The sequence below is a fragment of the Arvicola amphibius genome, chromosome 11 (genome assembly GCF_903992535.2).
Source record: "Arvicola amphibius chromosome 11, mArvAmp1.2, whole genome shotgun sequence".
NCBI lineage: Eukaryota > Metazoa > Chordata > Mammalia > Rodentia > Cricetidae > Arvicola > Arvicola amphibius.
Window position 1 is genome coordinate 97,360,433 of NC_052057.2, and position 143,343 is coordinate 97,503,775.

At 46.7% G+C, this 143,343-nt stretch overlaps 3 protein-coding genes across 5 annotated transcripts; 1 reads left to right on the top strand and 2 right to left on the bottom strand.

Moving 5' to 3' along the window:
• Window positions 1-1,960: 1,960 nt before the first annotated feature.
• Window positions 1,961-17,664, top strand: Polr1e (RNA polymerase I subunit E). 2 transcript variants are annotated; one of them, XR_005287403.2, is made up of 13 exons: window positions 1,961-2,122; window positions 2,573-2,676; window positions 5,008-5,084; window positions 5,652-5,737; window positions 7,827-7,885; window positions 8,622-8,766; window positions 9,119-9,226; window positions 9,832-9,928; window positions 10,861-10,994; window positions 12,089-12,170; window positions 12,813-12,944; window positions 13,464-13,871; window positions 17,176-17,664. XR_005287403.2 is itself a non-coding variant. In XM_038347597.1 (12 exons), the coding sequence occupies exons 1-12, from the start codon at window positions 2,002-2,004 to the stop codon at window positions 13,621-13,623; spliced, it is 1,305 nt and encodes a 434-aa protein (XP_038203525.1). In that variant the 5' UTR covers window positions 1,961-2,001; the 3' UTR covers window positions 13,624-13,877. The 2 variants fall into 2 exon arrangements, 1 of the variants encoding a protein (XP_038203525.1); XM_038347597.1 differs by lacking the exon at window positions 17,176-17,664 and having other exon boundaries at window positions 13,464-13,877.
• Fbxo10 (F-box protein 10) lies at window positions 15,737-62,257 on the bottom strand. Its single transcript, XM_038347595.1, has 11 exons — window positions 62,156-62,257; window positions 41,745-42,335; window positions 38,661-39,500; window positions 31,060-31,209; window positions 29,045-29,181; window positions 27,025-27,095; window positions 24,801-24,953; window positions 23,764-24,033; window positions 22,332-22,645; window positions 20,801-20,982; window positions 15,737-17,344 (listed from the first exon to the last, which is right to left on the bottom strand). Exons 2-11 carry the CDS (start codon window positions 42,327-42,329, stop codon window positions 17,170-17,172), a joined length of 2,877 nt encoding a protein of 958 aa, XP_038203523.1. The 5' UTR covers window positions 42,330-42,335; window positions 62,156-62,257; the 3' UTR covers window positions 15,737-17,169.
• A 20,057-nt stretch (window positions 62,258-82,314) lies between these two features.
• On the bottom strand, window positions 82,315-85,298 carry Tomm5 (translocase of outer mitochondrial membrane 5). Of its 2 annotated transcripts, none has more exons than XM_038347777.2 (2): window positions 85,089-85,298; window positions 82,315-82,777 (listed from the first exon to the last, which is right to left on the bottom strand). In XM_038347777.2, exons 1-2 carry the CDS (start codon window positions 85,203-85,205, stop codon window positions 82,763-82,765), a joined length of 132 nt encoding a protein of 43 aa, XP_038203705.1. In that variant the 5' UTR covers window positions 85,206-85,298; the 3' UTR covers window positions 82,315-82,762. The 2 variants fall into 2 exon arrangements, with proteins under 2 accessions (XP_038203705.1, XP_038203704.1); XM_038347776.2 differs by having other exon boundaries at window positions 85,085-85,298.
• Between the last annotated feature and the right edge of the window lie 58,045 nt (window positions 85,299-143,343).

A 143,343-nucleotide genomic window follows, 5' to 3' on the forward strand; every position in this document is an offset into this window, starting at 1 on the left:
CATTACTTGCTGATTTCTGGTCAGAAGATCTGATTGGCCCCCAGGTAATGATGTTGCTGTTTCTACAGACAATAGTACTTTGAGTAGCACGGTCATAGTGTCCTTATACTATAAAGGGGTCAAGACACTTACTTTGAGAACTGTATTTTATTCCTTATACTGTGGTCGTCTTTGACACCTCTTAACCTCAATATAACCGTTCATTTTCACTGAACCAGTGCACATTGACATAGTATCTATTATGTATAAGACCTATGCTAACTGGTTTCAAGAGCATCACTATCTTTGAGATGCACTCCCTGTCCTAGACTCCAAGGATTAGTAACTATGCTGACCTATTATCTACCTTTTTACTCATTTGTTCAATATTTCTTTGTTTTACATTTATTTACTTATTGTTAGTGTGTACAGGTGTACGCTACTGTGTAAGTAGCATCAATAGTACTAATTATATAATTAATAAGTAGTAACCCACCAGGTGGAAGACCACCAGGCTTGATGGCAAGTGCCTTTAATCACTGTGCTATCTTGCCAGCTTGCTCATCCAACATTCATTGAGAATCTCCATTTTTACAGGAGCTCCTGGGAGCTGGAGGTGCAGACGGAAAAGGAAAGAAACAGATTTGCTGGCTTGTTGTGATGGCACATGTCCGTAATCCCAGCTCTAGGCAGGAGACGAGGAGTGCATAGTCACCCTCAGGTACAGAATAGGTGGAGTGTGAAGACAGCCTGAGCCTAAAGGGAGCTGGGGACCTCAGCCCTTTCCCTCCTTCAGACATAGGCACCAATGAGCAGCTCCTTCTTGAGAACAAATAAATAAAAATAAATAAATAAAATACTTTTAAAAATGAAATGTGTTTCTAATTAGCTCCAAAATTAGTTACTAACTTCAAATAAGCTTAATATGGAAAATATTGACAGAAGAAGCAGATAAATGATTAGACAATGAAACCCTTTTCATCTCTTTCCTTTCCTTTCTGGAAACAATCAATTGAAAACAATTGGGTAGGATCAAAGAAAGCAACCTCCCAGTCAGACAAAGAGTTGCGACATAAAAGCAAAGCACAGTGTGTGCGTGCGTGTGTGTGTGTGTGTGTGTGTGTGTGTGTGTGTGTGAGAGAGAGAGAGAGAGAGAGAGAGAGAGAGAGAGAGAGAGAACTTGAGCCACAGTAGACTTCCTGTCTTGCCTCTCAGATGCTGGGATCACCAGTGTAAGGCACAACATCAGGCTGCAACAGGATTTGTCACAGGATCTTTTAGCTGTAAAGACAGCACAGAGATAGTAGGTGAATTTGAATAATGGGAGGATTACATAGTTGCATTAATGTTAATTTTCTTATTCTGGTAGCTGTATTGAAATTACTTAAGGAGATAGGCCCTATTTCTGTCTATTACGGTAACAAAATATAGGAGACAAAGGTGGGTGGTATCCTGGTGGGAGATGTTTAGGGCTTGCTCTCCAAGTGTGTGGATGGGAAACTCTGTCGAGCAGCGGCTGTCCCCCACTGCCACATCTGCTCGGTGCTCTAGGACTTCATGTCTTGTAGACTAGGCTGGCCTCGAACTCAGAGATCCGCCTGCCTCTGCCTCCCGAGTGCTGGGATTAAAGGCGTGCGCCACCACCGCCCAGCAATGTCTCAACTTGGTCTTTTCAGGTCTTGGGGAGGTATTTTCGTGGAAGGGAAGAAAGACAGTCCTCTACCTAAATGATTCTAAGTAGGAGGCAGCTCCGCGCCAAACATAGGCTGAAGAGACTGTGTTCCGCATTTGGCTAGCGGTAATACTAATTTAGGGCGCAAGCAGGAGCACTGTGCCACTTTCGAGCTGCGTCTCGCAGCGGCCCTCCTACCAGGGGGCGTGCGTGGCCATCGTGGGAGGAGCCAAGAAGGTCCGGGACGAAACTCTACTGCGCGAGGGGCGTGGTCTCGCGACTTGCATGTTTTGGGCGGGGTCCCGAGATCCATTTCCGGTGTGTGCGTCCGCGTGTGAACCGGCGAGCTCATGGCTTCCCTGGAGTCTTCCAGGCTGGACGGCCAGACTGGAGACATGGAGACAGAGGTGCCACAGAGTGCAAGGTGGCTGTACTGTGGGAAGCCTGACGACAGGCAGAAAGCTGTGCTGGGTAAAGACTGCGGGACCCGAGCGGACTTCCGCTTAGCCCTGCTATCCCCTTCTGTCTGGGCTCCACGGTAGCCCTCCTGCCCACTACCTGGAGCTGGGACAGAGCCCCCGCTATCCTCCCGTTCCTCTGTCATGACTTCACATCTATGCAAGGACACTTCTCAGGGCACAGCCCAGATCTCTTATTCGCCCTTTTCCCCACTCCACGGAGCAGAGTTCCCTCTCTTTTCTGCGAGTTAATGACATTCCCTCAGTCATTTTGTGATAACTTCTGTCCAGAGGCCACCCCCTATCTCCCGCTTTACTACCAGGACTTCCTTCAGTCCCCCTAAAAGTCGGACAGAAGCTTCTTCTTCTGTCCTTCGCCACGGGTTCCCAGCCACAATGCAGTTCTTCCTCCACTACACCCTGCTGGTCCTGTTCTTATCTCGTTCTTGGGTTACATTTACAGTTCAGTTCTCCAATGGGAAGCTGCAGAATCCAGGCAACATGCGCTTCACCTTGTACAACAGCAACGACGTGGTAAACCCGAGGCTGAGGAATCAGCGGATCCTGGTAAGTGCAGAGTTCAGGTAATCTGAACTCTGCAAGGCTCTGCAGGCCTCTGAAGACCCTTGGTGTGGGCAGATATAGGTGGGTCCAAGGGGAGAAATAGGAGGAGCAGCAAATGGGATTGTGGCTGTGCTAAGTGAAAGATTTGGGTGAAATGATGACTTTTCACATATTTGGGTTTCATTTCTTTGGAGAAAGGATTTCTCCGTGTAGCTCTGGCTGTCCTAGAACTGTGTAGATGGAGCGGACTGGCCTTCAACTCGGATCTGCGTGTCTCTGCTTCCCAAGTGCTGGATTAAAGGTGTGCACCACCACTTCCGGCTTCATATATTTGGTTTTTTTTCTAACATGAACTTACTGAATATTCCCTGTGTCCTCATGTAGCAGACTAAGGGAGCGCCTGAGTCAGATTTGACAGCATTCCTCGGGAGCTCAGCGACAGCACTCTTTGATGGGCATGGGTGTATTTCGTTTTTGTCTATGCACCATGTCTGTGTAGCTAGCTGGTGGAGGCCAGAAAGGGCACTGGATCCCCTAGAACTGGAGTTACAGTTGGTAGCGAGTCACCTTGTGGGTGCTGGGCGTTAAATGCTGGTCCTCTGGAAGAGCAGCGGGTGCCCTCCACCCCAGAGCCTTTGTCCAGTTCCCAGCTTTAGCACTGTTGATGTTTTGAACCGGGTCATTCTTTATTGTGGGTGGGAGACCTGTGCCTTACAGGATGCTTCTTGTTTGTTTTTTTGTTGTTGTTGTTTTTCAAGATAGTGTTTCTTGCTGAGCGGTGGTGGCGCACGCCTTTAATCCCAGCACTTGGGAGGCAGAGGCAGGCGGAGCTCTGTGAGTTTGAGGCCAGCCTGGTCTACAAGAGCTAGTTCCAGGACAGGCTCCAAAGCTACAGAGAAACCTTGTCCCGAAAAAGCAAAAACAAACAAATGAAAGACACGGTTTCTCTGTGGTAGCCCTAACTGTTCTGGAACTCATTCTGTAGACCAGGCTGGCCTTAAACTAAAGAGATTCGCTTGCCTCTGCTTCCTGAGTGCTGGGATTAAAGACGTGTGCCACCACCCAGCTCCACAGGGTGCTTAATAGCATTTCTGGTCTTTCCCCAATAGGTGCAGGGTTAAGAATGCCTACTATCCAGAGATGCAAATTCTCTGGGTAGTACAGGCGGACAGCAGAAAAAGCTCAGGGTTTAGGGCCTAGGGAGCTCAGTAGGAAAAGAAGTCTCTACTTGTCTGAATGCCTTCCTGGGAAAGGTACATCAGAGTTGAGCTCTGGAAGACTGGGGAACAGGTAGACAGCTGAGGTTTGGTGTCCAAAGTGACAAGGGGAAAAGAAGAACTTGTCTGGTTGGGAAGTCAGCCAGCCATTTCCAGTGCCTGGGGTGTAGGAAGAGCTGGGTCTAGGTTGGTGAAGATCTAGGGCTTGCGCGAGCCAGTTAACCGGCAGAATCATTGTACCCAGGAGTGCTGGAAGGCTAAGACCTCACTGTCTGGTTCTCCGTGCAGCTCACTCAAGAACTTTTATTTTTTTCTCTCTCACTTTAAATTTTTTTATCTGGCGGCTGGAGAGATGGCTCAGCAGTTAAGAGTACCGACTACTCTTCCAGAGGACCCAGGTTCAATTCCCAGCACCCACATGGCAGCTCACAACTGTCTGTAACTCCAGTTTCAGGGGACCCTTACACAGACATACATGTAGGCAAAACACTAATGCTCATAAAATAAAATATAAAAATGTTTTTATCTGTATTTTTATCTTTATCCATGGAGCCCATGTGAGACCTTACAGCTGTCTTACAGCTGTTCTCACTGGCGTCTCTGATGGGGAAGGAAGGGTCTTGAGCACTTCTCATGTATTTTGGGCAGTTTGTGTCACTTTAAGAGCTGTCTACTCAGCTCATCAGCCCTCTTCTTGATTAGATTATTTGAGGGTTTTTAAATTTAATTTTTACAGTTCTTTGTATATTCTAAATATTAATCCCTTGTTGGATGAATATTATTATACTTGGCAGTGATTAAGCCCCTTCTGTATGCTCTTTAGTTTAGGTAATATTTGCTTTGCTCTGAAAAAGCTTTTTAATTTCATGCAATCCCAGGTGCCACTTCCCCCAAGAACTATACCTACCACCTCAAAGCTTTCTTAAGGTATTTTTGGGGTCCCCTTTCCAAAGTTTTCTTGCCTTTCCCCCAGAGACACCCTAGGTTCCTGTAGATGTGATGGGGCTAGATCTCCTCCTGGAGGATGTCTAGGGCTGGTACACTTCGGTCCTGGGTTCGAGTGCATGCTCAGTGCCCTTCGATGCTGATCGTCGACAGAACACTCTTTGTTTTTCAGGCAGCTGAAACAGACAGGCTCTCCTATGTTGGAAACAATTTTGGGACCGGCGCCCTCAAATGCAACACTCTTTGCAGGTACTGGGCAACGGGGCAGTGACAGAGGGGCTAGGAGGGTTGTAGTGGGACAGTGACACCACCTTCAGTCTTTATTTCAGAGGTAGTTGGGGGATTTGCAGGTTCACTAAGACCCTGTGTGTAATGATTATTTCGTTTTGTATTTTAATAAATAAAACTTGCCTGAAGGTCAGAAAAGTAAAACAGCGAGCCACCGACTCTTACCTCTACTTCAGTCTGAAATGGCGATCCCGCCTCCAGGGATCCCAGAATGAGACTGTGTGAGAGCTGTCTCCTCCCATCTTATATTCCTCTCTAGGACTGGAATTAAAGGCGTGCACCACTACCACAATCTAAATGTGATTGCTCATCAGAACCATCTGGTGGCTTTTTCAGTCCCCAGCCATTCTGTGTGTCCTCCCTCTTCATCACCTACTGCTCCCTCTCTGTGCAGGGATTGTTACTTGTGATCAAGGGGATGCCTTCCTCCGGCAGAAAGAAGCTAGGGACCTGTAAATAGGAAAGAGAGGGTTGTGTGGATAATAACCCATGGATAACCGACTACCGTACCATTCCGCTTTTACCCAGACACTTTGTGGGGATTCTGAATAAGACCTCCGGCCAGATGGAGGTGTATGATGCCGAGCTGTTCAACATGCAGCCGCTGTTTGTCGGTAGGTTCCGGAAATGAAGACTCAGTTAAAGGCCACATCGTTTGGGTTTGTTGAATTAGTTCATTTTTGTTTCCTAAGAGGCATTTGTAATTTTCTCTAAATGGCTTCCCCCTCACACACCTTTCTGAGACAAGGTCTCATGGAGTCCAGGCTGCCCTTGAATTTGCTGGGCAGCTGAGGATGACCTTGGACTTCTGCCACCAACTCCTGAGTGGTGACCTTGCAGGTGTGTGCCACCACGCGTGTTTATATGGTGAGGGGGGTGTGAACTCAGAATGTGGTGTCTCCCGGCAAAACAGCTCATCCTCAGCAATAAGAGGATGCCTTCTTGCCAAGTGTTTTCTTTTTTAATTTGAAAAGTTTTATTTATATATATTTATATATATATATATATATATATATATTCATTTAATTATTATTGACCCCTTACTATGCTTGAATTACTAAGCTAAGGACTGTGTATGACAGGCAAGATCCCATCTCTCCAGCATTTACAGATGTTGTCTCAGAAACCAGCCTTTAAAGCAGGAATAGTCGTCAGTGCAGGCGTCTCATGGGGCTTTCTTTCCCACCACAGGCTCTTCTTAATCCTTCATGTGTGGGAGCACAGGTGTTCAAATGCCATAGCACACGTACAGAGGTCAGAGCAGAACCTCTGCTGTCTGACCTACTTGTTTGAGAAACTGTGTCTGTTGGCTCTGAGTAGGCCGGTAGCTGCCTCTTGAGCGTCCAGGGTTCTCGTCTCTGCTTCCCATCTTACTGTGGCCGCACTGCGATTCCAGATGTGTGCTACCGTGCCCAGCTTCCCAGGCCCTCATATTTGGGTAGCAAGCTGTCTGCACACCGAGCCATCCTCTAGACTTTCTAAGTTCCAATGGAAATTTAAAAATTTTATTACATTTTTTTATTGGACGTGTGTATATATGTACCACAGTGCATGTGTGGTGGTCACAGGCCAATTCAAGGAAGTTGATTTTCTCTTTCCAACATGTGGATCCAGGCACATGTGAACAACATGTGACTCGGGTCATCAGACTTGGTAACAAACACCTTTTTACCTGCTGGCCCTCTACCAGCTTGCTGAGGTGGGATTGTTTAAATTCCTTTTTAAAAAAAAAAGATTTATTTTACGTGTATGGTTCTGCATGAGTGTCTGTGCACCACATGCATGCATTGCTTGCGGAGGCCAGAAGAGGGAGTTGGATCCCTTGGCTGGAGTTATACGTGGTTGTTAGCCATCATGTGGATGCTGGGAACTGAACTTAGGTCCTCTTAAAAGAACAGCCAATGCCCTTACCTGCTGAGTCATCTCTTCAGACTCTGAGGTTGTTTAATTCTTGATGAGATACATTTGTGTTACATCTTGATAGTTTATAAGTATTGGCTTGTTCTGGCTCACCCATGCAGGCTATTTTTTTTTTTAAGACCAGACTGGCCTTTAACTCACAGAGAACCACCTGCCTCTGTCTCCTGAGTGCTGGGATTAAAGGTGTGCGCCACCACCCGGCTCAGAGCTTGTGTTCTTGGCCTTCGGATTGTACTGCTCCCTACCTGAGTACATTGTGGGAAGCTGGAGAGTGTCATATGAAAATTCCCAATATGTTTACACCTGCCTTTAGGTCTTTGACTAGAAAAGCAGATCTGACGTGGCCTGGCCCGGGAAAGTGCCTGGGCCAGTCACTGTGTCTGCGGGCCTCATTTTTCCTTCTTTCTGATCTAAGAGATCAGGGCAGAAGACATCCATTCGCACTTATTTACTGAGGAATACAGCCTGTATTCAGTGTACATTCATGTTAGGGAAGTCTCGGAATAAGGAACTCGGTTTTTCTTAGATTAATGTTAAATAAACATTAAGCACTATTAATATTTTTAAGACCTTGCAGAGCTGAGCACAGTGGGTCCAGCGCACATGCACACACACACACACACACACCCTCTTATGGGGTTAAGATCAGGGTATCAGCTGAACTCAAATTTAAGATCCTTGTGGGCAGAATAGTGAGAGCCTCCCCCCACCCCCCATTAAAATATAGTAAAATGCTCATTGGTGAGCCTCAGTGAGCTTTCTTCCTGCTCTGTGTTTCTGTAGACGATGCTATTGATCATGAGTCCCCGCTGGACAGTCAGACCAAGACTTTCAGGGAAAAGGTGAGTGACAGTTAAGGTCGCTCCTTCGAGGCCTGGTTCCCCGTCAGTGTAACAGCCCCCCTGAATGTGGGCCTCCCTGGCTGCTCCAGCTCAATTGGTCTTTGATTCTCCACCTGGTTGCTACCCACAGAGGCCTTCTGGTCTCCCAGGGAGCAGGCTTGCTGCTGCCTTGACCAGGTGAACACAATGTTGGTGTTTGCACCCTGTTCTCTGGGATGATGTTGGAGGTGTAGCAGAAAACTTCCTAGGTTTTGGTCCACACTGTGGAAAATGTTGACCTGGAGATGCGTATCAACAAAGTAAGTTCTTAGAGCTTCTGGATGTAAAGAATTCTTAGCGAAGTCGTCTCACCCTCGGGTGGCAGACTGAACTTTCGGTGCTGCCTGGGCCACAGCAAAGAGAAGACCACTCTGGTTCACGTGGGGAGAGGGAGTGGTTTATTAACAGCGTCTGCTACTGGAGCAGATGGCAGATGGGTAGGCTGTGTGCCACAGGTTTACCAGCCCTAATTCCAGTCAAGTCTTTCTGTACTGATGGAAAATAGGTATGCATTTGTAACTGGGAGTCAGTACAGCAAACCCAGTCCTGAGGGGGACAGGTATGAGAGAGGACCCAGCCTGATTGACAGGTGAGGTGATCCTGGCTCAGGGACCCCACAGCTTGCTTGTGATTACACACGCGGAAACAACCATGCTGCCCATCCTGTCCTTGGTAACTGGGTTTGTTTCTTACACAGTTGGATTCTTGCATTGAAGCCTTTGGAAGCACCAAGCAGAAGCGATCCCTGAACTCCAGGAGAATGAACAAAGTTGGCAGCGAATCTTTGAATCTCACAGTAACTAAAGCTGCAGAGAACATCATCGATACAAAGGGTGTGAACGGTAAGAGGCTGGAGCTTGGGGTAGAGTGTGCCTGCAAAGACGTCAGATCTGTCACTCACCTCGCAGATGCCAGCGGGGAGCTCAAAGGCTGGATTCCTTCCTGGTGCCTGGCCGCAGCCTCTCTGATGCTGTGTAGTGAATATTTACTAGCATGCGTCTCTAACTCTGTTCTGAGTTACTTGAGGGCAAACACACTGTATCCACCTTCTGCATGGCTGGGAAGTTCAGATCCTGGCAGGTGTTCAGATTTGAGTTTTGGACCATGTGATCTCTAATGCATGGGTTTCATGGAGTGTTGGGGAGCCTGTAGCCAGACAGGGTGACACTCACATTAATTTTCCTCCACTGAAAGCTCTGGTCAGTGATGCCATGCAGGATGACTTGCAAGATGACTCCCTCTACCTTCCTCCCTGCTATGCTGATGCGACCAGGCCTGAAGACGTGTACAGATTTGAAGACAGTATCCTTGCAGTTTGGAAGGTGCCTGATTTGCAAGTTATTGTGTTGGCATACACATTGGCAGAGCCAGGCTGGGTAAGAGTAGCCATAGCCGTGGTCCTGTGACATTAATAAATGCACTATCCAGCCCTTTTCCCACATTGCTGTTAGCAAAAGGTTTGTCGGTTTGGCTTCCTCATCAGCGGAAGGACCTACTTCTGGGAATCAAACCCACTGTTCAGTTAACAGGACAGATGGGCACCGCTTAGCCCTGTGGGGGTCATTCTCCACAGACAGTCAGAATATAACCTTTGAGTTGGCTGGCATCAAAGTCCAGAGCAGACATACTGAAAGAAGGGTTGGAGTATAGAACTCCACTGCTCAGGGGGTCTGGCTAATTGGAGAATGCTAACAGAGGCTCTAGTAGTGAAGAGAAGCAGGGGCGATCCAGGTAGGAAGTGACCCTGAGGCTGGAGTCTGGGAATCGGGTCTCTGTGCTCCACGCTGCTTCCTCTGAGTTCCTTCTCTGTGGGCCTTAGCTTTCCTGCCTGGGAAATGAGGTCCCTTGCAATGACTTAGCTCAGTAGGTGCCCATTTTGGTCTGTCATGTTCTTGACCTGCAACCAGTTCTGTCCCCGGCTGAGTACGATGCTCTTGAGAGCCCTTCCGAAGCCTTCAGAAATATTACATCAGAAGACATACTGAAGATGATTGAAGAGAACAGGTATTCGTGGGCAGGTGGGGCATCGTGAGGCATGATGGGAAACAGAGTCTGACATAAAGCAAGACCTTAATAAACCACTCAGAAAGTAACAGCTTGGGGAGTCTGTGGGAGGTGTCTGCTCAGCCGCGGAGTGAAGGAGCAAGCTTTGACACCAGGCATTCAGGAGCTGTGGGTAGATACAAGGAAGAGGATTGGTTTATGTGTGTAGCACCTATAGCTGGAGAGATGGTGGCAGGGTCCTGTAATCTGGGGCCTGGGACCAAAGCCAGCCCCATGTCCTGCTGTTGTGTTGATGCTGATTGGCATTGGCATGGATGCTAACCAGAGTGATGGCTGTCCGTGACAGTATGCTTGCCAATCTCTAAAATTAAATATGCACATTTTAAATATTATATATTTAGTTTAAATAACAGAGATTAACCCTCTTAAAACAACTTTTTTTTAAAAAAAAGATGATGGTTAGTTTATGTCTTAGTTCTGAGCCTTTCTTTCTAATTATTCTTTTTTTTATAAGATTATGTGTGTATAACATGGGTAGGGGTCCAGTAGAAGATGTCATTGGATCAGGTGTGAGTGGCCTGGCGTGAGTGCTACAAAACGAACAAGGCCCTCTGCAAGAGCAATGCTATTTAACTGCTCAGCCACCTCTCTAGTCCTATTCTTCTTAGTTTTTTTCTTAGAGTTTGTGTCTGTGGTTGTGAGTCTGAATGTGTGTGTGAGATTTGTGCTTGTGTGGAGGTCTGAGGTTGATCATCATAGGAATTGTCCTCTGTTGTTTTTCTACCTTGTTCAATGACGTGGCGTCTGTCAATCAAACCCTGTGTCCCTGCTACGGTTAGCCTCCCTAGCCAACTCGCCCAGAGTGGATGGAGTGTCTGGGGATCATGTGCTGGTGATGCCTCCTGACCACCTGTTTTTCTTCCTTGTTTTAGCCACTGCTCCTTCATCATAGAAATGCTGAAGTCTTTGCCATCAGATGAGCAGAGTCGAGACCGGCAAGCCCGAAGCATCTGGTTTCTAGACGCCCTCATCAGATTTCGAGCTCAGAAAGTGATAAAGGGAAAAAGTAAGCCCCCCGCAGGCATTTTATCCGTTTATCTCCAGTGGTTGGTTGTCTGTAGTTTTCACGTCACCCCCGTGGATGTCTGTCCAGGCCCTCTCTGTGCGGCCTGCCCATCCTGCTGGTCCCGCTGCCTGCCTGAGCCTCACAGGGCTCTCTTCTCTTTGTATTTCTTTCATCTGCTCTGGAAATGGGGACAGGGTGGATGGGGCTTCCAGAGAACACATGTCCTGCTTGTTCTGCCCGGTAAAACACAGCATCCAGGTCAAATGAGAGGAATAACTTACAGGATGCTGTTAGAATAAACATTCCTTACAGGAGGAGGAGAAATCAGGGCTTTGCTTGGGGCAGGTGGTTTTCCTTTTTAAAACTATGCAGCCCTAGTTGGCCTGGAACTCACAGAGATTCATGTGTCTCTGCCTCCTGAGTGCTGGGATTAAAGGTGTGCACGGCTATGCTTGCCTTTTTTTTCTTCTTTTTGTGGTGTGTGGGTGTTGTGACATTTTATTTCACACTGAGTGAGTGAGGCAGTTTGTGATGTTCCACCTGCTTCTAAGACCATGTGTGGTGGTCACACTCATGCCCACCCCAAGCTGAAAAGCCAGCAGGAGACCCCTGGGGTTTGCAGCGCAAGGCGTGTGTGTTCACTCTTCTTGTGGAGGGCACCAAGGATGGAGATGCGCCTGCCTGCTTAACTCTCAAGTTTCATGTTCCAGTCTCTTGTGCCTTCCACCCTCAACTTAGTTATGGGTAGTTGTGTGTGTGTGTGGGGGGGTGCCCAGGGTACCTACGGTCAGAAGACAGCTTTGGAATCAGTTCTCTCTATATCCATGCGAATCCTTGGTGGCACATCCTGACCCACTGGGCCATCTCAGCAGCTCCATCTGCCGTCTACTTTATTTTCCAGTATCTTCCTGTGTGTGCCTAGTCCTCATCAGTCTGCTCTAGCTGTTCACACCCTTCACAAACACCTCCTGCGTGTGTCTGACTTTAAAGTGGCTGCTTTGGATCTTAGGCCCCTGTTCCTCTTATCATGTGGTTTTGGCCATTATAGCCCCCACCCACCCAGGAAAATGATCCAATGCAACTCTGTGTTCTAGGTGCCCTGGGACCTGGAATCCCCCACATCATCAACACGAAGCTGCTGAAGCACTTCACCTGCCTGACTTACAACAATGGCAGGTCAGGGGCTGTTTCTGTGGAAAGGGACGCAGATGGGGGTGGCAGGGAAGTGTGGGGACTCAGGTGCAATTCCACGTCCAGAGTCCAGCGCCAAAGAGTCACTGCCGTCTGGCGGTCTTCTGGGGACATCATACACTGTCCCTCTTGGAAGTGTTCATTTGCCTTTGGCCGTGGGGCACCCTGCAGTGCTGGGCTTACTGGTGATCAGTGCTGCAGGAAAGGGCAGCTACACGGTGACCTAGAAGACAAACTGCAGCCGCCTCCGGGCCTTGTTTGCCGCTGTTTGATGGGGCTGTGCTTCCTGCTCCTGCTGTGTTTGGAAATGAGGCTGGGGTGGTTTTTCCTGCAGCCTGCTGAGCAGACAGTCACAGGCTCCTACAGAGGGCTTTCATTAGTACGTCACTACCAGCCACCTGGGGAAATGTTGGGGAAATGTTGGCGGGGCTTTGTTTGAGAGGAAAGGTGGGTTGACTCACTGTTCACTGTGAGACTTGGGCACCTTGGAAGGAACACGCTGTGTAACTTGATGCCCCGCTGCCCCCAAACTGGGACCACTGACTATAGAGGGTAAGGCTCTGGTGTTCTTATTTAGTTAGAACTTGGGGGTTAACTTCACGTCTCCTCCGTTGCCACTGACTGCAGTTTACAGAACTTAATTTCAAATTCAATGAAGGCCAAGATCACTGCGTATGCAATCATCCTCGCCTTGCACATAAGTAACTTCCAGATCGACCTGACAGTGTTGCAGGGGGACCTGAAACTCAGTGAGAAAAGGTGAGCACGGCAGAGTGAGGCTGGTCCCTGCAGCCGCCCGGGTGGAGCCTGCTCCTGCCTGTGAGGCCCTGCTGAAGGGGGTAAAAGGGACGGGGTTTCTCATGGAAAAATCTTGGGACCAGAAGACAATCTTCTATGAATGAATGATTGGTTGGCGAGAAACTCTGAGTGCCTTCTCTTTGCAAGGCTTGATACTGAGTTCATTCACAGTCCTTCACTCATTTCCCAAAGAATAAGAAGACTCTGAGGTCTGGAAAGGTAATAACGTTCTCAAGCTCTCACTCCCCGGAAGGGTGCCTGGGCCTTAGGCCTGAGCCTCCCACAGCTTTCTGTTCTGAATAACCCTGTGTGTTCTACATTGCTGGGACTAGGGAGGGATCCTCCGTGGATCTAGGGGTGAAGTGAGGGTGGAAACAGAGAACCCAGTTTTATGGTCCGGAGCACAGTGTGCTCTTCGCTCCTGTCAGACCTGAACAGTGCACACAGGGCTCCCCCTCATTTGTTCCATTTCTTCCTTAGGATGATTGAGATAGCAAAAGCCATGAGGCTGAAGATCTCCAAAAGAAAGGTGACGCTGGCAGATGGCAGGGAAGAGGATCACAGACTAGGCACTCTGTCTGTCCCACTGCCTCCAGCCCTGACCTCAGACCGCCAGCCAAAGCGGAAGAAGATGAACTAGATCTTTTCCAGGTGGCTTGCTCTGGCCATATCACAGCCACTTCTGTCCAGTCCCACTTTTATTTTTTGAAAAAGGAAGCAGACTGGATGTTGTGGTTCTCAGGAGACTGAGGCAGGCTGACTGTGGATTCTGGGCCCATCTGGGACTCTACTGTGCTCCACCACCCCAAGGCCTTACGTTTGCACGGTTATCAACCTGAGCCAGCATCCCAGCTGTGCCTCTCATGCAGAGATTAAAGGATGGCCTAGGTTTGACTTCATCTCCCTTCTTTGCTGTTGCTGTTGCTAGAATTGGCAGATGTTTCTCCTGCTGGGTCATGTGCGGGGTTTGGGAGGGTCAGGCTGAACTCTGAGCCTAAAGAAAGGATGACGGTTTAAAAGGAGGACCTAGACCAGCCTGCAGCAGGTGGAGGGGGGCCGAGCAAAGATCCCAGCTCTGCTAAGGTCGGCAGTGGGATCTAAATGAACAGCCTACCACAGCACAGTGGAGCCCAATCAGGAATGATAACCACAGCTTTCCTTCCTCGCTGAGACCATGCAGAGGGGCATGGATGGTGATGAGTACAACGTGGAAAGCATAAAGCATGGGCCATCATCATGAGGGTCTCACTTGGTTTTGGATTCAGGCCTTGACAGACCCACTGTGGGTAAATAAAGTCCCTGGGTCTGGGGAGGGGAGCTGTGCTAGAGGCTTGAGTCTTTTTAGACAGCACCAAATGATCTTGTAGCCATGATTCTGCAGGTGAGCTTAAGACAGGCTGATAGGAAGTCTGTCATGGGTTCACATGGTGAGGGGAAAACCGGCACAGGCAAGCTGCCCTGTCTCCACTGTGGGCTGTGGTGTGTATACACCCGCAGCAATAGAACTTACAAACAACAAAAATGGGGTTGGAGAGAGCTCAGCAGTTAAAAGTCCCACAAACACCTAAGTTCCAACCCGACACCCATATGCCCAACACCGGGAAGCAGAGACAGGAAATCCATTGGTTTCCTAGCTGCTGGCCTCACTGAAAAGCACGAGTTCCCAGAATACCTTGCCTCAAAGGGAAAGGCAGAGAGTAACAGGACACCGGTACTCTGACCTCCAGACACAGGCCACACACTACACATGGGAAATCAGTCCTCTCTAGGAAACAGACTGCTCCACACTGGAAGAAAGAGATGCATAAACCAGCTCATGGCAACACAGTCTGAGTTGGGAATGGTGGCACAAGCCTCTATGCCAACATTTGGGAGGAAGCTTCAGCTAATCCACGCCAGCTTGAAAAACAAAGCAGTTGGTTAAGAAGTCAGGAGAGGGAGCTGACCCAGAGCACCCCTTATCAGAAGAAAGTTCAGAAGATGGGTTTGCCTTAGCTCAGGGGTGGGCTGCTTTTAAGACTAAGAAAACTGACAGAAGTATTTACTACTAGGCCAGAAGATGGCTTAGTGTTCAGTAAAGGCACTTGCCAAGCCAGATGACCCGAGTTCACTCCCTGGAACCCACATGGGAGAAGCAGAGAACCAACTTCTCCAAAATTGTCCTCTGAGCTCCACATGTGTGCTGCGACACAGGCTCACATAAAAACACAACAGATGTCAGAACAAAATCCTAATACCAAGCTCATGAGCTGAGTGGGTACATGCTGAGGGAGAACCCAAGCCAGGGAGACATGCTCATGTATCTGAAGCCCCTTGGCGCACCGGGTGACCTGCATGGAGGCGGTGTCACAGCTTACCTCCAGACAGGCCCCTGGGCAGGACTGCTGTGGCGGCTCTGGATGGGAGCAAACTGGTACAGTGAGAGCCTTGATTCTGCGGTCTCAGTGGCACCTGCGGGAAAGCCTGCTGGTTACTTGGAACTGCAGCAAATGTGTGGGCCCAGTTAAGACCCGGAAACGCCTCCTTTAAAATATATAGAACTTTATTTTGGCTTGAGATTTTTGTAAGTACTTGATTCACAGAAAAGTCATTTCTTACAAAATACCGAAGGCAGCGTTTTTCTACAGCGACTCACGTTGGGGCCACCAGACAAGGGCATGGGCAGTACTGCAGACGGGAAAGACCAGGGTTCCTGTTCCCAGAGTGCTTAGGGAGAAGTCAGAGCTCCCCCTCCCACCCACCCAACAGCAGCACCTAGGGCTCCACAGAACCAGCATGGGATCTGGTCCAGTGTAGGACAGTGACCCCAAAGGCTGGAGGGCCCTGCAGTGAAGGCCAGGTGGGAAAGGGGTCATCAAGGCGGAGCTAGCCCTGCATGCAGTCCCCTTCCACAGTGGGGTCCAAGCCCACCTGGCTCTCAAAGCTTGTCACATTCACAGTACTGTCTAGGGAAGCCTTTGGGAGTGGGCCTTCCCATCACTTAGGCCACTAACAACTCTGGCTCTGGGCTGGGACTTAAGGACACAGAAGGGGCTCTACCTTCAGAGAGCTCACAGGTAAACAGGCAGGACAGGGTATGGACCCAGAGAGTTCCAAAGCAAAGCAGAAAGTGCTCAGTGCCCTGAGAGGGAGAGGGAGGGTGAGGTTCGGGGGGGGGGGGGGACACTATCACCAGGGCAACGGGAGAGTCACATGGAGGTGGCAGTGTCTGAGCTAACCCTGGAGTGAAGGGTGGGGCCTGCACACATGGAGATAGCTGGGAGGGCATGCCGGGAAGGAAAATAAGCTCAAGCCAAGGCACAGAGTGGGGAACACGGTAGGGCTGGTCAAGGCAGCTGGTCATCCATGAGGATACAGACACGCTGGAGGGCACCCCCACCTAGACAGGCTGGAGCTTGCAGGGGCAGCTGGAATATGTGTCCACACACAGCCCGAATCCTGTGGCAGGCACTGAGCTAATGCTTTGAACCTGGGGGCTCCTTGGGGACAGTGGAGCTTCGTTCTTCTTCACACGGCCCAGCCCAGCACCTGCCAGCACACCTGAAGGCAGCCGCCTGCCCCTCTTATTTTAGCATGTCCCCTGGTCATTCCTGGGACATCTTTTCAGGAGGACCTTCTTGCTCCCAGCCCCTTCCTTGTTCCCAGGGCCATGTGCCAGTCTAGAACTGTCTTTAATAAAAACACTGCAGTCCCCAGCGGCAGCTGGGAGGCAGGTCCCGTCTCCTGAGGGACCGAGAGGGCAGGTCCAGGAAAGGCAGCCATTGTCCCTCAACACAGTTACTTCCCTCGACCAGAAGGACTCTCTTCCCTGAGAGGAGTCTAGGTTTGGTCTGTGTAGAGTGAGGTTCTCTGTAGTGTGGAATAATTGACCTAAAATCTGCATGTATTGTCTGAGTCTCCCTAGCTCTGCATAACCTCTAACTGCTGGAACACTCCCAATTGCTCTTGCTCTTTCTCCTGGGGGGAATGTTTCCAAGGTCCTTCCTGATGAAGGCTGTGGAGTAAAGGGTTTAGAAGTACCTTGTTCTCAGTCCCCAGGAGGCCTAGGACCCTCTTTTCAGGAGTGGTGGTGTGTAGGATAGGGGTGGGGCTGGGAGTCTTCCCAGGCTTAACTTCCATCCCAAGAGTCAGCCTCTAGCTCTTCTGAGTGCCCACTGGGGCCTGGGGCTGAGGCAAGTCTTCTTGCTTACAGGATGGTACAGAAGATGCTGCGGTTGCTGTGGTAACCACCTTCCACACGGGCTGTGATCCTGGTCGCCATGGCTGTCACCTTCTGCCCACTGTGGGACCCAGAGGAGCCCCTGACTGAGTTTTCAAGGTGAGGCCGTGCTGGAGGATTCACCAGGCGCCAAGTGTCAGACCTAGAGGTGCAGAAGGAAAGCCAGTGAATACGGAGAGTACTGGGTGACCCCTGCATCTCACCTTTGGCTCCAGTTCTCTAGGTCTCCAAGTTTAAATCTAGGTGTAGGTTTCATCTTCTAAGTCAGTGACTGCCCAATAAGGTGGAGTGAGAAACCAAGGGACAGATCCCTGCTGCATTTATGCATGGAACCTTGGTCACATTTCCTCTGTGGTCCTCAACTTCCCCATCTTTCTGGATTTAGATGTGAATCAGTGGATTTTATCTCTATCCTCCCCTCCCCGCCCCAAAGCGCACACACACCAGCTTTGTGAGCACGAATGGTCTACAAGCCTTATTTATCATCACCCAAAACTAAAAACTACCAAGAAGCCCTTCTGATGACGAGCAGGCAAACGAGCTGCTGCACCAGTGCATGGAAACTACTCGATGCTGAAAAAGACCACGTGAAGCAGGGTGTGGTGTGCTCCGGCTAACCTTGTCTGCAGAGTTCCAGGACAGCCAGGGCTACACACTGAAACCCTGCCTCAATAAAACAAAGAGACAGAGAATGACTCCCAGGGGGTCTGACTTTCTTCTGACCTCTGCAGACATCAGGAACATACATGATGCAGACATACATGCAATCCATGTGACACTCACATTACACATCAAATAAAAACCAACAACTAAAGCTAGAACCAGCACAGGGACACTCCCACACCCATGCCTGCTGCTGGACTATGCACAGTAGCCAGCAAAGGAAACCCAGCTGAGACACCCATCAATAGATGAATGCAGCTATAATATCTACAGAAAATGGATGGAACAGGAGATAATGACACTATGTGCAAGAAGCAGACTCAGACAAATACCACATTTTGTGAAGAATCTACATTTAGATTTGTAAGTGCCTTTGTGTTTATGGTACTGTGAACATAGAAAAGAGACTATGATAACCTAGTATTCTCCTCACAGAAACAGAAACCCTAACTAAGGCCGAAGTTGGTACCAGGGACTGCGGTATTGCTGTGATAGACCAGACCATGTTTTTGTTTGGAGGAATGTGGACTTTGGGACTTTGGATTAGGAAAGCAATTGAAAGCTTTATTTAAGTGGAGCTTAATGGGCCACACTAGTAAGAACGTGGAAGACAGTGGTGCTGGGGTGATTTGAACTGTGGGTGCCTGGCTCAAGAGGGTTCCGAGGAGAATATTTGTATGTGGCCTAGAGACCAGTCTTGTGATATTATGGCTAAGAATGTGGCTGCTTTTTGCCCTTGTCTGAAAAGTCTACCTGAGGCTAAATTGAAGAGTTAGGGATAAAATGTTCTGGCAGAGGAAATCTCAAACCAGCCTCGTATTGACTGTGTCCTGTGGTTATTAGCGTTCACTCTTACACAGATCTATAATGAAAAGGAGAAAACTGAGCAGAGAAAAATACAAAATGTACAGCTTGAGGTGGACAGGGGCACCAGGAAGTGGAATGGAGCTAAATCCTGTGTTCAAGGAGATACACAGTGATTGGAAGCATCACCCCAGCCCCTGGCATTTATCCTTCGGGCGCCAATGGAGCAGAAAGCTCCATCTCAAGCCCCCTCCCTCTGGGAGTTGCCTTGGTTCAGACTTCAGCTCTGGAAAAGCCCACCAAGCACTAAGCCCTCCCCAGGGAGGGCTAGGACCACTCCCACAGGCTATTTAGGCTGAGCCAAGAAAAAGAACACATGGTCTTTGGGTTTTGTGCCTCTCCTGTCTTTCCCCACCATACAGGAGCACTGCAGTAAATGTGGGCATTAATTTGGTCTAATTTTGTCTGATTGGAGTTATTTGCGTTGGCGGAGAGGCTCATCTTAAGATTATTCCCAGCACCACATGCTGGGAAAATGCCCTGTGCTCCCTTTTGGAATGGTAATGTACATCCTGTGCCATTATATGTTGGAAGTATGTGATCTGAACTTTCATTTTGATTATACAGGGGATTACAGTTAAGAGATTGCATGAGTCTCAGAAGAGACTTGGGACTTTGAAAGATATTTGTAAAGACTGTTACAGACTACGGGAACTTTTAAAGTTGTACATAATGAATTTCTGCATCATGATATGGTGAGAAGCCTAATGGGTCCAGGGAGTGGAATGTGGGGATTTGAAAGAAAATGGCTCCCAAAGGCCCACAGGGAGTAGCACTATTAGAAGGTGTGGCCTTGTTGGAGTGGGTAAAAAGTAAGTCCCTAGGCGTGGGCTTTGAGGTTTCATATGCTCAAGCCAGGCCCAGTGTGTCTCACAGTCTCTTCCTGCTGCCTTCACATCAGGATGTAGAGCTCTCGGCTACCTCTCCAGCTCATGTCTGTCTGCGTGCTGCCGTGCTTTCCACCATTAGGACAATGAACTAAACATCTGGACTGTCAGCCAGCCCCAGTGAAATGTTTCCCTCTATAACAGTTGCCATAGTCAGGGTGTCTCTGCACAGCAACAGAAACCCTACGACAGTTTATACTGTCTTGTTTTTACTGCTGTGCTGCAACTGTGTGTGAGAAGACCGAGGCAATGTATCAGCAAATCAACTATGTTCTAACGAAACTTACTGCTGAATACTGAACTTGCAACTTCTCTAAAACACTCAGGGCCATTTATTTATTTATTTATTTTGTACACAATTTTCTGTCTGTGTGTCTGCCTGCAGGCCAGAAGAGGGCACCAGACCCCATTTCAGATGGTTGTGAGCCACCATGTGGTTGCTGGGAATTGAACTCAGGACCTTTGGAAGAGCAGGCAATGCTCTTAACCTCTGAGCCATCTCTCCAGCCCCGACTCAGGGTCATTTATGAGGTTAAAGTAATGACAGTTTCCCAGAGCCCACTCACAAACAGGTAGCAGAAGAGAATTAGTAATACCGTCAACCTCTGAATGCCATTCAGGCCTTGAGAACTAGACAGCATTCGTCACAGTTTCAAAAGCATCCAAACCATCGTCACACTTTTTTTTTTTTTGAGATATTTCAACTCAGGCTGACCTCATATTTGGTGATCCTCCTGAATCAGCCTCCCAGTGAATAAAGGCATGAACCATATGCCAATGTTTTTGTTTGTATTCCTTATCTTAGAGGGCTACCGTGACTAATCAATTACCCAGAACAGAAAATTTCTGAAAAGAGAATGGGGAACTATTTTAGGAGAACAAGGGTGGCCAGCAAGAGGGGTGCAGCAAGAGTAAGGACAGGCAGTGGGAGAGCACTGTACTGACACCTGTACGGAGATGCCATAACAAAGCCACTGCTTTGTGTGCTATCCTAAAAGGAGGAATGGAAATAACGAGCAATTCACAAGCAATGCACCAGGCTGACTACGCTGCATTTGGCTAACTGAAGGAAGAGATTCAAGACAACATAGCCAGAATCTGCATGGGTGCTGGAACCCAAGCTCAGGTCCCTGCGCTCACACGGCAAGTGCTCTACCCAGGGGCCATCCCCATAGCTCACTTACTTCTTCTTGAAGACCAGGAACTTATTGTTCTGCATGATGCATTCTCGGTTGTTAGTGATCTGCTGGAAGATGGTCTTGTTGGTCTTGCCCTGGAAGATGATGTTCTCCTGCACCAGGGCCTTAGCACGGCCCCGCACTGCAATGCCATAGGCGCGGAAGGAGTGGATCCGGTTCTTCAGGACCTGGAAGAAGCAGCCAGGGCTTGCCACTGAGACTCACAGACTGGAAGCTGGGCAGGCGAGTGACTGTTAGAAAACCATGAAGTCTAAGTGTGCTGGAGAGGTCAGATGGAGCAAGGGAAGCTCTGGGTGGGGCACAGAGGTCAGCCTGGTGGAGCCACTAGTGTCCTAGAGTTGATGGACAGGTTGTAGGAGGGCTGAGCTGGGGACAATTCTTCCCTCTATATGCTGTGAATACCATTGGTTAATAAAGAAACTATCTTCGGCCTGCGCAGGGAATAGAGGTAGGTGGGGAAAGCTAAACTGAATGCTGGGAGAAAAAGGGCGGAGTCAGAGAGAAGCCATGTAGCCCCGCCAGAGATAGACCCGGAACTTTAGCTGGTAAGCCACAGCCACATGGTGATACACAGATTAATAGAGATGGGTTAACTTAATATGTAAGAACTAGCCAATAAGAAGCTGTGCTAATGGGCCAAGCAGTGATTTAAATAACAGTTTCTGTGTGATTACTTTGGTTCTGGGCAGCCAGAATGAACAAGCGGCCTCTTCCAACACTGGAAGAATGAACAGTAAAAGCCTACTAGAGAAGGGCACTGTGCCAGAAGCCATGCCTACTTGCAGCCTGAGTGAGCCTACTTGCTCCTGTTCCTAAGGGCTCAGAAGAATCCAGATCTTTAGCCCTTGTGAGCCTACATCACTGAAACCCTCTGGGATAATCCACAGGGCGGTAGCCCTATCTGTTTGGTTCTATTGTGAAGCCCTAGCACCATGCAGAGCTTTACCTAAAAGGTGCTCAGAGCTTATGGTCATGTGCCAGGATGGGTAAGGACACAGGAAGCAATGAGAAGTGCGGGGAAGGTTGTGGGTGGGTGCCCGAAAAGTCCAAAAGAAAGCACTTCAAATAGCCTGGACGACTCAGCAAGCCTTCCTTAAAAACGTGACAGTCAGGCAGATGCAAAAGAATGGCTAAGAGGCCACCCCACACAGACCAGAGGTGTGCAAAGGCCTAGGGCTCTCTCCTGGTAAGTGCCTACTGCACAGCCGTCCAGTCCTAGCTTATGCTGTCAGAGAAAGAGCTGCAATAGCCGGGACTTTGACCCAGAGACAAGAAGACACCCAGAAGGCTCCAGCACCATGACTCTTTTGGCTTCCTGCTGAGAAACTCTTGTTCATCCTTTGGGGCCCAGTTTATATGCACCCCCTTTGGAAAGAAGCTCCTCCTCTGTGGACCATGCTGTCCAGACTGAGTTCGGATTCGCTTTACAGCCCTGAGCGCTGAGGGTTCTCGGCAAAGTGCGCAAGTCAGGTCTGAGCCCTGTTGGTACTTTGCATCAGACACACCATACGCTTACCTTAGTGTCAGACCTGGGCAGCAACTGCAGTCCACTTCCCCGGTTGCCAATGATGTCATTTTCCACAACAGCAGTACTGTCACCCTTGGTAATGATGCCGTGGCCTCTATTGTCATAGATACCGTTGCCCCGCAGCTCCACCTTGCACTGGGCTTCGACCTTGACCCCACTCTGGCGGTTGCAGGAGATGCTGTTGTTGGTCACCCGCGTGAGCTGGCTGCTCTGAACAATGGTGATGCCTCTGTCCCCATTGGCATGGATCACATTGGTGACGACCTGCAGTGCCTCGCTGCTCTGGACAAAGAGTCCTGACGCTACAGAGTGTGGGAGTGGGAAGAGCACAGGTGATCCTGGAGTCAACTCTGACAATACCAGCCAGAAGGAGCAGCATCGCCTCAAGTGTGCACTCCAGGAAGGTAGGGAAGAGGCACGGAATCCCTGCTAAGGTGGCCAGGAACACAGGCTGTAAGAGGACTCCTTGTGTTCAACGGTCCTCCGGCCCGAGCTCCCACCCCAGGGCTCCTACATCCTCTTAGTGGCAGGATGGCTGCAGTAGAAGCAAGGGGACAGTGACAGAGCCCTGAAGAGGCAGCGTGGAAGACGAGACCCAGGCTGGTTCAAGAGCAGTGTGGGCCAGCCTCTTGGTGACACCTGTGCTGTTTCCCTAGCTTGGAAGAGTCACCTTACATGGCCACCAGGCAGCAAAGCTTCATGAGAGGAATTCTCTCCTGGGGGTGTGCTGGCAGAACTCACTCCCCTGGGGCTGCTGTAACTGATCTCACTGCTCCACATCACTCCAGAGGCCCATGAATCTGTTCTGTTACTCTATCAGCACTTGTGAGTCTTACCCCCACAGAATACGCCATTGGATGGGGCTGGAGAGATGGCTCCCTGGTTAAAACCACCTGTTGCTCTTATAGAGCATCTGGGTTTAAGTCCGAGCACCTACTACACCCTCTCATCGGCTCACATTTCCAGAAGGATCCAACACCCTCTTCTGACCTCCATGGGCATCACACATGAATGCAGTATACAGATACACATGCAGGTAAGACACTCACACACATAAAATAGAATAAACAAATCTAAACCGAAAGTAAAGCCAACTAAGACTTTATGACCCCACGTCATTGGGTATGGGGTTAGGGCACAAATCCAAGGAAGACAGGATGAGGGGATGTGTCTGCAGTGAGGAAGTCCTCGCAGGTGTGGGATGTATAGGGAGAAAGTGAATCTCAGGCAAAAGCAACACATTAGTGAAGTCAGTGGGGCAGAGGTAAGAAGAGATGGATTTGAGTCTGGGGGAAAGTCCAGGGGCTGAGTAATAACTGGGTAGCTAACGAAACTAGAAGGACAGGTTGGGACCAGTACATGGAGAGCCCCAGGACAGTGGGAGCCATGAAGGGCACCATAGGGACTGGAGCACACTCACCTCCATTGTGATTAATACTGTTGGACTCCACAAGAGCTACGGTGACGGGCCTGCGCAGTGGGTCGTCCTCTTTCTCCAGCTCTGTTTCCCAGAGGATGGCATCCCCATCCTCACTGAAGTTCTCCTGGGCCCCGTGACCTCCAGGGAACTCACCAGAGCCATCTTTCTGGCTGAACACTGCCACTCCATACAGGCCATTGTAGCTCACATGGTTGCTGGTGACATGGGGCAGGCTGGAGGACATCATCCACACACCACAGCCTTTGTTAGCTGGGATCACAGAAAAGAACCTGTCACCGGCACCCAAGAACAGGTGACACAACACCCAGTGTCACCCCAAAAGGGAAGTAAAAGGTACTGAGGCAAGTCGCCTCATAGCTCTGGCTATGGGCTTCTCCCGCATATGCAAGGGACAATGACCAATTCACCTCACTATCTAGGATCACACCTAGGGTGTGAAGTGCTCTGAGAACTGCTAAGACCCATGGAGCAGTGCCAAGGGGACACCAAGGCCTCTGCAGGGGAGCAGGCTCAGTGTGAACCCCAGTCTTACCACTTCCTAGCTGGGACCCTGAGTGAGTAACTAGACTTGTGTGCCTCAGGGCTGATGACTGACAAAGACACAGAGTTAGGCTTGAGTAACAGAGCCACAGATATTAGATCCAGGCCAGAAACGCTCAGGCTTTGCTTAAAGCCACATGGTGAGAACAGTATTTTTTGAAATAACCCTGTTTGCATTAAAGGGACGGGAGGGGTTAGATGTCCAAGAGCTGGAGCTCACATGGGCCACTGCGGCAGACAGCACCCTGCCTTTTACTATTTTACACGGAGCTGGAGCACTGCTTGCTGACCTCTGGGCTTATCGTGGGTCAGGAAGTAGAGGAGGAGCCCCCTGCTAAGATGCCCGAGCTTACACATGTCTGTTCTACCAGGGAGGTTTTTGAGGTCTGGAGGAACTGACTGCCTTCTCAGAACCCACTAGCTGCAGCTGAGACCTGAGCCTCCTGCAGACCACGGGACAGGGACACCCTCCTCACCATAGATGGTGTTTCCCTCTATCAGTCCTTTGCCTTCGTCACCCACGACCACACCGTCTGAGTAGCCAAAGCAGATGAGGTTGCTCCTGAGGACAGGGACGCCGCCACGGCGGATGTCTACCCCTCCCCATTGGTTCTCGCGGATGACATTTTCTATGGGGAGATGTGGAAAGGTCAGTACCAGGAGCCACCTCCAGGGCAGGCCATCACGACGAGAACAGTTAAAAGAAAGCACTCCCAGTCCTCCCCAGAGCAGGACGCGCACACCTATGCTGCCAGCCGTCAGCACCCTGAAACTTCCCCACTGGCTGTTTCAGGGACTCCGCCCCCTTTCCCAAGGACAAAGTCTGTGTTCCTCTTGTACACTCCTGTGTCTCCACTCACACTCTACCCCGCAGCCTTGGGACATTCCATATGCTAGTCCTCAGCATAGGCCTGCCCCATCCCTGGGAATTGGTAGCAGAGTCTCACATCAGAAAGGTGGTCCTAAACACTGCTGCCTCAAGCTGGGCGGTGGTGGCGCACACCTTTAATCCCATCACTTGGGAGGCAGAGGCAGGTGGATCTCTGTGAGTTCGAGGCCAGCCTGGTCTACAAGAGCTAGTTCCAGGACAGGCTCCAAAGCCACAGAGAAACTCTGTCTCAAAAAACCAAAAAACAAAAATACTGCTGCCTCAGCACAGTGATAAGGCAGACTTGGTTCTAGGAACCGGGACACTTCCCTGTGTGATAGCCTTTCCTGCCTCTCCAACCGTGAAAAGTCTGTCTGCACAGGTAGCCCCGCACACGGAGCTGTTTCTCTGGACCCCTTCTACTCAGGTTCTGGATTCTGCGTCACCCTTGAAGTCTACCACGATCACATGGCTTCAAGAGCCCACAGAGTCCTCCCATCGCCTCATGCAGATGGCTGCCTCACTCTCGGCTGGGCAGTCTTGTTTGTCTGCATATGCTTTCACTGTTTCCATGCATTGCCTTATAAACTGTCAATTCCCCAGAGCAGAGCTGCCATCTGTTTCCTTTGTCACCCCATACCCAGCTCCTGAAACAAGGGCTACACACAGTTGATTCTCAATAGTGGTTTTGTTTGTTTTCTTTTTTGCAATGCTAGGATCTAATCTATGGCCACACACATGCTAGGCAAGTGGCCTCCAACTGAGTTATGAGTATTTGGTAAATGATAGTTACATGCAATCAAGATCCCAGGCTCCACACCGGGTGGTGGTGGTGCATGCCTTTAATCCTAGAGTCATGCGGATTAGCTCTCTGAGTTTGAGGTCAGCCAGTGTTGGGAGCAGTGAGACCCCAGATCCTGAATTTCTTGTAATCCCCTGATCTGAGTGCCTACAGCTGCTCTGAGCACGAGACCTTCAGGAGTTCCTGATGGCAGGAGAGTGGTTTCTGGTGGGTTTGGCTGGGGCGTGGCTATCTCTATATAATCTGCCCCTGAACACAATAAAGGGGGCATTCTTGGGGAATTCAAGGATGACCCATGTCGCTGTCTCTCTGTGTGTGTCTGTGTATTTTAACTTTCAGCCCCTTGCCCGAAGCTCGGTAACTGGGTAATAGCGCACAGAGCGCAGACACGGGGGTGCGGTGCGCAACAAGCCAGGTCTACAGATTGAGTTCCAGAACAGCCAAGACTTCATACAGAAACCCTGTCTCAAAAAACCAAAAGAAAAAAAAAAAAAATCCCAGGCTCCAATGATATACCAGGCAGATGTGACCTTTGCTTGGTACCAGAGAAGACAGACAAAACAACACTAAGAAATTCTGTAAAATGTACAATAGAGGAAGCGTCCTGGGCACTGTGGGCATTATCTATGGATGAGGAGAGTTAGGGCAGGCTTCCCACAGGAAGTGGTATGAGTTGAGACGTAACAGATACGTAAGAATCGGACAGATTTGCAGAGCAGGCAGAAGCTCACACAAAAGTATGGAAACCTCACACACCTGTTTAATTGGTGCAGCTGGAAGTGTGAGCTAGCTGGCCGGCAGCTGTCAGAGATGGTACTCCCCCTGTGCTATGCTGGGCCCTCCTATGAAAAGCACGACCTCCCCACAGAACTGGCAACCCTGAATGCCCATCTGAAATCACAGAAGGAGGTCTGGGATAAGCAAAAGAGTGGCTTAAGGGCCTGAAGCTGGTGGGGGTGATGCCAGGGGATGGTGGCTTGGCTGTCACCTGCACTGGCTGGCTACGGTGCCAGTAGTTCCTATCATATACCTGTAATGAGGCCCTTGCCATTCTCGTTCACTGCGATGCCAGCTGCGCGTCCCTTGAAGATGTGGTTTCCACTGAAACAGAGGACAGGGAAAGACGTGAGACAAAGGCACCTACGTCACGCTTCAAGGTTCCTTCCTTTAAATCATTTTCAAAATGTTACCTGTTCGAGTGTGTGTGTGTGTGCGGGCATGTGTGCACGAAACTGTGTGCCACTTTTTGAAATCTCATAAACTAAGCACTTGGAAATCCTTATTTGGCCTGGGGTAGCTTGACCCAGAACTAAACTCACAACTCTGGACATAATCACAATGATGTCCAACTCTCTATGGCTTTTCTGTACCGCGTCAGTCAACACACAAGGCATCCATACAGATGTCGCCATGGTGCATGTGCCACCAGACAAGTCTTGGCAACAGGAGGAATTCCTAGGATGCTGTACCAGGCTTTCTTAGAATGATCAGAGCTCCACAGCTCTCTGTGCTGTGCTGCTTCAGCTGGGGATCTCAGACTCTCGTGTCTCCTCCCCTCCCCACCCTTGACCCCACTTCCTAAATAAATAAACATGGAGGGAAAAAAGCACAGCCTATCCTCTCAGGATGACTGTGCCTTAAAAAACAGCAACACTGACTTAAGAGCCTTCCTTTGAAACTCTCATGTTTCCCAGCACAAGCGGGGTACTCTATGTCCACACATCATGCTTACGTAAGTGGTCTTCAGCCATGGGATACCATCTGCCTGAAAGTAGGACTCGATAAGACATGGAGAACAATGGTATGGGTATGAGCTGGAATGTCCCCAAGTGACACAGGTAAATACCATACAACAACATTTAGACAAACTCCTATGGAGAGGGCAGGGAAAGCACCACTGAGCACACCTGCTGCACACTAACGCCAGCTTTCCTAAAGCTCTGACAGCTGAGGCTTCTGCTCAAAATCTTAGTCCACCCTCCGCAGCTCAGCTGGCACAGGCCTGTCTCCATCAGCACAAGGCTCTCTGCCGTTTCTTTCCCCTCTTACACTGTACAGCAGAGACAGAGGTGGACCCGTGGGTACAGAAGCTCATGCTCCAGTGCCCACAAAGCACTGACTCACTGGGACAGCCTCAAGCGAAAACACTAGTTGGGACAGGAGAGGTGGCCGAGCACTTGCTGCTCTTGTAGAGGGCGCCTGGCTCTGTGCTGCTCTGTCACCTCTCCTCTTCTTCCTAGGGATGGCACGACAGCTCCAAGAGGGTTCAAGTCCTCCCCAGATTTAAGATTTCAGCTATGTCCTCTTTCTCCTCCTCATCTTTAGTGGAAGACTGAGACTTCTAGGGCCTGGTGCATGCTGGGAAAGTTTTCCTCCAACTCAAATGGCACTTCCAGTAAAAGGCCTTCCTACATGATCTTAGTCAGAATGACTCTTCCCTCTTGACAGCATCATGTCACAGTCTGCCCCAACCACTGCTAGGATGGCAGACACACCCAATACTGCTCCTTGCTTCCTCCTGATGACCTACAGCACAGAAAGCTCACAGCATGCATTCACGTGGAGGCAAGGGTCATCTTCTTTTATATATTCATTCATTTGTTCATTCGTTCATTTGCCCATTCATTCATTCATCATGTGTTTGTATGTCTGGGCACATACATAACAGCACAACTATGGAAGTCAGAACAACCTGAAATAGTCGGTTCTCTATTTGTCCCTGGGGTCAAACTGTTTGTCAGGTTTTCTAGCAAGTGCCTTTTCTCATTCCAGACTAGAGTCAGCTCCTGAGGAACAGCTGGCACTTGCTTGCCTTTCTTATCTCTGTTGGAAGTGCACAGTAGCGTCTGCCAAACAGAATGCCTGCACACAGCTAGCTGGAAGGAAGGACAGAAACACCAGGGCAGCTGTGTTACTGGGGTGGGTCTATTGATGAAGACTATTTTTGCAGCACCACAGTAGTAAACAGGCTTTCAGATGGAAGAAAGGCACAGAGAAAGGGAGTAAGGGACCATGGAAGAGCCAGAGAGTCTGGGCAGAGCGGTGCCTACCTCACAACTGGATTTCCGTGGTACAGGATATAAATGCCCGCTTCCTTATTTGAAAAGATCTGGTTGTTCCTGATGACGCCTTTCCCATTGCCAAGGACAACAATACCAGATCGAAGACCGTGGTGGATCTGGTTACACTGCAAGTGAAAGTGAGACGTGACGTGGCAGACAGGTCCAGCGTGTCGGGGCGCAGAGTGCACCCAGATGGCCATGGCCACGGCAAGAACACCATCCCAAGTTCCCGAGCACACAACACAGGGGCTAAGCTATGGACATGTGTGAGAATGCAAACAGTAGGCAGGGTGTGGAGATAAATGAGTTCTCCCTGCAGCCCCGGAACATGGCTATATGGCCTTTGCTGTTGAGGGGGTCTGTGCTTTTTTTCCCCAAGAAAGGAGGCTATGTAAAGTGTCTGAGCCTTTCCCTCAAAAGACTGAAAGGCTTAGAGAGGTAGGTATATGCGACAGGACTTCCCTGCCTCATCTCATTAAGCCTGGACTCCGCTCTGCCTGCTAAAGCAGCCCACCCCACTGCCTGCAGATTTCTAGCATCTTTCTGGTAACAGTGTCGGGAACTTCCTATGTGGAGGCAGTGCATCACCCACCAGCTGCACAGCAGAGGCCCTGTGAGGGGAAGGGATGGGCAGAAGTCACTGGCTGGGTGTGTCTTTTTAAGTAGAGTTAATGGATTCTCTCTGAGTTTTCATGGCCAGTTAGTAGCCAGCAAGGTCTTTTACCCTCTGCACCCCATGTCTTCCCCTAGAAAACCATTCTATTTCACAGAATGACTAACAGCTACAGAGAACTTTAGAAGCATGTGGTATGTAAACAAGCATCATATTCTAAACTCACAATTCCCCAGTTCCTGAAATCTCTGGAAAAGTCAGAACAGAGAGGGAACCAGTCTCTAGTATAACGGCCACACAGGCAAGGGTTTGTGCATGTGCTACTCACGTGTTCGTGCACGTGTATGGATGTGTACATGTACATGGGGACCAGAGGCTGATGCTGTGTTGTTTTGTGTCACTCTAAATCTTATCTTGAGGCCTGGCCTCTCCCGTGAGCTGGAACTCGCCAACTGGACTTGACCCGCTGACCAGTAAACCCCAGGGACCTTCCAGTTTCCACCTCCCCAAAGTGAGGATTACAGGGGTGTAGCACCATGCCTCTTCTTAAGTTTGTGTGTGTGCACACGTGTGTGCCAGGTGTGTGCAGGTGTATGTAATTCCTTGAAGCTGGAGTTATAGAAGTTGAGAGTTGCCTGATGTGGCTGCTAGGAACTGAACCCAGGTCTTCTGGAAGAGCAGTAAGAGCTCTAAACCACTGAGCCATCTCCCCAGCTCCCCATGCCTATTGTTTCATGTGAACGCTGAACTTAAGACTTCATGTTTGCAGAGCAAGCATGGCATCGACTGAGCCATCTCCCTGGCCACATATGCAAGGATTTTATGTAGTTTTTATGCTGGAAAAACCCTAACTGCAAGTCAGGCTTATAATCCCCAAAGCTCAGAGGCGGAGGCAGGAGGATTAAGAGTTCACATCAGCTTCAGCTGGTATGATGCCAGCTTGAATTGCAAGAGAACCTGTGTATCATTCTACCAACCCCATAACAAGATTAAAGCAAAACCAGATTCCACATGCTCTCACGTCTACAAAATCACCTGGAGAATAAAGTATCCCTGTCCTTTCCTACAAAGAATGACAGCAGATTGGCTTTAGTTTTAGATTCACATGTCATTTAGAACAGATGATGCCTCTTTACTAGAATCAGTTTCAAAGCCAGATATATGAGTTCTGAGGAGGTTCTGAGAAAACGTCCTGTCCAGCCCATCTTTTTCCTATTGGTGTGATGATTTCAGGAATGGACTTGTCCAAAGTCATCACTCAGACACCTAGAAAGAAGTCATGAGGATACACAAAAATGGGCAGGAACCAATCTGAACTACTTAAACATCCTCAGACAAGGGTTCTAAAAAGTGAGACCAGGCTAAATGCCAAAAGGATGGAGAAAAGTACCAGGATGAGTGGGTTGGATTTCTTCCGAATGTCCACACCAGCCTCTGCGTTGTGGTAAATGTTGTTGCCAGCGATCAAGCCTCCACCCTCCAATCGAAGAAAGATGCCTGATGCCCGGCAGCGGTAAATGTCATTCCTCAGCATGACAATCTAAGCAGAAGAGAGAACAAAACATTGCTTTGGTTAAAGGATGATCAAAAACTATCAGAGGAGATGGTTTAGGGGGTAATGCACTTGCTGACAAGCCTGACAACACAAGTTCACTTCCCAGGAGAGTGAGAGAAGAGTTGTCTAGACCTCCACACTCATGCTGTGGTACATGTGCGTGCGCACACACACACAGACATGTACACACATACACTCACATGCACCACACACTCACAAACACCACATACACATGGACATACACATGTGCACACACGCATACACAGACATGTACACACATAAACTCACACACACCATACATACACACACACACACACACACAGTGTAGTAACAATAACAAACTCTACAAGAAGAGCATGCAAGTTTTTTCCTTCTCACACAGTCCCAGCAGTTCACAGTTTGTAAGAGGGGTGCCTCTCTTTGTACCCTATCTTCCAGTCTCGTTTCAGAGAACACCATCTCCCTATCCACTGGGACACTTCCTTGTGCACTGTGTACTTCGAGCCAGAGCTTTTCTAAAGCTCAGAAGCCAGGCCGTGGGCTCTTGGGGTGGAGAGAAGCTTACAGAGCAAACCAAGCTGTCTTTGTTAGGTCTCAAACCCAGGACAATCAGCTGACCCAGGTGCCTACTTAACATACCAAGAGGATCTTGTCACCAGGTTCTCTCAGCATCATTCAGTCCCTGTCACAGGGTCCTGTGGCCCCATACCCCACCACCTATCCTAAACTTCTGTGACCCAGAGACTGGGGTACCCTTCCTCCAGTTTCTCTTCACTGTACACCAGACATTTTGGTTACCCAGCCTTTTTTCCCTTTTTGTCTACCCTTTACCCTCCTGACCTCTTCCTTACAATGTCTTCTGGCCCTCCCCTCTTCCTTACAATGTCCAACTCGGGGCCACAGCTACTCTGGCCTCTCCTAGATGTCCCTGCCCTGGCTATACTTCCCCCTTTTACCTACAATAAACCTGCACCTCCCCCATACCTAGGAGCAGTCATGTCCTTCCTTTTTTATTTTTTATTTCTTTTTTTTCCCCATTCATCTTCAAACGTCATGCTCTTGAGCTTGCTCTAAAAGGTGTTATGCAGCCCAGACTGACCTCAAACTCACTCTGTGGCCAACAGAGACTTCATCTCCAAGGACCCACCAGTCCTGGGATCACAAGGCTGCACCACCACACACTACTTTATGTGGTGCTAGACAGAGAACCTGGCACTTACCGCGTACTAGGCGAGCGCTCTACCAACTGAGTCTCGTCCCTAGCCCACAGCAGTGTTTAATGCAGTCACTTCCTGGTCTGTCCTTCCCTCTGAGCCTTCCTCAAAATCCACCTGCCCAAGCAAGTGCTGATTCCACAGCCAGTGCTAAGCGCAACACTAAAGGATTCTCCTTCCAGATTCCCTCCCATTTATAAAACCAAGACCCATGATTTTTTCATGCAGTGCTAGGGCTCAAACTCAGGCCCTTATACCTACGAGGCAAGCACTCTACCACTGAGATACACCCCAGCCCATGGTGTTTTGAGGCACAGCCTCACTGTATAGCCCGGACTCATCTGGAACTCATGGGCTTTCCTGCCTCTTGGGTGACAGCCATTACAACCCTATGCCACCACTACCAGCCCATGGCCAAATCTTAATTTAAAAAATATTTAGTTAAAGCTGAGTATGATGATGCACGCCTTTAGTCCCAGCACTGGGGAGACAGGGGAGGATGGTGACAGACTAGAGGTCAGCCTGGGCTATATAGTGAAACTCTGTCTCAAACAAAAGAAAACCAGAAAACAAAAAGTAGTTATGGAAAAATATTTAAAACCAGAAGAATTAGTTAAGTGAAGGGGCAGTGGTTTAGTGAAGTGCTCGCTGCCTGGATGACAGGACCTGAGTTCAGGCCACACCTGCACGTACACACACACATACATTAATTTTTATAAGAAAAACGCCTGTTCTTGTTACCTATGGATCTTTCTTGGTGTAGCTGCTGGTATGCAAAAACTACTGATACTCCAAACTGCTGTGAGATAGTCCTTTGGCACACTGTAAAAATGTGTCTCAGCCTAAGGCTCCTGATTGGTTTAACATGGAATTGAAAGGCCAATAGTGAGGCAGAAGAGATACGAGTTAATAGAAAGTAGTTTAGGTATAAAACTTTGGATTCATCAACATAGGATAGACAGTAGAGTAATTTCTCTGAATTTGCTAAATACAAATGAACTGAACACTGTAAATGTAATTCTTACCTAACAATTGTTCTTACTGTATATAGTTTTACTCTGTTAGAATTAAAAACTTTCCTTTTAATTAGACAAAAAGGGAGAAATACTGTAGGATAATATTTTTGTACACTGTAAAGATGTGTATTTGCCTAAAGTACCTGCTTTGTTTAATAAAGAGCTTAATGGCCAATAGTTAGGCATGATGGGTTAGGTGGGACTTCCGGGCAGAGAGAGGAACTCAGGATGGATGTAGGTGCACGAGGAGATGCCAGCCATACCCAGAGGAAGTCAGACATACAAAATGAATGAGAGGGAAAAAACCACGTGGTAGAATGTAAATGATTAAAAACTGGTTAATTTAAGTTATAAAAACAAGCTTAGAACAAGCCAAAACTAAAGGTCAAGTTTTCATAATTAATAACAAGTCTCGTTGAGGAGCTGGTAGCCCAACAGAAAGACCTCCTACAACAAACTAGAGGGTCATAAATCTGGATGTTAAGAAGTCTCTTAACAGTGTAGCACAGTGTAGCTCCCACATAAAGGGATGTGTTTTGTGTTACAATTTCTTATATGTAATAAGTATAAACATATATATTGTTTTACATGTAAAACAATATGTAAAACATACTGTTTTAAATAATCTTATATTAAGATAAATCACTCTGCTAATAAATTATTTCATGATAGTAAAATTCTAGCAGAGGTGCGTGTGGAGGAATGAACACCCCTGTAATCCCAGCACTTGGGAGGCAGAGGCAGGAGGATCTCTGTGAACTGAAGGCCAGCTGTGTCTACACAGTGAGACTGTGTCTCCAAAACAAAACCTTAACCAAAGTATAACAGGACAGGACAGACTTGGGGGCAAGCAGGGCGACACTCTGAGTAAGGCACCATGCCCACTGTCTTAAATTAGGGTTCCTACTGCTGTGATAAAAAGCAAGTTGGAGAGATGGCTCAGTGGTTAAGAGCATTGCCTGCTCTTCCAAAGGTTCTGAGTTCAATTCCCAGCAACCACATGGTGGCTCACAACCATCTGTAATGGGGTCTGGTGCCCTCTTCTGGCCTGCAGACATATACATAATAAACAAACTAACAAATAAATATTTTAAAAAAAATAAAAAATAAAAAGCAAGTTGGGAGGAAAAGGGTTTACTTGGTTTACACTCCCACATCACAGTTCATCATCAAAGAAAGTCAGGACAGGAACTCAAGCAGGGCAGGAACCTGGAGGCAGGAGCTAATGCAGAGGCCATGGAGGGGTTCTGTTCAGTGGCTTGCTTCACAAGGCTTGCCCAGCCTGCTTTCTTATTATAGAACCCAGGACCAGCAGCCCAGGGATGGAAACACCCACAATGGGCTGGTCTTTCCCCATCAATCACTAATTAAGAAAATACCCTGTAGGTTTGCCTGTAGCCCAAACCCTATAGAGGCATTTTTCACTTGAGGGTCTCTTCTCTCTAATGGCTCTAGCTTGTGTTGACAGAAAATTAGCTCGCACACCTGCCCTGGATTCACCTCTAACTTTCCACAGAACTTGCTTTAAATAGTAGGGTAAAGGCAACACACCCCGGGACCCATAGGAAAGAGGAGAATGGGAAAACAAAAGCCAGCTTTACCCCTGGGTTGACAGAAAGAAACCAGACCGGAGGCCCTTCCCCACCTGGGCTTCATACAGTAGAACACATTCAAGAAAAGCCCCACCACACACAGATATGGGAGAGACAGTGTTATGCCAATGACCTGTAAGGTCTCATGTGGTTAGGGCCCGGCACTTCCAGAGTGTACATTCTTTAAGTCCAACCTTGTGTCCCTGGTTCCATTCTTTGTTTTGGGAAAGAAGAAACTGAATAACAGATGCCTCCGGGATATTTTGGGGGACAGATGGGCTAAGACTCTGGTTCTGCCTGTAACTTGTGGGCAATAGGAGGAAAGTCAGCATGGTCCAGATCATGAGGAAAGCCCCTAGTGCTGGGGATGAGAGAGGATCACTGACAGGGTTTCTCCCAAGACCCAAGGACGTGCTACCTACCCAGACCAAGGATGAAACACAGTACTGGAGAGCTCTGTCACTGCCAGGCTCTCCTGTGCAGGTTGACAAACGTCACACAGCAGTTGGGGGGGTGAAGCAGGGAGAGGGGCGGGTGCCAAGGAAAGATCCAGAGAAAAACAGCAGAAGGCAAAGACAAAGGAAACGGAAGCCAATCACCATGCCACCACCATCCAAACCAGCTCAATTCCTGCCACGTCTGAGCCCAGGAAGACCACAAGAGTGCCCTTTTCCAAACACAGTATAGTTACCTCATTCGCCAGTGCCTTCCAACTAGGAATTACAGCCTGCACAAAAACACTGGGCTTCCTAGAGCCCCAAGCAACCAGGCTGCTTCTGCCAAATGTCACCCTGCTGGGGACCTGGGAAGTGGTAGCCCTCTGGCCAAGGATCAAGACCTTGACCCCCAATTCAGGAGCTTGCCCAGCAAGCCCCATACTCCCACCTACAGAGCCTGGCTGTGTTCATGGTACTCAGCACTCTTAATGGTGACTTCCAAACACAGGTTGACTTTTTTTTTCCTTTTTAGTCAAAATTCCTGAAAATCAAGTATTTAGTATCTTTGCTGGAAACTAATGAGGAATTTCTGGTCACATGACTCTTGCCAAATGTCTCCTGGGGCAACTGCTCAAGACAGCTACAGTTAAGATTGTGTGAACTCCCATTTGTCCTGCTGATGCTGCCGACCGTGGCCCGCACGATGAGCTCCGGCGTGCGCCCAGCACACCGGCACACACCTCTCCACATTCCGGGCTGAGAAGATGTCATCTTTGCCGGATGTCACCTGCTCCAACTCAGTATGCCCAGAGCTAGGCTCGCCTCTCCTCACACCCTAACCTCCATGTTTCCGCCACTGCCTCATGCTCTCAGGCCAGAAATCGAGGATTCAACTCTCGATCGCCCTTCCCCTGGCCCTCCTTTTTCAGGCTGCCTGTGCTCTCCCCTCCATCTCTGGTAACCACAGTTACCTCCATACCTCCAGCCTTGGTTACCCCCCACCCCTTCCATCTTTAGGAGCCCCACAGGGTGAGTTTTCTGCGGTAGATCTGACCACCCTCCAGAATCCCAACCTCGGCAATGCTACCAGACTCCTCCTGCCACCTTCCCCTCCTGTCACAGCTGCCAAGGAACTCACACCTCCGTGTGTGCTGCATCCTGACTCCAGGCTCTTGCTCATCTCTTGGACTGCGAGCCTTTTCCTGCCAACTCCTGTTCTTCTTGCAATGGCATTTAGGAGACCTGGCCTGGCTCCTTGAGGGTGGGTCAGGTGTCCTCACTTCCAGTTCCTGTGCTACAGCCCTAGCACATCTATCAGAGAACCTCTCAACTAGATTGCTTGCACCTTAAAAAGACTTACTGAGTACCTGCTATATACTAGATGCTCTGCTAAGCTCCCTTTCCTTTTCCTTCTTCTTCCCACCTTCCTTCTTTCTTTCCTTTTCTTTCTTTTCTTTTCTTTCCTTTTCTTTTTTTTTTTTATTTTGACATTAGGGCCTAGATACATAGCTGAGACTGGTCTTGAACCTGTGATCTTCCTGCTTTAACCTCCTGCGCACTGGACTTACAGGCATGCACCACCATGACCAACCTTGAACTTTCCATATGTAACCTTGCTATTCATCTTCACCACACCTTAAGGAAGCATAGCAGTAGAGCCAGAATTTCGCCAATGGCCGTGACAACTCTGTGGAGAAAAGTCTTCCCTGAGGGCTAAAGCCTGCTCTTATCAGGGCACCTGCGGAAGTAAACTAGCCTCCCTCCAAGTCTGCTTCCTTTTGAGACAAGGTCTTACTGCGTAACTCAAGCTGGCCTTGGCTTTGTGGTGAACCTCCTGCCTCAGCCTCTCAGGTACTTGGATTCCAGATATGCACACCATGCTAGGCCCTCTTCCTTGTTTTCTGCTTATAATATAGTATGGTCTTGTGTTTTCATGGTAACACCGCGTAATACCTTCCTTAGAAGTGGGCCTGGTAATATACAGTTAAACTACAATTGTGATTAACCATTCTAGATGCCTTTAAACCCACACTGGACTCTGTACAATGCTTATCGGTTTACTGAGCACTTCCGCTGATGTTGAGGCACCAGGCCCTCAGACCTCAGAGAGGAGCACACTTTCCCACAGTACTTTACCAGAAGTACTGGTAATTCAGAGTGAGACAGCGGAGCGCTGCATAGCTATGCCTCCTTCTGCATGGCCTGCTCACTCTTCAAAACCCCTTTGTGGCACCAACTACTAATGGACATGCAGGTCGTTCTACAGCACTCTGTGACTTTGCCTGAAGAGCACTTTCATCAGAGGCTGGCGGGATATTCTCAGTGCCGGGTCCACCTTCCTAGACTCTGGGTAAGATGGCTCCTGCTTGGAGCTCTGTCTTAATTTTTTTTTAAGATTTATTTTATTTTATGAGTATGAGTATTTTCCCTGCATGTATGTGTGTGCTTGCCTGGTGCCCGTGGGGTTAAGAAGAAGACTTTGGGTCCCTAGAAACTGGACTTACAGATGGTTGTGAGCCACCACGTGGGTGCTAGAAGCCAAATCTGGGTCCTCTGGAAGAGCAACCAGTGCTCTTAAGTGCTAAACCACCCCTCCAGCCCCACTACCTCACAACGTACTCCATTGGGTGAATCGAGCCCACAAACAGGCCCAGAACAGGATGCACTGGCTTCTAGAATGTGCCCCCTTTTCCTACCACATAGGCTCCGCTTGCCCTGCACTCTCTGCTCTATTCCACCCCACTCAGTCCGGACATCTGTTCCTGCTTCTATTCACCCAACTCAGTCCAGACATCTATCTGTTCCTGCAGAATCCCCTTTTTGGCTACCCCCCTGGGATTTAAAATGAAGGCAGTGATAATCTCTAACTTCTCTGACTGTGGCAGGGACGAAAAAAACAAACTTATTTCTTCTACAAACACCTAGGTAACATGTCAATCAGAAGAGAGAGGTAAACAGAAGTACAAGACCTGGGCTCTGTCTCAAACTTGTTCAATGACCCTGAGGAAGACTCCTTCTCTCTCTCTGGGCCTCTGTTTTCTTTTCTGGGAAATGGGAAGAAGTTTGTCTTATCCACGTCAGATAGCAGATAAGCTTGAATAATCATTTAAAATGCAAATAGCGCATCACGCCCTTCCTGCAGAGGCCTCAGTCTACAGGGTTGGTCCTCGACAGTACCTTGCTATTGTGTATACACCGCACTGCGTAAGTCAGGTTCCGGAAGATGTTCCCTTCCATCTTGGCTCGGCCGTAAGAGCAGACGAAGACGCCACCCTTCCCATCCCGGAAGAGGCACTTGCGGATGAGGCAGCCCTGAACAGAGCTGGCTAGCGCCATCGCTTCCTTGTCCTTCTGCAGCTCCTGATGCAGTGAGTTCAGCACGAGACAGCTGGGCAGCTGAATGGATGCTCCTGGTAGCGGAGGGCCCAGAAAGGAGCCACCCAGAACAGGGCGTGGGCCCTGCACCTGGTAGGTCAGTCTGTACGTGAGCTGCTCATCGTCCTCGTCCTCCCCCTCCCCGCTGGGGCTCAGGGCACCATCGCTGCTCTCTGGAGTCTGGGCCACCCTCTCCCCATCGCTGCCCACTTCTGCCTCCTGGGAGCCAGTCTTGGAGTCCGGTTTTGGAGAGCTAGAGGCTGGGCTCGTAGGACTCTGGCTGCCCTCGATGACAATGTCGCAGGTCCTTGGGCTCCAGGCCTGGTCCCGGCTCTCTAGGTCCAAGGACATTAAAAACTCATTGTCTTCTGCAGGGAGCAAGATGGGAGAGGACTTGATAAGGCCCAGCAGGTACTTGTAGGCCCAGTTTTTATCTGCCGACGGGTGACCCTCAACAGTTACAGAGTTGTTTTCGCTGCCCACAAACTCACAGTTTTCCAGCATGCATAAGGGCACATTGTGCAGAAAGACATGGGTGTTTTTGAAGGTGCAAAATTTCACTTGGCAGGTCCCCGGGCCATGGACCTGGATGTGTCCATTCTCAAAGTTGCAGTTGTCAAACTGGATGTGACCCGACGTGGTCTGGGGGAAAAGAAAGAGAACACATAGTGAGAAGCCTATCCTTGGTTCTGATGGTCATCACCAAGCTACTCTTCCAGGGAGACAGAGACAGAAAGGCCCTTGGTTTCACTTCCTACTCTCCTGTAAAAGGCTTGGCCATCAGCTGTCACTTTGAGGACCTGGGGAGTAGGTCTGCATCAAAGAGGCACAAGAAAAACTGCCAATCATTGCATCCTTCTAATTCTGTTATCCTTCTAAAGGGCACAGTAGAAACTGGCAAGAAGGACTGAGCACTCCTTTGACTGGGACAGGTTACGGGGGTTGGCCCAGCCCCAGGCATTAGGACAGACCAGTCTGTGCGGCTACTGGTGTGTGGCGGAGCAGAGCAAATGACAGGTCTTGTCTTCAAAGAGAAAGACAGGGACTGCTGCCAGGGGTGGGGGTGTGCTCTGGCGGCTGACCAGAGCTCTGCTCTTCCAACCGCGTTACCAGGGACAAACGGCTCCACATCGCTAAGCCTCACTTTCCTGTCTGTAGCATGGGGCTTGCTAGTTTATAAATCAAAAGATGGTGCTCAGTGACAGCTGATCTGAGGTCAAAGACACAGGACCTCAGGAGTCTGACGGAAGGACAGGAAAGCACTGAACCTGTTAATTTGACTGGGACCCTGGGTCTGAGTGACAGCTAAGCTTGGTGAGACCAAACTGCTTTATACCCTTTTCTGGATTTGCATAAACTCTACGTGATACATCTCAACCATAGAATAAAGCAGTGTCCAATGAGTCTAATCAACAACCCAAACAGATGACCCCTTGAGCAATTAAACGCAATCTCTATCAGTGACCTGCCTTGACAGTTTTTGGAGGAGGGTGCTATCCCTGACCCCAGGTGCTCTAGGTGCTTCCATATGCCTCTACGACTTTCCCTGCTGCCAGTGAAGCCATGGTCCTCTCAGTTTTCTGGAGATGCAGTCAGAGTTGGCATTCTCATAAGAGATTACTGCTTATGTGAAATTGTCCTGGCCTTTTCAGTTCCCAGGCAAGGACATCTCAGACCTCTGTGCCTTTTTAGATGAAAGACGGCCATGGACCTAGAACTCACATACGCTGACTGTAAAGACGAGGGGCGGCAGCTGTGCTTCTGAGGCAGCAGCAGAGACCGATGTGAGCATTCTCTGTGGGAATCAATGTATTTCAAGGCATGAAGCCTTCTATCAGTGAATTTCAAGACATGAGGGTTAGGTAGGGAGCCTTGATTCCAGAGGCAAACTTTACTCCTAGGTCTGCACACCAGCACAGGGATATCCGCTACTCCTTCTGAGGAGTAAAAAGCAGGAGGCTTTGGGGCTCCCAAAGACTTTGGCATGATATAACTTTATAAATCAGAGGACCTGGTTTGAGTTCTAACCTCACTAATCACCCACCTGGGAGACTTACTAGCGTCTCTGACTTTTGTTAACACTCCCCTCACTTGCCCAAGAGCAGCACAGCTACTGATCACCACAGACGTCTGCTTAGACGGAAGCTGGCTTTGAGTATTAATAAGGCTCTGGATCCAAGCTCCGCCCAGAAGCCTGAAACCTTGGTTATGTTGCATTGTTAGGCCTCAGTTTTCCTCATCTATAAAGCCAGGGGATGCAACCTCCTCTCGGGGCTGTAGGAAAGAGGAAGTGAGATGCGGCCGTAAAGTACATGTCTGATGCACACCGAGTGACCCAAAGGGCCAGCGAGGTGCGGATCAGTACAACGGAGACAAGCCTGCTGTCAGAGGCGCATTTTGCCAACGCGCAGGCGCCATGCTCTTCTGCAGGACCACCAGCTCCTCCACACGTGACCACTCTGCTGACGCAGGCCGTGCTGGACTAACATTTCCGGCCTCTCCCTCCAGGTACCCTTGAGAAGCAATGACTCCTGCACAGGATGGGGTTCGGGTGCTGACCCCTGTCTGGACACGCTGCGGTCACCATGCTGCACACTGCCACCTCACTGCCTTACCCGGTGCTCTGCCTGGTTAGGAACAGAATAGGTATAGAAAGTTTTGTCCTTAGCCCACGTCTCATTTCTAATGCAGCTTTAAAAGAAGTGAGGTACAAAGCACAATTCTGTACTATACTGACCCGCGAGCTCACTTTTCAGCTAGTTCAATTCTTGGGAATGTGTGCATAGGAATTAACTACTAAACTCTCAGCTCTAACCCAAAAGGGAAATGCACTAATGAGGGCAAGGTTGTAGGGTCAAGTCTGGATGGCACCCAATGTGCACCCACCTTATACATGATTGGTGAGAACCAGGCTGGCATGAAGACAAGATTGCACACGCGTGTGGTTGAGCAGTGCTGGTCAATGCTGGCAAGCAGGGCCACCTCACCCAACTTCCCTTGGCCCACAATCTCCACTGGCACCTTCAGGATGATTTCGCCTTGCTCCTCGTACACACCTGGGAAGAGCACGATTCGATCATAGAGGCTGGCCATGGCTAAGGCACTGCCTAGGCTGTCAAACTCATGGCCTGGCCCAACATTCAAGGTGCGGCGCTCCCTCTTCCTGCGGAACAGAGAGAAGCAGATGGAGGACTCCAAGTCCAGCGCATTCTTGGTCCAGGTCTTGGAGGCCAGGTAGTGTTGCTTGAAGGCCTCCCGCCAGGACTCAGGCTCCACATCGGGCTGGTTGGGCCAGTTGGGGTGGCGGCACTCGGTGCAGCCCAGACACAGCTGCCGCCAGCGGGTACTGTCAAGGCTGAGGATCAGCTCATACCAGGCCCTGCAAACCAGGCTGCAGCGGCCCAGGTCAGGCAGGTGCAGGTAGGCTAAGATCACACGCCACAGCTCCAGGGGGAGGCCACCTGTTTCCATGATCACCTGGGAGAAAGACACAAAAGAAGGTTTTGTCTACTCCCCTTTTACTGTTTCCTTTTTAAAAATAACACCCCCTGACCCCAGAAAGGAGCAAGTGAATAAGGCACAGCCAATCAGAGGGCTCCATTTCCTCAACAAACATCTGCAATGGCTAATTTTGGTCATTAACTTGGTTAGACAAAGAGGCAGCTGAGTAATTAGGGAAGCGCGCCTTCTTTGGGGGAGTCTGTGATGATGTTCTAGGGAAAAAGGCCTGGAGGACTCCGACCTAATCCATATGCTAATCCCTTGATAGACGCACACTATGGTGGCATCATCAGAGGTAGGGAAAGGTAGAGTAGCTACTGGAAGCAGGACCTGGTCGCACGTGTATGTGTATATGTGTACACACACACACACACATAAAATGGTGCCATTTTATGCTCAAAGTATGTACTTTGCTTTTACAGGAGGTTACAGCTAAGAGACTGCCTTGAGTCTCAGAAGAGACTATGGGGCCTTTTGAAGTTGGACTGCAGGTATTTTATATGTTGATACGGCTCTAAACCTATGAGGTCCAAGGAGTAGAAAGTGGTAATCTGAGTAAGAATAGGCCTCATACACCCAGATGTTTAAACGCTTTGCTCTTGATTTGATGGCACTGTTTGGGGAAGATAAGAGGTATGTCACTGGAGGTGAGCTGGAGAGTTTACAGATTCCTGTCATTTTGAGTTCACTCTCTCTGTACCCTGCTTGCCTTTCAAGCTGCCAGGTGTCAGCTGTTCCTGCCCCTTGCCTGCCGGCTTCCCCACCATGATAGCGATGGACTCTTATCCCTCTATGACCATAGCTCAAATAAACTCTCCCTTTTATCAGCTGCCATGTTCTTACCACAGCAAGAGAAAAGCGGCTAATGCAGTTGGTACTATTGCTGAGACAGACCTGATCATGTCGAGTTTTGAAGGAAGGACTTTGGAACTTTGGATCAAAACAGCCATTACACATGGTAAGTGGAGCTTAATGGCCATCCTGGTAGAGCAGCCACACTCTGCCAAACATCACAGAAAGGTCGCTAGCCAAGTTGCCAACACTGAGCTGGGCCTCTGCTGTCTGAACAGTTCTGAGCACTGCTGTCTTCCACTCTCTCTCTCTCAAGCTCACCTGCAGTGACACACCTCCTCCAACAAGGCCACACCTCCTAAGCCTCCCCAAACAGTGCCACCAACAGGGGACCTTATGAGGGTTATTCTCATTCAAATCACTACAAGTACAACAACCATAAGAAAGGAGTAGAGATGACCTAGGTAGGCGAGGTGGAAGAAGAGGTGAGGGCAGGTGTCTGTAACCACAAAGTATGGAATCCAGATCCTGAAGATAAGAGTCTGGATGTCCTAAATACGAATGAGAACTAAGTACCTATTTGTTTTTCCGTTATCATGTCCAGATCAACTAATCACTATTGAGTCCCTAAGAAAGGCTCTGTGGGTTTTGGTCCTGGCTCAGCTACTCCCTGATGTAATCCCAGTGTCCTAACCATCTACTGGGCTGGCTGCCCCACTGTCTGCATCCTTGCTTTCTTTGGAAAATATCCTCCTCCTTACCAACAATTCATACCACATGATTGCAGAGCCGGGGGTCTCGAAAGAAAAGCATAACAAAATGGTGCCCAGCTTTCTGGCTGCATCTAATGGGCTGCAACGGATACAAATGACCCACTGAGACCTTCTCTAGATGAACATGAGTTGGCAGTCTAGTAGCTGGCTTCTTTCTGGGGTGACAGGACACCAACAACTTCTTTCCTAAGAATAAACTCTGGAGTAGGTAGGTACTGGTGACCATTTTCCAACAGGGAGCAGGAAGTAGACACTGAGGGGCACTGAGTGAATGAACCAGAGAAAGCAATGGAAGCAAGGGACATCCCAGTTTCTCTGCAGGTCATGGTGCCAATCTCAAAGCTCAGCTTTACCCTCCGCCTTTGAATGCTAGTTAATTCCTCGTCCCTCTAATAATAAATTCCCCTTTGTGGGCTGGAGAGATGGCTCAGTGGTTAAGAACACTGCCTACGCTTCCAAAGGTCCTGAGTTCAATTTCCCAGCAACCACATGGTGGCTCCCAACCATCTGTAATGAGGTCTGGTGCCCTCTTCTGGCTTGCAGACATACACACAGACAGAATATTGTATACATAATAAATAAATAAATATTAAAAAAAAAATTCCCCTTTGTATTGGGTGTGGTCCCCCACAGCTCTAATCCAAGCACTTAGGAGTATCAAGAGTTCAAGGCCAGCCTGGGCTATGAGACTCTGTCATAAATAAGTATTCTTTTAGCATAAGCTGACCACTCAAATTTCTGTTATTAATACCAAATGCTAGCATGCTAGTGTTCGCTCTCTCTTGCTCCCCCTCCCCCGCCCCTCTCTCTCTCATCAATGCTATGCTGGGGCTCACAAACTCGGCCTCACGTACTCCAGGCAAGTGCTCTACCACTGAACTTTAATCCACGTCCTCTTTTTGCTTTTCACTTGAGACAAGGTCTCACTAAACTGCCCAGGCAGGACTGCAATTTGCAACCTCCTGCCTCACCCCTGGGATCACACTTTTCATTTCTTCTACCTAGCTCTGACACACTCACGCTACATTTCTGCCTACTAGCTCAGACTCAGTCTCCTCCCACTTAACAGATCCCCGGCCACACCCTTTACCTTTCTGTTCTCTCTCCCTCTAAAGAGAAGCTCACTTAGGAGACTCTATTAGCTACTTCTCACTTAGCTTTCTTTTGTTATCTGTGACTTCAATTTAAAAGCATCAGAATGACCACATCCCCATAAATTTCTCCTTCGAAATACGCAACTACCCATCATCTAAACATCTCCAAGAGCCTGTGCTCATCTGAATCAGGACCACTTGCTGCATCTGGAGAGAATATCTTCTGGTCACTCCTGGGGCTTTGACCTACTTCACCCACTTTCCTTGTCTCTGTGTCCCACGTTCTCACACTGGTTCTCTTGAGTTAACTGTGTGCTATTCTGCTGGGGGCACTGCATGTCAGGAGGGACTTCCCAGGATGCCTTATCCATAGAGTCCTTTACTTCTACAAGTGACAACTGGCAGGTGCTCCGGACTGAGAGCTTAATCCTAATTTATATAGCCTGCCACATTTGTCCACGAGGGTCCCTCTGGGGTCTAGTACTCATATCCCATTTCTTGGAGAGATGTTAAAAGACATCCAAATCACAATCACCCAATTACAGTCACTGGTTATGCTAAGTACAGCTTCAGCCTAGTGTACTAGACAAGCGTTTGACTGAGACAACTCATCGTGTGGCCTATGTGATAAGCTGCAGCATCCAGCATGCCAATTTCTGTCCCAGATGGGTTTCGGTAGTAGCCTGGTAAGAAAGAATGCCCTAGGCCACAGTTCAGTTACAAAGATGACAGCAAAACCCATTTAAAACTGAGCACAAAATACAAGCTTACTACACTAGTTTTAAATATATCAACAGGTAGAGGTGAATCTCTGTCAAGTCTCCACCTCAATTTTCAGGTGAATAATTGTTTCCTCAAACAGATGTAAATTTATCATATACTTTTAATATATGTAATGTAAATTTACATATAGCTTTGCAAACCCCCTCCCATGCATAATGAGACTGACCTAGAAATTTCTATACAGAAATTCTTCCAGTAACAACGTGGGTAAGGAATCGAAGAGGAAAAACCCTGGAGGGGTGGCACACGCCTTTGTCTCAGCACTCGGGGCAGAGGCGGGCGGATCTGTTTGGTCCTGCCCCCTGGTCTACACGTGAGAGTCTGTCTCTCTTTGAGTGAAGGTGCTAAGACCTCGGGGGCCAGTCTGTTAAGATGGGAAAGCCCAGTCCTCTCCAGCTGGTAGAGCAGGTAAGACTCTAGAGCAGGGGTTCTCAACCTTCCTAACGCTGTGGCCCTTTAATACAGTTCCTCATGCTGTGGTGACCCCAACCATAGAATCATGTCATTGCTACTTCAGAACTGTGATTTTGCTACTGTTATGAATCATAATGCAAATATTTTTGGAGATAGAGGACTGAGAATCGCTGCTCTAAAGGTACATGGCAAAGCCTCTGGAAATCCTGAGATTGCCCATTCTACGGATGCTCTGCAGGGACCACAGCACTCTTCTCAGTCGAGCAGGGGTCCTCAGCTGGTCTCTCTCCTGCCTCCCCGGAGCTACTTTTACAGCTTCCACGCTGGTCTGTGACACACTCAGCAGCTGGAACTCCAGAGCAGGTTTCTCAGGAGGGCGTGACCTGAGCGGAGCTGTATTTTAAGATGATCCAGAAAAGGTAAGTGGAACAGTGAAGGGGGGAGTTCATGACTTTGCAAATACTAAATGGTGACATGTTCCCCTCAGAACGTGGGGTTATCTGGGAAATTTTGGGCAAAGGCGTCTGTAATGACTTGAGCGTGTCTCCCAACAACAACTTAATCTCGAAAATCATGTCAATGGCATCTGAAGGTGTCTTTGGGAGCTAATTACCATTAGATGAGGTTGTTAGAGTAGGATGCCCACCACAGCGTTAGTGACAGTTCCCTGGCCATCTCAGCATGCAATGACCTCTGCTGTTTTATCTTGGAACAAGGTGTCTTTCCTAGAGTAGATTCTCTTAGATTTAATTTTTAAGATAGGGTCTTGGTCTGTTTGAGCTCTTGGGCTCAACTGATCCTCTTGTCCCAGCTCCTCAAGTCGCTAGGAACAGACACATCCCATGTGTCCATATGTATCCACAAGCTAAATAAATCTGTTTAGCTTTTTTTAAAATATATTTTTATTTATTATGCAAACAATATTCTGTCTGTGTGTATGCCTGCAGGCCAGAAGAGGCCACCAGACCTCATTACAGATGGTTGTGAGCCATCATGCGGTTGCTGGGAATTGAACTCAGGACCTTTGGAAGAGCAGGCAATGCTCTTAGCCGCTGTGCCATCTCTCCAGCCCCGTTTAGCTTTAAAAAAATATCTGTACTGAAATATTGTGTTGTAGCAATGGAAACAGAAAAAGACCACATCTCACAAGGGCCCCACCAGGGCTTCGGGTTTGGGGTTCAGGAAGCAAACGTTCTAGCTGCTGGCCTCTCAAGAGGCAGCCAGTTCTATCCTTCCTGCAGATTCACCCTTGTCCCCAGTTCCAGGGATCTGAGTCTAGAATGAGGTGGAGGCCAATAATTCTCCCTTCAGGGTCCCCTGAAGCTCAGATAAGGGTCTCCTTGCGTCCCACGGTCTCTTCCCTATTGCTCTATTTGACGTTATGTATGCGATCCTCATATTGTCCACTGGGAGCCATGCAGCAAGGGGATTTCTCTAACTAAGTAACACTGTTTTAAAAGTGTGCTCTACAAGTTCTGCCTTTCCTTTCTGCCACTGGGGCCTCTGAGCTCGGAATTACAAAGCAACACCAGTCCCCAGGGCCTGTGTGCCTGTAGCGTGACGTCTGTTAAGAATTGGAAAAACAGTGTGTGAGAAAGCAGGTCCTGAGGGAGGCTCCCAACACTTCCATATTTAACATGTTCCTAAGAGGCGAGCTCAGGGCTCCTGTGGTCTCTTCCAGCTTCCCACTGGAGAGCCACATGCCTCCAGGCCACTTGGCGTCCCCAGCCTCAGGAAGAGGAGCAGAGGATTTAGCTCAAAGCAGAGAGGCCTTGAACCTCTCTGAGCCTACTTCCTCACCTTCGGACCAAGAAAAACACCTCTCACAAAATGGCTCTTCTGCCACAGTGTAAAGATTTTGACAATTTCTAAAAAAGTAACATTTGGTTAACAAATACTTGATTGCCCCACTATGAGCCAGGCTCTGTTCCAAGTACTGAAAAGCAAATAAGAAGACAAAGTCCCTATCCTCAGAGACAGGCAAGAAACTGAGCAAATGTGAACACAAACACCACAGAGAAGGGGAACGGGAGTTTTGTGTGTGTGTGTGTGTGTGTGTGTGTGTGTGTGTGTGTGTGAACACAAACACTACAGAGAAGGGACGTGGGAGTTGCTACAGAGAAGGGAAGCAGGAGTTGCGTGTGCATGTATGAACATAAACGCCACAGAGAAGGGAAGTGGGAGTTGTGTGTGTGTGGGTGAACACAAACGCCAAAGAGAAGAGAATCGGGAGTAATATGTGCGTGTTTGAACAACTGCCAGGGACTATTTTAGACAGGCTGTCAGGGACGGTCTCTGGCAAAGTGTCCTTGAATAGAGACCTGGTGTGATAGATGAAGAGAGAGAAAAGTCCGGAGACCAAGTGCTCAGCCAGTTCAGCAGGTACAGGACGTGCAATGGATCGGGACTCTGGAGGAGAAAGTGGACATAGCAGACGTTGAGCACAGTGGTAGTCTCCCCATAGAAAGCGCTAGAACGAAAGTTCTGCTCTGGTTTGGCTGTCTGTCTTCCCACTGCTCTCTGTCAGCCCTGGCCTCAGAGTCTGGGATATTTCAGTTCCTGACCCCTGGCTTGCCCACCTAGACTGACACTCCACCAAAACACACCGTCTAGAGACGTTCTCCTCCTCTTGAGCTTTCCTGAGTGAAACGTAAGCTCCTTAAGGGGAGGAACTCGGTATGAGTGTGTGTAATCCGCCTAGAACTCTGCCCACAGTGGGTGTTAGCCCTGCGTGAATGAACTGTGCTAGGACGAACACTGCTGGGGCTTCAGACCATGGCCACAGTGCCTGTGTAACCGGGAAACACACCCAAGCCTGTGCACAGCACGGGCCACGTCTGAGACCACATGGTGGGTTCAGAAGTCCGTGGGGAAGCAGGCAAGAGTCCTGCTCCCCTACCCAGCAAATTCATCTACCAAAACAAAACAACAACAAAAAAAACCAAAACAAAATAAAACCCCACTATACCCTCTAACCAAAACAATGCCATCCACCAACAAAACAAAACAAAACACAGTATAAATGGAGGAGCACTCTGTCTCGAGAGAAGGAAAACCTGCTGGAATGGCAGACACACCTGAAATTCCATCAGGAGATGACTGAGGTAGATCAAAGGGTCTAGGTTAATCTAAGCTGCATCCAAGCAACACCCTGTCTCAAACAAAATGTTATTTTTCCCAATGTATTATAGTGGTTTATTATTTGTGTTTTAAGAAACAAAGCTTGCCTGACGATCAGAGGGCAAAGCAGCCATACTAGCCAGCATACAGGCCAAGGAATGGTGGCACACACCTTTAATCCCAGGTCTCAGGAGACAGAGGCAGACAGATCATTGTGAGTTCAAGGCCACCCTAGGCTATACAAAACTGAATCTGTCTAAAAGAGAAAACAGCTGACACAAAGAACCTGGGATCACACGCCTTTAATCCCAGCACTAGGGAGGTGAAGACAGAAGCCATATGTCTATATGGCTAGACAAAGAGAGGACTATAAAGGGGAAGAGATAGGAACTCAGTGGAGTGTGGAGTCTGAGGATTCATGGAGATAGGATCTAGCCCTTTCGTTCTGAAGACTTGGTAGAGGTAAAAGGTCTCTCTAGTGGTTAGCTGTTTTGCTTTTCTGATCTTCAGGTTGAACTCCAATATCTGTCTCTGGGTTTTTATTATTTGTGCTACAATGTCTTATTTCATCTTTTTCTCTTCACATGTCTTTGAAGTGAACAATGCAAAACAGCATTCCCAGGATCTAGAGGTTTGTTAGAACACTAATCTTGGGTGTCATCACATACTTAACTGGATCAGATGTAACACATTTTTAAGATTCTGGCAGCAAGTACTTTATTATTTATTCATTTAATTTTTCAAGACAGGTTTTTCTGTCTCCACACTGACAGTCCTGGCACTCACTCTGTAGATCAGGCCGGCCTGCCTCTGCCTCCTGAGTGCTGAGATCATATTATAGGTGTGCAGCACCATGCCCAAGCAAGAGCAGCAAGTATTCTTGACTGCTGAGCCATCTTTCCGGCCCCACGTATGGCATTTTAGCAAGATCAACAAGGAACTTGTGTAGACTCTAAGACTGAGAAGCCCCGAATTAAAGTAGTTCCGTCTCCATTTTACAGATATATGGAGGAACTCAGCCCGAGAGAACGCAAATGACAAGGGACTCGCCGAAGTCACTGCTGCAGAGCAGAGGATCGGGGCGGTAGTGAGCTGCATGGGTGAGTGAGAACCTGAGATGTGGACAGGAGTGAGACAGAAGAAAGTCTGTAGAGAGCTGGGTGTCAGTAAAAGCCTGAGGGGAACCCATTCTGAGACTGATACAGTTCCAGGGTCAGCCAGAAAAGGTAGCTGGTTCCCACAGACACACCAACTGGAGCCATTAGTTAACCTGGGGTGCTTCTACACATCATGGTGAAACGACTGTAAGAAGAGCCCAGTGGGCTTCACATTCCAGCCTGGGCTCTGCCTCCCCTTTCCTGGCTAACCTTTAGGGCAGGTGACCGAACTCTGCTTTCACGTTCTCTGGTCAGATAATGACAAAAAGGCCCAGCACGGTGCACATACCTACAATCCCAGCTCTTGGGGGGTGGCAAACAGGAGGCCAGTGAGTCTGAAGCCAGTCTGGGCTGTAGACCTGGTATCTTTTTTTTTTTTTTTTTTTTTTTTTTGGTTTTTCGAGACAGGGTTTCTCTGCAGCTTTTTTTAGAGCCTGTCCTGGAACTAGCTCTTGTAGACCAGGCTGGCCTCGAACTCACAGAGATCCGCCTGCCTCTGCCTCCCGAGTGCTGGGATTAAAGGCGTGCGCCACCACCGCCCGGCCCTAGACCTGGTATCTTGACAAAACCCAAACAACAAAAACCAATTGCTTCCTACTTAGTTTCAAAGCGGTGGGAGATTAGATTTAGTTTTAAAAATCAATAAGAACAAAGGATCTAGGGCAGCTCAGACTTTTAGTGTCCATGTGGGGGGGGGGACAGGACTCTCCACCCACACTGTGAGGCAGACAAAGCACCAGCTAAATAAGAACAAACTGTACAGCAGAGCCACTGTAATAAATAGGTTAATGATTTAAAATCTCAAATCAAAGGAGATGTCTCATGTCTCTACTTTTGCAGATTCCAGTTCAAATCCGTTCTGAAGTAATACAGAGTGATATATGAACCACAAAAAGGCCACACATAGGCCTTTACCCACACACGTCCACAGACTTCGGAAATAAGAAGAAACAAGACTCTGGGGGTGGTAAATCTCAGCTGGGCATCCCATCATTTCGTTGAGTCTCAGTTCTCTTCGGTCTAAGAGACGAGGTTTTCAGTGTGGAAATCAGATGCTGTAATTCAGAACACTGTGCACTTGATCTAAGTCAGGAGCTTCAAGAGGTTTAGGCTGCACAGGCTCTCCCTTCCGTCTTTGTCAGCCCAGGGCCTGCTCACTGAGGTTCACGTAGGAAGAAACATGAATCTGGGAATCCTTTCAACTGGCCTTAGTCCTGATGCTCACTAACTCAATACACAGACCTGAAAGGGTGAGGGAATGTTCTGGGGTTTCTGTTGGTTTGTTTTTGTTTTGTTTTGTTTGTTTGTTTGTTTTGAGGCAGTCTCACTATAAAGCCTTGCTTGGCCTGGAAAGTCACTGTGTAGACCAGGCGGGCCTCTAATTCAAGAGCTCCATTCACCTCTGTCTCCCTGAGTAGTAGGTGTGGATAACCACACCCCCCAGGAAAGGTATTTTGAGGGTTTACTTTATTCAGGAGCTGTGTCACCTCAGTGTGCACTCAACGCAAACCGCACTGCAAATCTCACCCCCAGAATCTGGCGGGAGTCTACCTGGATTCCTAACCTGAACCAAGTCCAATGTCCCTGGAGTGCAACCACCTGCCGTCCAGGTTCCTTCTTACAGTGCTGGGTTTCAAGGCTAGTGATAGCACAGGACACCTGACCATGCATCACAGATGTATACGCAGACTCACTGACTATTCAAAAGATGAAATCGGTCCTGCAATTATTACTGAGCATCATAAAATGTCTAGTTTGGACTGATAGCATTCTACCAGGAAGTCTAAAGACTTAGGATTTCAAATCAAAATCTACAAAAGTTCAGGGCACCTTCCCAGCAGAGTGGAAACCCCCAACCACTTAAACATTGTCAATCAGATTGTCACCTTCTGCCTCCCAACCTGCCACAAACAGCTCCAGCCACCTCTCTTTAATCATGCTCGGTTTGAGGCGATTTTCACACCAAATGATTGCTACTTTACTGGTGACATTAAACACTCAATGGAGTCAGACTGGTCTCTAGCCGGCCTCATCTATAAAAAACGGAGGTAATACGACCTTAGGGACTTGTTAGGCGGATGAAAGATGCCTGGGAAGCAGTTACCATGAGCCTGACACACAGTAAACACACAGTTAAGTGGCGGACTTCCTTCCCTGGGATGTTTTCCTAAATCACATCCCTCCCACTTCTCCTTCACCACATGTTGAGCCCCTGTCTCAGCATCTTAGTAAGAAAGAAAGATGTCTGAAGTGCAGAAGGGATAGTGCTGACTATCCACGTCCTTGGCCTAGGATCTGCTCAGTAGCAGTGCTTGCCAAGGACTGTTTTTAAAAAGAATTTTGCTTAGGTGTCTGTCTTTCTGTGAGTATGCACACTTGAGTGGTGACGCCTGAGGAGGCCAAAAGAGGGCGCTGGGTCCTCTGGAGCTGGAATTCTTAAGGACCACTGAACGCAGGTCCTTAGAAAGAGCAGGAAGTGCTCTCAATGCTGAGCCATTTCTCCAGCCCCAATAATTCTTTATTGTATCTGGGTTAAGAAGGAGGTTCCTGGGTCCTGACCTTAAACGGCAAAGAGAACAAGTTGCAATCCTTGCAACAGGATTGGAACAGCACCGGCAGTAAAAATTCACCCGGATGGGCATGGACCCAAGTTCCAAATATCAAATTCTAGGAAGGATTTTTTTTTTTATTTTAAATTTTCAAGTACAATTAAGGGAGTGAATGGCAGCACTTAAGGACCTTATGCTGGGGCCTTCCAGAACACAGTGGAAAGTCTGGACTCATAGCAGACCAGCAGATTGCTCCATTCCCCTTTGACTATTATTCTACATAACTTTGTTTTGGTGGCATTAGGGATTGAACCCAGGGCCCTGTGTGTATGCTAGGTTATATCCCCAGTGCCCTTCTTTTGAGACAAAGTCTTACTAAACTGCCAAGATGTCTCTTGGCTCACTCTGCTGCCCAGGCAGGCCTTGAACTTATGATCCTCCTCTTGAGCCTCTCAAGCAGCTGAGTTACAGGCCTGCAACACCAAACCTAGCACTTTCCTCGTCCTTAGAACTGTGTTCCCAGTCCATTCAGCCAATGGGCTGTCACTCACAGTGCCTCAGCCAGGGCAGGGTATCACATAGAATAGATATTTGACCCAAAGTAGACAGAATATCCATTGTCCCTGTCAGGAATGGGAGAAACTTGGGGGCAGATCACCTGAGGGACGAAGGAATGTAGCCAAATTAAAGGATGCAAGACAGGGATTCAGAGAGACAAAGAGAGTTTCTTTCTTTTTTAAAAAAAAAAATTATTTATTTTGGAGGGAGGCACCTTTCATAGCATATATGCGGAGGTCAGAGGACAATTTGTGGGAATCAGTTTTCTCCTTCCACCATGTGGATCCTAGGGTTTGGATTGGTTATTAGGCTTGGCAGCAAGCACCTTTACCTGCTGACCCATCTTGCTAGCCTGAGATTTTTTTAAAAAATATTTTTTTAGTAATTCCTTGAGAATTTAATACAGTGTACAGTGTTGTAGTAGTCTGAATGAGACTGGCCCCCACAGACTCACATATTTGCTTATTTCCTAGCTGGTGAAATGTTTAGGAAGGATTAGGAGGTGTGGCCTTGTTGGAAGAGGTGTGCCCCAGGGGTGGGCCTGAGATTGACACACAGAGATTTCAAAAGTCTATGCCAGCCACAGCCAGGCCCAGTGTGTCTTTTTCTCTGTACCTGTTTCTCAGTCTGCTGCAACTTGCAGATGAGATGTGAGCTCTCGGCTGCCTCTTCATCATCACGTCTCCCTGCCGCTATGCTACACACATGATGATCATGGACTGACCCTCTGAAATGGAGCTCGCTTTTGTAAGAGTTGCCTTGGCCGTGGTCTCTTCACAGCAACAGAACTAGGAGAAACGTATCTGACCGCGTTCATCCCTCACTCCTCCCAGATATGTCCTCTACCCTCCACCTAACTGCTTGCTCTCTTTTCACAAAATGAAAGTGCAGCACTTTGGCAGGCAGTGGATGTGAGTCTGATATTCATATTGGCCATACTGCATGGGTATAGGAAAGTTCACTGGTCAACCTACCAGAGGCGACTTCTTCTGCTTCTTTTTTTTCTTCTTCTGGTTTTTCAAAACAGGGTTCCTCTGTATAGCCTTGGTTATCCTGGAATTCACTCTGTAGACCAGGCTGGCCCTAAACTCAGAGGTCCACCTGTCTCTGCCTCTCCAGTGCTGGGATTAAACGCATGCACCACCACCACCTGGCTCAGAGGCTACTTTTTAAAGAAAACTGACTCACCCTCCCACGGAAGCCATTGACTGCCAATAGTTCCTCAGCTAAAGGTGAGGCATGGAGTCCCTCCCACTCTATGCTGGAATACTGACCAGCTTGATCTTGTCAGGTAACACAGCTTCTGTGGGTCTATGTGTGCCTCAATCCTGTAACATCCAAAAGATACTTTTCACCCAGTCCTCCCCAAACTCTGTCTCTTACAATCTTCCTTTCTGTTCCCTCTTCTGAGAAGGTCTCTGAGTCCTGTGGGGAAAGTTGGTCCTTATCTGTCACCCTGTACAAATTTTTAAATGGGTCAAAATCTCAATGTTAGACCTGAAACTCTGAAAATTCACAAGGAGAGCAGGGAATACACTTGATGACATACTTACTTAGGTAAAGGTTTTCTAAATGGGGCCCCAGTGGCCAACAATCAACAAGAGGGAACTCATAGCCGGGCGGTGGTGGCGCACGCCTTTAATCCCAGCACTCGGGAGGCAGAGGCAGGCGGATCTCTGTGAGTTCGAGGCCAGCCTGGTCTACAAGAGCTAGTTCCAGGACAGGCTCCAAAGCTACAGAGAAACCCTGTCTCGAAAAACCAAAAAAAAAAAAAAAAAAAAGAGGGAACTCATGATATTAAAAGGCTTCTCCACGGCAGAGGAAACAGTTAATCAACTGAAGAGACAGCTTACGGAACGTAGAGGGAAATCTCTGCTGTATACATCTGACAGAGAAATGGTGTCTAGAATATATGAAGAACTCAGAAAAACTAAACATCAAGAAAATACAGTATCCAATTTAAAAAAAAAAAAGCTGGCTAATGGAACTGGAGAAAGACTTCTCAAAAAAAAAAAATACAAGGGCCAGCAAGATGGCTTAGAAGGTAAGGGTAGTTGCCATTAACTCTGACAACTTGAATTCCATATTTGGAACACAAAGGTGAAAGAAGAAAACCATTTCCTGAAAATTGTCTTCTGACCTCCACACATGTGCGTGCACGCACACACGTGTGTTTGTGCACACACACACATGTAATCAAAGATGAGGAAAAGGTGACAATGACAATGATGACAACCAAGCATGCTTGGTAACATTTGCTTTAATCTGAGCACTTGAGAGGTAGAGGCAGGTAGATCTTTGTTAGTTCAAGACCAGCCTGTTCTACACAGCAAATGCCAGGCTGGCCTGGGAGACACAGTGAAACCCAGTACATTAGTTACTTTTCCATTGTTGTGATAAAACACCATGACCAAGGAAACTACAGTGTCATCTGAGCTTGTGGTTCCACAGGGGGGCGTCCACAGTGGCACAGTGATAGGTGGAACAGCAAGTTGAGAGGTCACATCTTAAACCACAAGCAGAAAGCAGAGGGGGTGAGTCTTTAAACTCTCAAAGCCCACCTCCAGTGACAGACTTTTCCCAACAAGACACATCTCCTAAACCTCATCACCAAACAGAGTTACCAAATGGGAACCAAGAATTTAAATGCCACCTATGATGAGATCTGTTGCCCTCTTCTGGTGCGCAGTCAAACATTCAGACAGAAGACTGTAAACATAATAAGTAAATAAATCTTTAAAAAATAATTTAAATGCCTGAGACTATGGGGGATATAGTTGAATCATCACACATAGGTTTTTTTTTTTTTTTTTTGGGAAAAAAAACCTTAAATACGACTGTCTAAAATATATCTTTTAAAGTATTTAACATTTGCATTAGCCATCAGGGAAATGCAAATTAAAACGCTCTGACATTTCATTTACTCCAATAAGAAAGGCTAATAGTAAGCAAACACATGAGAACAAATGTTGGCAAGGATGTATGGGGAGAGACACTTGTTGAGAAAGCAAAGTGGTACAGTCACTATGAAAATCAATGTGGAGGTCCCCGAGAGCGCTAGAAACCCTATACCCCACTACAGAGGTATCTGCTCATCCATGTTCACGCCTACTCTCTTGACAATAGATGGGACATGGAAACAGCCTAGATGTCCACCAACAGTGGAAACATGGTACCCGTACGCAATGAAAGAAAATGGATGAGCCCGGAAAAATGACACCGAGCCAACCAAGCGAGACTTGGAAAGACAAACACTGCGCGCTTTCATTTAAATGTGGACCTAGTGTACCTAAAGTACCTGCAGGACCAGGTGAACGGATCAGTGGGTAAAGTGCCCGCCAACCTTGCCAACCTGGAACCACATTACAAAACAAGCCTGCCATCCTATTAACCATAAAAAAGTGTTCAATATCAGCAATAACCAAGGAAAGCGAGTTAAAGCCTCAAGAGATATACTCACAAGAATAGTTAAATAAACTGACCAAAGCAAGAATCTCCAAGTTTTGGAAGCAAGAAGAACTCATCAACAGCTAGTAAGACAGAAATTTAGAAGCTGGGCATAGGAGCTCACACCTGTAGATTCCGACTACAGGTATGAGGCAGGGGAATTGCTGTGTGTTCCAGGTCAGTCTTGGTTACATAATAAGTTCCAGAACAGCTTGAACTACACAGTAAGATTTTGTATCAAAAAACAAGCCAACCAATCAAGGTGTGTATGTCGGGGGAGGGAGGAGGACATGTTACCATCACTAACAAAGCAATTCTACTTAGAGGAATATAACCTAAAGAAGTTTGTTCAGATGCACAACAGAATATGCCTGAGGAGGGCCAGAGAGACGGCTCAGGAGTCAAGCCTGATGATCTGACTTCCATCCTGGGAACCCACACAGCGAAAGGAGAGCCAACTCGTGCATGCCTCCGCCACTAAACAAACAAATGAGTAAATACAATTTAGAAGAGAGACTATGTCTGAGAATGTTCTTGGCACCCCACTGTCCATCCGCTGCTAACTCAACTTACTGTGACCTATTCATACCAGCACATACTGTTAGCGACAGACATGGGGCTACTACATGGATGCATGCCAAGTGATACACTAAGCAAAAGAAGCCAAACACAAGATGCAGACAAGGTGATCTCACATGTATAAAATTAAACTAGTTAAACTAAATGGTACCGTGTAGGGACATGCACACAAACAGTGAACCAAAGAGATGATGGTCATCTACAGGTCAAGATGACAGCCTCTCAGGAGGAGGTTAAAGTCTGAAGTAGGCATTGGCAATGTTCTATTTCTTTTTATTAATTTCTTCCTCCTTCCTTCCTTTCTCTCTTTTTGATTTTTTTTTTTTGAGACAGATTTCTCTGTGTAGTTTTGGAGCCTATCCTGGAACTCCCTATGTAGCCCAGGCTGGCCTTGAACTCACAGAGATCTGCCTGCCTCTGCCTCCTCAGTGCTGGGATCAATGGGATCAAAGGCGTGTGCCACCACTGCTTGGACCATGTTCTACTTTTTGAGGCTGCAGTGTTTACATTGTCATTTCCTTCATAATTATTTGCTAAACTATACATTTGTGCCTCCCTGTGGGACAATGGTCTGTACCCTGTCACTTGTATTTTAAATAAACGCTGATTGGCCAGTAGCCAGGCAGGAAGTATAGGCGAGGTGACCAGGCAGAAAGTAGAAGTGGGCAACAAGAATTCTGGGAAGAGGGAAGTTTCAATATAGTTGTCACCCAGAGAGAGAGAGGAAGCCAGACCAGAGCAAGCAAGATATGACTGCCTCGCCGAAAAAGGTACCAACCCATGTGGCTAACACAGATAAAAACACAGGCTAATATAAGTTATAAGAGTTAATAAGAAGCCTGAGATACTAGGCCAATCAGTTTATAATTAATGTAGACCTCTGTGTGATTTCTTTGGGACTTAATGACTTCAGAAACCAGGCAGGACAGAAACCTCAGTCAACACCCCATCTGTATATTGTGCCCTTCAGAATAAAAAAAAATCAAAACAAATATAACAAAATAAATATGTTGATTCTTAGAAAAATTGAAAGGACACAAAAACTGTCATAAAAAAAAACTGTACTCAGCTTCTTGTTTGTGTCTGAGTTGAGATTGTGCCACACTGACTCTAACTTCTAGGTCCAACAATCCTCCTGCCTCAGCCTTTCAAAAGCTACCGTGTCACCCTGCGAATCATGACCTTTGTTTTTAATTTGAAACCTTGCTTCCCAAATTCCTAACAGAATACACACCAAACACATTTTCTCTTTCAGTAAGCCTATTTTCTTTTCATGTTTCTTTAAATAAGGTCTCATGTAAGGGAGGTGGACCTACCTCTTGTTTCTCCTGCCTGCACCTACAGAATGTTGGGACTGCAAGCATGCACCACCCCAGCTTAAGCAGGGAATGTTTGCAATTGCCTAACCTCTTAGGACTGCAGGTGGAAACAGTCACCTGGGACCAGATGGATGCTTTGCCACGCATCACCCAAGGACCCACCCCACTTACACTTGGAAAAACAAGGCTGATGGGGTACCCACAGACCTAGGGTGGCATCTTCTTGAAATTTGCCATTCCTAGCTGGGCAGTGGTGGCACACGCCTTTAATCCCAGCACTTGGGAGGCAGAGGTAGGAGGATCTCTGTGAGTTCAAGGCCAGCATGGTCTACAGAGTGAGTTACAGGACAGCCAGAACTGTTTCACAGAGAAACCCTGTCTCGAAAAAATAAATAAAAATAAATTTGCCATTTCTGAGAATCTTTGCTTAGGTAAGACCCTACTGACAACATGGAACCAGTTTCCCAAAGGAATTTGGGTTGAGCTTGGGGAAAGGAAGGAAGGAAGAAATTCAGATAAAAGGCTTGAAAAGAGGAGACTCTCAATGATCTACGCTGATCCCCCAAGGCTAGAAGCAGTCAACCTAACTTGTTGGGCTCAGTGCAAGGCCCAACAAGTGGTGCTTTGGGGACAAAGAGCTAAGCACGTGCGCGTGAACTAAAAAAAGCTCTAACCTCAGCGTCCAAGCGGGGGATCATGCTGGCATGGAGCTGGTCCCTAAAGGGCACTGAGCAGCGACTACCACACATCCTTGAACTGGGCAGGGCAACTCTTCCACAGCGACACTAAGCAGATAACAATCTGAGTCCCCACTCACTGCTCTCCCTCCCCCGAAAGGACCTCTTTGGGCTGCAGAAGCCTCTAGAGAGCTTAAAATCCTTACTAATGAGCCTTTCTGGGAAACTCGAAAGGGTACTTGAAAAAACAAATGTGTGACTGCATTAGTGCCCACCCGGAGAAAAGAGGCACAGAGGGGAAACATCTAAACTGAAGTAGCTGGGTCCCAATCAGGTGCTTTTCTGGCCCCTTTATGTTGACGACCCATTCTGTCACATGAGCAGGGAAACATCAAGCTGGCAGAGAAAGCCACAGCTCATTCATACAAAGCCCAGGACAGGTGACTGGAGGAGAAGGGTCACCATTGAGGGCAAACTCGAGGAACAAGATGCTGCTGTGCTCTCTAGTGTTCCTCTATGACCGAGAACATGCTATTACAGGAACATGCTTCTTTCACGCTTCTTTCTTTGGAAAGCGGGTAAGACTGTCTCTGTCGCCCTGGGCACTGTCCCTCTGCCTGTGAGCTCTTGTTGGCTCACCATTCACACCTTTCCAGAGGTCCACTGACCCCGCACCTCACCCCTGCCAATGCCCTCACCCATAGCTTGGGATCCTACAATCTCTCAGGCCAAGGTCTGTCTTTATTTTATCTGTTCTTCCCTTCCCTCTTCACACTGCCACTCACTGAAGGGGAGACTGAAAGGCGGGGGGGGGAAGGAGAGAGAGAAAAGGGAGCCTATGTCTGCACTACCACTGAAAAAACGAAACCAGAAAGTGGCGGCTGAGTGACTGGTGGTTGGCCGCTGGTGCTATCATGAAAATGTAATTCCCCCGATAACCATGGAAACCAAATGAAGGCACTATGGTGAAGGCTGCTCTCTTTAGATAGCTAAAAACAATAGGAGGCCAGAACCCAGGGAAACAAGGCGATGCAGGCGTTCTAGGCCAGAGGAAAGAAATCCTTTCCTAACAGCTTCAACAGAGTACCATTTTCTCAGTCTCTAAATCTCGGCAGGCTTCCACCAGGGCTGGAGACCTGACAAGGTTCCTGAGACAATTCAAACCTCTCTTGTGTGCCAGTCCCCTGGGGCCAGGTGCAGTGAGGCAAGCTCCCTGTTATCCTAAAACACACTGAGACCCAGCAGAGGGACGCACATGCGTGCACATACATACACACATACACACACACGTGCACAAAAGAGACTTTTATATAACCTCAAACTGACATAGTCAGCTATGGAAACAGCGTCACGGGGGCAAACACCATTGTCTGGTTCATAGCTTTCCCTCCATCCAGCTCCTTTGTAGATGTACAAACAGGCAGCCGGAATAAACGAACACGGGAAAGCCTTCTTCCTACTACCCAGTGCCAACAGCGTTGAAGTCTGAGCAGAATCAAAGTCCTGGCCTCATTCTGGGCGCAGTCTCTCTACGTGCAGGAGACAGCGGGATTACATGGGTTCCTAGGCATCTTCCAGGAGACGGTCAATCACTCTGCTGTGCTTTTTTTGGTGGGAGCACATGCCTGGCAGTTTTCTCTCCCCTCAGAGGGAATCTGATACCCATCTGCTCAAGTAAATTAGCGTTCCCATCCTGACTCATTCTGTAGGAACAACAGGTTCATATGCCAATGGGAAACAGAAGGCAAAAGGGGCCTGGGAAAGGGGCGAGGGTTCTACAGCCAAAAAAAAACTCCAACACTGTTTTGGGGTTCAGATACACATACACACACAGTGGTCGCTGTGCTTACTGCAAGAAAGACGTCTCGTCTCTAGCCGGCTATTTTAGTTTATTTTAATAACGCCCATGCTGAGAGCACTTTCTAAGGAGCCCTCGGGCCCGCACTGTGCTCATCTCTCTTCACGCTTAATCCTCACAGCAGCCTCTGGCCGGAGTACTCATCTCTCTCTACTTTTAACAGAAGCGCCATCGACGTGGCTTAAGGTTGTCTGGCTAGTGGGTGGTGGGACTAAAACCAGCTCCGGAGTTCTGGCTCACCAAATGGCTTTGCCATCAGTTCTTGGGTGCAGGAGGGAGGCCGGGCAGGGGTTATCCCCTCTTCCTTCATAGATTTTAGAAACCGAGTCTCCATGACTTGCTAATGCCAGACCCACTGGGTGCCCGACTGCACACTCGCTCCTGCATCTCAGGTGAAGGCTGCCATCCACAAAGTAGAATTCATTCCCTCGCACTCTCGGAAAGCCCTGGGGCTGGAGGCGACCGCGGGCGGTCCCCGGGGTGGGGGTGGCGGGGCAAGGCAAGGCTCTCCTGGAGCTCCGGCGGCCAAGCCCCCACACCCCCGCACGGCCCCAGGCCGGGTCCCCGCAGCCCAGCCAGAGGCTTGGCCCGCGGTAGGGCCGAGCGGCCGGTGGCCTGGAGCACCAGCGGGCTCCCGGGAGGCCTCCGGGGCGCGTCGAGGAGCCCGCGCTCTTACCTCAGGGAGCGGCGCTGCGCGCCCCCGGCCGCGACGCCCTGGAAGCCGCAGGGCTGCCCGAGGACTGCGGCGCGTCGCCAGGAGGACCGACTTCGCCGCGAGCCCCGCCCCCGACGACTGTCACGTGACGCGGGGCGGAGCTCGACTGGGAGCGCGGGGCCTGGAGACTGGAGAGAAGGTGGAGTTAGCGGGGCTCCTCGAAGGGCGAGAGTGGCCTCCGAAGGGGCAGGAATAGCATCCGTGGGCGAGAACTGCAGGAGGATCCCAGGGTCAACGCGGATCCTCCCCTGCACCAGTAGCCTAACAGCCCCATGGGCTCTGTGCGGATGAGCACACAGGAGCTGGGTTCACCCTGCGAACAGACAAAGTGTGATGTATGTTAATGAGTGTAGTAGCTGTTGCTCCAGCTACTAGTTATGGGCCCAGGATAACTAAGCTGTGATGGCCCCTGTTCGGAAATCCATTCTATGCTGGAGACGGTAAACACGAACCGCTATTTAAGTCCATATGTAATTAAAATTATGTGAAGTAACGTGAAAAGAGCCCTGGTTTAAAACTTGGGGCTGAGAGACGTGATGAGAGTAGCTATATGGAAAAGGGGCAGGGGAAGTCAGTGTGAGAAAGTTCCTGAGCCGAGGGAGGCAAAATTGCTCCTTAGAGAAATACAAAGTGTTGTGGGTTTTTTAAACAACAGCAAAGATGTTCTATTTTTATGTGTATGAGTGTGTGCCTGAGTGTATGTGCACCCTGTGCTTGCAGAGGCTACCAGAAGCCAGCAGAGGGAGTTGGGTCTGCTGGAACTGGAGTACAGACAGTTGCCAGCCACCACGTGGGTCCTTTGCAAGAGCATTGCACCTCCTGACCACTAAGCTGATTCTCGGGCCATGTGCGCCCTCCCACCCCGTCTTAGATCAAAGAGTATTAGAGGTCATTCGTATTTCATAAGGCAAGATAAAGGTTTTCCTTTATGTACGTGGAAGCCACTGAAGGGGTAGAGAACGTGGGTGTTTTGACACTGCTGTTCTGTAGTGAGGAAAAAAAGCAAGAGATTGGGCTCTGGTCATGGCTACAGGGCACACAGATTTGACACGGTTTTGCAGTAGAGTCAAATTTGGGTTGTGGGAAAACTAGAGGGAATCTTGTCTTCTGGTTAACTGACTGCCACAGCCCAGAAGGTGCTGCCTGCAGAAACGTAACTGTTGGAAGTGGAACATAGATGGAGGTGGAGGATCAGTAACTCAGTTTTTTTTTAATGTTTATTTATTTATTATGTATACAATATTCTGTCTGCGTGTATTCCTGCAGGCCAGAAGAGGGCACCAGACCCCATTACAGATGGCTGTGAGCCACCATGTGGTTGCTGGGAATTGAACTCAGGACCTTTGGAAGAGCAGGCAATGCTCTTAACCACTTAGCCATTTCTCCAGCCCCCAGTAACTCAGTTTTTAACTTCTTCAGTTTGTGATGCTTGTGTAGCATCAAGGTCATTGACTTAAAAAAGTAGCAGGGTGGGGTGAGGGGAGAGCCGGAGAGATGGTCCAGTCATTAACAGCACTGGCTGCTCTTGCAGAAGACCCAGGTTTGATTCTCAGCACTCATATGGCCACTCACCATCCTCTATGAATTGAGTTCCAGAATGCCCTCTTCTGAACACATGTGGTGCATGAACATACACATAAAGAAAGCACACATACACTAAAGTAATTTTAAGAATTTTTCAAAAGCATCTGGACTCAGACCTCTGAATTAAGGAAGAGACTGTCAAGAGCAGAAACCTAACTCCCAAGAACGTTGAGAAGTTCCTACACCTGACCCCTGTGGTCCCACTGCCCTCTGCCGATTCCTAGGTATACAGGGGAAAAAAATAGTCTGTTAAAATGCATTTCATCTATTACTACTGCATGATGAATTTGGCATGATGGGGTAGGGCGTACATTACCATGTAGCTGTAGGGGTTTTAGTTGTTTTGTTTTCTGTAGTGGTTGGAGCAAATTCAGGGTCTTGCACATGCTGGGCAAGTGCTCTCTCCTTCACCTACATTCCAGCCCTCAATTGCTCATTTGGGTAAAGCCCAGACCAAACCCCCAGACCTAAAGACAGCCACTTAAAGACTGAAAGCTGTACCTCAGGCTCACAGATGTAGTGGGCCTAGGTCACGTGCGCGCAGACCGGGATGCACTCACACTACAATCAACTTGGTGATGTTGCTTGCTTTTGACGGCTGGCAAACCGATCACATGTCTAATCCTTTGAAAAGTGCCCCATTGTATGAAACCAGCAGGCTGGATGTGAATTTCAGTAAGCAATGAAAATCCTGAGTTCCTGGATTTGTGCCGCCAAATGTTATTGTTTGTTTTGGCATTTTTGTAAAAGAGTTAGGACTTCCAAAGGAGAACGGTGGTGGCTGTCTGCCGCGGCGTGCTGTCGGTCCTCTTCATTAGTGCTACAGGTGTCACGTGCCACATGAGGGATTTTTACATGCCAAAACGGTGGAGCTTATTTAAGATTTCTTTATTTTTATTTTGCGTGCCTGGGTGCTTTGGCTGCATGTGTGTTGGTGCGTAAGAACGGCATTTGTAGGCAGTTGGTTGCTCCTGTTTTTCTGCTCTGATCTGTCTGGTACAGCCTTCCGTCGCCCCATGTGTGCAATGATTTCCCTTACTGTTGTTGGTTGGTTTTTCTCCTTTACCAGACTGCAGTGAGCTTGCTCATCTCAGCAGCCTGGCACATAATTCGTATTTATGGCAAGTGGATTAGTGGATATGCTGTCTCCTCAGCCACGTGAACCTTTTCTTTATAGAAAGATGAGACTCAGGCAGAGTCATTGATCCAAAAAACACGACAGCTGTCATCTTTTTCGGCCACCTGCAGATCTCAACTTTCTTCCTACATTTGGGGGTTCCTCACTGATGAACTTGTTATGGAAGTGAAGGCGCCAGATGCTTCCTCTGTCTTTCCATGCAGTTCTAACTTTACAAATAAATACTCCCCCTGCAGAATTGAGACCTACACGCTATATATAGCAACATCTCTGGAACATTGTCAGCAACGATGGAGAGCATCACCGGGTGCCAGGGAAGCTGTGAGCTGGCATCCCTCAGAGTAAGTGGTGGCACCTAATGATCAACAGACAAACAGAGATGGTCCAGCTTCCCGGTCTCCCAGGAAACCTGATTCTCTGGTGATCCTGACGTGCCTTTTATCTCGTTAATGAAATATTTTCCCGACTACTGCCAAAAATAGAGTTTGATGTTTGCAACTAAAAATTCAGACTCACATAATTTATATGAAAACGCGGAAGCTGTGAGCCAGGACTGTGAACTCGATTCCCCTGTTCTTTCCACACTCCTATCACCGCGTCCCAGCCATCCACAATATTTACACGCTGCGTCGATGTCGCTGTGTCAGGTTTTTTTTTTTTTAAACTGAATTTTTATGGAAGCTGAAAATAAACATCTTGAGTGGCTTCACGGGGAGGCGGCTGTCAGCAGAACATCTCAAAGGCAGAAATATTGTGCATCTGCTATATCATTTTCTTCTTTCTCTCTCTCTCTGGGGTGTATGTGCATGTTCGTTTGTGCGTGGGTGTGCACGTGCGTGGGGGGCAGAGGTCACCACTGAGCAGCTTTCTCTATTGTTCTCTCCCTTAATTTTCCCTTTTCCACCTTTTCTGAAAATAAATTGTTCTCATACAATATATATCCTGATTACAGTTTCCCCTCCCCCATTCCTCCCAGTTTCTCCCCTCTTCCCCTCCCAACAAGACTCATTCCCTTTTGTCTCTCATTGGGACAAAAAGGCCTTTTTCCTAAGGAATAATAATACATTATAATATGATAAAACAAAAATTACACATTAGAGTTGGACAAAAAAAAACAACCAAAAAAATTCAGAGACACACTCATTCCCACACTCAGTAATCCCATAAAAACGCTGTACTAGAGGCCATAATATACGTGCAGAGGACCTGGTACAGACCGGTGCAGGCTGTGCTGCCTCAGTCTCTGTGAGTCCACGGAGCTTTGATCTTGTTGGTTCAGAGCACCTTGTTTTCTAGATGCATCCCCTCTGGTTCTTACACTCTTTCCACAACCTCTTATAAGGGATTCTCTGAGCCCTGAGGGGAGGGATTTGGTGTACACTTCCCATTGAGGGCTGAGTGTTCCAATGTCTCTCATTCTCGAATAATGTCTGTCTGTAGGTCTCTGTATTTGTTCCCATCTGCTGCCAAAGGAAGTTTCTCTGGTGGCTGAACAAGGCACTGATTTATAAGTGTAGCAGAATATCATTAGGAGTAATTTTATCACTGTACTTTTTTTTTAAAGACCAGTAGTGTTTGGTTTTACCTTAGGTCCCTGGGCTATCTAGTCTCTGGTTCTTGGTTACCCAAGTAATGCTAGGTATGGGTTCCATCTCTTAGAGTGGGCATTAAGTCAAATCAGCTATTGGCTAGTCACTCCCACAAGCTTTGTGCCACTGTTGCCCTAGTGTATCCTGCAGACAGAATATCATTGTAGATCAAAGGGTTTGTGGCAGGCTTGGTGTTGACATTTCTCATTCGGTAGCATGCAGAATATCTTCCTGTATCAAAGCTGCTAGAATGGAAGAATGAAGGCTCTATGTAGGCACCAGCTTGACTTCTCCATGTTCAATGAGTTGTGTAGGTTTTGTCTTCAGTAATGGGATCTTGCTGATAGTTTGTAGAGCACAACATGTCTTTGTCTTGGCAACATCCTGGGTTGTTTGTGGATTCCCATGGATCCCTTTGGCCAACAATAAATTAGATGTAATCCAATCCCAATACTCAAAGCTTCATTTGGTGACAAGAGATGGCCAGTTGGGACTCTGCCTCTCCATTATTTGGCAATTTCATTTAGATCGCCTTCATATATGCATGTATGTTAGGACGCTTCTCTTGCATTGGGTTTTCATGCTACTCCTCAAATGAGCCTTGGTTTTTTTCTGTCTCTCCCCTTACTTCCCTTCGCTTCCCCTCACCACTTGATCCTCCTGATCCAGCCCCGCCCTCACCAGTCCACAACTATCTATTCTGTTTCCCTTTCCTAAGGAGAGCTATCACACTTAGTCCCTTACTCTATACCTACACTCAGTGGTTCTATGGTTGTTTCTAATGTCGGCTATTATGAATAGAATATCCATAAACACGGCTGAGCCAGTGTCCTTGTGGTAGAATGGCGTGTGCTTTGAGTATATACCCAAGAGTGGAATAGCTGGATTTTGAGGTAGATTGATTCCCATTTTCCTGGTGGTGGGAACTGCCACACTGATTTCCATAGTGGCTGTACAAGTTTGCATGTCACCAGCAGTGGATGAGTGTTCCCTTTACTCCACATCCTTGCCAGTATGAGCTGTCACTTGTTTTCATTGATCTTAACCATTCTGATGGGTAGTTTTGATTTGCATTTCCCTAAAGGCTAAGGATGGTGAACATTTCTTTGTTTCTAACCATTTGAGTTTTCTCATTTGACAATTCTGTTTAATTCTGTACCTTATATTTTCTTCCCTGGTCCAATTTATTTGGTGTTCTGTAAGTTTTTTGTACCTTGATAGGCATCTCTTTTAGGTTAGGGAAATTTTCTCCCATGATTTTGTTGAAAATATTTTCTGTGCCTTTAGCCTGGGTTTCTTCTCCTTCCTCTCTTCCTATTATTCTTAGATTTGGTCTTCTTATACTGTCCCAGATTTCCTGGTTGTTTTGTGCCAGGATTTTAGAGTTAATGTTTTTTTTTTTTTGGTTGATATATCCATTTCTTCCACACCTGAGATTCTTGCTTCCATTTCTTGTATTCTGTTGGTAAGACTTGACTCGAGGTTTCTGTTCAAGTTCCTAAATTTTTCATTTCCAGATTTCCCTCAGTTTGGGTTTTCTTTTTTGATTCTATTTCCACTTTCAAGTCTTGGATGGTTTTTATTTATTTTATTCCACTTTTTGTTTGGGTTTTATTTATAGGTTTCTTTAAGGGATTTATTAATTTCCTCTATAAGGACTTCTGTCATATTCATAAAGGCTGTTTTACAGTCTTTTCCTTGTGCTTCAGCTATGCTGGAATACTCAGGGCCTACCGTGGTAGGTTTCTAAGCTCTAGTGAAGACATACTGCCCTGGTTTTTGTTATCTACAATGATGTCTAGGCATCTAGGTTTTGGGGAGATCGTCATTCTGGGTGTCTTGTCTTTGTTGGGTCCATGTGTTGTTCCTTGCTTTCCGTTGCTCTCTCTGGTTGTTAGGAGAGTGTGGTGGCTGAGTTGCCTGGTAGGAAATTCTTCTGGGGTCCTGATAGGTATGGTCACCGGGATTCCTGATAAAATGTGCTTCTGAGTATTGAAAACTGACACTTAGGAATGAGGATGGGCTGGGGTGGGGGAAAGGAGTCCACAGGAGAGGAAAGCAGGGTGTTCCACTAAAATCTGCTTAGTCAGCTGGGAATAGGGGCAGAGAGTGAGGAGAGTCCACAACAGGTAGTCCGCTACAGAGCTGTGGTTGCGTGCAACTAGGGGATTAGATCTGGAGGAGTGGAGAGAGGTGAGGTCTCCAGTTAGCCCGCCTGCTTCCCCGGCCAGAGTGTTCCACCTTTATTTTTTCAGACATGGCATCATTGCTGTGCTTGGAGCCCACTGTTTAGGCCAGACTGGCTGGGCATTGAACTCTTGGCATCCTCCCGTCTCTGCCTTTCCAATGGTACATTACAGACTCCCAGGTGCCACTCAATCCAACTTTTTTTCGGGCGATGCAGAAGATCCGATCTCAGGTTCTCTGGTCCAGCAGACATTCACCTCCTTGGCCCTCTTCTATGTAATCTGAAAACCTTTTATTTTCGTCTTTAAAGACATGAGTGGAAATGAAACTTACTAATGTAACTGAGAAAAGGAGGACCAGCAGGCCTCTTAGTGCTGTGTTCAGCCTTACAGAGTGATTCCCTCCTCCTTTCTGTAGTGCTGAGAATCAAGCAGGGGCTTGGGCACACCAGGCAAACTCTCAGCTACTGAGCTGCAACCCAACTCAGGCACCTGTTTTGGTTAGTTAATTTGTTTGAGACAGGGTTTCACCAAGTAGCCCTGCCTGGCCTGGAACTTGTTATATAGACTAGGCTCATCTTGAATCAACTGCCTCTGCCTATTGAGTGCTAGGATTAAATGTGTGTGCCACCATGCCAGGCCTTGCATGTTTTATTTCTTTTTTTCTTTTTTTAAAAAATATTTATTTATTATGTATACAATATTCTGTCTGTATGTCTGCAGGCCAGAAGAGGGCACCAGACCTCATTACAGATGGTTGTGAGCTACCATGTGGTTGCCGGGAATTGAACTCAGGACCTATGGAAGAGCAGGCAATGCTCTAAACCACTGAGCCATCTCTCTAGCCCCCGCATGTTTTATTTCTAAAGGTTTATTGTTTGAATTATGGGTATGCGAATGTGTCTGCATGTGTGTATGTGCACACATGCAGTTGCCTGTGGAGTCCAGAAGAGGGCACTGGATTTCCGGGAATTATGAGATTGGCTGTGTACTGTATGTCATGGGTGCATGGAGATAAACCTGTGTCCTCCACAAAGTGCAGTAAACACTTTAACCACTGAGCCATCTCCCTGGCTCATGGTTTAGTCATGACAAAGAGACAAATTAAGAATATTATATCAGACTAGAAGCTGGGTTAGGAGGTGGCTCTGGAGGCTGAGGCACTTGCTGCCCACCAGTGCGGGCTCTCCTGACCCAGCTGACTAGCAGAGGCAGCCTAAACACTAGTTCCAGGTTGAGTGACAGTCTACCTCAGCATACAAACTAGAGAGCAGTCGAAAAAGACATCCTATTTTAACTGCAGGCCTGTATTCACATGTGCACCAACATGCCTATATACACAAGCCACACACACGTGCATGCCGCACAAACATCTTTTAAAAAAAAAAAAAAGATTTCATTTTATTAATGTGTCTGTGTGTATAGGTGCTCTGGAGGCCAAAGTTGGTTGTCAGATCCCCTGAAGCTGGAATGATAGGTCATGTGAGCCATTCAGTGTCGGTGTTGGGATTTGAACTCTGGTCCATTGCAAGATCAGAAAGTACTATTAACCACTGACCCATCTCTCTAATCGCTGCACACACATTCTTACAAAAAAAAAAATGAAGCATGTGAATGTTTTTGCAATGGTCTAATGCTTCAGTAGCAAGTCTAGCACCCTTTACATGTGGCTTCCATGTTTGGGTGGATTTGTGCTAATGTAGACGTCTGGCACCACGCAAGCATCCTGACAACATGGAAGGGCCACAAAGCAGGGGAGGGTAAGAGTGTGCTGTTTTTAACTTGGTTCCCTTTTCATGTTCTTGTGTTTGTTTGTATGTGTGTGTGTGTGAGGGGGATGTGCTATGGTGTGTGGGGCAGGCCAGAGGAGAACATGTGGGAGTCAGTTCTCTGCTTCCACGGTTTAGGTCCTGGAAGTTAAGCTCTGGCCTTCAGATTTGGCGGCAAGCGCCTTCACTCCTGAGCCGTCTCACTGGCCTGAACAACGGTTTCCTTTCGAATTTATTTTTACAGTCTTTAATAGAAAGGTGGGTGAGCCTGGCAGTGATGGCACATGCCTTAAGCCCAGCACTCAGGATGCAGAGCCAGGCAGATCCCTGTAAGTTTGAAGTCAGCCTGGTGCTGGTTTACTGTGGAGCTTGTATCGTGGAATCTATAACTGCAGTGCACGCATCAGCCAGCAGATGTCAGCCTGGAGTCGATTTGAGAGTGAAGAATAAAAATAGAACTCAGCAAGCTTGAGGGTTTCTTTCTCTTCTGCTCTTCAATTCGCCCAACCACGCTGCCTCCTGTCTTCCTCAGACACCTCTGCCTCAACTTTCTCAGACACTCTCCATTCTTTCTCTGGCAAAGTGCTAACGGTCTCTACTTGCTGTATCTTCCCAACAGAGCCTTCTCTGCTTCTTCCCCAACCAAAGAGGGTCCAAGCTCTCTTCCATCTTCTCAGTTATTAACATAATGAGGTAATCAGAAATGAAATGATGCGGGGAGGTGATATGTCTTCTGGACTCCATAAAACATTACTTTCGATTTTTCTTTTTCCTACGTTTCTTGTGACAGTGTCTCAATATGTAGCCGTGAACTCACAGAGATATACCTACATGTCTCTGCCTCCCAAATGTTAGTATTAAAAGCTCGGCATGTGCCCCCCCCTCAAGTATTATCTGTGTGCCCATGTGAATTTATGTGCACCCCATGCATGCAGGAACAGAACTGGAGTACTTGTGTAGTGGGCAGCTATGTGGGTGCTGGGAATCAAACACAGGTCCTCTGCGAGAGCAGTCAATTCTCTTAATCACTCCAGCTCTGCAAGCCTCTTAGGGTCAGAGATCACTGTTGTGCTGGTTTAAATGAAAATGGTCCCCATAGGCTCACAGGGAGTGGCACTTAAATGTTGGGAGCAGTGAGACCCCAGATCCTGAATTTTTAGGGAAATTTGGGCGTTGTAAATCTGTCTGGCTACTTCCTGCTGAGTGGAGACTCTGCATTCTTAGGGGTATTTACTACAATTTACTGCCATTTTCCAGTAGCTCAGACGCGGGTCGCGTTCGTGCTGCTCTTCTGCTGCATACCGCGCCCCCGTGTCTGCACTGGGTGCCCTTGAACCCAGTTCACGAGATTCGGGCAACGGGCAGGAGGTTAAAAAACACAAAGACTCACACAGACAGAGAGACAGCGACATGGGTCATCCTTGAATTCCCCAAGAATCCCCCTTTATTGTGTTCAGGGGCAGATTATATAGAGATAGCCACGCCCCAGCCAAACCCACCAGAAACCACTCTCCTGCCATCAGGAACTCCTGAAGGGCTCGTGCTCAGAGCAGCTGTAGGCACTCAGATCAGGGGATTACAAGAAATTCAGGATCTGGGGTCTCACTGCTCCCAACATCTCCCCCCCCCCCCAATTTTTTTTAAACAGTGTCTGATCTTAAGTATTTGGGGGAATGAGGGGGTCAGTATCTCCAGGTAACATGTACTTCCGGCACTGCTGTGGCATCCGCCAGGCTAGGCACTGACTGGGCTGAGGCAATGTGCCTTCCACCACAGCCACCTAGCAAAGCTCTGCTCCAGCTGCCTTCTAGCCCCAGCTGCATTTGTTCTGGGTCCAAACTGGTGCATGGAGTGGAGCAGAACTCAGGGAAGCAGGCTTGCTGCTCTGCAACCACTGAAGGGGCCCCACTTAGGGAATTTGGACGTTGTCAATCTGTCTGGCTACTTCCTGCTGAGCGGGGACGCTGCATTCTTAGGGGTATTTACTGCAATTTACTACCATTTTCCAGTAGCTCAGACGCGGGTCGTGTTCGTGCTGCGCTTCTGCGCCCTGAGGCCCATGCTGGAGGCGGGCCTAGCGTTCTTGCCTCGATGGTCCTCGAGGCAGGTCCCGGGGATTGCGCGTTGCAGCCCCTCAGCCCTGGCCACCTGGAGCTGCTTGGCCTTGGAGCTGCTGCCGCTCATACTCAACTGCAACATTTCAGGAGGTCTCGGGGATTCAAACCACATGAATCTCAAATAAGTCCTCAGGTTCTCATCGTCTGTGGAGACAAAAACAGAACCTCTTTTCCAAAGCAAATTCTTAAGCCCATATTTTAAAGTCAAGATACCTTTCTTAGCAGTTGCTAGAATCAAATGTCTTTCTCCAGTCCAGAACACAAAAGACAACACAATCAACCTATCTTTTTAAGCTATATACATTCTTTTTATCTTTTCCCAATACATACGTCCCCTCAGGCCAGGGACAACCCTGTTCATTTACCTCTCTTTCTCGGGTGGACTTCCTGGAACCAAAACCGATCGAAGGACATCAGGATTAACACATACCCCAATCCACCCTCACCTTCTGAGGGCGACCTCTCTGTGTTCCCTTGTTCCCGATATCTCGGCTGGGACCTCCAATTTCCGTGACCGTGCCCCCATGTCTGCGTTCGGTGCGCTGGGACCCAGTTCTCGAGATTCGGGCAAGGGGCAGGAGGTTAAAATACACAGACACACATACAGACAGAGAGACGACAGTCTTTTGTGTTCCGCTCAGCAGGAAGTAGCCAGACGGACTGACAACGTCCAAATTCCCTAAGTGGGGCCTCTTCAGTGGTTGCAGAGCAGCAAGCCTGCTTCCCTGAGTTCTGCTCCACTCCATGCACCAGTTTGGACCCAGAACAAATGCAGCTGGGGCTAGAAGGCAGCTGGAGCAGAGCTTTGCTAGGTGGCTGTGGTGGAAGGCACATTGCCTCAGCCCAGTCAGTGCCTAGCCTGGCGGATGCCACAGCAGTGCCGGAAGTACATGTTACCTGAAGATACTGACCCCTCATCCCCCCGAATACTTAAGATCAGACACTTTTATAAAAAAAATTGGGGGGGGGGAGATGTTGGGAGCAGTGAGACCCCAGATCCTGAATTTCTTGTAATCCCCTGATCTGAGTGCCTACAGCTGCTCTGAGCACGAGCCCTTCAGGAGTTCCTGATGGCAGCAGAGTGGTTTCTGGTGGGTTTGGCTGGGGCGTGGCTATCTCTATATAATCTGCCCCTGAACACAATAAAGGGGGATTCTTGGGGAATTCAAGGATGACCTGTGTCGCTGTCTCTCTGTCTGTGTGTGTCTGTGTATTTTAACCTCCAGCCCCTTGCCCAAAGCTTGGTAACTGGGTAAAAGTGCATCCAATGCAGACACGGGGGCGCGGTGCGCAGCACTTAAGGAAGTATGGCCTTGTTGGAGGAAGGGTGTCACTGGCGGTGGGCTCTGAGGTTTCAGATGATCAAGACAGGCCCTTTCTCTCTCTCTCTTTTCCTGCTGCCTGCTGATGATCCAGATATAGAACCCCAGCTCCTTTCCCAGCACCATGTCTCCCTGCAAACTGCCATGAAGCTAATGGACTCAACCTCTGAAAGTGTCAGCCAGCTCCGTGAAATGCTTTCCTTTATAAGAGTTGCTGTGGTCGTGGTGTCTCTCACAGCAATAGAAACCCTAACAACGACAATGGTTGAATTCTGTCATTCTCCTACCTGGTGATGCCTGGCAATGAGAGAAAGCCTTGTGACTATGAGCATCCCATGAAGTAGCTGGCTTTTGAAACCTGGACATCAGGCTGCACTCAGTCAATATTTCCCCCTTTAATTCAAGTTGTCGTTTATCCAATCCCTTCGTTAAGATGCAACAGGGAATGTGGACAGAACTTGTATAAGGCAGTTTCTGGCAATAGGGAAAACACCATGACAAATGGCTATTGAGCCATCTCCCAAAGGGTATCCACATTAATTTCAAGTGGAAGACTCCCTCCCCAGTCCAGCCTGTCTTGGTCACAGCTATGGATTCAGGAAGGCGTCCTCTTGTTTAGCTTCAATACGGTGTTCCTACTCTGCCTTCGGGGATAATTACCTTTGAAATGGCAGACCCTTTCACCTGTGAAAACAGCGTGCTGACAATCTTGAGGTTCTGAGTTCAGCTGGACCCTGATGTGGTGGAAGGAGAGTCAGCTCCACAAAGTTGTCTTCTCCCCTCCACAAGTGTTCACACTCAAGTGTGAGTGCACACAATAAAGAAATGTAATTCAAAACAGCTTCTCAGCCAAGCATGGTGGTGCACACTTTTTAATCCCAGTATTCCAGGGGCAGCGGCAGGCAGATCTCTCTGTGAGTCTGAGGCCAGCCTGGTCTACAGAGTGAGTTCGAGGGCAACCAGGGCTATGTAGAAAGACCCTGCCTATACAGAAAAACAACAAAATCCCAGTTTCTCAAGCACCTAAGATAGTCTCTGGGTCAAGCACCTGCATGCAGTTCCTCCGCCTTCTCTCTGGAAGCTGTTTCCAATCCTGTGCTAACCGCCCTTCCACCTGTGGCCTCATGGCCAACCCTGAAGCATCATTGCAGAGGACTGTTTTGTTTTGAGAGAGGGTCTTGCCATGCAGCTCGGGCTGACCTCAAACAAGCAGAACCCTCGGGCAGCCTCTGCCTGTCACATGCTGGGATTGCAGGTGTGTGCAATCCTCCCTAGCAGGCCTCCGTGCTACAATTTTACTAACGAAATCTATGGCTGCTCACGTCCTTCCATTCGCTTCTTAATCCTGAACAATCATGTAACTGCATAACTAGAAAAGACCTGAAGTAAATATAAATTTATCAGTTATCCAGAGCAGATCCCGAGCCAATGAGATCACCGACTGCTTATGAGAAACAGATTTCTAGGTCTCATCCACAGCGATTCTGCTTCGATGGGCCTTTTGTTAAAAAGCCTCCCAGGTGACGCTAGTGTGCAGTTTGTTTTGGAAGGCGCCTCAGCACCTGACGTCCGGAACTTACGTAACAGCACAGGTTATGTTTTCCTTGTTAGACTTGAACCTCTCCTCTCACGGGGAGCTTACCACCGGGTGCACCAGGGTATAATCGTCCTTCCAACTCCCTCTGAGTATGTATTCTTTGGTTTGCAGGTATACGACCTCTGGGGCCTATTTACTATTAATAGGATGTGATTAAAAGCTCTGTTATGTAGGTCACAGCAAATATACACTTGCAATAGAGTTCTTTTTCAATAAAGAAGCGTGAGTATGTAAAATATAGTAGGACTGGGGCTGTACCTCGGTTTGTAAAGTGCTTGCTTAGGATGTATGAGGCCCTGGGCTCTATCTCTAGCACTGCAAAATCAAGGTGCAGTGGCATATGCCAGTCATCCTAGCTCTCGAGAGGTTCCAGGTCAGCTTCCTTGGTTACAGAGTGGGTTTGAGACCAACCTAGGATACATAAGACCAGCCTCTAAAAAGCAACTAAACGAATGTAAAATAAAATCTGCTATGTTATTTTCACATGGAACTGAGGGTTCCATAAAAGTGATCATTTTGAGCTTCTATTCTTACCAACCATAGTTCCAAAACCTTTCCTTCACTATCTTTATCATCTGTAGCAGGTCTTTCTTTGGACCACCAGCTCCTGAACAATGACATGAAGATTTTTTTATTAATTATGAAAGCTTGGCTTTAGCTCACGCTTATTTCCAGCTAGCTCTTAAAACTTGCCAGGCAGTGGTGGCGCACGCCTTTAATTCCAGCACTCAGGAGGTAGAGGCAGGTGGATCTCTGCGAGTTTGAACTAACTACAACAGTTAGTTCCAGGACAGGCTCCAAAGCTACAGAGAAACCTTGTCTCAAAAAACAAAAACAAACAAACAAAAACCCTTAATTTAACCTGTTTATATTAATCTACATTTTGTCACGTGGCCTGTTACCTCTCCTCAATACTATACATCTGACTTTCTTTACATGTGACTGGCGAATCTCCTGCACCTCAGATTCTTTTATTTATTTATTTATTTATTTATTTATTTATTTATTTATTTATTATGTATACAATATTCTGTCTGTATATATGCCCGCAGGCCAGAAGAGGGGACCAGACCCCACTACAGATGGTTGTGAGCCACCATGTAGTTGCTGGGAATTGAACTCAGGACCTTTGGAAGAGCAGGCAATGCTCTTAACCTCTGAGCCATCTCTCCAGCCCTGCACCTCAGATTCTTTCCCAGAGTTCCTGTCTCTCCCTAGAAGTCCTGCCTAGCTATTGGCTGTTCAACTCTTTATTAAACCAATCAGAAGGCCTTAGGCAGGTGAGGAAGGATAGAGATACACCTTCACACATATCCACTGTCCTATGGGTGGGTGACGGATCTCAAAGGGAGCCTCTTTGCCCAATATGCAAATCTCGTACAGTGCCTGGTACTTGGTACCAGTTCAGTAACTCGGGATGAATGAACTTGCCATCTCTGGCTCCATCTTTGTGGAGCCAAGCTTCAAAACAAATATTCCCCTTATATAGCCATTAGGAGAGTCAATAGCTCATCTTGTGAAAACACATTCATTCATTTGGGGCTGGATGGACGGCTCAGTGGTCCAGAATGTATGCTTCTCTTCCAGGGGACCCGAGTTCAGTCACCAGCACCCACATTAGGCAGTTCACAGCTGTCTAAAACTCCAGTTGCAGGGCTATCCATCACCTCTGGCCTTCAGGGGCACACAAAACACACAAAATAAAATGTCAAAAACATTATTACACTTATTCATACCTGCATGGTGTGCACACCACGGCGCATGCGTGGTGGCCAGAGGACACCCGTGGGAGTCGGTCCTCTCCTCCCATCACACAGTTCCAGGAATTGAAACTTGGGCTGTCAGGCTTGGCAGCGCGTGTCTTTATCCACTGAACCATTTCCCCAACCCCTAAATAGCTTATCTTTAGTGTCACGGCTCTGCGATTTAGGGACATGCTTTTTACTTTAGTCGGGTGCCAGCTGTTTCTGTGAAGTGTGACTGGGACACAGCCAGCCTTGCTCATTTGAACAGTCTGACTGCTTTTCACATCACAGTCACTGACTTGGCACAGGAGAAGCTGTGCAAACCCAGAGGTCTGAAATATTTGCCATTTGACCCCGGGCAAAGTTAGCCAGGCCTGACATTGTGGTTTCTTTGATGGTTTGAGCTATATGCCGAGTTCATGAAGTAGTCATGACAGGACAAAAAGGTCAAATGTCAGCTGGTTTCTTTTCTGTGTCAAGCAAGCGAATAGGTCAGGTTTCTGCACCCTAAATGGAGGCTCATGTTTGCCAACCCAAGACCTACTGAATGTACAACCGCAAAGCTGGTGCTGCTTCAACAGTAACCGCAAAGGGAAGGAAAAGGTGTTTTCTTAATGCTGCACTGTTAGCAGTTGCTGACCTTAGTGTGGAAATCCTATCCGCTTATTAATTAGAAGAAATTAAGTTTTCTGTTCCCCATTTCCCCCAATGTCCTCAATTTCAAGTTTACGCAATGCAAATCTACTTTGCATACTCCAGCTATGTACAGAGACCAAATAAGAAACCCTGTCCCAAAAAAACAAAACAAAAAAAGTATTGATTTTATGCTTATGGGCGTTTTATCTGCATGCGTGTCTGAGCATCACGTTTATGCCTTGTATCCAGGAATGTTGTTGGATCTGGAGTTACTGGAGTTACAGAACCTGGGTCCCCTGTAAGAGAAGCCAGTGGCTTTTAACCTTACTCAGTTCTAGTGATATTTCATTTTGCATTGTAATAAATAAAGCGTCCTGAAGTTCAGAGAGTAAAAGAGCCGCACTGGTCAACCTTACAGACCAGGCAGTGGTGACACACACCTTTAATCCCAGTAGCCACACTAGTTTGCCATAGAAACCGGTGGTGCATGCCTTTAATCCCAGCCCTAGAGAGGAATATGAGACAGGAGACAGCTCTCACTCAGTCTCATTCTGGGGTTTCCTGGAGACAGGATCGCCATTATGGACTGAGGTAGAGGCAAGAGCCAGTGGCTGACTGTTTTGCTTTTCTGACCTTCAGGTTGAACCCCAATTTGTCTCTGGGTTTTTATTAGTCATGCTACATTGAGCTAACAGCTCCCTAAATATTTTCTAATATATTGTTTCAGAACTGTCTATTCTAAGCACTGAATACTCCCAGTAGGGATAGCCTGAATTTATAAAGCTACTTACAGGCTGAGAACAGAACTGCACACTTGGAAGAGGCAGCAGCATTCAAAGTTCAAGGTTCACCAAGACCATGTAGCAACAAGGCTCCGCTTCTAAAAGAATCCACTCACTGAAAACTGAACCCTAACATTTTCTTCTCTCTCTCTCTCTCTCTCTCTCTCTCTCTCTCTCTCTCTCTCTCTCTCTCTCTCTCTCTCTCTCTCTCTCTCTCTCTCTCTCTCCTTTTTTTGAGACAGGGTTTCCTTGGCTGTCCTGGAACTCACTCTGTAGTCCAGGCTGGCCTTGAACTCTTAAGTTTCCTGCGACTTGGCAAGCTACCTAGATACCACACTGAAACTTCAACCTAAACTTCTCCATTTGTTAAAAGATACTGACTGGTCAAGGTTAATTTTTAGTAATGAATTTAAGTGATTTTCGTTGTTTTCAACAGCCTAGGCTGGCCTCAAACTCAAATCCTTCCTGCTGGGATTATAGGAGGCTGCCACCACACTTGCCTACTAGTGTCTGATAATTCTGGAGTCTGAATACATCAGGATCAACAGGCTACCTCAACACATCTGGAACCACGAATGAAACGTAGACTGACCATTAATAACTATTGCTTTTACCAAGTGCCAAGTCATAGTGCCAGATACTCCCCTTGAAAGGCATTCTACCCCCTAACCCACAACTGAAAATTAATTCAGGGGCTCAGCCACCAAAAGCTGTGCATCTTGGGCACCAGAGCCAGGACCCAAAGTCAAATATACTTCTTAGGGGCAGTGCTCACAACCACGGTGTTGAAAACTGCATGCCATTAACTAAGGAGGGAATGTAAGTTACTACATACAACACCAGATAACAGGGTTAAAACATGTATGTTGTCTGGATAAAGACAGTAGTAGGCTGAACACATATCCTCTCTTCTGAAACTCCCTTCGGTAACAGTAAAGGTTTCTGTCCACTTTAAGGTTAAAATCTCAAAGGGCAGAAGATGAGACAACAGTTACAAAAAGTTGTAAGCTGGAAAGCAAAAGCCAGTAGCATGAAAAAAAGCAAAGCAAAACAAGAAATAAAAAACAATAAAATAAAATAAAAGAATCCCACAGCACAACATAGAATTCCCAGGTCTCCAGAATTGGTAGTTTTGTGTGTCTCTACAAGTGGGGAGAGTGAAGAGATACCAAACTAAGAACTAGCTGGTGCTGGGCGGTGATGGCGCATGCGGTTAATCCCAGAACTCAGGAGACACAGGCAGGCAGGTCTCTGTGAGTTCGAAGACAGCCTGGTCTACAGAGCAAGTTCCAAAACAGCCAGGGCTACATACAGAGAAACCCTGTCTCAAAAAACCAAACCAAACCAACCGAACAAACAAAAAACCAAAATAACAACATCAACAACAAAAGTGAAGGTCTAAGTTATCAGATATGGTCTGCAACTCTACAGGGCTAAGCTACCTTTCCAAGATGGCATCCCCTCTGCCCTCAGCTTCATCCTAGTCCTCCCACATCCCTTGACTTCCAGAATTCTAGCAAGGCCTTCATTCTTCGTGTGTAAGATGGGAAGAATGTTCTCTTAGGAATGTCCAGCTTAATTTAAAATACCTAAAGATATGACACATACCTTCCTCCCAGTTAAATGCCTAAAAAGATCTCCTAGGGAAGAGCCGAAGGCCATCAAGCCCCGCCACTCTAACAAAGGCGAAGTGGCATCCATGAAGATAAACAGACAAAAGTCACTTTAGACAAGAGACTATGAAGGACAACAAGCAAAAAGTTGTATGTTATTCTACAAAGAGAAGGAAAAAAGGGAAAGAAGCCACTGATAAAAATACACAAAATTGCTGGGGTGGGTAGGGTGGGGTGATACAAACATCTAATCCCAGTACAGGAGGTAGAGGCAAGCAGACCTCTGAGTTTGAGGCCAGCCTATTCTACATAATGAGTTCCAGGACAGCCAGGACGACACAGAGACATCCTGTCTCAAAAAACAAACAACACACACACACAAACCAAAACCAAAATAAAGCACAAAACTTAAGAGAACTAATGGATGCTATGTTTCAAGGTTTAACATGGTGATCCACTGCTCAGCATGGTGAATTAAATACACACACCAGTATCACTGTGGAAGACTACTAGGACAACAGATCCTTGTTTCTCGGGAAAGAATTAGGCCTTGCACAAAGTCCAGGAGTCAGAATGGTTTCAGGTTTCTCAACAGACTTTAACCCACAGCCAGTGTCTCAGTGCCTTAAATTCCTAAAGTCCGAAGGTTCCAAGCCAAAACTCTTACATGCATCAAACATGTGAATAGAAAAAAAGCAGTTTTCACATCAGAAAGGTCTAGAAATGTTTACCTCCTATATCAGGGCGCCATGAGAACAAACATTAGCAGACAAGAGACCCAGCGTGGGACCAGAAAAGGTGGTTCCCAAGTTACAGCCGTACACAGTCTAGAGCGGAGCAGCAAAGGCTCCACTGGAGACTCCCTAGGGAAGATGAGAAGACACGCTGTCTAACCAGACAACAGAATGGAACAATTTTGGTACCTGGTAAAAAAGTGAGCTAATCCAGTGGAAAGTTCACTGGAAAGTTAAACCTTCAAAAAAAAAAAAGGGGGGGGGGGGGAAAAATATGTAGGAAAAGAAAACCATCAGTCTAACCAAAACCACACAGGAAGACAAATATATATGCACAATGGGTACAAAGAACGAAAAAACCCAAACCCTGGCAACACACCAAGCAGCAAGCGGGCGATACCTAAAACAGAAACATGACAGCGCCATCACGTTACTAAGAGACGCTGGTGGAGCTGGAGGGTGGCTAAGAGTGTTGCTGGTCTTGCAGAAGGTCCAGTACCCACATGGCAGTTCATAAACACCTGTAACTCCAGCTCTAGGGAATCCGGTGTCCTCCTCATCTCCATGGGCACCAGGTACTTGCACGGTGCACATACACACATGCAGGCAGACACATATATACATAAAATAATCTTCAAAACAAAACTCAAACATTAGTTAAATAGAGTCGGGTGGTAGTGGTGCACGAATTTAATCCCAGCACTCAGGAGGCAGAGGCAGGGGGATCTCTGTGAGTTCGAGACCAGCCTGGTCTACAGTACGAGTTCCAGGACAACCAGGACTGCTATATAAACTTTGTCTTGGAAAACCGAAAAAAGTTAAAGAGGTGAGCACGAATAATTGCTTTGGAGGACTGCCCCCTTTAGCCAACAAACTTAGAGAACTATTTGATTTTTCAAAAAGGTATTCCCCTCCTTTCATGGTGTTTGTCTTTTCAGCATCAAGCACAGCTCATTAGATTTCGGCAGAGAAACATACTGCCACATAAAGTTCAAAAGAAACTCACTGGGCTGGAGAGATGGCTCAGTGGTTAAGAGCATTGCCTGCTCTTCCAAAGGTCCTGAGTTCAATTCCCAGCAACCACATGGTGGATCACAACCATCGGTAATGAGGTCTGGTGCCCTTTTCTGCCCTTTAGGCATATATGCAGAAAGAATATTGTATACATAATAAATAAATAAATATTAAAAAAAAAAAAAAAGAAACTCACTACGGGAGCAATAGTCACTATACTGCGGTAGTGACGGACATCATCAGCAAAAAGTGGGACCAAAACAAACCAACAAACAAAAAGCCAGAAACCCAAGCTTTTTCATTAGAATGTTTATTAAAAATATAGACTGACGGTTCTGTGCCTAAGTGTCATTGTGGGTGTGTGCTCACTCCCAAACAGGCTCTTCACAAATACACTTGGAGCAGAAGTTGTAAACAGAAATGAGTGCCATTTCAGACACAAGCCCCTCGGAGTCTGACATCTTGACAATCCCATCAACACTCACGGAGGTGGACACCACGGGCTCGAGGGCACACCACGACCACAAGACATCTTTTTGCACTTCCCAAATGCTTTTATATTTCAGCTATGAAGGTCAGTTCCCAAGGCCCGACGTGTTCTTAACAAGGAGAGTTTTTATGTCCATTTAATCAGTCTTACACCTTTCTGGGCCAATTCATCTGCAGACAGGAGGAACTGTCACCAGGTTCTTCATGCCATGCATATACGGGACTCCCATTCCTCATATGCTGTCCAACTTCTTTAAGATATATGGAGCTGAAAGAAAAACCCCAAATTAGGTTTTATTCTATGAGTCCACAGGCTACATTACAGAATTATAAATCTGGAGTGTAAAAGAAAAAGCTTTATGAAATATGGTTTTGGAAACAACTCCCAAACCTCTACTGGGATCACAACACTCCCAAGGGATTCCTGCGCGACTCAATTGCAATCGCCATAAAGTACACCCTTACAAGCAGCCTCTTTCCTCCAGGGTCATAAATAACTCCAGCGGTCCTTGACTGTGGAGACCTTTTATTTATTTTGCAGTACTGGGAGTGGAACCCAGGCCTTACACAGGCCAGGCAAGCACTTTCCCAAGGGAAACCTCTAGCTCTGGGGATTTACTTTAACCTAAATAAACAGAATAAAATTCTAACAAGTGAGTATTAGGTTCAATTCCCAATCCTGGGAAAACCAACAACTGGAGGAAGGCATGGGATAGGGAAAAACCCTGAAAGAGCCGACGCCCGCTGTTTTCTCTGATCCGACCAGTCACTTCTGCCCTTCGGTTACCATGCTGGTGTGATAACGGGTGTACCAAGAGCTATGCGGAATACTAAGTGACTTTACTACAATGGAGAGATGAGCCAGCAGTTAAACCTGACTGTGGTCAATCAGGAGGACCTGAGTTCAGATCCCAGCACTCACATCTGGCTGCTCACAATTGCCTGTTTTAACTCCAGCTCCAGGGATTCCAAAACCCTCTTCTGGACTGTGCAGGCACCCGCAGGCATGTGGTTCACATACAGGCAAGCAAATAAAAATCTTTAAAGAGTATCACATCAAACACAAAGCTCACGAAGCTGATGTTTTCTCAGCAGTTTTCTACAAGAAAAGCTTAAGAGGATGGAAAAGGAAGCAGTTTCAAGAAGCTGTGGATGAGCAAGATGACTTGGGTGTTTCGGTTCTCCAAGAGGTCTTCTGGAGAGTCCAGCAAAACAGAGAACACAGCAGAAGAGGCATCTGAATGAGTGAGGCCTCCACCTCAGTGAATCCCAGGCCAGCCTTGGTGTGTTCCTCTCATACCTGAGCCACTCCTGCCTCTGCCTGCACAGCAACCAACTAAACACAAGCAAGCACAGAACGATGAGAAGGATGCTGTACTGAGAACTAGGGTCAGTCAATTCTGTTAAATCATTCGAGGACTGATTTTTTTAAAAAAAAATTTATTTACTATGTATACAGTGTTCTGTCCGTCTGTATGCTTGCTGGCCAGAAGAAGGCACCAGATCCCACTACAGTTGGCTGTGAGCCACCATATGGTTGCTGGGAATTGAACTCAGGACCTCTGGAAGAGTAGTCAGTGCTCTTAACCTCTGAGCCATCTCTCCAGCCCTTAGAGGACTAATTTTTTTTTAAAATTTATTGTCAGACAGTAGTGGCACACGCCTTTAATCCCAGCACTCTGGAGGTAGAGGCAGGCGAATTCATCTCTGTGAGTTCGAGGCCAGCCTGATCTACAGAGCTAGTTGCAGGACAGCCAGCGCTACACGGAGAAACCCGGTCTGAACCCCTCTCCTTCCCCTCAGAAACCACTATTATTTATTGTGTGTGTGTTCCGTGGTGTGTGCAAGCGTGCTTGCATGCTCGGTGCAGGTGTGGAGGGCAGAGTACAACTTCCGGGAATTGGTTCTCTCCTGTCACCAAGTGTGGATTCAGCTTGGAGGCAGAGACCATATGTCTGTCTTTAACCCTCATGTGCCCCTTGAACTCAAGCTCTCGGTTGTAAAAGGAACAGAGATCAACTAACGAAATTAACTTTGGGGCAATGGTGAAATCAAATACTTTAGGTATTCTCGGTGGCTCCTCAGACGCCCATCCTTTCTCTTTTTGGAAAAAGGAAAACCCAACTATTTATCTCACCATCTGTACAGATAAACACAAAGAGAGCAAATCTTTTCGGATTTTAAAGGCAAGAAATGCCTGGTACCGAGTTAAGAGGTCGGGATTCTAGATCAGGTTTATTGTGAATCGCCAAAATGACCTTGGGTTAGCCACTTCCCAGAGACCGTTTCTAGGTTTGCCAAATGAGGGTATTGCTCAAGGGATCACACCTGAAGGTCCTTAAGCACAAACGTGGGGCGAGCAAAGGTGACTTAACCATGCGCCCTCGGCCACCACGTGCACTTGGCACGTTCTCAGGACCCGCAGATCCCTAAAGGGCACGCAGTTGGGCCGCCCTGGACATGCATGAGCCCCCCACCCGGCCCTGCTCTCCCCAGGGTGCTCAGCTCAAGGCCCCACGACCGCGTGCAGGGCTGGACGCGTGGCCTCACGGCCACAGTCCCAAAGGACACTCACTGACTCGCAGCAGGGCCACGTAGATGAGGAAGTTCCGAATGGAGGAGATCACATCCTCGCGCATCTTCCGCTTCATCTCCTCAGGGTCCAGCTTCGGCGCGAGACCCTCGATCCGGAACATTGCGGCTCTTTCTCCAAAGCTTGCAGGCGCTGCACCTTGCCCTCCTCCAGTGGCCGCCCTGCACGCACCCGAACTCAGCCAGACCCTACTTCCTGTCCCACCCCTCGTTTCCGTCCTGCGACGGGAACCTGAGAGGGACAATCCGCATCCAGCCGGCGTGCCTCTGAAGCAAGGAGACCTGCAGGGGGCGGCCGAAGTCTTAAATCTCGGAGTCTTGGTGGACTGTTTCTTAGTCTGTACCAACTGTAAAGTTGTTTTATGATTTCCAGCAGGGAGGCGTATGCACATGTACCACCATAAATAATAATAACTAGCATCTATAGAGTACCTGAGACAGTATATCGTGAATTTCACATTTTAATTTTCATTTTCTAGATACGAAAATTAAAATACACCAGCCTGAAAAAACTGAGTTGAGAATGTCGTTCATTTGCCAAATCGTTTACTTAACATGCATGAAGCCCTGGGTTCAAGCCCTAGCACCGCATACACCTCGTGTGTAGCTGCTTCTTTTCTGTAGTGACAAGCACCATCAAAGCTACTTGGAGAGGAAAGGGTTTATTTCACCTAACCTATTATAGTCTTTCATCCAGGGAAGCCACAGCAGGAGATCAAGCCCGCATCTAGAGGCAGGAACTGAAGCAGAGACCAAGGAGGGGGTGCTGCTGTTACCTGTTAGCTTGCCCTGGTCTCCACAACTACCTTTCTTATACAACTCAAGACCAACCGAGGGTTGGCACCACCCATAATGGGCTAAACTCGCCTCCATCAATTAGTAGTCATGGCGATGCCCCTCACAAACCCACCAACAAGCTAATCTGGCCAAGGCCCTTCCTCAATTGAGGTTTTCTCTTCCCAAGTGACTCTAGTTTGTGCCAAAGTGACAAAAACTAACCAGCACAGCGGTGCACACCCGTGCTCCGGGCACAGGGTTGGAAAGAGGATCTTAGTTCAAGGTCAAGGTGGGAACACGCCTTTAATCTCAGTGGAAGAATTACCTCGAATTCAAGACCAGCCTGGGTTACAAAGCAAATCTGGACTAGAGATACTGTCTCAAAACAAACAAACAACTCCAAGATAAACAACCAATGACCTGCCCAAAACAAAACAAAAAAACAGTTTCAAGTTCATCAGCTAGTGAGTTTCATACTAGTTAGACTTGTAGAACCCCAGAGACTGAGTTTTTGATATTTCCTGTATTGTATCTTCAATTTTGGAGTTAGCTGATCCTTACACATTCTGAGGCAGACCTTGGAACACAACAAGTGTGTGAGCCAAATTCAATCTGATTAACATTGTACAGGTGAGAGGAAACCAACTGCACTGTCTCAGATGTGAATCAGATAACTGGATTTTTTTTACATAATTCAATACCAGATTGTCTTTTCTTGAGAGTGCACACTGCAAAACATCAATGAGTTGGGGTTTAAATAAGAACAATCATTTAGTAGGAGAGCAAATGATAGTGTTAGCATAACTATCCACCTTCTGGATTGACAGAGTGTAAGACCCTGGGGTTAGGGAGGAAAATAACCCTCATCTGCGTATTCAAGATTGAGTAAGTATTTGCATCTGTAACTCATACTGCGGACAAGAAGAGGCAGCTCTGGTGTGGGAGGGGCTGACTCCCAAGGAAGGGCTCTAGTCCTTCTAGTTAGTGCAATACCTCCCACCGCCCACATAGTCAGGGAAAAGCCTCTGTTCCATTGCATCATCAGTTTGTTGGTAGCAAAGGCAAGACTTAGAGCTAGATGCTCTAAGGTCCCCTCCAGTTCTGTCAGTCTCCGCATTTTGAACTCTAGTTGTATCACTGAGAGCAGAATAGTTTGGAGTGTGTGAATGGCAATATTTATCATCACTTGTGGCCAGATAGTGTGCTGGCTAGGTTTTTGTCAAGATAACACAAGTTTGGGTCATCTGGGAAGAGGGAACTTAAAATGAGAAAATATCTCCATCATATTGGCCTGTGGGCAAGTCTGTGGGGCATTTTCTTGATTAATGATTGATGTGGGAGGACCCAGCCTACTATGAGCAGTACAATTGATCCTAGGTTGTATAAGAAAGCCAGCTGAACAAGACAGTAAACAACATTCTTCCATGCCTTCTGTTTCAGTCCCTGCCTCCAGGTTCCTGCCTTGAATTACCGCCTTGTTTCCTTTTGTGATGGACGACAGCCGTAAAATGGAATAAATTCTATCTTTCCCAAGTTGCATTTGGTTATGCTATTTACCACATGAATAAAGCCAAACTAAAACAGATAACAAAATAGCCATATGTGTATTCTCCAAGGTATGAGAGAATCTAACAATAAGCAGATCTTACCACACATGGTGGCTCTCATACCTTTAATCTCAGCACGCGGGAGGCAGAGGCAGGCAGATCCTTGAGTTCCAGGCCAGCCTGGCCTATGAAGTGAGTTCTAGGACAGCCAGGGCTACACAGAGAAACCCTGTCTCTAAAAAACAAAACAAAACAAATCGACAAGCAGATATTTATCTGAAAAGTGGGTGAAACAGATTGGGAAGGAAATACCTAATTACATAATTCTGGTAACTTAGACTTCAGACAATGAGTTTAGATGTAGAAATACCTTTTTTCTTTTCTTTTTTCTTTCTTTTTTCTTTTGCCTATACTGAGATCCTTTTGAGTAGTTTGGCTTCACAGAACATCAAAGAAGGTATTAAATTGGCTAAAAACTATGCTCATTGATAAAAAAAAAAGTAGATATTTAACACTCGAATTGTGTTTATCTAATGCTCAATTAAAGAGGCACCTGTTTATGTCCATGTAGCAAATGGCTGGCCTGCTAAAAGGCAATGTGATTCCTAGATTTATTTTTTATTTTATGAGTGTTTTGCCTACAAGGATGTCGGTGCATCATGTGTGTGCCTGGTGCCCAAGAAGGTCAGAAGAAGGTGTTGAATGCTTTGGATCTGCACTTACAGATGGTTGTGGGCCTCCTTGTGGGTGCCGGGAATGGAACTTGGGTCCTCTGTGAAAGCAGCAAGTGCTCTTGGCCTCTGAGGCTCCTCGTCAGCACCAGGGCAGTGTAATTCGTAGGAAGAAGCCTTAGGAAGGTCTGCTGGCTCTGCCTCGAGTGAGGGAGAGGCATTAACTGGCTTGTGCAACCCCATTTCCTAGTCTGCATCTAGGATTGCTTCTGCATCAAGGATGTGTTGTTATTTTGGGGCATAAACTAGCCGGTGGCCGGGAGCTGGGCAAGTGTAAAGCTAGCCGAGTGGGATCCGGGCAGGATGAAAAGCAGGCCTGCCCACAGCTCCACACTACAGAGTGGCGCTCAACGTGGATGGCTGAATCCACAGAAAGCTTGAGAAAGCTTGGGAAAGAATAGAGTAAAGCATGTTTTCTCGGTAGCAGCAATTTCTCGGGTTTGGCTTTGCTTGCTAGAGCAAGCGCTCTCATCTAAGAGAGGCTTCCTGACTCAGCTTTAGCTGCAAAAACCTGCAGCTCTTTTAAGAGGTCCTGCCACGAAACACTTAAATGGTGTTGATGAAAAGCTGAACGTGTGTTTTTTTTTAGCCGTAGCAGGAAAAAAAGCTGTGCCGTTTTAAAATGCCAGCTTTCAGGGCCATCCTGCCAGAGCAAACTCTGACTCTTTCAAGCAGGCAGTCCTGACTACGGAGCTTTGGGGTGTTGTTTAACACTGTTGTAGCTTGCTTGCTGGCAGGGACCTTGAACCGCCACAGAGTTGTGATGATAAACATGGCTACAGCTGGTACCTCTGCCACGAGGCTGGAAAGCTAAGGAATGGGCTGGATCCAGCCACCAAAGTCACGGCTTTAGTCCTACTGATATTGTTTCGTAAATTAAGGACTCATGTGGTCAGAAAAAGAGAAATATACAGTAAAGAAAGATTCAAAGACAAAGAAAACCTCTAAATGGTTTACAGTGTGTTAAAATTATATGCAGGCTAAAGGTTAAAGTTCTTAAAAAACAAACAAAAAAAGAAAGAGAAGTTTGTTGTGGTGGTACACACCTTTAATCCCAACACTTGGGAGGCAGAGGTAGATTGACCTCTGTGACTTCAAGGTGTGGCAGGACACACCTTTAATCCCAATGCCTGGGAGGCAGAAACAGACAGATCTACGTGAGTTCAAGGTGTTGTAGAACACACCTTTAATCCCTGCACTTGGAAGGCAGAGGCAGATGGATCTCTGAGAGTTCAAGGACAACCTGGTCTACAGAGTTATTCCAGGACAAAAATATAGAGAGAACCTGTCTCAAAAAGTAAAAGTAAAAAATAAACAAAATAGAGGTTAAAATAAAGCCACACAAAGATGGAAAATACACAGAGAATCTTGATATTATATACTATTATGCTCTCTTTGAATTGTTTGAATGCTGAGGAAGAAGCAACAGCTGCTAAAAGATACTTGTTTATAAATGCTGCTGAACTAATCCAAGAAAGATATCTTGAAAATACCTTGACTTCAGAATTTGGATCTAAGGATATGATACTTTGGAAAAGAGATTCTTCTTTTATTTTTACAGAAAATGAGACCATGTGGATTGCTTCTATCCCAATATGGTATGATAGACCACGCCCTCCTGAAAGGTTGTCCTGAACACCCTCAAAAAATTACTTCGCCCAACTGATGACTGAGATGAACCTGGCACACAGGTTACACCATGAAAGATCTGATTAACAGCATCCCCATTCAGCAGGAAGCAGTTTGGAGAGAAATAACTGCGCCCATGTTCCCAAATATTGTTAATAAGTGTTCTTTTACATTTAAAGGGGGGATATGATATAGATATGAATAATTTGCATTGGTATAGATTTAGCTTTATTGATAGACATTTAAGGTCAATTTTGTTATATGTATATGTATTTTTGATACTGATTAAGGTATTGTGATTGTGTAGTTCATTTTAAAAATGTAATGTATAATTAAGAAATATAGGTTGTTAATGGATAATCATCGATAATAGTAAAGCTTATAGTCATGTTAGTTAGATTTTCTAGATATATAGAGATATATTTCAGTTAGATAGACATTCTTCATATCTTTCAAAGACTATAGAATATGGCATTTTAAATGTTCTAATAACTTATAGCTTTTCATGACAATGAGACACATCTGCTCCTGGCAGCACCAATCTACTTCAAGAGGAAGATGGGCATCGAAGAGGCTACTTATGGAGTTTGATAGCCATTTGGGCAAGAAATTGCTCTTGCCTGGACTATTGCATAAACTGGACACAGAACCCTCAGAGAGAGGATTGCTGAACTTGCCTATAGGTGAGATGATCTCTCTGGGTTCCTGATTCATGAAAGAGTCTGCGAGACATTCTGCAGGACACAGCAGATAGTGACTGAACTGTCTTTGAAATTTCCTGCTTCATGGGAAAGTCTGCTGGATACTGTGGGCCTATAGGCCGAAGATAGATGCCCCAACAATACAATAGAACTTTGGGTGACTGTCCAGGCAGCGAGATGTCTCTATCATTTCTAGAGTTATATGAAAATTGCATATTTCTTATTTACTTAGGTAATATTGTGTTCTTCTGGAGTCTTTGATGGAGCTGAAGAATAGATAGATAGTTATAGTTGTTTTCCTTTGTTATGATAAAATATAAAGTAGATATAAATATTGTAACTGTAATTTTTGCATGATAACTGTTTTGTTATATGTAATTTTACTATGTTAAAGTGAAAGCTTTTCTTTTTTGTTTAAACAGAAAAAGGGGAAATGATGTAGGTGTGTCTTCTATCTATCTGATGATTTCATTGGATAATTAATAAAGAAACTGCTTGGCCCATCTGATAGATTGGCCCTTAGGTGGGTGGAGTAGACAGAACAGGAAGAAGGAAGTGAGGTAGATGGCTCAGTCAGATGCCACGCCTCTCTTAAGTTAGGCAGACTGCCGTGCCTCTCCTCAGAGAGATGCCAGATGCGATGAAGCTCCAGCCCAAGATGGACGCACGCTAGAATCTACCTGGTAAGGCACCACTTTGTGGTGCTACACAGATTATTAGATATGGGTTAGTCAAGATGTGAGGAAGAGGCTGAAACTAAGGGCCAGGCAGTGTTTAAAAGAATACAATTTATGTGTTGTTATTTCGGGGCATAAGCTAGCTGGTGGCCGAGAGCAGGACAGCGGGAAGCCGCCCGTGCAGCTCATCACTACAAAGGATGCTTATCCTGGGGGACTTGGTCTCCTTGCCTTTGCATGGCCCCTCTAACCACCTTGGAGGAGACCGTAAAAACAGGCTCCCTATTTTAGGCTTGTGGATAGTGTTTATATATATATATATATATATATATATATATATATATATATATATATAATTTATTTAGCATATAGGTGACGGTGTCATCCAATTGCAGTGAGGCAAATTAAGAGATATGATGCCTCCAGAAGTCAGTATCGAATGGAGCCATTTTCCATCTTCAACTCCTCATTACTTTCCTTCTCTGGGTGCTGAATGAGTTAAGTCTCGTCTTTGAAGTCACTGGTAACTCTAAAATGCTGTATTTCCAAGCTCACCATGTTTTCTGTTCTTTCTATATAATGAACTAAAGGCCAAGAGCAAAGGATTTACTGTGATGTGCACTGAGAGGCAAAAATAAAGAAGTATGCATCCATAATTTAATATTGATAGTTGTGTTCTTTAGTTTGATCACAGAGGAAATAGCAGCTGATGTCATAGCCTGTCTTGTTTTCCATTTAGATCCCAGGAGGGACTTAGGAGCCATTACTTTGACTCAATTTCCCAGACAACTCTCATGTAAGCGTTTGAAGTGTACAGCCAAACTGTAAGAGAATTAAGTGTTTTAATTTCCATCACTGGGGAGGAATTTATAGGTGCATGGTCAGGGATTCACGGGTGATTCTTGATTGAGAAATTAACACAATATGAAATCTCAGTGAGCCTGTGCCTCGTGTGACCCATAGAAAACTATAGACTTTGAGTACTGAACTGTTCAACTTTTTTTTTTTTTTTTTTTTTTTTTTTTTTTTTTTTACATTACAGGGAAACTTGGGCCCAGAGAGGAGCTAGTTAAGGGAAGAGTGATCTGGGTGGATCTCTGGCCTCTAGTTCTGCATTTCCTCCCATGGTATCCTGCTAGTGTGAATACTTTCATTGATAGTTCTCCCCCAAGGGATAAGGACAGAAAGAATGGAGGCCCTTTCTGCCTTTGGAGAGGCAGGGCTTACCCAGCAGAGGCCCCCTTTCCACACTCCCACACCCACGATGGCTGCTGATCTGGACTGAGTTATTATTCCACCCCATTCCTGTCCTTCCTCACTCCTCAGGGGAGGGGCGCATCCTAGCACTCCCTGGACAGTGGCTGGGTGTGTCGGGGGGGGGGCATTCCTTTACGTCTAAGGAGCTGGAAGGAGAAAGAGGAGGCATTGAAGTCCACTCTCTAGTTCTCAACAAGTTCAAGGTTATCCTGGGCTACCTGAGACCCCACGCCCAAGAAAACCAAAACCAAAATAAAAATAAACTTGGCTTTGAAGTCTACTCAGGACTCAGAATGAATGAAGCAAGACTCGTGACAAGGAAGAGAGGCCTGGATTTTCGGAGACTGCAGTGTGGGGTTGGTCAGATGACTCAGCAGGCAGAGGAGCTGGCTGCCCAGACTGATGACCTGGGTCCCCCATGATGAAAAGACGACCTCCTACAAGTTGTCCTCTGACCTCTATATTTGTGCCTTCAACAGTAAACAAGCAAACGAACAAACACTATAAAAGAAGTTTAAAGAGATTTTGCTGCTCAGGTGTGACGACGCACACCTTTAATCCCAGCACTCAGGAGGCAGAGGCAGGCGGATGTGACAGCCCTGTCTATCGAGTGGATTCCAGGCCAGCTGGGGCTGTATAATGAGACCCTGTGTCAAACAACAGCAACACGGAGATTGCTCTGTGATAGATGCTTCCAATAGATAAAGTTATCATACTTACAGAAATTACTGCCTAGTGAGAGATTTACATCTCCAAGAAGGGGCTTTTTTGAACCTTAAAGAATAAAGAGAATTTTGATAAACTCTACCTCACTGACATCTACTCTCATTTTGGTAGTTAGGCCTTCACCATCTGAATGATTTATAAGTATATGGTCCCCTTCCAAGAAGCCTGGAAGCAACTCAAGTGTAAGAAGCGTTTGGTCTTTCTCAAGTCCCTCAGTCACTGGGGCTTTGTGTTTATACGTGATGAAAACGCACTATTCATTAAGTGAGTGAGTGAATGAATGAATGAATGAAAGGCCATGTATATATTAGGTTGAAAGGAAATAGTTCCCAAAGAAATTTATTCCAAATTGTATTCATTATATTTCTAAATAAGGATATTTCTTACAGCTTTGGTAAATTTGGCTTTGTTTGGCTGAGGAAACTCGGGGCCCAGTGAGATGGCCCAGTGGGTAAGTGCTATTGCTGCCAAGCCTGAGTCCTGGGGACCAAATTCATGTCATCAGGTTTGACAGCAAGTGCCTTTACCCACGAAGCCATCTGCCGCTTCATTTTTTCATTGTTTGATACAGGGTTTCACTGTATAGTTAGAGTTGGCCTAGAACTTGCTCAGTAGACCAAACTGACCTTGAACTCACAAAGATCTGCTCAGCATATTTTTTTAGTTAAAAAAAGTCCTGTTAGTGAATATTTATCATACAAAGTAATGGGTTTCTTTGACATAATGACACTTTCATTCAAATATATTGTTTACTGTTCTAGTAATTTGTCCCATTGCTCTCTTCTGTGTCCACACTCAAACTAGCGCCCTTCCTTTGCCCAAATAAAATAATTTTCTGCTTTCAAGTCTTATCTATGTATCAATGTAAGTTTGTATGTATGATGTATTATGTATGTATTTTTAGAGAGAAGTTTCACATTTGTCTTTCTGAGTCTGTCTTATCTTACTTATCCAGATAGCCTTTTGTTCCATCTATTCTCCTGAGAGACACCCTTCTTCTTCATGCAGGACATTGTGTGTGTGTGTGTTCCACATTTCCTTTATCTAGACATCTGTTGATGGAAAATCTAGTTGTCTACAAAAGTAAGAAATGACCCGTAGGGTTGGGGAGATGCCTCAGTGGGTGAAGTGCTTACCTTGAAGCACGGGAGGGAGCCTGGGCTCAGATGCCCAGCACCCGTGGAAAAGACAGATGTGGTGACCCAAGTCTGAAATCCTAGCACTGGGAGGCAGAGAAGAGGGAGGATTCCTGGGGTTCATTGGCTGCTCAGTCTTCCTGAGACAGTGAGCTCCAAGTTCCATGTTAGGCCCTGTCTCAAAAAATAAGATGGAGAGGGTCAGCAGGATGGCCTAGTGAGGGCTCTTCCACCCAAGCCCCGTGACCTGAGTTTGATACCCAGGATCCATACGGTGGAAGAGAGAACTAATTCCTACAAGCCGTTCTCTGTAAAAAAAAAATAAATGCAAAAACATAAGAGAGCAATTAAACATCCAGTGTTGACATCTGATCTCCATAAGTTTTTTTTTCTTTTTCTTTTTTTTTCGAGGCAGGGTTTCCCTGTAGTTTCTAGAGCCTGTCCTGGAACTAGCTCTTGTAGACCAGGCTGGCCTCGAACTCAGAGATCCGCCTGCCTCTGCCTCCTGAGTGTTGGGATTAAAGGCGTGCGCCACCACCGCCCGGCCTGATCTCCATAAGTATACAGATGTGTGTGTACATAAGAAAGCACATATGTATACACACATACATATACCACACACATACACACTAAAAAACAGTATTATAGCGGCTGGAGAGGTGATTTAGTGGCTAAGAGCATTGACTGAAAAGCATTTTCTTCTAGAAAACCCTGGTTCAATTTCCAGCACCCACATTGTGCTTGGCAATCACCTGTAACTCCAGTTTTAGGGGATTCTGCTCCTTCATATGACCTCCACAGGCACTGCATGCTTGTGGTGCACAGACATACATGCCGGCAAAATGCCTATACACATAAAAATAAAATGAAGACAGCTTAAACTCTGACCTTTAAATTTTATTGCTTTTATTTATCGATAACAATATAATTATATGAAACCCATCTGACGCTTTTTTTTTCTTTTTTTTTTTTTTTTTGGTTTTTTCGAGACAGGGTTTCTCTGCAGCTTTTTTAGAGCCTGTCCTGGAACTAGCTCTTGTAGACCAGGCTGGCCTCGAACTCACAGAGATCCGTCTGCCTCTGCCTCCCGAGTGCTGGGATTAAAGGCGTGCGCCACCACCGCCCGGCTCCATCTGATGCTTTTTAATCACTCATTTTTAATTTAAAAGCACATATTTACTCATTTATATTAACGATATATTTATTCTTATGTTATGTGCATGAGTGTTTGGCAAATTTGCATGCATGTATGTGCATCATGTGCATGCCTTGTTCTCAGATACCAGAAGAGGGTTCTGATCCCTGGAACTGAAGCTTTTGATGGTTGTGAAACCACATGTGGGTGCTGGGAACCAAAGGATAGCAAGTCATCAGGTGTGGTAGTGCACACCTTTAATCTCAGCACTCTGGAGGCAGAGGCAGGATCTCTGTGAAACCAGGCCAGGCTGATCTACATAGTGAGTTCCAGGGCAGCCAGAGCTACATAGTGAGACCCTGTCTTGAAGAAGAAAAAAAGCAGCAAGTGTTCTTAACCTCTGAGCCACCTCTCCAGCCCACATATTTATTTTATAACAATATGAAATTAAGGAAGAAAGAAAGCAATGTCCTACAACCCCACAGCCACTATTGTTACATTGATGGTAATCCTTTCAGAGTTTCTCCAAGTTTCCATTTTCCACACTGCGCCTCTGCTGTTTAGAGCACGACAGGCATGTCTGATGGAGACAAACACTTGTCTCATCTTAGAAAAGACACCTCTTCCTAAAGGTGAGAATGCTTTTCTGCTCCCAGCACATCAGAGTTCAGCTGTTCTGTATTATACGTGCAGTGAAGGGAGGAGCTTCCTGTTTCATAACACCTGGAATCCATCAGTGGAGAACAAAGGCCAGGCCAATCACGTATAGCCCTATACATATTTGGAGGCTCACTTCCAGTCTCAGACTGGGAACACAATGTAAGCTGGCTACCGACTTCAGCACCCCTGCCTCTGTGTGAGCACCTCCGGTTCTGGACAGTTTTGTCTCTCTCTCCATACCATGTACCCAATAGCCTCCTGACCATCTGCCAGAAATTGCTTCATCTTCCCTCATCACTCTGTAAAGTGGCTGGAATCTTTCTTAAAATGTCCTGTCTCCAGGATAAACTACATTTTGCAAAATCCTTGTACAGTTTTGGGATTTTCTCTTATGCACAACTTTAACTATTCCTTCTTCAACTCTCTGTTTACTTTTATAGGTGTTTTGGTATTTTGCTTGCATGTACGACTGTGCACCAACTGTGTGCCTGATTTCCTTTGAGGTCAGAAGAGGCCATCAGATCCCTGGAATGGTGTTCCAGATCGTTGTGAGCCACCAAGCTGGAGCTTAAACCCAGATCCTCTAGAAGAGCAACCACTGCTCTTTACCACCAAGTCAGCTCCCCATCTACCAACAAAATGGACTGAGAGACTCTGAGCTCTCTGGCTTTGCACCCTCACGTACATACATTGGTGCACACATGCACACAGCCTCAAAGGGGACTTTCTTGGGACTCTGGGATTCAAAGCCAGAAACTCTACTTTCTTACCCGGCAATTGTCCTGGAACAAGAAGTGTGCGCCCAGGTATCCATCTCTTTAGTCCACGGTTCTTCCCATGACAGATGGAAGGTTCTTCCCATGACAGATGGAATTCTCTGGCCACCCTTTCTAATCTTGATCTTCAAACTGTGAAGAGCAGGCAGTGTCACTGCAGTGGAAGGGGACACCCTTGGAGCAAAGGCTGGGTTTCCATTCTAGCTCCTCTGTGATGTTGAAAGCTGTGTGTCAGATATGAGCCTTCCAATGGTCTTGCTATTTCTGTTTCAGAGGACGATGGAGTCCATTCAAAATGCTGTTGAGAAGGCTTGATAAAATAATGCTTTAAAAGTGCTTGACTTATGGTGGTCACTTAATAAATGATAGCTACTCCTGATACATAATTTTTAGTAGGGAAATTGTGGCTCAGTCATATTCAAGATGGAACAAGAATTGTTTTTACACCAACAATATTTATTGTCATTTTTCCAGTCCCGTTTATCACTGTCCTCTAGCTGACAGTAAATTTGAAGGAATGACAGATGCCAATAGCCTCAAGTCCTTGCTTTTTCTTCAGTCTGCAGCCCAAAGACAGATTGAGTTTGCAGTTCGCTCCTTTCTCTGGAGCTGCTTTCCTTGGGGGGCTTTTGAGGCTCTGAGCTTGTCTTTGGCATCTGACACCACTGGTCACATGATACTTTCCAGAGAGCATTGTTCTCCTTGTATGAGGGATATGCCACATTCTCTAATCCTTTCGACCTTTCCCAATGTTCCGCAGCCTCTTTCTACACCTGTCCTTCTAGTAATTTCTTCAATGACAGTGTTCTTTTAGGTCCTTTCCTGGATCCTCCTCTCTACACGAATATGCAGTCTAGTCTGGCTTCCACCGCCATCCTGAGGACAGTGATTTATACCACATGACTTTCGTTCATATCTTGTATGTGCACAGGCCTGCACATACAACCAATATCTTCTTTGATTTGCTTTGGATGAGGATCTCATGTAGCCAAGCTAACCTTGAACTCCTGTTCCTCCTGCCTCTACCTCCTAAGTGTCTGGAATGCATGGGACTATCATCATACCTGGTTCACCTGATGGCATGACTTCACTGTCTTGTCTGCCCACCCACGAGTACCCAACACATCACCTTCTCGTGGTGGGACCAGTCATCTTCCCTTCCATCTTAGCCCACCGAGGGTCGCTACTCCAGAATATCTGAAACCATGTAATTTATGAAGAACAGGTGTTTATACTATCTTGGATAGAAGGTGAACATCAAAGCCTGGTGGGCTGGCTGCACGCTCACATTGCAGGGTGGGGGAGGGGGAGCAGAGAGAGATCCAATAGAGAGGCCGAGAAGAAAAGAGGGGCCCCATCGAGGGGCAGGGTACAGAGAGAGGCCCCATAGAGGGTGGGGAGGGAGGGCGGAGAGAGGCCCAATCAAGGGGTGGCAGGCCGAGAGAGGTCCTTCCTGAGGTACTGCTCATAATGGTATTCATTCATTCCCCAGAGCAGAGTCGCCACACCCTGAACTCCTCCTGTTACGCTCCACAACCCACTGCTGCTTCGGGGATACATTTTTTTCCTGCATGAATTTGGGGAGGAGGGTGGTACATTCAAACCACAGTCACATAGCTAATAACGGCCACGGCTGCTCAGGCCTAAAGCCAGGAATCTGGTTAACTTAGGTTCATCTCCCACCTTTAGGTCCTTTAACTAACCTCTCCTTTCTATCGGTTATGCCGTCTTAGTATGCCTACAAGCCATTTTCCTCTTTCCATTCTTTCTGCTGTGGTTTCTGCTGAGTCTGCCCACCAGCCAACCTTCTGTATTATCCCTGCTGGCGCGTTTCCCACCCTGGAATCCACATGATATTTCTAAATACAATTTTTTTGTGATGTCAGTGTTGTATATAAAATATGTCAGAGATGGCAAGACAGCTCAGCAGGGAATGGCCTTTACTGATCAGCCTAATGGGTTAGATCCCTGGGACCCTCATGGTGGCAGGAGAAACCAAGTCCTGAAATAATTGTCCTTTAACCTCCTTACACACACACACACACACACACACACACACACAGAGAGAGAGAGAGAGAGAGAGAGAGAGAGAGAGAGAGAGAGAGAGAGAGAGAGAGAGAGAAACAATTAAATGTTATAAAAATTAGAAAAAAAACAAAATCATACCCTCTGTGTAAGATTCATAATTTCATAATAGAGGAAACCGAGTTGAGGGTATACAGTATTCTCTGCCCTACTTCCATGGCTTTGTCATACACCTCAGACCATTCTAAGTTTTTTTTTTAATTAATTTATTTATTATATAATACAACATTCTGCCTTGATGTACGCCCGCACGCCAGAGGAGGGCGCCAGATCTCAGTACAGATGGTTGTGAGCCACCATGAGGTTGCTGGGAATTGAACTCAGGACCTCTGGAAGAGCAGCCAGTGCTCTTAACCTCTGAGCCATCTCCCCAGCCCCCCATTCTAAGTTTTATAAAAGCCTGGCATGGTGGCACACTCCTTTGATTGCAGTAGTTGGAAGGCAGAAGCAGGTATGGTTTCTATGAGTTCAAGGACATCCAGGGACACACAGTGAGACCTTTAAAAGTCTTTAAAAATATCTTTAAAAGGAGAAGCACAAGAAATAGAAGCAAGAAGCAGAGGTGATAAGGGGGGGGGGAGGAAGAGGAAAAGGAGGGAGAAAGGGAGGAAGAAAGGAAGAATCTGACCTTCCCATATGCCTATCTGTGATGGTTTCTGCATGTCTGTGAGACTTATGCCTAATTCTGTCACCATATCAAAGCATCCACCATAATGCCTTCTCATTCTTGTGCCCCCAAAGCCAGGACAGTGCTTAGCAAATGATAAGCGCCCAGTGTCTCCTAAGTAAATGTTTGCTGTTGTATACAATGATGGAGGGGGCAGTCCCAAAGTTAACTGGAAATTATAGGAGGGGAAGAACTGAGAAGCCTCCGAGATCTTAACAACCTGTAGGCACTGCCTGTGGGACAGCCTGACCGGCTCGTCAGACACAGTGACTGGCAGACTAGAAAATCTCTCGCAACCCTATACAGTGTTTACACTTCCACGCTCGTTCCGAGGGAAAGAGCCCCAGGTCAACTGGGATTGTTCAGTCCTGGTGAGCCTGGCGGGCTGCCGGCACATCCCAGGAGGGTGTGGACTGCGTATGTGTCAAGTGTCTGAAAGCCGACGAGGGCGGAGAGCAGAAAAACGGGTTGGGAGAAGAATGACACACGAGGCCGTGAACCTCCAGTTGGGCAATTCTATCCTCAGTCCTTGAATCAATGAGGTGCGTGACCTTGGCTAAGTATCTGCCTCCTGTGGGTTCCAGTGTCAGTGTCTGTAAGATGAAAGGTTGGATTGGGCAGTCTCCGAAGTTCCTTCCGGGATCTATGCTTGGCGATCCCCGTGAAGTCTGCGGACAGCTGTGGGAGCAAGCAAGTAAGTGCATCTTGAGAGCCTGCGGCACCTGGACCATTGGCTCCAGGTTGACTGACTTCGTCAGTAAAAAGAAGCCATGCTAGGCATTCTGGAAGTGGGGCTTTGGGGAAAGACTAGAGTCTACTGGAAGAAGTCCTTCTAGGGACGGGAGAGGGCAGATTGTGGCACGTCATATGACGTCCATGTTTGGGGAAAGTTTTTATGTGTATCGGCTGATAGTTTTAAGCATTGACCTTGAATGCTGAAATTATCCAGCATACTGAAGTTGCTGCAGTGTCCCGCCTAGAACGCGGCTGGGTGTTCTTCGGTTAAGCTGTTGAAATCCTTAACTGTGGCTAGTTGTAGCTTGAGGGTCTGAATAACCAAGTTATAGAAATTTAGAATTCTAAAAAATTTAGAATTTTTTTAAAACAATCAATTGTTTTGAAGTTTGCCTGTTCATTGATTATGAGTATCTTAAAATGCATCTTATTTTTTATAATAATAATAATTTTATTTGTGTGTACTGATGGTGCAAAATAATGAGTTTTATTTTTATTTTGTACACTATTTTGATCATGTCCACCCCCATTACTCTCTAGTGCTGTCTCCTGCCTCCTGCTGATTTTCTTCCTTTTGCTAATGTCCGTCTGTCTTCTCCTTCCATGTGTTTTCTTTTTTTAGTCTAAGGAGAGGAAATGTGAGGTATTTGTCTTCCCGAGGATGGTTTGCTTCACTTAACACCATGCTTCTCATTTCTGACCATTTTTTCCCCAAAGACAATTTTATTCTTTTTCATGGTTACCTAAAACTCCAATTTGTGTGTGTGTGTGTGTGTGTGTGTGTATGTATATATATAACTAACTTGCATATATATAAATAAATATATATATATAAATAGCTTGTGTATATATTTATTTATATATATGCAAGTTAGTTATATATATACATATATATATAAGTACACTCACATACATATGTACATATTGCACTTGTTTAGCCCATTGCCTGGTAGATGGGATGATTCCTTAGCTTGACTGTGGTTGGTAATGCCGTGATAAACACAAATGTGCATGTATCTCTGTTGTGTATTGACTTTCACATCTTTGGACCCAGGACTGGAACAGCTTCAGCCTGTAGCAGTTCTAAGTTTTTTTCAGGGTGGTGGTAATGGCTTTGACAAGGACATTAAAGGTTTCTTGGGAAGTACAAGGAAAAGTAAACGTTTAGCTCAGCGTAGTCACACAAGACTATAATCTCAGTATTTGATAGGCTAAGTCAGGAAAATTGTGAGCTTGAGGCCAAATTGAACTATACAGGTCAGGCTGGGCTACACAATGATCTCTGCCATACAAAGAAAAGAAATGAGAGAGCTGTCCAACTGTGTGCCTGTGTCATAACCAGCTAGGTAAGACCTCTGAGATAACACAGATAAGTCATCATGGACAGTATCATGGTCTAACAATTCTGGGAAGAGTCTGTTCCCCGGCATCAGAATTTCCATGTCTTTGAAAGAACTGGAAGCACAAAGGTCTAAGGTTTCCTCAGGAATATAGGCTTAGGGCGACTCCTTTCAGGTCTGGTGTTCCTTAGAAAAATCGTTACACAATGATTCATATGAGTCACTGGCCTACTCTCTTGAAGGTTTTGAATCTGAATTCGAGTAGAAAAGGCACCGGCCAAATAATAGGGTGGCCGTGTGTCCTTCTTAGAGCATCAACAGTGACGCGGACCAGAAGCAAAATCAAAAGTCCTGGGGCAGGGGAGGGGAGGGGAGGAAACAGCTAGAACCGAGAGTGAAAGAAAATGGAGTAAGCTTGAGGCCCCAGAAAAAGGAGCCAAGACACGCAAATGGTAATAGTCAACACGACTGAGAACTCTGTGTCAGGCGTGGTTCGAAATCATTGACTATAGTGATCACATGGGCACTCTGGAAGTACTCACAAGTGGGAAACTCAGGGATAGAAAGGTTAAGTGTTCACCTGAAGACAATCAGGGGTAACTTGTAGAGCTCGGGTACAGACTAGGTGGTTCAATGGAGAGGTGTCCTGACTGATCACTATACCTCGAGGCAGTCGTGATCTTTCAAGGTTGCCCACGACTCAAATTCTGTGCCTCCAGCACACAGCCTGAGGTTGAAGAGGTCTTGTTGAATGTTTCCAAGGCGAACAGAACCCAGCAAATTTAGCCTGGGCCCTGACCTAGCACCTGGAGTTAGGGTAGGCACTGTTAGGCTCAGCAATACACTAGGAGATAAAGATTGGTAGCCAATCCCTCAGGGCTGGCAGCGGAAACCCAGTCTAACATGCCAATGGGGAATGTGTGTCATGGGCAGGGTTTCCCTTCAGGCCACTGGAAGAAGGAGGAAGACCATGGGCAAGGGAAGTGAGGAAGCAACCTGCTCATTACACAGCCCACTCTAGGAGCTTACTCCACACCAGCCCATGCACTGGGTGGGGCCCGCGTACAGAATTAGAGAGTGCCTGTTCTGTATCCTGCTCCCCACTCTGAGGGGACAAGGGCCACCTAGCTATAGGACTCTGGATATGTCCTTAGGACCTCTCTCCTGGTTTGTGTGGGCAGGACAAGACTGATTCTAGGTCACGTTATTGCCTTCAGTGGGGTTTTAAATGTTTATCTCACTGACCACTAATTGAAAGCTAGAGATGGCTCGGATAATCTTCAGGTCCATTGGATGAACATTCTGGAACAAAGACACTTGTAATACTATATATAAACTACAACGAAAACACCTGTCTTCTCCTGGCAGGCCTGCGTTCAACGCTTATAAATAAAGAGGTGCTGGAGTCTGAGTGGTTCCTGCTAGCTTCCTCCACTGTCTCCACCACACCTGCACACAAATGGAACCCTTTCTTTCCTACCTCAGCATGTGTGGAAACAGAAAACCAAAACCTTCTTAAAATCAATTAAGCAGAAATAAGGGACAAATTCATTGTTTCTGTCATCAGCTTTATTGGCGCATTTTAGGATGCTCAGCTCTTGGATCTTTTAGTCCTCCTCAGTCTGGAGTTGTGGGACACACAGTCAGAGAGAAGCTGGAATTGGGTTATGTAGGGTCCTTGGGGGGGGGGAGCCCTAAATTCTCTCATATTCTGCTGGCTCTGTTGCCCATAAGTGTTACTTCTTGGAGTGTCTCCTCTGCCTCCTGAGAAAAGGCTGAAAGGCTTTTTTCACAGGAAGCCGCCACCAAAAGCTCAGCAGCAAATGTAGAACTCATTAGACACAAGAATCAGGGAGAAGGAATGAGCCTGGTGCCCGTGATTTCAGTTGAGCAGAGGTCTCCTCGTTAGCAGCAATCAGCTCCATTTAAGCAGCATCCTTTAAAGTGGAAGATAACGGGGATTCTGAGAAGGACTCCTTTTCCTTTTCCGATTTACTGTCACTCTGTCTCATCACTAGCAGCCTGTCCATGTCTGTACCGTGGGCTGATTCAGCGATCAGGGCCTGTGATTTTTTTTTTCTTTTTTCTTTTTTTGTTTTTTTCGAGACAGGGTTTCTCTGCAGCTTTTTTAGAGCCTGTCCTGGAACTAGCTCTTGTAGACCAGGCTGGCCTCGAACTCAGAGAGATCCGCCTGCCTCTGCCTCCCGAGTGCTGGGATTAAAGGTGTGTGCCACCACCGCCCGGCAGGGCCTGTGATTTTAAGAGACACTGTCATCCGTTTGTTACAGGAGCATTCTGCATTGTTTGAACCGTTTCAGCCTCATTTCCCTTCGGCTATAAGGCAGACAGCAGGATTATTAGTAGATGAGTATTTAGTACCAGGCCTGCCATAGATATAGAAGAGAATTGCACTCTCGTGGACTTATAGTTAGAATTCAAAGAGATGTAAAAATAGTGTGTTTTAGGCTGTGATGTTAAAACACTTGCTGGCTTCAAAGATCTTAAATTGCATAATAAAATAACCTCAGCCTTTGTCGACCTTCCCAACATGAAACAGCAGAAAGCAGTGAAGAAATTACGAGAGAGCAAGGGCAATGCCTCTTCCAGGCGAGTTCCTCCGAGAAGCTTGCCGTCTCAGGATAACCCAGGTCATGGCTTTTGTGAATCAGCTGTAAAAGGAGCCAGATGAATTTGTGGCCTGCGATAACATCTCTGGTGACGGAAGTCTAGACGGGATAGTAGGTTCTCAGGCTTTATTCCTCTTCACCCTGCGTCACAAAGGCCACAGGAGCACGCGGGGAATATCTTCCCCCAGGGTCCTTGCTGGTATTCAGTTTTCCCTTAATGAACGGTCTCATTTCCCATCTCCACCCCTCTCCAAAGTGTGGGATGATTTCTGGGTGGACGCAGTTACACACTGGTTGTTTAGGAAGCTTGGCGTAACTTCCCTGTGAGGACGGCAGCTGCATGCCAACCCTTCTACACTTTATTGTGCCAGGAAACCAGTTCTGCAGGTGCTGGGATGACCCCCACACTCTTGCTTTCTCTTACAAATCGTTCTCTGTTCTCTGGAACTGACAGCAGGAAAACAAAAATAGTCTTGCATGTCGTTCCTTACCTCTATAGTAATGACAGAAATTTGGAGAGTATTTGAATTCTAATAAAAACAGCTAAAATGCACTTAGGCATCTTCGTATTCCAGGCCTTGCCTGCCCGGAGAGCTTTCTAGGTATTCTCTGTCTAATTCTCCCATAATTCTATAGCATGGGGATTACGTATTATTATCTCAGTTTTATAGGTGGGTATTATTACACCTCAACCTTACACCAGAATTTCTGGCCAAACACCTAATTGTCCACATAATGTCTCATTTATACATTCATTTGGATGTTACAAGCTTGAAGTGTCCCACATGAGGGTTGTCAGTGAGATTACTCAGCAGATAAAGGCACTTGCTGCCAGGTTGATGATGACCTGAGTTCAATCCCCAGGACCCACATAGTAGAAGGAGAGAGCATATGACTGCTGGTTGTCCTCTGAGATCTGTGTGAGTGCCCTGGCCTGTGGGCTCGCTTGTACACACACACACACACACACACACACACACACACACACACACACACGTGTGCACAAATACACTAAATGTAAAAACTTGCTATTTCCTTTCTCATTTTCCTGCCTCCAACGGCCCTACAGCCCTTCAGACTTCCTCATGCCAGGTCATGGCAATTCTTGCTTTCAAGCTGCTGACGTTTTTGACTCAGCATTTTCCCTTATGCCCCACTTCCAGTTTGATCAGCGAATCTTGTGACACTATATCCAGACTCTGACAGCCCCTCTTCCCCCACTCCTTCCCTGACTCAAACCATCCCCTTTCTTACCTGGATGACACAGTCCCTTCCTTCAACCTCACACCCTCCAAATCTATCCCCATCTTGGTAGCTGGAAATTTTGTTAAAATAGGAAAGTCACAATTTTCTTGGACCACATCAACTCACTCTGACTCGCTCATTGGCTCCAGCAACTCTGGCTTGACTTTTCCCTGTTCCAGAACTGTCCCCTCTGCTTTCCTTCTGTCACTCTGCCTGGATCTCTCTGTCTACACCATAGCCATAGGGTTTGAACTAGTCCGTGCCCACCCCCACACACACACCTCCAGGTCTTAATTCCAATGTCACTTTCCTAGAGCGGCCCTCCCAGATACCTGATTTGGTTTCCAGGTTTCCAGTTTCTGGTTCCCCAATGCTTACGACCACCAGAAAAAAACAAATATTTTTCGTATTTATTGTCTGCTTCCCTCCAGTAGAATTGGTGAGTTGCGTGGACAGGGATTTCTGATTTCTTACCATGGTATCCTCAGTGGCAGAAGTAGCATCTAGTGACAGCAGTGAGCATAGAAGAGCACTCACCTTGTTGAGTGACCGAATAAAAGGAAGAAGTGAGACTCACTCGACTTTACACAAATACCAAATAGCAACCCTTGAAGCGTCAACTGAAGAACTTAGATTGAACATATGTAGCCAGTATTGTTCTAGAATTAACCTGCCCTCCCAGCAAGAAATCATGCTGCGTACTTACAGATGAATAAAGGGAAAAAAATTCCTTAATATGACCTGTGTCATGAATCTGAGAAGGAATGGAGAAGGAAGAAGGAGTTGGAGGGAGGAGGAGGGGTAGAAATGATGTAAATACTCATGTATAAAGTTCTAAAAACAAAACCAAACAAACAAAAACACCAAACCAGCTTGAGGAATCCACATTCTCTAGCAGGCTCTACCATTTGCACCCCACTAGTAAAGTCACCCTATTGTTTTGACTGCCCCTCTCACTTTTTAATTCATTGTATATTTTAGATGTTATGTCACAACAATATATGTGTAACCGTTTTAACAAAGTTTATTTTTATTTTATGAGCATGACTGTTTTGACTGCATGCGTGTCTGTGTGCCATGTGCATGCCTGGTGCCGTCAGGGGTCAGAAGAGGGCATCAGATTCCCTGCAGCTGCTGGGAATTGCCCCTGGGTCTCTAAAAGAGCAGCAATGCTTATCCATTGCTCTAGTCTCCACTTTTTCATTTTTTTTTAAAAAAGATTCATTGGAGCTGGAGAGATGATGGCTCCTTGGTTAAGGATTAGTAGTGCTCTTGCAGAGGACATAAGTTCAACTCCCAGCACCTACATCAGGAGATTCCCATTGCTTATAATTCTAGGACTAGGTGACTGACACTCCTGACCTCCAAGGGCGTGTGCGCATACACACACACACACACACACACACATACACACACACACACACACACAAAACTTCATTTTAAAAAAGAATGATTCATTGTATTCAGGCTGTGGGTATACTAACATTTACTTGACTAATTCTCTATGGAAAGGAGTAAGTTTGTCTCCTGACTTTTTCTATAATAAATAATGTTTCAACAGCTGGCAAACCTATTTGCCAATGTGAATAAATATATATTTGCAGGATAATGTTCTAAAAGTGGAGGTACTGTGTCAAAGGGTGTGTGTACTTGTGGTGTGGAGAGACAATGCCAGCTTTCCTCTGTAGCCCTGTTCCCATCTTCATTCCCATCAGCAGCATATGTGAGAAGTCAGATGCTCTTAGCTTTAGGTACACAGACCCTGAAATTGCGTGCCATCTTTTGCTCATCTATGAGTTTGTTTTCTTTTAAAATTCATGTGTGTGGAGGTCAGAGGACAACTTGTTGGAGTTGATTCTCTCCTTCCGTTGTGTGGATTTCTGGTAAAAAAAAAAAAATCCAGGTTGTTAGGTCTTGTGGTAAGCACCACTACCCACTGGGGTCCTCTGGCTTGACTCTGGGTTTTCTTCTGGGAGAAGCCCATATGTGAATGTCCCCAGATTATCCAGTGACTAGAACCCCTGCTTGGCCAGGCCTAGTGGCTCACAGTTATAATCCTAGCACTGGGGAGGCTGAGATAGACAAAAACCTGATGATGCCAGCTTGGGCTATGTAACAAATGGTGGGCTAGCCTGAGCTACATAAACACTGTCTCAAGTGTACACACCCACACCCTCAGAGAAGAGGGGGGAGGGGAAGGGGGGAGAAAGAACACAGACCAAAGTCAATGCTTGGAGAAAGTCTTACACTTGAAAATCCAATGGAAAAAAAAGTTGTACAAGAAAAATCAACAGAAGTGTCTTGTGAATTTACAATAAAAGCAAAACCCATAAGAGAAAATCCATGCACTTACTTTAGTAGACTCTTTATGAGTCAAGCATACTCGTTCTAAGAAGACTGGGGCAAATTCCACCGCAGTAAAATCTATGTGTAGCAGAAAGTTAGCTTCAGATTACACTGGTTTCTTTTGGGGAACTTTTTTGAACGAGTTCAGAACCCAGGGCTTAGTACAGAGTTGGTACCTCACTGTTGGTACACCCTCACTGTCTGAGCTGCATGCACTCCTCCCATGACCTCCTGCCCTCGAACATGCAGCATTTCATGCTTCTGGTTATGAGGTTGGACCCAAAGTGACTCACTCAGTCAAGCAGGGCCAGAGGTGGCTACAGATGTGCCAGCCTGGGTCTTGGCTCTCGAGGTACTGAGACCTCATCTCTCTCCTCCTCCTCTCAGCTTGGGTCGCGGCATCTGTGAAAGGCATACATAGACCCGTCAGATCTTCTCTCTGATTCCTTGGACCATTTATGGGCCAGGAAACCCTCACCTCCATCCCGGTTGTGTTACGTGAATCTACAGGCGTAATTAACTGTGAAGTAAACAGTAATTATTGTTATCACTGTCAGTTCCAGCCTGGGTTCCTGACTGAGAGAAAGAACCTGCTTGCACAGTGACTCCCAGAGGGAGTTTATAATACCTGACGAAGTTCTACAGGGTGTGTCCTCTGTAGAAATACGTGAGGAGTACTTTATTCCAAAATGCTCGAGTCCCCACTGGCATGCTGTTTAGTGCATCAGTGGCTCCAGGGAACCTCGTCACTGTGACCAGTGTCAGAAGGGCTGGCATGGGGCAGAGGATGTGGAGTATCTGTCACAGGTTCAGAGGGAGAAACCAGGAGCAGAGGGGAGGCAGTTGTCAGCCCCAGAACAGGGAGGAGGCTGGCAGATAAAGCAACCCACTGGCACTGACTCATTATTTACTATGTGTAGAGCATCATCCTAACTGACAGAGGAATGTAAAAATGTGAGCTAGGCAAGCTCCGTGCTTTAGAGTGCTTCTGTGTGAGATGGTAGCATCCATCCATCCATTCTACATTCATCCATCCTACACCAATTCATCCTACATCCATCCAGGGAGTGTACACTAAGCATCTACTATGTGGCCTCCTGATAGTACCGGGGATACAGCAATTAACAAGACAAAGATTTTTGTGTCTCACAGATGGTAGATAAGAATTCCTAAAACATGCTATTCAAGTTCTCTTGTTCTCTTTGAGAATGACATTAGGACATTAGCTTGAAACAATAGGCTATGTGGTCTAATAGGAATATAACTATGGCTATGAGAGCCGAAAGACAGCAAACATTTTGAGAACTGTTAGTGTATGTGGAGTGGTCTACCTGGACTAGAAAACAGAGGAAGAGATTTGTAAATTGTTCCCGGTATTTATCTGAAGACAGGACAGGAGGTACTAAGTGAGCTCAGTGACCCAAGCCATGGGAAGCACTCAGCTCACACTCTTTCCCGGACTCCCCGCCCTCTCTGGGCTCGCTCCTCTGTATTTATTTCGGTCCTGGGAAAGCCTCTCCTGTCATCTCACAGGGCGACAGCCACTGTGTGTAATGACACTCTCACAGCTGGAGTTTACGATGTCTTTGCTGACTGACTTCCCTACTAGGCTGCCTGAAGGAAGACGAGGCTCTGGCGATCTTTTCTGCTGTTGAGTCTCGTGTCCTGGCACATACAAGCATTCAGGAAAGACCTGTTAAGTGTCTGAATAAGTAAATGAAAGAAAGAATGGATGAATCTGACTCTCCAGGAAGATTTTTCTATAAAAGAAGAATGTTCGGACAGAACAGAGATTCATATTTTTGAGATTCTTGGGGACTATGCCCTCACAGCAGCACGTAAACATAGATTAAAAAAAAATTCCAAGTGCCATTTGTTTGTTTGGTTTTAATTAACTTGACACAAGTTAGACTCATCTGGAAGTATAGAACCTCAACTGAGAAAATGTTTCCATCAGATTGACCTGTAGGCAAGTCTGGGGCATTTTCTTGACGGTTAACTGATGGAGGAGGACCTATCACATTGCGGGAGGTAACATCATCTCTACAGCCTCTGCATCAGCTCTTGCCTCCAGGCTCCTGCGTTGAGCTTCTGCCCTGGCTTCCCCCAGTGAGGGACGGTAGATCATAAGCTGAAATAAACCCTTTCCTCCCCAACATGCTTTTGGCCATGGTGTTTGCCACAGCAAACTATGACAGGAGGTTGACAGAAGGTGAGGGGCTTCTGAGATGGAACAGCCATTGTGGAAATGGATCTGTGGCCACTCATCCTAAGCCTTGAGTTGAACATGACGTTTGGTGTGCAAGGCTAGGGAGGAAGTTGTTCTAGGCATAGACGAACAGCACAGCAAAGAAGCCAAGTTCAGAACTCAGAGTGCATGTGGAGGAGAACGGGAAGGCCATGTTGGGGAAGGCATGCTGAGATTCCTGCTTCACTTTAGAGGGAATCCCTGAATTGTACGATGGAGGAACAGTTCGTTTCTTCTGCTGTGTACCCCAAAGAATAGCGTGGATGATGACAAGGACTCAATGACCCCAGGATAAGGTCAGTTGCAATGACTTCCCCAAAGGCGTCACAGTGGATATTAATTACTTCAATGACCTCGCCTCCATGACCTCACAGGATCCAGATTCTGGCTTTTGGCCCAGGAGGCTCAGAAATGTGATTCATCAGCACCCAGTGGTCTAAGTTTCCACTGTCACTGTCTACGACCTGGAGACCAACTTCCTAAAGGAAAAGAAAATTTGGATTGCCAAAGATATCAAATGCTCCAGTCGTAGGACGAGGCATTCTAGCCCTGTAGGCAGGCAGCATGAACACTCCTTTAATCGCTAGTCAGCTTGCCAAGTCACAGTAAGACATCAGCAGGGGAAGGACACCTACATCACTGGCTCATGTATGCATGTCCTGTAGGTGGATCTAAAGCCATAGTTTGAAAATTAGGACTATAATTAGGTTGCTTGGTAAGTTTGACTTTAAGCAGGGGAAACATTGAAAGAATGTTTTGAGGCATCTGGCTTCCATCTCTGTAATAGGAAGATACTCATCTCTGAATTACGTCAGCTACCATCTTTACCTCCTTTGGAACTTGTTGTAGGGAGCCCACTTGTTTGTTCCCGGCTGCTCAGCCCCAAAATAACCACACAGAAACTGTATTAATTAAATCACCGCTTGACCAATCACTTAATCTTATTGCTAACTAGCTCTTACATCTAGAATTAACCCATTTCTATTATTTTATATTTTATGATGAGGTTTGTGGCCTACTGGCAAGGTTCCAGCTCATCTGTTACCAGTGGTGGCCACATGGCATCTCCCCAACTCCGCCTACTCTCTGTATATATCTTTTCCAGCCTGGCTATATTCTGTTAAGCCATTGGCCAAAAGCAGCTTCTTTATTCATTAACCAATAAAAGCAACACATATACAGAAGGAATTCCATACCATTTCCCCCTTTCTGTTTAAATAAAAAGGAAGGTTTTAACTTTAACATAGTAAAATTACATATAACAAAACAGGTATCAAGCAAGAATTACAGTTACAATATTTATAACTACTTTATCTTTTTTCATAACTAAAGAACTATATTTATTCTTCAACTCCATCAAAGACCCCAGAAGGATATAACAGTACCTAAGTAAACAGGAAGTGCATTGTAAGCAACTTCCAAAACTCTAGAATTGACAGAGACATCTTACTGCCTGGACAGTCACCCAAAGTTCTTCTGTATCTTTGGGGCATCCATCTTCAGCCCACAGGCCCATAGACTCCGGCAGACTTTTCCATGAGCAGGAAATTTGAAGATCTGTTCTGCCTTGTAATGGCAAAGTCCATAAGTTGCTTTTGTCTGTGTCCTGCAGAATGTCTAGCAGACTCTTTTCTGAAGCAGGAACCCCGAAGACTGTCTCACCTTCTTTAAGCAACTTCAGCAATCTTTTTTCCTGTGAGTTTTGCATGTCCAGTTCATACAGCATAACATCAAGCAGTCCAGGCAAGAGCAGTTTCTTGCCCAAATGGCTAACAAACTCCATGAGGAGCCATTTCGATGCCCATCTTCCTCTCAAAGTAACTGGTGCTGTCAGGAGCAGATGTGTCCTATTGTTCTAAAAAGTCTTAAGTTCTTAAAACATTTTAAGTGTCATATTCTGAAGGTCTCTGAGAGGTTTGAAGAATACCTAACTGAAATACATCTCTATATATCTAGAAAACATGGCTAAGATGACTATAAACTTGACTATTACAGATGACTATCTATTAACCTGTATTTCTTAATTATACAATATATTTTTAAATGATCTGCACAAACATAATACCTTCAACAAGAGTGGAATATGAATATGATTGATCAGAAATTTGTATCAATAGACCAAGATCCATACAAGTGCAAATTATTGATCTCTATATCATATCCCCCTTTACATGTAAACAAACATTTATAAACAATCATTTAGGGAATTTGGGCATAGTTCTCTCAAAACTGCTTCCTGGTTTTTGTTGGGTGAAGTAATTTTTGGCATGTTCATGGAGACCTTTCGGGTCTTGGTCCATCAAATCACATTAGTCTGGAAGGAATCCATAGTTTCTCATCCTCTTTGGAAACAAAAGAAGAACCTCTTTCCAAAGCAACATATCCTTAGCCCAAATTTTGAAGACTAGATACCTTTAAAGTATATATGTTGGTTTAGTTTAGCAGCCCATACAATGTAATGTCTCTCTGTACTTAGCACCTTCACAGTCAAAAATTTAAAGAAAACACAATAATACACACAATCCAGACCGTCTGTGTATATTCCATCTTTACACAGCTTATTTTTCTTACTCTATTACTTTTTCTACAAGTTTAATATTTATTTTATTATCTTTACTCCTTTAATCTATGACTATCTGTACTCTTTTTTTTGTTTTTTGTTTGTTTGTTTGTTTGTTTTTCGAGACAGAGTTTCTCTGTGGCTTTGGAGCCTGTCCTGGAACTAGCTCTTGTAGACCAGGCTGGCCTCGAACTCACAGAGATCCGTCTGCCTCTGCCTCCCGAGTACTGGGATTAAAGGCGTGTGCCACTACCACCCGTCTTGTACTCTTTTATATTACATTTACTGTCTCTTTACTCTTTTTCTTCTCTCTCCCAAGCCTACATGCATTTTTTAAACACACTGTGTCTCATTTAGAGGTCTTTTATATCTGAATCTGTCCTATTATGTATCTGAAATCCTTTTCTGTCCAGGAGCACTTCTCGGTGGTGTTCCTAGGACTAAGGTTGCTTTTCCTTTTGACTTCACCCAGTTCACATGGCAGAGGTCTGTTCACTGCCTCTTCGAGCCTTGCACACTACCCCAGCTCCAGGTATACAGTGGGTCTATGTAGCGCCATTAAACAGATTGTAACATGCTACTCACAAACACAATGCAATTAAGTGATTGGCCAAGCAGTGATTTAATTAATACAGTTTCTGTGTGGTTATTTCGGGGCTGAGCAGCTGGAAACAAACAAGTGGCCTCCTACAACAGGAACTCAGTAGCTCTGCCATGGGACCTGCTGAACCCCGGCTTCTCTGACCACCTCAGGCTCCCATGGCTAGTCAGCCTCCTTCCGATTTCATCACATTTTCCCAGTCTGAGAGCTACAGCTTCTTTAAGGAGACTGAGCTGATCTCTGCTCTAATCCACTACGTGCTGATGTCCTAGTTTAAAGCTCAGAGGACAATCTCGTTTCTAATTCTTTCAGAGTCGCTCACTGATGCTAACTGCTAACGCTTTACAGCCTGGAGATTCTGGGGCCCTCTGAGCCCCAAGTGGCTTAGGAAATCTTACTTAACACTGTCAGAATTTTATAAACTTCGCTGATCACATCCCATTCCATTCACCTGTTTCTTTGTAAGTAAAACACTCGTGTGAGTTGTTTTATTCTCAGGCTCGCAGAGATCCGCCTGCCTATGCCTTCCAGGTGCTGGGATTAAAAGTAGGTGCCATCGCATCTGGCTAGTTATTAGCTTTTGAGGCAGGGTCTTACTGTGTAGTATAGACTAGCCTCAAACTCCTCAAGATCTACTTCAGAATCCTGAGTGCTGGTATTGCTGACATATGCTGATACACAGCTAATGGGGTCTGTCGTCTGTCTGTCTGTCTGTCTGTTTTGTTCATTCCCCTAATTGAAAGCATGACACCCATGAATTTGGCCACAGGGAGGACAAGCACAGGCGTAAAGTGTTGAAACTTGGCATGGACACGGTGACAGAGACTGGGGCTTGGCTAACAGGGTGCAGTCCTAGCCCTGTTTCCAAAAAATAGATTCTGAGGGCAGCAGGACCAGACACAGTAGGAACAGGAGCCAAATCCTAGACAGGCACATCTGTTCCATCTATGAGACCACAGCTGGGGTGGGTGGGGGGCCACGTGACCAAGTGAGGGGGTACTTGATATACTAGCAGCACACAGGGAGGTAGAAAGATCATGAGTTTAAGGCCAGCCTGGGCTACATAAAGAGACCCTGTTTGAGAGAGAGAGCGAGTGAGAGAGAGGGGGGGAGGGGGGAGGGGGAAAGAGGGAGAGGGAGAGAGAGAGGGAGAGGGAGAGGGAGAGGGAGAGGGAGAGGGAGAGGGAGAGGGAGAGGGAGAGGGAGAGGGAGGGTGTTTTATTGTCCTGAAGTATGTTGCAGGGAAGCCAAGACTGAGTGGCTCTCAGACCCAGCGGTCTCACCCACTACTCACTTCTGGATAAATTAGGGGATCTTCTGTTGCTTTCCTCAGATAGCACAGATGTGGCTCATTACTGAACACCCACACCGCACCAGATGCAGGACTACGAACCTCATTTTGCCTGCAACAAGGTTAGGAATTGCTTACCTTTAAGTGAAACCCGTAGAGGCTCAGTAGCATAGCGTGGTCACAGATATGTGATGGGACTGAGTTTCCAGGGTGGCTCTGTTTTGAGAAAAATCTCAAGATACTGCCACTGTGCTGTGCTGACCCTCAATTACTCCATGTTTACAGAAAAAAAAAGATGCCATAATTTGAGCGTTTCCCCCTTTTATTTGAATTTTATGTTATGCTAGATTTGTTCTGGTGCCATTTTTCCACCTACAGTTTCCCTTGGGATGTGGTTTGCTTCAATGTAGCCTCCTCTTTAGGGACAGTTTGTTTCCAGTGAGGTCATCTCAGGGAGGCAGGAGAGCTCACCTGTAGCTTAACCTGACCATGAGTCTTAAGTTTAGCAACGCATCTTGGATGCGTGGCTCGACTGGAGATGCTCAGTGACTGGAGAATTGGCACCACCCTCTGCATTTTTAAGCACGAACAGAAAGATCAGGCATCTCTGTGGTCTGTCCCACCGTTTGGCTGGGTTGTTCCTACTAACTCCACCGTCAGACCTCAAGAATGGACTTTTAAAGTGACAGTGTTCAGATACTTAGCGGCTTTTTCAGATATGCATAGCCTTAATGGCCTGGACAGTTTTACAAATGTTCTTACGATGAATGGGAAGATGTGAACGTCTCCATTTGCAAGTCTTTATGACTTTATAGGGTTTTTTTTGGGGGGGGGTCTGGAGAGGAGTGAACCATTTTCACAGGCTGTCCCTGGACATGTATACGAAGAACTCAAACTGCCCAGTCCTGGTGGTCAGTGTGAGGAGAGCGAGCACGAGACACTCTGAACTTGGAAGGTAGGAGAGGGCTGCCTGGGTTCAAATTCAGACACCACCACCTGCCAACCGTGAGGTGTGGGGAAGACTTACCTGTCACATGACGCCCTCACAGGGCTACTGTGAGGCTTAGACCTGCTAACCGATATAAGGGCAGTGCTTAGGAAACATGCTAACCAGGGTGGGCGCAGAGTGGCATGCACATGGGAAACGCTCAGAAAGATTAGCTGTTATTGGTAAACTGAAGTCGTGTTTTCAGTTCAGCCTAAGCACTTGGTCGGATTCAGAAGCCATGGCATCTTCATTAACTCCATCATTTTAAGCTCCTTTTCTGAGGTGGTTCACTTAGCAAATACATCATCTTGACCATTTCTCAAATGTTTATTTTATTATTATTGCCTGTGTAGGTGGGTATGTAAGACGTCTGTGTGAGTGCTGCATGTGTGCACCACAGTGTGTGTGTACGTGTGTGTACGTGTGTGTACATGTGTGTATGTGTGTGTACATGTATATATGTGTGTGTACGTGTGTGCGCGCGTGTGTGCATGTGTGTGCGTGTGTGTACGTGTGTGTATGTGTGTGTGTTGTAAGGGTAACTTTGGGGAGTTGGCTCTCTCCTTCCATTCTGGGTTCTTCCATTCTTGGGTCACAGAGGTAAGGGTTGCATACCAAGCCCTTTTACACACTGAGTCATCTTGCCAGCTCCACCTTAACTAAAAGATCCTACCCTGGCCAGCAAGACAGTTCAGCAGGTAAAGGCTCCTGCTGCCAGCCTACCTGAGTTCAATTCTTGGAAGAAGAGAACCAACTCCCCAAAGTTGTTCTCTCTCTCTCTCTCCCTCCCTCCCTCCCTCCTTCCCTCCCTCCCTCCCTCTCTCTCACACACACATACACCTGTGTTTGGTAGAGACTTTTCATTCATTCCTGGCCTCCCAGACCAGAAATAATCACTCAGAAACTATATTAATTAAATCATTGCTTGGCCAACCACTGAAGTGCATTGCTAGCTATCTCTTATATCTTAAATAAACCCATTTCTATTATTTTTATATTTTACCACAATATTGTGGCCTACTGACAAGGTTCCAGCTAGCAGCTCATATCTTTCTTCTCTGTTGGCTACGTGGCTTATCCCTGACGCCACCTAGCTCCATTCTGCCCTATCACAGGCCAAAGCTGCTTCTTTATTCATTAAGCAATAAAAGCAACACATATGCAGAAGGACTTCTCACATCGCCCCTGGTATAAACACCAGACCTTACCCAGAACTCTTGGTCATACTTAGGCAGTCGCTATAGTTTGTGCTTTCCTCAGCCCTTCCTAGAAGTGCTTGCCTGGAGGTACCATGAGTTCACTGAACAGTTGCCCTGTCGTGGGTTCCTGAAGACCTCTGTTTTTAGAACTTCCCAGGAGCGCCCATTCTTCGCATTCCTCCAAGCTCAGCGTGCCTGTGGTGATGCTCCGGATGACTGAGCTAGCAGGACAGGGTGGGACAGTCCTAGCCGACTCCAGGAAGGAAACCAAGTTTGCCAGTACAGACAGCTGCAGACCAATTAAAATGGCACATGAGGCAATTGACGACTGTTCTAAGGAGCCACATAATGCCCGATAATGACAGCCTTGGGCAGGGACGTCTTGTGACTTGAACTTGGATGACTTAGGTGACAAAGGTCAAGCAGCAAGAATAAAACACCTGCAAAGCGTAAATCCATCCTTTGAAAGTGATTCTTTAACGTGGTTTTAGTGTATGAGACCCGGGCAGGAAACAGCACTGGATGTTACAGGACCCAGAAAGAAACAACTCTCGGTCCCTACTGCTGCTTCTCGCAGCCGGGGTGGGGGTGGGGCAGGGACTTCCACCCGGACAGCTGAGATGGCCCCTTACTACTCTCCCTGTTGGGTTTCCCAGGCATAATCCATGCAGGATAGAGTAGGCACATACCCCTCCCACTTGCTGCTACCACGGCCCACACAGTAAATGTCGATCACAAAAACCCCAACATCGAAAGCCCCTTTATCCACCCACATGGGTCTACGCAGGATTTCCTCAGGTTCTGTCATACTGAGGGCCACATACACCAGCCTTGATGCTTTGACAGCTCCCTCGCTCTGTCCCTGTCTTCTCACCTCTCAAATCTACTCGGAAGCCGGAGGAGGTCCCGTTTAGTCTCTGACCACAGGAACCTCGCCCGGAGCCCATCTGGAATCTTGCCCGGAGCCCATCTGGAATGCCATTCTTCCTCTGAGCATCCCACATGGTCGTGTCTGCATCTAGAGCATCCTCTGTACCATTTGGCCATCCTTCCTGTAGCACAGCTTTCTTTCCGGTTCTGGGTCAGCTTTGTCTTTTTCCTCTCACACAGCTCAGCCAAGCACAATACTTACGTACAGAATGGAATGGGGGATAAACCTAGCCCACGGCGACCAACACAAGCTACAATGCCACCAGGGTTCTATGGCAGAGATTCAAAGTGGATTATGATCCAGGTTGGAGTGGGGATAAAATTGATTTCTAACATCAAAGACCAGGAAAGGTTTCATTTTTCTCAGGCAAATGTTCCCTGCTTCCTCATCCTCTGTCACTTGTATATCCCTTTGCACTCATCTCTACTATGCTATTCAAAACCCAGCACTGCTGTCAAAGGCTTATGCATGCAAGCATGGCTGTATGTATTTATAAATGAGGTATTAATATGTTGTCCAGATCGGCCTTGAACTCCTGGGATCAACTGATTCTCCTGCCTTAGCCAGAACTCCAGGGAGAAGCTAATTGCGTGTTCATTTTTTCATCTACCAGACTGAGGACCCTTGAGGGCAGGACCAAGCCTTTGTCCTTGTCGTATCCCTGAGCCTGGTGCACAGGACACAACAGGTGCTCAACAAATGTTTATGGGGGGAGGAAAGAGAAAGGGAAGAGAGACGTGTTCCCGCAGGGATGGAGGAGCACAAACTGGAACCAAGCAGGTGCACTCACACGCGGGGCCCTGCCATACTGTACCAGTGAATTAGCTAGGGAGGCTGAAGGGGTTTGCTCGCTATGTAGTAAGGGGGGGGGGAAGCCTTGTACTCCTGGACCCGCTTGTCACTCTCATCCCCCACATCTAGAACTGGTGCTGCGACACATTCCCCAGGAAGGGGAGGACTAGGAGACAGCTGGCAGCTCAAACAGGGGCCCATTGTGATTGTGGGAGGTTTAAGACCAGGCAAATGGCCCCAAAGGCTTCAGACGAGGCTGCAATCCTCTCCCCTCCACTTCTGCAGAAAGTGGCAGGATGGCAGTGGGACCGTCACCCTGTGCGTCCAGGTCAGAGCATGCAGCCTGGGAAAGCAGCAGCAGCTCTGGCATCCCCAAGAGCCAAGCATGCTGTCGTTTGTGCCAGCTCCCAGGCACACAGGTGACGGCAGGGGTGACATCAGGGGGGCGCGTCTCTCTCTTGTGTGAAAGGGGAACAGACAGTACATTCTTCATGGGTACCGTGGGGAGAGTTAAATAACACATTCCATAAATACCCCAATCCAATGCCGGACATAAAGGAAACCCTACGTCATTGACAGCTGTTGGTTATCACGATGATTACAAATGGAAAGAAGACTACCTGAGGTAGTTATTTAAGGGTTCTGTAAGTGAACAGCTGATACAGGATACTTGAGGAAGTCTGTTAGGTGTTCTGGTGTCTGGTGGAGCTGTCACAGACCACTTGGGACTCCTTTCAATCACTCATTTTATTGCCTCCTTTCCAAATCGTTGAATTTAAATGCTGCAGAAAATCCAGAAATGAGAGTGTATATCTGTAACCACAGCAAGTAGGAAGCTGAGGCAGGAGGGTTGCTGTGAGTACCAGGCCAGCCAGGGCGACAAAGTGAGATTGTCTCAAAAATGGAAAAAAGGACAAGGGACATGGCTCAGTGGGTAAGATCACGGGCTTGTGCTGTGCAAGCTTGAGGGCCTGAGTTTGACTCCCCAGCACTCATGTAAAAGGCCAGCCGTGGCTGCACAGGCCTGGGAGCCCAGCATTGTAGGGCAGAGGCAGGCAGATCTGAGAACTCACTGGCTAGCCTTGCTGAGACTGTGAGATTCTCTTTCTGCGAGGGGAGGGGCTGTGCCTTAAAGCAATTTGTCTTACCACACCACTGTTGTGAATTCTTGAAATGTAAGACAACAACAAAAAAGTCACTTAGTAGCCATAAGCTATTTTATTTGATGTCAAAAATTCCTTGTTTTGAAAACGATCATTTGCGTTCACACAGGAAATGCATGTCGAGAAATCTGTATTCTAGGTTAGTTGTGATGTACCCGTAACCGCTGGTTATTACCTTTGCTCTCAAAGAAATTTAGTTGATTTTAAAGTCTTCAGGTCACATGCTTTATGGCTAACACGAGGACATGGAGCCCTGCATTGATTGCGCTTGCCGTTTCCGTCGAGGCGATGCTTTGCAGCTTCGTTTTTATTTGCAATTAATTCACTCAAACTAAGTAGATACTTTTCAAAATAGAAAGAATGAACACTACCCAACACTGTGGCATAGGAACACTGTGCTTGCAGCAGTAACGAAACCAGCTGCCGGCCCCGGCTTCTCCTCCACTTCTTTTCTACTCTAGGCCTGTGTGCCGGAAGGCCTGGAGTACTTCTCCCTTTACGATTTCAGAGTGTGTTTGCCACAGCGCTTTAAAGAAACCGTTTCTCCAAGGGCTTGCTTCCATGCTTAAATGGAGAAAACAAACAAAATCTCTATGCTTTTAAGATGAACTCACACCCAACCTTTTCATTATTTATTATCAATTTAGATTTTTTTCCTTTTCAGTTTGCTTATTATCTATTTTAGTAATTTTTTTTTTAATGCAAGCCCTTTCTTACATGAGTCTAAAATGATAGGCAGAAATTTGCGCAGAGGGAAAATGGTAAGAGAGGAAACAAGCGATTCTTTCTGTGTAAGGTCTGGCATGAGGAAGGTGAAGGAGAGCGGCAGGGAACAGATAAAACCTGAGGGAGGTCGGATTGTCACCAGTTGTTCACCAGGTAAGGAGTGACGCGTGACAGGGTGTTAGGTTGAAATCCACTTTTAGTAAGTGTGTGTCCGTGTCTGTGTGTGTGTGTCCATGTCTGCGTGTGTGCCTGTATCCATCCATGTTTGTCTGTGTGTGTGTCTGTGTCCATCTGTGTCCATCCATGTGTGTGTTCATTCATCCGTGTGTGTGTGTGTCTGTGTGTACCTGCATCTTTCTACGTCCATCTCTGTGTGTGTGTGTCCGTGTCCATCTATGTCCATCCATGTATGTGTCTGTCTATCCGCGTGTGTGTTTGTGTTTGCATGCCTGTGTCTAGCTGTGTCCATCCGTGTGTATGTCCGTTCATCTGTCCATCCGTCCATCTGTATGTGTGTCTGTGTGTGCATGCCTGTGTCTAGCTGTGTCCATCCATATGTCCATTCGATCATCTGTCTGTCTGTCCATCCATCCGTGCATGTGTGTGTGTGTGTGTGTGTGTGTCCAGGCACACAGGAGCACACATGCCACTACTACTGGAGGTCAGAGAACCACTTTGTGAATTTAATTGTTTCTTTCACTTATATGTAGGTTCTAGGGATTGGATGCAGGTCACCACACTCGCCAAGCAAGTGCCTTTCCCCACTGAGCCCTCTCGCCAGCCCAAATTAGGATTCTCTATAGAGAAGCGGCATACGACAGCTATGAGATATTCAAAATAACAGACAGGACCTTTGAGCAAGATTTAGTCAAAAGTGGTTACATGATTCTCATGTATCTTGGTTATGCCAAAGGTCAAAAGAGGATTTCTTGGGGGCAGCAGCTAGCGTGGCAAGGACCACTCCTGGTCCCAGCATGTAAGGGACATACTAAGCCCACATCATGTTAGCAGGACCACTGGGAGTCTGCGCTGTGTGGCCTGTAGCTGAGGCCCAGGAGACTGGTCTGACTCTTGCTCTGGAAACTTACCAGCAAAGACTGGCTAACGTTGCTGCCAACCAGTCAGTGAGGGGATGGACTGACACTCCCAGAATCCGGAGCAGTTTGGGGCTCCTGCAAGAAGCGGAAGGCAGCACCTTCAGGCTGTAAAATACAGAAAGACACACCCTTGCAGAGAAGCTGGGTGTGTGCTGTAGGGATCTCTTGAGCCTGGGAGGAAACTCCTGCCCACACGGCTGGCCTGGATTGTTTCGGAAGGGACCTGCTCAGCTCCTTAGCAACCATACTTGGTTTGACCATGTTAGTTGAGTCGCTGGGACAGGGTGTCGCAGCCCTGGCAATTGATAAGGAAAACAAATTTCTCTTACAGTTCTGGAAGCTGAGAAATCCAAACTTGAGGGCTTTCCTCTGGTGAGGGCTATTGTGCTACTGCGTCATCGTGAGAGGCAACACAGTGGCAGCAGGGAGTGGGCAGGAACGTGTGAAAGAGGAAGCTCACGGGGAATCCGCGTTCATAACAGTTGGCTGTGCGCTCCAGAAAACTCACAATAAGGACATTCATCCGTTCCCGGGGGCTCCCAACACGCTGACGCTGGAGATTAAGTTCCTAACACGGAGGCAAACCATAGCAGGCTGTGGGCTCTGGGCATGTGGGTGGCGCTTAATTATCTTGAGATGGAATGCGTGGAAGTTTGCGGTTAGCCAGAAGGTGCCATGTGAATGTTGCCCACGTTGTTCTTAAATGGCTGCAAACAATGACAACAGCCTTGGGAACTCATCAAAAGGTTAATGGCCTGCCCAAATGCTTCCAACGGCCTTATCAAGCTAGTGCATAATTAGATTATCTCAATCATGCCCGGCAGTGGCAAACCCTCGCACGCCACGGAGCACTCTGGACATCCAAGTTTAGCCCTTCATGGAACTTCCACCAGTTGCCAGTTCAGAAGCATTTGTTTCCTTGTTCCTGTCTTGACCGGTCTCCCGGGTCTTACCCAGGCTGGCCTACAGCTCACTGTGTAGCTGAGGCTGACCTTGACTCCTGATCCCCCTACATCTACTTCCCAAGAGCCAGGGTTTCGGGTGAGCACCTCCACACCCAGTTTTGCTTCCGAACCTGTCCGTTCTCTCCTGCACCTGAGGCAGGAACGCCAGCCTGGCCTGAGCGTTTTCTATGAGGGATGATAAGAAACAGCTGTCTTCAGATTCATGGCATCATCTCTGCGATGATTCAGCCATTCAGCTTGCAGTAGCAATTGCGTGGTAGATGAATGTCTTTCTAAATTCAATCACTCAAAAATAAATACTTTGCAGTGGCCTCATTAAACAAAATTGGATGCGAGGAGAGGATGGGACTGACTGATAGGAAATAAGAAGGGAAAAGCAGGATATTTCAAAGCTTCACACATTTACCTGCCCTTCAGAAACCTCTTCCGGGCCCTTATTCAGCTTCGGCATATTTAGTTAAAAAATGTGTATGTATGTGGTACTATTTTCCCCCAAAGAGATCTTTTTTTCAATGGCAGATGATAAAATTATACATATATTTATATGTACATATACATATATAATGTCAAATCGGCAAATACACAGATCCTGTGTAGTCCATTGGATTCCTTATCTTGTTTATTCAGTTGATCCTTAGATGTTTCAAAGCCTGACCACATGGTAGGTACAGCAGCAGTGCTGAGAGGCTCTTGAATTAAACGGATTCATGCATGTGTTCATCTGGGACACACAAGCTGAGACTGACTCTGCACTGTGCTGTGTATGTGGATCAGTGGAGGTTCTGCTATCAACCAGACGGGGGAAAGATGCTTAGAATGGGTGTGGGACAGGATGGGCACAGAACACTGTACTGTGAAGTTCAACTTAGTAGGTACAATAGAAAGGGACAACCAGGGCTAGCAACAGTGAAGAAGAGTGGATAGTTTGGTAAGAAAATAGAAACATCCTGGGCTGGAGAGATGGTTCAGTGGTTAAGAGCACTGGCTGTTCTTTTAGGGGACCCGAATTCAGCTCCCAGCACCCACATGGCAGCTCACAACTGTCTGTAACTTCAGTTCCACGGGATCTGGTATCCTCACACAAACATGCGACCAGGCAAAACACCAAATTAAAAAAAAAAAAAAGAAACATCCAAACCATCCAAACCCTTGGAGATGGCTCAATCAGCAAAGTGGCTGCCATGCATGAGGGATACATGAGCAGTTCAGGTCTCCAGCACCCATGTAAAAGTGGGGTGTGGCAACCCAGTGCTGGGGGAGTGGTGGTGTTGGACCCTAGAGTCCATTCACTGAGGAGGAGTTGCCTCTCCTCTACCCCCTTCAATCCTCCCCAAGGTCCCCATGCTCCCAATTTACTCAGGAGATCTTGTCTTTTTATACTTTCTACTCCCCATGTAGATTAGATCTATGTAAGTTTCTCTTAGGGTCCTCATTATTGTCTAGGTTCTCTGGGATTGTGATTGTAGGCTGGTTTTTCTTTGCTTTATGTTTAAAAACCACTTAGGAGTGAGTACATGTGATAACTGTTTTTCTGGGTCTGGGTTACCTCACTCAAAATGATGTTTTCTAGCTCCATCCATTTGCCTGCAAATTTCAAAATGTTGTTATTTTTTCTGCTGTGTAGTACTCCATTGTGTAAATGTACCACATTTTCCTTATCCATTCTTCAGTCAAGGGGCATTTAGGTTGTTTCCAGGTTCTGGCTATGACAAACAATGATGCTATGAACATAGTTGAGCACATGTCCTTGTAGCACGATTGAGCATCCTTTGGATATATACCCAAAAGTGGTATTACTGGGTCTTGAGAAAGGTTGTTTTCTAATTTTCTGAGAAATTGTCATACTGATATCCAAAGGGGCTATACTAGCTTGCACTCCCACCAGCAATGCAGGAGTGTTCCCTTTACCCCACATCCTCTCCAGCATAAGTTGTTATCAGTGTTTTTGATCTTGGCCATTCTTACAGATGTAAGATGGAATCTCAGAGTTGTTTTGATTTGCATTTCTCTGATAACTAAGGATGTTGAACATTTTCTTACGTGTCTTTCAGCCATTTTAGATTCCTCTATTGAGAGTTCTCTGTTTAGGTCTGTACTCCATTTTTTTATTGGATTATGTGTTCTTTTGATGACCATCTTCTTGAGTTCTTTGTATATTTTGGAGATCAGACCTCTATCTGATGTGGGATTGGTAAAGATCTTTTCCCATTCTGTAGGCTGTCATTTTGTCTTGTTGACTGTGTCCTTTGTTTTACAGAAGCTTTTCAGTTTCAGGAGGTCTAATTTATTAATTGTTTCTCTCAGTGTCTGTGCTGCTGGGGTTATATTTAGGAAATGGTCTCCCGTGCTAATGCGTTCAAATGTACTTCCCATTTTCTCTTCTATGAGGTTCAGTGTGGCTGGCTTTATGTTGAGGTCTTTGATCCATTTGGATTTGAGTTTTGTGCATGGTGATAGATATGGGTCTATTTTCATTCTTCTACATGTTGATATCCAGTTATGCCAGCATCATTTGTTAAATATGCTTTCTTTTTTTCCATTTGATATTTTTTTGCTTCTTTGTCAAAAATCAGGTGTTCATAGGTGTATGAATTAATATCTGGGTCTTCAACTCAGTTCCAGGGCTGGAGAGATGGCTCAGTGGTTAAGAGCATTGCCTGCTCTTCCAAAGGTTCTGAGTTCAATTCCTAGCAACCACATGGTGGCTCACTACCATCTGTAATGAGGTCTGGTGCCCTCTTCTGGCCTGCGGGCATACACACAGACAGAATATTCTATACATAATAAATAAATAAATATTTGGCCGGGCGGTGGTGGCGCACGCCTTTAATCCCAGCCCTCGGGAGGCAGAGGCAGGCGGATCTCTGAGTTCGAGGCCAGCCTGGTCTACAAGAGCTAGTTCCAGGACAGGCTCTAGAAACTACAGGGAAACCCTGTCTCGAAAAAACAAAACAAAAAAAAAAAAACTCAGTTCCATTGGTCCTGCTGTCTGTTTTAATGCCAGTAAGTCATGGTGTCTCTTCACAGCAATAGAGAGACTCCGACTAAGACAGCAAGAGTGGGAACAGCATTCCTGGTTTCCAGGAAGAGCTGGGTCCTACAGGAGGGTCACCCCGCGGGTGCTGAGGTGGGGGGAGGGTAAAGAGGGAATAAGCAATACTGTATCTCTTAGGTTTTGTCCTTTTCTCTCCCACGGGCTCTTTTTACTGGCCACACTCACTTGGCAGGGTGACCTGGCAGTGTAGTTATAGAGGTGTCATGGTGCAGAACAAGAGAAACAAAATATATAAGGGATCCCCCACAAAATAGCAAAACTCAAACTAATATATATATATATATATATATATATATATATATTATAGGGTTCTGTATAGGAGTCTACAGACAGATGGGCGCATCCGTGTTCATGGCTGCTCCATCCACAGTAGCAAGGAAATGGGTCAGCCGAGATGTCCATCAACAGATAATAATGAATAATGATAATAACAGATGGATAATGAAAATATGGAGCATATGCACAACGGAAGTCTATTCAGCCACAAAAACGAAATAATGAAACTTGCAGGAATGGATGAACCCTTAACTTGAGTGAGGGTTTAACCCAGAGCCAGAAAAGCAACCCTCCATGTTCTCTCTCGTGCGTAAATCCAAAAAGTTAACATTTATATATGTGCATTTGTGGGTATGCACCTGGGCATAGGTCATGAAACTAGGAAAGGGTTCATGAGAGGGAGGGAAAACCAATGAGGAAGGATGAGGAGGGTAAGAGAACACAGGGAACATGAAAGCAAAGAAAGACCATTGGGGGTGAAAGGTAGAAGAGGGAATGGAGGGGGAAGGGAGGGTCAATAAAATAAGTTATATTTGAAAATGTCATGGTGACACTTAATACTTTGTATGCTAATTAAAAATACAAGTATCAAAAATACAAGTATTAAAAATACAAGAATCAATATTGAAGGCTTCTAATTGTACATGAGAATACACACACATATATATATGTATGTGCAGGAAGGAAGGCGACACAAGCACAAACTAATCAGAACACCTGATGATGTCATAATGTATACACTGAGATCTTGGAGCTTCTTGACTCCCGAGGATTTCAGACAGATTGCACTGTGGTCGTGATCACACATTTGATGATCAAAAGCCAATAATAAAATCTAAAGAATGAAAGGTGAGGCCTGAGCTTGGGAGTATAATTTAACTGTTGAGTTTTACTTTATTTGTACGATGATGCCATTAGTTCAGTCTGTTCTCCAAGGTCACCCTGAAAAGAAGAAGGGTGCAATATAGGGGCTGTATTATACAGGTCCATATTTCTACATTGTATGGCAGTCAAAATTCTGAGGTACAATTTGCACCTGCCACACAAAAGGTGGTCTCCTAGCCCTTTGACAGTGAGACAAACTGATGCCATCCAAAGCAAGTGGTTAGGATGTGCTAATGTTGTTCTACTCCTTCTTTGTAATTTGGGAGGTCGCCTGGGAAAGAGGTGTTGATTCAGTCTACATGACAGAGCAGGCATAAAGAGCAGGCAGACAGAGCAGGCAGACAGAGCAGGCATGCAGAGCAGGCATGCAGAGCAGGCATGCAGAGCAGGCATGCAGAGCAGGCATGCAGAGCAGGCATACAGAGCAGGCATGCAGAGCAGGCAGACAGAGCAGGCAGACAGAGCAGGCAGACAGAGCAGGCATGCAGAGCAGGCAGACACAGCAGGCATGCAGAGCAGGCAGACACAGCAGGCAGACACAGCAGGCAGACACAGCAGGCAGACAGACAGGAAGACGGGACAAAACGGACACAGATGAGGTGTGGCCGTGACCACAGTCATTCTCCCTGCTACCTACGAAACAAAACGCTAATGAATTTCAGTTTATGTTTTGGTATAAAAGCTGTTTGGAGAATAAACATGGGAGATTTTCAGGATGTGAACTCAGGATTTTCATGAGGGATCCCTGAAAACTCCCTCCAGATAAAGTCATGCAAGTTGTGCCTCAGTTATTCCCACACCTCCACTCTGGTTCAAGAAATAATTTATGGGGGCTGGAGAGATGGCTCAGAGGTTAAGAGCATTGCCTGCTCTTCCAAAAGTTCCTCTAGGTCCATGCACGCACTCTCTCACTCACATTGCCACGTTGTTTTTGTTTGTTTGCTTTTGTCATTGTTGTTGGTTGGTTGGTTGGTTTTTCCGAGACTCGATTTCTCTGTGTAACAGCGCTGGCTGTCCTGAAACTTGCTCTGTAGCCCAGGCTGGCCTCGAACTCACAGAGATCCTCCTGCCACAATCTCCGCAGTACTGGGATTAGAGGTGTACACTACCCCTACCACTTTGAATGGGTTACATGTTTAAACACTCTATCCTTCAACAATACAGTCCTCCGGATCAAAATGAGGGGAGGGGCTTTTAATAGGACTCATTGAAGGACTCCACGTTCTAGTGTGACCTGGTTAGTAACTTTGACAAATACCCCAGGTCTGAACTTCACATTCCTTGCCTGGAAACATCCTGGTTTCCTTCCAGAACCTAGAACACCGACACCCTGACCGGAAGGAGATGAGAAGCCCTTCACTGCAGTTTGAAGTCTCTAAACCCCATGCGAGGAATGACTCAGCTCTTGACTGGGATTGCTTTCCTTGGTTTGATCCTCAGGGAGAATCCTCAGACAGACTGGTTCCATCTCCAATACCAGTGATTTGCTTCTCTGATGTGGAGATGTTTGTTGGGGGGGGGGGGGGGGGTTGCAGGCAGAGAACTCTCCTGGGAGGTCACATGAGAAAGTCCTGTCTCTCGCTCGCTTTGAGCCATGGAGAGAATCTCAGGCATTTTCCTATTTTCTCAGTCTTAGACATCAACAAAACTAAAGGAAGTCAGCTCATGGCTTACCACTCCTGAGCCGTAGGCAGTTTCTAAATCAGTGTTTCTCAAACTGTGGGTCAGGGATCAAACAACCCTTTCACAGGGTCACCCAAGATCATCGGAAAGCACAGATATTTACGTTACTACTCAAAGCAGGAGCAAAATTACAGGTATGAAGTAGCAATAAAAATAATTCTATGGTTTGGTGTCACCACAACACGGGGAACTGTATTAAAGGGTTGAAGCATTGGGAAGGCTGAGAAGCACTGCTCTAGGAGATTGTGGAGGAAGCTACTGGAACATCCTGGCAAGAGATCACGTCCGCCTTAGGATCGGGAGACGTTGTGTAAGGAACTGAGGACACTGAAGGAGCAAGACAAAGCAAACTGACGTGTGTGGTGTCCATTTCCCCTATAGCCACCTCAGGGAGTGGGGTGGGGGCGATTCCTCCAAACAGGGGACTCCCTTGATTGGGAGTACTAGGTGGGCTCTGGTTGCTCCTCAAATTGCCTTACAAGGACAGGTGCTGAACATGCACATTATGGGCCCTGCTACTTCAGTCTCCAGGGCCTGGGCTCTGGAATCAGATTCCCGTGCAGACCGAGTTTGGGACGCATTGGTTCAGAGAGCAAGTCCCTGGATTGGCCTTGATTCTCTTTCACGTCACAGAGCCGTGCTTGATTAGACTGCTGTGCTTATTGCCGGGCCTTCTACCTCCCAGGCCACCTTTTCTGTGCTTACCCAGCATGACTTGTTCCAACTTGCAGAGTGCCACAGGAGACTCTTGCCTTCTGTCCTAACCCCTGGCCCAACCCCCTAAACTGCAGAATGCTTCTTGCCTTCTGCTTTCTTGGTCCAGGACACCTCCTTGCTTCCTTTTCTTCCTCTGTCTCCACCTTCTTCAGATTCTGAAATAGCTCTCCCGGCAAAATTATAATTTTTGTTCTTTTTTTTTAATCTCTGACCCTATCTCATATCATTGTGGAAGTGAGCCTTAAGAATTAGCTGGGCATGGGGGCACCTATAGGCACAGCACTAAGGAGCTGAGGCAGGAGGATTGCTCCTAATCACTTTCATGTGGGGATGCTGTATGGCTAAGGATGCAGCCTGATCCCTGATGCTTTGATGAAGTTGCCAGGCTTTGCCTGGGAATATCTACAGCCTATGCTGGCCACAGAGTAATGGCAAGACGTGAGGCCCTGATGGTTACTGGCGATCCAAGTGGCCCTAAGCTCAGCTCAGCTCAACTAGACTAACATTAACGGGATGCCTAAGCAAGGGATAGGATGAGAACTGTGGCTTGCAAGAGAATAAAGATCAGACCAAAACACACATCACACACACACACACACACACACACACACACACACACACACACACACAAAACAAACAAACAACAAAAAACAAGACACCACCAACAAGAAGGAGGATGGGCAGTTCCTAACGAGGCTCCTAAGAGATTGAGTGGCCTTCGCTTGCTGGCGCACCCTACCACCCACTGCTGTGAACTGTGATTCCACAGAGAGTTGATGGAGCTTTGGTGCCGGGTGGTGCGCAGGGGGCCATCCAAGCCTCATCCTCTTCCTCTGCTTCTGTGGTAATGGATGGGGCAGCAGCCACGGGGTGTTTTACCGGAAAATGTGAAGACGCTTGGACTCGGGACAAAAGAGAACTTGTAAACATATCTTAGTCTTTGGGGAAATCTTCGTGCAAATTGCTCCGAAGGATGTGGACACAGAGAAGAAGGGGGAGGAAGGGGAAATGAAAACTTTAAAGCAAACAACAATAGGTTTAGATTAGAGCGTTTGTTTCATTAATTGGCCCCGTGGTCTAACAATCCTCTTTTGATCATTAGTGACTAGGTTTAAACAGAACAGACTGGGCAGGTACAGAGCGCTTATCAGAACCTTGTTGCTTCTGCTGGGAGGTGATTTGAGTGGAAGACGTTGGCTCCAGCGGCTTCTTTTTAATCTTAGTGTAGGTCTTTGTCAGGTCTCTTCCCCTTTTAGCGCTCAAGGTTTTATTCCATGACACAAAGTTTAAACCAGATTCCAGAGTGAATGCGTGGTCCCTGAGCCATCATCAGTCAGCACCCTGTAGCGACTTAATAGATGTCGACCGCACACCATTGGAAGCTCTGGGGTGGGGCCCGCAATCTGCCTTTTAGACAGCCCCTCCCCACCAGGTAACTCTAAAACTCATCCGGGGTTTGAGACACATGCGACTGGCTCGTCAGTCTGTGTTTCTGTAAATCAAATAGTTGAAGCATCATCTACACGGCAGATGTAAGAACGGAGGCAGAGACGCTGAACCACTAATTCTCAGCTCCTGGGATAGGGCGGAACTGGGGCTGCTTCACAGGGAGAGGGTGGGGTCCTGCTCTCAGGAGACACCCTACATGCGTGCTTGGGAGTTTCTTCAGAAAACAGTTGATGCTGGATGCTTTTCCAAAGACAATAAAGCCTCGCAGGACAAGGCAGAACTTTATATTTAGCTTCTAGTTTGGTGCTTTAAAAATAACAGCAATAAAACCCAACGTCTTACTATGTAGACCAGGCTGCCTCAAACTGGTGATTCTCCTGCCTCAGCCTCTTGAATGCCACTGTCCTCTGCTAAGCTTAGCACTTCTTTTTCTGTAATGCGGACCAGTCTTATTCCTCTGCATAAATAAACCTAGAGATAATTCAAGATTTTCGTTTATTTTTTTATAGTTCTTTCATCAAGCATTTAGATACCTCATTGCCCTTGTAAGCTGGTTAATAATTATTATTGTTATTTTATTACTGTTATTACTACTACTACTACGAGACAGTTTTACTGTAGTGAGAATTTAATTAGTCTTAATAATTAAAACCTGGAGTCAGATACAGGGATAAATGTTGGAAGATCAGAGGAGCAGAGCAGCAGCCAGCCACTAGTTCTTCCCTCTACTGAATCCTCGGACTAAATGGGGTATCCTGTTTCTACAAGTCCTCAAACTGAATGCCTTAAACTCCTGTCTTCTCCCGTCTTATAGTCCTCTCTTTGCCCAGCCATCTCCCTTTCTGTCTCCATCTCCTTAGTGCTGGGATTAAAGGTGTGAGCCACCACTGCTTGACAATCTAGTGTAGCCAGGGTAGCCTTGAACTCACAGAGATCCCTCTGTCTCTGTCTCCTGTGTGTTGGGATTAAAGGTGTGCACCACCACCGCCAGGCCTCTGTGGCTAACTAGTGGCTCGCTCCACACTCTCATCCTCAGGAAAGCTTTATTTGCTAGAGCACAAACAAAATGGCTCCACATTTCACTATGTAGCTCTGGCTGGCCTGGAACTCACTATGAAGATCAGGTTGTCCTAACTCTTAGAGCCCCATCTGCCTCTGCCTCAAAGGTGCTGGGACTGAATGTGTGTGTGTGTGTGTGTGTGTGCTGCCACACCCAGCTGCAAATTAGCTCTGAACTGACGCTAGCTTCTTACAAACACCTCAGTTCTTTATGTGTATGAAATGTGAGTTCATTAAAAAAAAACTATAAGCAAAAAGCCAAAACTGAAATGAAACGCATCACACAAAAATAAGCATTAGGAGCTGGGTGGTGATCACACACACCTTGAGTCCCAGCACTTAGGAGGCAGATTCAGGTGGAGCTCTGAGTTTGAGGCCCAGCCTGATCTACAAAGCGAGTTCCAGGACAGGCAGAGCTACACAGAGAAAACCTGTCTCGGGGGGGGGGGGAAGCTTTAAGTTTTTGAGATTACATACCTGTCCCCTCACAATTAAGATTCTTCCCCCTATGTACACATGAGCTCCTTTCTACTTTGCGCGTTTTACTCTATGATACGGACTGGGTATATTTTTTTGCATAATGCACGGAACTTTCAGGCTAAAAAATAACTTGGAAAAGGCTCAGACTCCAGTGAGACGCTGGTGCCAATGAAACTATCTAAAATGAAATATCGCTAGGAAATGAAACAAAGGAGAAACGTAGATCAGGAAATGTTTCTAGAAAGAAAGCAGCGCCAGACTTCCATATCAGAGAGGTTTCGAGGCTGAAGCACAGAGTTCAGGCACAGTTTCGGGGATGGCTTTGCTTCCAGTACACCAGCACAAACCTATTTCTTTCTCTTCTTATCTCTCTTCCAAGCCTTTCCAACTCATTTGCTCCTCCTGTGGTTTCTTCAGGGTGCTGGGAGCCAAATTTCGATTCTCTAGAAGAACAGGGAGTGCTCTCCTAACTGCTGAGCCATCTCTCTAGCCCCAGATATATCTTTTATGATTTTTTAAAGTTGTATGTATGTATGTATGTATATATGTATGTATTTGTGATGGTTTGAATGAAAATGGCCCCATAGGCTCATAGGGAATAGTACTATTAGAAGCTGTGGCACTATTAGAAGTGTGTCACTGGGGTAGACTTTGAGGTTTCATATGCTCAAGCCAGGCCCTGTGTCACTCTCTCTTCCTGCTGCCTGCTGATCTAGATGTAGCAAGCACTCTAGCTGCCTCTCCAGCACCATGTATACCTGCGTGCTGCCATGCTTCCCGCCATGATAATAATGGACTAAACCTCTGAACTGTAAGCCAGCCTCGATTAAATGTTTCCTTTATAAGAGTTGCTATGGTCATGGTGTCTATTCACGGGATAAAACCCTAACTAATACAGTATTTGTGTGTGTGTGTGTGTGTGTGTGTGTGTGTGTGTGTAACTGCTAGAGAACAGTATCAGAGTCTCTGCAGCTAGAGTTAATTTGTGGTTGTGAGCCACCCACCATGGGTGCCGGGAACTGAACTGGGGGCTTCTGGAAGAGCAGCAAGAACTCTTAACTTTGAGCCGTCTCTGCGACCACTGGAGTCTCTTTAGATACCTGAGGATTTTTTTCCTTCTGCAGCCTGTGGTCTGTCCTCCAAGGATAGCCTATATCTGCCTTTTGTGTGTTCTGTGGCTTTGCTTCATTTCCTTCACAAGAGTCCCTCACAGTCCAGATGATCTGCTGAGCTCAATCAGGAAGTAACTAGTTGGCCCTTTACGGAGAGGCCCTGGTGCTACTCACTGCAGACAGGAGCAGCTTCCCCTCGGTAGCTTTACTGCTGAACAGTGACTCATATTCTGGAAGACAGTGTAGGGGTTGAAAACTCTTCAGACTCGTATCCCGTATCCCGACCCCATGGTGGTCATTGTAGCAGACATAACACAAATACCAACAATTACAATGTAACATGCCAAGGGCTCTAACAGAGGCCAGTAGTAATTCTAAGAAGGGTTAAGCTAAGTCTATCTGGGTTTAATAGGTGTGGCTTCATGGAGGAGGTGACCTGGCCTAGCTCTTTAGAAAGAAGAGGAGGCTGCTGGGCGTGGTGATGCTTGCTTTTAATCCCAGCTCCTTAGAGGCAGAGGCAGGTGGATCTCTGTGAGTTTAAGGCCACCAGTGTTTATATATCGCACTCCAGACCAGCCAGGAATACATAATGAGGTAAAAAGAAGAGGAGGAGAACAAGGGAGGTGGTGAGGAAGACAAAAAAAACGAAGGGCGGAGGGAGGAAGGAAGGGGAGAGGGAGAGAGGGAGGGAGGAAGGGAGGGAAGAAGGAAAGGAGGGAGGGAGGGAGAAAAAAGAGGCAGAAGAGATCACTGAGTAGAGAATGAGGGAAGTACATTGCAAAAGCATGCATGGGGATGCTGGGATGGGGTGCAGCTGAAAGCATGCTTGCATGAAGCCCTAGGGACCTGAACTTGGTATAGTACTGTGTGCCAGAAGGCACTTGGGAGGCAGGAAGTGCAGGAGTTCAAGGGTCATCCTTTGCTGCATAGTGAGTCTGAGGCCAGCCTAGGATCCATGAGAGCCTGGTTTTTGTTTTATTGTTTGTTTTTGTTTAAAGCATTTAGGATAAGTTTGTGATAAGTAAACTATACTTCAGTAAAAGCTGATTTTTAAAAAAAAATTAAAGAAAAGAGGTCAGGCATTTAAAATATTTAAAATGCAAAATACATTGGGAAATGGCATGAGAATCTTTGCCAATCACATGTGTGTGTGTGTGTGTGTGTGTGTGTGTGTGTGTGAGTGGTGAGGACCACAGAGAGGTTTGGTTGTAATCAGACAGTGTGGCTTTGGATGTCATAGAGAATTTAACTGGGAGGGCATTCCGGAGACGGGAAAGCCACAAATAGTGTGAAGGAGGGGTGTGAAGGAGGGGTGGACCATGAAGCCGAGAAGCTTGTTACCGGTAGAAAGAGTTACTGTCACCTACCACTGAAAGCAAATCATATTTTATTGACAGCTGAGGTGAAAAGAGATGCATGGTGAGCTAAGATAGCTGGGTTAACAGAGAAAGAGAAGCTTGTCAGTCTGTCAGAGGAGACAGTAAATGCCTTCATAGCAGTAAACTCAGAAGTGTTTCCAGGCCCGTGAGATGGTGCAGAAGCGAAGCCACCAAGCCTGGCAACCCGGGTTCATCCCAGAACCCATGTGCTGGCTCGCTCTTCCTTCCTTCCTTCCTTCCTTCCTTCCTTCCTTCCTTCCTTCCTTCCTTCCTTCACTCCCTCCCTCCCTCCCTCCCTCCTTCCCTCCCTCCCTTCTCTTTCCTTCCTTCCTCCTTCGTTCCTTCCTTCTTTCCTTCCTTTCTTCCTTTTTTCCTTTCTTCTATTTTTTCTTGTCAACTTGACACAAACCTAGAAACATTTGGGAAAGATGACTACATCAGACTGGCCTGTTGGCAAGTCCATGGGCATTTTCTTGATTAACGATGCATGTGGGAGGGCCCAGGCCACTGAGGGTAGTGCCATCCCCAGACAGGTATGGGGTATAAGAAAGCAAACTAAGCAAATCAGTAAAGAACGTTCATCCATGGTCTCTGCTCTGGTTCTGTCTCAGGGTTTCTGCCCTGACTTCCTCAATGATGGGCTGTTAGTTGTAAGATGTAATAAACCTTTTCCTCCTCAGGTTGCTCTTGGCCATGGTGTTTTTTTTAGACAGCCGTGATAGTGCCCACATAGTGCCACAACCATCTGTCATCCAGTCCCAGGTGATCTGATGCCCTTTTTTGACCTCTGAGGGTATCAAATACACGCGTGGTGCAATACATACGTGAAGGCGAACATATATGTAAAATAAAGTAAAATAAATCTAAAAAAGAAGAATAAGATAAAATAAAGTTGTTGGTCACACTGGTATTGTTCATACACACAGAGAAGATTTTTGTGATTCTGAAAGCAGCGTTATAAACTACGTCTGTTAGGATCAACTTCTGTTTTGTTTTGTTGGAACAGGATCTTGCTATAGAACTTATGTGGGGTTGGAATTTGCTATGTAGATCAGGATGGCCTTGAAACCGTGGCAATGCTCCTGCCTCTGCTTCTGAGTGCTGGGATTATAGACTTACACCACCACACGCAGCTTTTACTTACAATATTTTAAGACCATTTTACACAGCATTGTTCGATAATAGTGTCTATTGTACCATCTGATGGTGGCACGATAACTTAGCAATGCCCTATTGCTAAACCAGCATTCACTTTTCTAGTATTATGTATGTGTTGATGGTTATCCCTGCAAATAAGCTACGTCATTATTCATGGGGGTTTTGGCCAGGGACGGGGATGGGGGGCATAATGCCAGAAACTGGAGTCAGGCATTTAAAAGCTTTATCTATTTATTTATTTTATATGTATCAAGGTTTTGCCTTTTTGGATATATGTGCACCAGAGACCAGGGGTTCAGAGTCCCTGAAACTGGAATTATAGTTGTTAGCCACTATGTTGGTGCTAGGAATTGAAATTGGGTACTTGGGGAGAATGGCTGAGCCATCTTTCCAGCCTTTTTTTTTTTTTAAATAGCACCAGAAGTAGTTCAGGGAAACACTGAGTGTCCCTACCTGTGACTATGCCCATCCCTGAGCCAGTCATGATGGCAGGACTAAGCACTGGAGTTGGTACGCTGAGATCGAGTTCTGGGCCCATCAGGTGGATGGCTCAGCTGCCCCAACATCATTCAGATAAATAAGATTACTATTGGATAAGGGAGGAGTGAGTCCTCAAAGGAAAGGATATTGGTCAGACTCAAATCAAATTTCCTCAACTCAGATTTCTACAACAGGGCTATTTCAGCCAAAGGAAATACTTCCTGGCTCATCCACACTGTGGTTTTCTGGATATTCTGTCACTTCTGGTCCCGTCACTGTCTGCTTCCCTTAACTCAGTGCTGTCTGAGCTCTTCTGTTTTCTTTCTTTTTCTTCTTCTTTTTTGTTTTTTGAGACAGGGTTTCTCTTTGTAGCTTAGGAGCCTGTCCTGGAACTCACTCTCTAGACCAGGCTGGCCTTGAACTCACAGAGATCCGCCTGCTTCTGCCTTCCAAGTGCTGGGTTTTCAGAGGGAGTTCCAGGACAGTCAGAGATGTTACACAGAGAAACCCTGTCCTGAGAAATCAAAAACACACAAAACAAAACAAAAATTGTGAATTCTTCTGTTTTCTGAATTTTACCTTTTTTCTTCTTGGTTTATGTTATTTTCATCCTGTTTTATTTTTCACACAAGTGGTGAGTATGTGTGTGTGCACGCGTGCACGTGTGTTCACAGGTGTGTGCACACATGCATACAGAGGTGTGAGGTGGAGGTGCCTGTCTTCCTCCACAGCTCTCTACCTTATATATCAAAGCAGTCTTTGGTAAACCCAGAGCTCAGAGTTGCTTGGGGGCTCACGACCTCTGCCTCACCTGTGCTGGAACCATGGGCAGGGTACCACCACCCCACCCACTCAGTTTCTAAAGCAGGCCTGGGGAATTTACTAAACCATTTCGCTAACCTCATTCATTCATTCATTCATTCATTCATTTAAAGAGACACCCTTCCAATTGTTTCCTAAGGCAAGCTGTGTGGAAGATAAATTTTGTTAAAATTTCGTTTGTTGGTGGTGTGGAGGAGGGGGTGGAGTGTGAGGGAGGGGCCATGGTCTGTGCAGGGAGATCAGGAATATCTCTGTTGAGTCTTTTCTCTTCATCCGCTTTTACACCGTTCCTGGGGATAGAACTCACATCCCAAGGCTTGCAAGGCAAATGCCTTTGTCCACTGGGTTCTCTCACTGGTCCCAATCTGAAACGTTTTAGAATATGGAAATATCTCCATTCTCTCTTCCATGTGACTGGTTGTTCGGTTGTAAGACATTGAATGGAAAGCATTTCCCCAGAGCTGTGGAAACCCCGTCTGTCATTGTGGGCACATCCTCTCTCTTCAAGTGCTGCCGGAACTGCCAGTGTGACCACGGGCAAACGACAGCTCATCTTAATCTGCATTTTAAATGAGCTGTATGATCCAAATTCTGGCTGTCCCCTCTGGGCAGCCTCTGCTTGATTCTATCCCTAACTTTGAAGAAAGCACTCAAGATTTCTTTACCTGTCTCCTGTAAAGAGAAACCAAATTGTAAATTTTTAATGTTCAATGTGGAAATGCGTGTTGTTGTCTAAGGGAGACAGAGGTGAAGGGTCACATTGTCCTGTATTGGGCATAAAACTTATTTCCTCACTAGACATTTCTATTCTCTCACAAACTTTTTTTTTGATTGGTTGGTCAATATTTTTTTTTATTTTTAAAAATAAAGGTAAAATTACATATAAAATTTGCTCATAACTGGGCACGACAGGCCTATAATCCTCAGCCCTTGAAAGCCAAGGCTTGGGAACTTTAAGCCCACAATGAAGTCTTGTCTTAAAACAACAACACAGAATCACAGTGGGTGTGTGTGTGTGTGTGTGTGTGTGTGTGTGTATGCGCATGTGTGAGTACATGCAGCATGTGTAAAGGTTAAAGGACAGCTTTCTGAAGTGGATATTCTCCTTCTATCACTGGTTTTATACTAACTCTGTAAGTCAGGTAATATGAGTCCTCCAACTTTTTTGTTGTTGTTACTTGTTTGGGGGACGGAGCTCATGTAATGCAGGCTGTCCGTGATCTATCTCACTATGTAGCCAAGAATAGCCTTGAATTCTTGATCTTCTTGCCTCCACCTGACAAGACCTGGCATTATAGCAGTGCACCACTGTGGTGATTTGAGAGAAAATGGCACCCAAAGGGAGTGCCACAATTAGGAATTGTGGCTCTGTTGGAGTAGGTATTGCATTGTTGGAGGAGGTATTGTGTCCCTGTGGGGGAGTTAGGCTTTGAGGTCTCATAAGTCCCGTTAGATGGCGCACTCCCAGAGACCTAAGCCTGCTGGCTCCCCTCACCCATCACTCAAGCTTTCCAACACCTGCTACCAGTGCCAAGCTGGGGACCTAACCTTTAACAACATGGCCTTTGGGGACATTTCCAATCCAAACTGTGCCAGATGTTAAATTTATCAAATTCCCTTTCTGTGTCGAGATGAACATTTGTTTTTCTTTCTTTTTTAGCTTTCTAATATGTTGTATTATTGATTTTTTCCCCCAAATGTTGTGCCAGACTTGTATGCCCAAATAAAACTTGATGGAATCATGAGTTATTATATATTACAATCATAAAATTTCAAAATTATTTTGTGTAAGAGTGTTTGCCTGCATCATGTATACGATGTATGGGCAAGGTGTCCTGGCAACTGTGGAGGCCAGAAAAGGGTGTCAGATCCCTGGAACTGGAGCTACAGATGATTTTTGAGTGTCATGTGGGTACTGGGAATCGAGCCTGGATCCTTTGGAAGAACAGCCAGTGCTCTTAGGAGCTGAGCCATCTCTCTAGACCCTAACCATTTTTTTTTAAAGTTTTATTTTATTTTTAGTTATGTGTCTGTCTGTGAGGGGGGGCATTTGAACATGACTGTAAGTGTTTTCAGAGGCCCGCAAAGGGCATCACATTGCCTAGAACTGGAGTTACGGGTGCACCTAAGCATGGGTACTGGCAGCCAGCTCAGGTCCTCTGCAAGAGTATATGCTCTTAACTCTGAGCTAACTCCAACCTCTATCATCTTTTTCCCCCTTAGAACATCTTGCTATATAATCCAGGCTAGCCTTGAACTCACTATCCTGTCATCATCGCTCTAGAATGCTGGGATTGCCACACCACGCTTAACTTGAATTAGCGTTTCATATAATTACACCCCTGACCAGCCTCCCTCTTCCTCTCCCCCTGTACAATACTTACTTTGCTCTCTCTGGATTTCTATGCTTTGGGATCCTCTCCAGTTTCTCTCATCTCCATGTGAGAAATTTAGCTTCCTTCTGGCTCCTTGAAGCAGAAATGTTGGTATCTATCCCACCCCTCACCAGCTAAAGGACCCCAACCGGAATGGGCCTGCTAAGAAAGGAGATGGCAGGAGGGGAGTACAGGCTTTTTATTCATTTAGGAGTCTTATTGTGAATTATATTATCCATTTTATTGGATAGTTATCTGGTTCTTATTTATTTATAAGAGCTCTTTATTAAATCAAATTTCTACGAAATTATTTCTATGGAGCAGCAAGATGCTGTCTCTTTCTTGCAGGCCAGCACTGATGCAGAGGCGAAGCTTAGAGAATTTGAGGATGAGTGAGTTCTGGCAGTTTTACCTTTTGTAAGTAAAGCTGTCATTCTCAAAGGCACACTGACCTTCATGGTTTCTTGGTGGAGACAGACGCTTGCTCTGTTTCTTTAAATGTTCATTATTATCATGTGTGTGGTGCCCACATGCCCACACATGGTTGTCAGACCTGGCAGTAAGCCTTTACCTGCTAAGCCCTCTTCCAGGCCCTGGCAGTACTGGGTTTGAAGAGAGACTGAACTGGGTGGCTTTAGCTGTTCACAGCCCTGTAAGATCCAGGAGTGGAGTGCTTTGGGGGACATCTAAGGCAGTGCAAATATCACAAGGGTGAACTGAGCCAGCCCCCAAGGTCTGAGGAGATGGAGCTATAAACTCCAGGCTGGAAATTGCTGGATCAGAGAAACAGCTCAGAGGCCAGGAGGGACTGAGAGCCGAAGAAGCCAGAGGACCAGAGCAGACAAAACCATGGAGGCTCAGAACGCCATGGGAGGCACCATCTGAAGCTTGAGGACAGACAAGCGTGTGTCTGTCCTTGATGTCTCTGGTGAGGGAGGCTCACCCTGCTGACGTTTCTGCTGTTGCTAAGGAAATATACTTCATCGCCATCTAGAACTCTGACACTGGGTTCTGTGTCCAGGACATGGCAACTATGGAACTCAGCTCGATAACCCCACAAGCTCAGCTCAGTGTATGCTGATAGGAGACAAGAATGACTTTGAGACGGGGGCTCGGTACCCTTTGCTTCCCGGAGAAGAGGTTGGTCCAACTCCCAGCGATAGGCATCTGCGCGCCATGCAGGACCGTGGGTCAGGCCCACAGGCAGTTAATCAGGAACCTTGGGTTCAGCTGGGCTATGTATGATCCAGAACCAGCCATGAAGACATCACATCTCAGTGCTTTAATTTTTCCTCTACTGGGTTCACTCGATGAATTCATCGTGAGACCAGCGGTGTGGTAAGAAGTCAGCTAAGCTGAACACTCTTTGCCTCCTTCCAGTTCCGTGACCTACTTAAGTGTAGGCTAATGTCTTTCCCTGAAGAAGATGCAGCTTTGCCTGGTTTTGAATTTTCTTAAATGAAGTAACTGTATGTATCGTGTATCATTCCTGGTTAGTGTCTGTCAAAAAAACGTGAGTCCTTGGGAATAAGGAACCTCATCGAAGAGTTGTCTCCATCAGATTAGATTGGCCTGTGGGTGTTGTCTTGGTTGCTTATTGATGGGGAAGGTCCCAGCTCACTCTGTGGTGCTACCTACCCCCGAGATGGTGGTCTTGGGTTCTATAAGAAAGCAGGCTGAGCAAGCCAGGGGGGCAAACCAAAAAGCAGCTCTCCTCCATGCCTCTCGTCAGCTCCTGCCTCCAACTTCTGCTTAGCGTTCCACCCGGCTTCCCTTCATGATGGATTGTAACGTGTAAGCAACCCTTCTCCTCCAGTCACGGGGTCTGTCACAGTGACAGACAGCAGAGAAGGACACACACCCTTGTATTGTTTATCATACTTTGATGAATGTAGCTAAAGGGTACAGCGTGCTAATTAGATGTGTGTATACGTGTGTAATGAGAATCAGGGTGTGGTTACTTCCCTATTCTTCCTCCCTCCCCCCATATGGTTTTTCTCATGTGTAGCCCTGGCTATCTGGAACTTGCTTTGTAGACCAGGGTGGCCTTGAACTCAGAGATCCTGCCTGCCTCTGCCTCCTAAATGCTGGGATTAAGGGCGTGTGCCACCACCAATCCAGCCCATTTATTTTCTTGTCTTTTCTTTCTTTTTTTCTTTCTTCTAATATATATATATGTATATGTGTATGTATATATTGTGTGTGTGTGTGTGTGTGTGTTTGGTGTACACTGTGTGTCTGGTGTCCTTGGAGACCACAAGACGACATCAGCTCCCTAGAACTGGAGTTACCAGTTTGAGTCACCACGTGGTTTTCTAGGAGTTGAACCGTGCGTCTTCTGGAAAGAGCAGTCTGTTCTTAATCACTGCCATCTATCTCCCTAACACTACAACCTCAACTCTTTGAAGTATTCTCCTGAGTTTTTTTCTTTGTGAGGTTTTTATTTTTTCATCAGGTTCTTATCTGTAGTCAGAACAGCCTGGAATCACGATATACCCCCATTTTGTCTTGAATTCATGCAATCTCTTTGCCTCAGTCTCTGAATTGTGGGGTTCTGGGCACAAACCACTGTTGACTGGCTCCCTTATTTTAGAGATCATATATAATATAGGAACCAATAATATTAAAGAAGAGGTGAGGTTTGAAAGGGGATATGGCGTGGGGGGGCACAGGAGAAACTAGAGGGGAGAGGGAAGGATGGAAAGGGCATAAATACAATATCCATGTTCGAGATTTCCCCCAAATTTATAAACTCGATTATGTCATTCTAATTCTTTTTTAAAGAGACCAGCTTCTCCTTGTTCCTTTCCTCTAAGGATTTATGTGTCTTTCTGTGAGTTCCTGCAGAGGTCAGAAGAGGTCTCCCAGAGCTGGAGTTTCAGGCAGTTAATTACAAGTTGCTTAGTGGGGTGGGTGCTGTGAGCCAAACCTGGGTCCTCTGGGAGAGCAGCAGGGCTTTTAGCCCCTGGATCAGCCCTCTATCCCCTCCATTCCTTTCTCTTCCTCTCTGCCTATCTGTTGGGAGACCTGAACCATTGGAACTGTGGCTTCCAACCTCCTGGCTTTGCTGGTTTCACTCTCATGATCCGGTTCACACCACCACCACCACCACCACCACCACCACCACCACCACCACCACCACCACCCCCCCACCTCTGTTTTTCCCACAAAACTGGCAGCTGGATCCAGGGACTTCACTAGACTTGGGTTCATTCTGGTAGCATTGTCCTAAGTGCAGTGACATCCTTGCGGTGGAAGGCAGATAACATCAGGCTGTGTCTCCCTGTGTGACGTCGGCAGCTGCTAGTCCTTAATATCAAGGTCCTTAACTCATTGTCGACTGCAAATGGTGATGCCCTAGTTGACACCTCCTTTTCACGTACCAGTTGGAACACTTGAATAGCGAGATGTTTCTATGGGATGCTGGGATTGCGTTCTTCCAGCTGATCAGAGCTGAAATGTGTTCACCTTGAGGTCGCACTGGGAAGCTCCTCTCCCATCCAGGGGAGGACCAGCTCTTGGGGGCATGCCAGGGCAAGAGCTCTGCCACTAGGTTATATCACCGGTCCTCACACTCGTAGCTTGACATTGGCCTCGGTAGTTGTGTTTACACCGTAGAAATGGGCAAATGACACAACCCAGCCGCTTCCTCAAGAAAGCCAGTTGTTACACGCTCAACAGCACTTGACAAGGTCTAGGTCATGTGGGCTCAGCAGGATAAACACTCATTCCTTTCTTCTTAAAACCCTCTCAAGATGATGGAGCTACTCCTTCGGGTCCTGCAAGGTGATGGCATAGGAACTTCCTTATGTCCTTGCGATTTTACGTGCCTACACATATCAGGACCCTGTCACTCCAGGTCCCTCATTGTCTGTATTTCGGAGCTCACAGTCTCTGGTCTCACATTCTCTTGGCCAGTGTGTGGATCTGGTATCTACAGCCCAAGACACTTCT

Coding starts and splice junctions, on each gene's coding strand:
- Polr1e (XM_038347597.1), top strand. CDS start 2,002: ATGGCTTCCCTGGAGTCTTCCAGGCTGGACGGCCAGACTGGAGACATG. Junction 9,227..9,831: donor CGTGTACAGATTTGAAGACA/GTATCCTTGCAG, acceptor ACCTGCAACCAG/TTCTGTCCCCGGCTGAGTAC. Junction 10,995..12,088: donor GAAAGTGATAAAGGGAAAAA/GTAAGCCCCCCG, acceptor TCTGTGTTCTAG/GTGCCCTGGGACCTGGAATC.
- Fbxo10 (XM_038347595.1), bottom strand. CDS start 42,329: ATGGAAACAGGTGGCCTCCCCCTGGAGCTGTGGCGTGTGATCTTAGCC. Junction 29,182..31,059: donor AATCCAACCCACTCATCCTG/GTACTTTTCTCC, acceptor TTTCACTTGCAG/TGTAACCAGATCCACCACGG. Junction 22,646..23,763: donor CAGTATTAATCACAATGGAG/GTGAGTGTGCTC, acceptor CACACTCTGTAG/CGTCAGGACTCTTTGTCCAG.
- Tomm5 (XM_038347776.2), bottom strand. CDS start 85,205: ATGTTCCGGATCGAGGGTCTCGCGCCGAAGCTGGACCCTGAGGAGATG. Junction 82,778..85,084: donor CGTGGCCCTGCTGCGAGTCA/GTGAGTGTCCTT, acceptor TTTTTCTTTCAG/CTCCATATATCTTAAAGAAG.